Source organism: Sciurus vulgaris (genome assembly GCF_902686455.1).
Source record: "Sciurus vulgaris genome assembly, chromosome: 17".
Lineage (NCBI taxonomy): Eukaryota > Metazoa > Chordata > Mammalia > Rodentia > Sciuridae > Sciurus > Sciurus vulgaris.
In genome coordinates this window covers 70,412,186-70,556,364 of record NC_136478.1, presented here as the reverse complement: position 1 = coordinate 70,556,364, position 144,179 = coordinate 70,412,186, and the positions used below count along the sequence as shown (strand labels likewise).

Below are 144,179 nucleotides of genomic sequence, written 5' to 3'. Positions count from 1 at the left end.
CTCCAGCCTGTAATGCCCAGAGACTCAGGAGAGACCCAGGGAGGCCTGTAGCAATTCCAGGCCAGCGGGACAACGGAGCCACATCTCCTCTAGAGGGCTGGACATGTCGCTAGGGGTTAGCACCCCTGGGTTCACTCCCAGGAACCAAAGAAAGAATCGTCTTACTATGGGGGCATGGAGTCTCAGTTTTGTAGGCTGGACAGCGGTGCAGAAGTCAAGGACATGCAGAAGCGTGGCTGTCGCAGGTCACCTCAAACAGTGACACTCCAAAGAGAAGCACTTTCCAGTCGTCACCAAGGCAAGTGCCTCCCTTTTGAGCCTCACTGTCTGAGCCTTCAGCTCGGGGACACTGGTTTCTTGAAGCTCCCAGGCTGTGTCCAAGCTGCAGGAAAGAACTGAAGGCTGAAGGACCGGGATTCTAATGGTCCAGGTCAAAACACAAAGCAACGAGTTTAATTCAGTCCAAGCTTTGACACAAAGTAACAGTCAGACCTAAGGCAACACAGGCCTGCAGCGGAGGCTGCCCTGGGGCACAGCCCCCATCACGAGTTCACCAGCATGAGACTCTCGGTACCCGTCTCCCGGGATCAGTCCCCAGGAAGGACAAAAGGGTGGGGTGGACAGTAAGGTCACATCTGGTCACGAATTGAATCAAAGAGCAAAAGACTCCTGTAGATGCTAAATCAATGTGATCAGGAGGCCCTTGAGATGGGGATGTCCCTGCATCGCCCAGGCTGGCCTTGGTGCGTGTCCCCCACCAGGAGCCCGTAGGACCACTTCACAAGAGGCTTCCACTTCAAAGCAGGTCTGCAGCTGCCCTGGAAGCACTCTACCTGTTCCCCGTTTTGATGTCCCACTACAGTGACATTTCCCTTCCCAGGGGAATGCCACCTCGCCCTGCAGCCCAGGAGCTTGGCCTGCACAGGAGTCACCAGTCCCGAGGTCACGCAAGGCGCCCCCAGTGACACTCAAATGTCTTAGCACTTTCCATGCAGCTTTCAGAAGAGTGCTCCTACATTTGAGTGGCACCGCTGGGCAGCTCGGAGGCCACTGCCTGGAAGCACCGCTGCTCAGATCCAGAGCACGACGTGCGCAGGAAAAGGCGGGGTTGGCCAAGACGGAGGTCAGAGGGCACCTCTCCCGGCCTGCCCGATCGGTAACACTCAAACCCTGGCGGCAATTTTCTCCGTAGCACAGAAAGTGCCCCCACAGTTTGAGAGCTACAGGTTGAGCCGTCTCAGAGCCATCAGGGAGGTCCACTGCCAGGCTCAGAGGCCATACCCGAGACCCAGCGAGGCGGAGGCTGAGGCAGGAGGCCAGGCTGCAGGCCAGCCAGCAACTGAGAAGACACCTTCAGATGAGTCCGTCTACTCACCCAGCTGACAACACACCTGAAGCACGAGTGGAGGGCTTCAGACACCTAAAGAGAAAAGAGAAGCAACATTAGACCAGCCTGGGGTGGGCCGTGGGTCCTGGGGTCCACAGAACACCTGCCCAGCACCTGAGGCAAGGCTTTGCCCCACAGTGTGGAGGAGGGAAGCCAAGGAGCCTGCTCACAGGCTCATTCCCAGGGCTTCAGGGATGGCTGGGAAGAATTCCAGTCCCAGGGTTCTCCACAAAAGCCAGCCCAGAAGCAATGTCATAAAGGAGGCCTGGCCTGGAAATGCCCCTAATGTCCCTGCAAAGGCTCACCAGCCTTCCCGACCACGTGCACCCGCCCTGCTGGGCTCTTATGTACTGCAGGCCCCTTTGCCTCAGGACAGGGAGAGCCCTGGGGACCAGGGCCCCACCCTCTGGGCCGGGCCAGCACCTCCCCTACCCATCCTGCGGCTGTGGGTCCACCTTCACTAATCACACTCCCCTCACAGATTGAAAAGTCCGTGTGTTTAATGCCCAGCACCACGCAGGCTGTAGTGGCACAGGCCAAGGGGAGAGGATCCCAATCCAAGGCCAGCCAGGGTAACGTGGAACCCGTCTCAAAATAAAAAATAAGAGTGGCTGGGGAACAGTTCAGTGGTAGAATATTGCTAGTACTGGGCAACGCCCCGGGTTCCATCAACCAGTGCTACCTGAAAATAAGTAAGTTGAGGAATCACTCAGTAAGCCTGGGGATGAGCTCCTTGTGAGACTGCTCCTGGCCACCATCCCCAGAGCCTTAAAGCAAAGGATGCTTTTGCTGCTTACCGATTGTGAATGAAGTGAGCGAGCTGCACTGCCCCAGGAGAGTGAGCCCATGTGGGGCACTCCACTCCATCCACTTTTAGATTTCACGTTTGTGACTGGGTCTGAACCCACGGGCACCCAGCCTCTAGCCGCATCTCTGCCTTATTTATTTTGAGACAGGGTCTCACTAAGCTGCTGAGGGCCTCCCGGAATGGCTGGCTGGCTTGGACTGTCCCTCTCCTGCCCGAACCTCTGCGGTCCCTGGGATCCCCGGCGTGCACACTGCCCCCGGCCTAGCGGTGTCTGTGTCCGTGTTCCTTACCCTCGTGGGGCGTATCACGTATCAGACGCTGGGCTTGTGGCTGGGCTGGGAGAGGTCAGGGAGACCTGGACTTCACACTCCAGGGCTGGGGCTTTCTCTCTGGAGTTGCCTGTCTCCCCAGGAGAGACTGCAGAGTCTGCAGACTTTGTGGTTGTGAGGTCTGCACGGCAGGTTACTTGGGTAAGCCCACAGCCCGCCTTCTGAGACAGGGTCTTGCTGAGCCACCAAGGCTGGTGGGAAACTGGTGAAAGTCCACCTCAGCCTTCTGATCCTTGGGATCACGGGTGCATGCCTGTGTCACCAGGCCTGGCTCAAGTGACTCTTTTTGAAAGTGACTTGCATACAAGAGTGGAAACAGTTCTGTAATCCCAGAGGCTGGGGAGGCTGAGGCAGGAGAATCGGGAGTTCAAAGCCAGCCTCAGCACCTTGGTGAGGCCTAAGTAGCTCAGGGAGACCCTGTCTGAAAATAAAATATAAAAACAGGCTGGGGATGTGGCTCAGTGGTTAAGTGCCCCTCCATTCAATCCCCAGTGCCCCGCCCCAATAAAAGGGGAAAAAAAGTGGAAATATTTCTGACATCCTCAGCATAAAACCCCCCAGTTGACCTTGTGGCATAGCAGGAAACCCAGAAGGGGATGGAGGGGAGCAGGTAGAGTTTGAAAATGGGGGTGCTGAGCTGTGTGGAGGGGCCCTCATCCCAGACACTCAGGAAGCTGGGCAGGAGCTCCAGGATCCCTCTTCCAAAATACAAAATTAAACGGGTGGGGCTGTAGCTCAGTGGAAAAATACCCCGGGGTTCAATCCCGTGTACCAAACAAGAAAGCAATTTCAGGAAGTAGTAAAGAAATAAAGACAGGGAGGGAGGAGGGGAGGCAAAGGGGAAATAGTGGGGAATGATACCGACTAAACTATATCGCTGCACTGTGCGCTGTAGCAATATGGTGCCAGGGCACCGCCACCGCCCGTGATATAATGCAGCAATACGACAGAAGGGGAGAAAGCAAAGAAAACCAAGGCGCTCAAGTCAGGGAGTGAGTCCAAGAGGGCACAGCCCTGCAGATCTGGCCCTTCTGGCCGTGGGAGCTGCGCCCACCTTTTGCCTAAGCCCACAGCATTTGCCAGGAGGCTCAGCAGGATTCCATGAGGGGCAGATGACGTGTTTGGCAAAGAAGGCAAGAAGGCTGTGTCCCAGGAGGGTCACCTTCTACAGGCTCAGGTCCCAGATGCGGGTCATGACAGGACGACTCTGCACCATCCTTGTGTCTGCGCCAGGCTTGGGGGTCCCTCCAGCAGCCCTGCCTGACCCCCAGGCTGCATCCTGCTTCTAGCAGGTGGAGGGATGGTCTCCTGCCACATGGACACAGTCCTTCCTTACAGTCCTTCTGAGGCCTGCAGAATTGTCACTCTGTGACCACAAACTCGGGGGCCCCCTTCATTTCCCAGGGATGCCTCAGCTTGTGGAAGGAATGACCTCCCTGAACGTCCCTCTTCCTGGCCTCAGAAGGACAGTTGCCCACAAATTCCTTTTTTTTTTTTTTTTTGGTACTGGACGTGAACTCATGTGCACTCTGCCACTGAGCTACATCCCCAACCCTTGCTAAGTTGCCTGCGCTGGCCTTGAACTCGCCATCCCCCTGCCTCAGCCTCCTGAGTCTCAGGCTTTGGAGGTGTGGCCACCACACTGGGCCTCCTGTGTGCTGTAAACCATCTCTAGATTACTTCTGATACTGAATACAAAGTAAATGCTCTGAAACTTGTCCTGCTGCTGTCCAGGGACGCCCCCGTGAGACACTGTATGTGTCAGGGACAGACTCATCCTCCACCCCTGGCCCTGCAGCCTCTTAAAAGAGCAGGAGCACAACACTGCACAATCTCCCCAATGGAGACCCACCCTCTCTCTTCAGTGTTCCCAGACTGCCCAGGCCCCTGGCAAAGTGCTGAGCAGTATTGTCACCTGTGGGATGGATGCAGGCAATGGTCTACCATGGAGGCAGACCCGCAGCCCTGTATCTTTCATTTGAGATGGGTTGTTGGGGCCAGGCTTACCTCCACCCTCCTATCCTCCTGTCTCAGCCTCCCGCTGCAGCTCAGACTACAAGCATGTGCTGCCACACCCAAGAAAGTTTTTTTTTTTTTCAATTGAAATTATGACAGAGAGAGAAAAATCCAAAGACCTGGGCAGTGATGGTGGACATCCTGAGGTTGTTGGGGACAATGGGGGATGAGAGAGACTGAGCTCCCCTCCTCAGAAATTGTTCCTGCAGTTGAGCAGCATGGAGCTGCCTCTGGTCCCATCTACTCAGGAGGCTGAGGCAGGAGGAGGCCAGGTCAGACCAGCCTGGGCGGTTTTGCAAGACCTTGTTTCAAAATAAGAAATCAAAAGGGTGGGGCTTAGCTCCCTTGTGGAGTGCTCCTGGGTTCAAACCCCAGGAGGGGAAAAAATGTCCCTGCAGAAGTGAAAGGACTTAGTTTGCAAGTCATCCCATGTCCTTGTCCTTGTCATTGCCCTGAACTCTGCACCCACCCACCCACCCACCTAGTCCCTGGCTGTGTCATTCTGTTCTGTCAATAATAATAACAATGCTGGCTTTTGTGAAGATCCACTTTTGTGAATCCCCTTATGCACAGTATTCCTGGCTGTGATCCCATCTGTCCCAGGGTTCTGCTCAGACTCTGGGTGGTGATGATCCTCTTCTTGGGTCACATGGAAGCCACCCTTAACCCACACTTCCTCCTAGGGAGGGAAGGTAGGAAAGGGAGGGAACAGGCTCCTTCCAGACTGGGTGGACTGCTTCCACTTACCTTATGCTGAGCACCTAAGGGGTGCTGGGCTGCATCCCAGGTGCTGGGAACACAGTAGTCCATAAGAAGAAGGAAAGATACCTTCCCTTGTGCAGGCCCAGCTGTGAGACTGCTGGAGCACAAGGGCCACATGGTGTTTTTATTGTCTACTTACTTTTCAGTTGGGAATCCAATTCAAGGACTCAAGCGTAGGAGGCACGATTCCACCACTGAGCTCCCCACTGAGTTCATTGATTTCTTTGGGTGCTGGGGATGGAACCCAAGGGTATGGGCCACTGAGACTAGCCCAGTCCTCTTTCTATTTTATTTAGAGACAGGGTCTTGCTAAGTTGCTAAGGGCCTCACCCATCTTTCAGGCTGGCCTTGAACTCCTGATCCACCTGCCTCCCACTCCTGAGCCACTGGTGTTCTGGGCAGGCACCACGCACCCAGCTACACATGTTCCCATTAGTGCACTGCAGTTGTACATGGGGATGGAATTCACCTTTCCCGCCTCAGAATCTCAGCAACAGCCTCAGCTCCTCAGGGGGATCCTGTCTCAAAAAACACAAAGGGCTGCGGATGAGGCTCAGTGGAAAAGCACTCTGGGTTCAATCCCCACTGCAGAACAAAAGAAAGAATCAGGAAGGAAAGGAGGCTCCCAGCTGACTGGGCACTGCACACTCTTAGGAGTGGTCTGATGGTCTCAGCAGGACGTCTGCTTTCCCCTTGGACTTAATCCAGCAACACCAACCTCAGAGGAGGTCAGTTTGAAGCATGGCAGGATGCAAACAAACTGGACCTTTTCAGAATGCTGTTTAAACACACAGAGAAACAGCTTGACCTTGGCGCCCCCAGAAGACCCAAGCTTGGAACTATGCCTCCTTTGGGACAGTGCAGCCCTGGAGGGTTCAGCCAGCCACCCAGCTCCTGAGACCCGCCTGGGGGTACCCCAGAGCAGGCCCCTCCTTCCTAACTCCCTTCCACCTACACACCCCGAGTCCCCTGGTGCATGATCCCCTTGCTGCAAGAGACAGCCCAGAGGGTCACAACACAGGTGGCCTCCTCCCGCCCTTTGACTGAAGGGCATCCCTCTGGCATTGAGAACCTCCTGCAGATGAGGCCAGAGTTCTGTGCATCCATGTGAGGTTACCAGGCTCTCCTGTCCGCTTGTGGAATGCCCAGCTGTCAAGGACTGGGGTATCAAACTGTCTGTGAGCTGAGAATTTTGTCTATTTCTTTGGTACTTGGAATTGAACCCAGGGAGTCCTCTACCACGGAGTTACATACCAAGATCTTTATTTTATTTTTTTCATTTTGAATGGGATCTCACTAAATTGAGGTGGCCACCTTCCAATCTGTGATCCTCCTGCCTCTGCCTCCTGAGTATCTGAGATTCCAGGCATGCACCCAGAAATCTGTCTTTTGAAAGTTTTGAAAGAAAAACCACAAATAATAGAGTTTGTCACACATGAAATTCAAGGCCTGTGAATATATGACAGGTACATCCTTGTTTTCCTGTTGTCCCTGGTCACTTTCCACAAATGCAGAGTGGGGTGATTGTAACCAGGGTTATGTGACCTGCAAAGCTACAGCATCCCAGGGGTGTTGTGGCCCCGCCTGTAATCCCCGTGGCTGGGGCGGCTGAGGCAGGAGGATCATGACTTCAAACCAACCTCAGCAATTTAGTGAGACCCCAAGCAACTCAGCAAGACCCTACAAGAACAAATGGGGGAGGGGGCTTGGGGTGTGGCTCAATGGTTGAGCACCTCTGGGTTCATTCCCTACTACCAAAAAATAAAAAATATAAAAACCCTACAGCACTCATTCTCTTCCCTGCCCCAGGGTGAGGCTGACTAGGTCAAGATGTGTTCCACTCCTTGTTTCTTTGCAAAGCTGGGATGTGACCCTGGGCCTCCACTTGCTACAGGAGCAGTTTGTGCCTTTGCTACATCCTGTCCCCTCTGGTTTCTCTCCTGAGCTGCCTGTTGAGACTTGATTCAGCACCACCACAGCAGGTGCCAAGACCAACTCCACAGGGGAGACAGACAGAGTCCACTCCAGAGTCAGGAAGGCAAATGGGGCAGCTCCATAGGCAAGGAGCAACGAGGCTTCAGGGTAGAAACTGGGGAGAGGAGACTCAAGGGTGCAGGATCTTGCCAAAGCTGACCTGGCAGGATTCTTGGTCTTTCTACATCGAGGTGGGGGATGGGAAGGTGGTCAGCCCTCAGGAGTGATCAGATAACAAGAGCAGGGACACACCTGTCCAGATCTTTGGTAAGACTGGGCTGGGTGGGTCAAAGACAGGAAGGCCGCCAGGTCGAGGCTTAGCAGAGAAGGTCAGGGGGCATGATTAAGGTTAGGTCAGCACTGGGGATGGAGCTAGTGGTGTGGAAATAAATAAGGGAAAAGAACCCCAGGGTTTAGACCCTAGACAGTTCAATCCCTAGTATCCCCTCAAAAAAAAGGGTCAAACACCAGGTTTTGCTTTGTTTTGAATTTTTGGTGCTGGATATGAACCCACAGGCACCTAACCACTAAGCCACATTCCAGCCCTTTTTATTTTTTTATTTTGAACCAGGGTCTCACTGAGGCTGGTCTCAAACTTGCCATCCTCCTACTTAGGCTCCCCAGTCACTGGGACGGTGGGCATGCAGCACTGCATCCAGCAACCAGCAAGTCTTTATCAGACTCTGTCCCCAGATACGGTGCTATGACCAGTATTTTTGAGACGAGGTCTGGCTCAATTCCCACAATCGTGCCCTGTCCTGTAACAGTGTCCACTTCATGCTTTCAACGCAGCCCTTGCTGCTCTGCCACTGCAACTTAGTTTAAATGGACACGTTTCCTTCTCTTCCTCTCTCCCTGCTCCTCCCTAAGCTCCCCCTCCCTAATCCCAGGGGAAACAGGATCACCTTTCTTCCCCCTCCCAGGCAGAACTCTCTGTCCTTGAGTACACACCCACCATGGCCAAAAGGTAGTCCAGCCTGTGGGGAGGGCCCCAGAAGATCTCAGAAATGACTGTCTCCCACATTAACACGTGACTTACACTGCAACAGAGAGCGCGTGGAATGCCCCCTTCGGACCACCTCTGCAGAAGCTCCCTGTTCCCCTCCATGGGCCCAGTCACAGCCTCTGACAGAAGTCCCCTGGGCTTCTCTTTTAAAAGCAAAGCAATAAAACTTTTTCCTTTTTCTCAAAACTGTCCTCATCATCATCCAATTGGCATCGGGAAACAACAGAGCTTTCAGTAACAGCAAAGTGTCCCTGGGTTTGATCCCCAGTACCAAAAATGATACTAAATTAAAAAGGTCCAGAGGCCGGGGGCAGTGGCGCACAGTGGTAATCCCAGGGCCTTGGGAGGCTGAGGCAGGAAGATCAAGAGTTCTAAGGCAGCCTCAGCAAAAGCAAGATGCAACTCATTGAGAACCTGTCTCTAAATAAAATACAAAAGAGGACTGGGGATGTGGCTCAGTGGTCCAGTGTCCCTGAGTTCAATCCCGAGAAACCTCTCCCTGGCAAAAAAAGTCGTAGGAAAATGATTTTTCGGAAATTCACTTTGACACCTCTTAATGTCCCGAAGGGGCTGAACCGAAAATCAGTGAGTTCAACCCCATGTGACGGTCCTTTCCAAATTTCTACAGTTACAAATTGAGTAACAGCACTTAGCACAGGTCATCTGTGCTAAGCCTGGGGTGGGACTTGGAGCCATTTTAAAGTCACCGATGTTCTTAGGACCACGTGCTAATAGGTTGTAGGTCAGTGTTTTATTGGCCCCACTTGAGAAGAGTGAAATAAGACGTAGAGACAGACATGAAGGGGCTTGTGGCCAGCGACCGGTGGAGCCGGGCTTGAAACCAAGACCCGCAGGATGCCCTGCTCTGGCGGCCCCTGAGTGAGCGGTCGCCCCGCCCTCTGCTAGCCAGAAGGACTAGCATTGGCCCAACGTGGCCTCGCTGCGCGCGCCCCCTGCTGGCCGGGACGGAAGGCGCGCCTTGGTCTCTGCCGCTTAGGGAGCAGGGCGGGCCGCCCAGCCTCTGGGAGACTGTGGCCTTTGGCTCAGCTCAAGTTCGGTTCAGTGATCTGTGTGGATGAAGGCTTTGCACCTGCAGCGATTTTCACCGCCCCGGTTCAGTTGTCCTATCATCCTAAGTCTTTCAGCGTCAGAGACCCAAGCTGGGGGCAGTGGTGCAGGCCTGCCACCCAAAGACTCAGAGGCTGAGGCCGCAGGGCTGCAAGCTGGAGGCCCCCTGGGCGCCTTAGGGAGACCCTGTGCCAGCAAAAGGACTGGGGATGAAGCTCAGTGGCAGAGCCCCCTGGTTCTGTGCCAGTGCTGAAGGAAGCGCTCTCTGCGCTGGTGGGGGTCCAGGGTCAGAGCCAGGGACCTTGTGCTGCTGTCTTCCTAAATGCCCCAGGGAAGCCTTTGTCACACCCCCAATGCTCTGCCTTGGTGGCGCCCAGACTCCTGGGATGACTAAGCAGCACCCAAGCTCTCCCTTGTTCTGCTGGGTCCTTTCCAGAACAGAGGAGCATCCTGACTTCCACTCAGGTAAGGAGCCTTTAATCACCTGAACGACTGCTCTCTTACCAGGGCAGCAGCCTGGCCCGTGAGCTCTCCCTGGCCTTGTCTTTTCCGTACTAGGGATTGGACCCAGGTGAGCTTTAGCCTTGAGCGACACCCCCAGTTTTGTGTATGCATCTGTTTGGAGGCAGTCTTCCTAAGTTCTTGAGGCTGGCCTCCCCCTTGCAACCCTAATGTCTCAGCTCCCAGAGTGGCTGGGATCATAGGCAAGGCCACCAGGACCAGCTTCAAAACCATACTCAAGTCACTGCAGATTGCACACTGAGCCGGCCCGTGTCAGACTGACTATTATGGGACACAGCGTTGGCAGGGAGGCAGTTCTGCCACACAGCAGTGATCAGAAACCACTGGGCCCCTAGAAGCCGGAATAGCGTTGTCAAGTAAAACACAACAGAGCAAAATTCAAAATTCAGAAACACTGTGAACTCTGAGCATAAATAAGAATGTCCCTAGCCTGTGGCGGTGGCACATGGCCACAAACCCAGAGACTCGGGGAAGCTGAGGCTTGAGCATTGCAAGGCCAGCGGGGTACCTCAGGGAGCCCCTGTTCAAAGTCAAAAATGTCAGAGGGCCAGGATGTGGCTCGGTGGAAAAGTGCCTTTGGGTCCGATTCCCAGTTTGAAAAAAAAAGAAATCACAGTGGCTTAAGGATGCAGCTCTGTGGTTGTAGGGCTCCTCCAGCACCAGAAAGTTCCTGGTGCAGAAAATAAAATCCCATATGTGTGCCACAGGATGGAGTCCCTCAAACTACAAACCGTCCTTTGCGTAAGCATGTCCCGGGAGTGCAATTATGTGGGACAGACTTCCTGAAAAAAAGAAAACCATCCACTGTGTACCTGAAAGTTGAATGTCAGCGGGCAGCACTGAATGGTGGCTCTCCCTGGCCACCCTGTGTCAGGCAGCCCCCTGGCCCTGAGGCCACGCCTCTCTTCACGGGGTCTGTGAGCTTCCTTCCCGTTTGGCAGCATGGGGTGGAGTCCAGGGCCCCCCATGCCAGGCAACGCTGGACACTGCCACAGGCAGCTCTGTTCTCTCTAGAGACAGGGTCTTGCTAATTGCTGAACCTGGCCTTGAGCCTGCCATCCTCTTTGCTCAGTCTCTGAAGCCCTGGGATCACAGGCCCGCACCTCACCAGGCTCCCAGCCCAGGACCTAGGGCTGTGGCCACGTCCTCAAAGCCTGGGGTGTCAGGGATTCTGATTCTCAGGCGTGCTGCCAGGTGCAGGCCTCCCCACAACCCTGAGTCTTGTGGAAGGGCCAGTAGAGCTGGGGAACCGGCCAGGTGGTGCTGCACTCAGGTCTTGGACATCGAATCGGGTATCCGAGAAGCACAGCAGGGAGGCTGGGGGCTGTGGGTGGCTCAAGCCCCTTGGTTCAGATCAATCCCAGAAAGGTCTCTGCTGCCCAAACCCAGGGTCCCCCTCAGCCATGTGCCCCGCTGCCCCTGCCAGGGTTTCAGCCTTCACTGCCCAGGGAGGTCACCTGCTTCCTGTCAGGAAAATGGGGTGTTCTACATCATGACCACCCCAGGTCTGGGCTCACAGCTGTCCAGGCCACCCATGTCCCTAGTTCCCAGGGGATATTGTGCCCTCCCCGGGTGGCCTGCTCTACCGTGGGAATCAACCACTTCATGGGGTGACAGCAAATGTGCAGTGCTGCACTAGAGAAGGCAGGAAGGGCCCCTGCTGCTGGATTCCACTAGTGACCAGGTGGAGGGTGGGTGGGATGGGTGCAGGGACAGTCCGGACTAGAGGTGCCCCTGGCCCAAACACAAAGCCGGCAGGGCCCACCTGAGACAGCAAGAGCCAGGAGTTGGGAGGCGGCCCCGGGAGCGCACTTGCCCAGCATGTGCAAGGCCCGTGGTTGACCCCAGTCCCGTCAGGTGGACACTGTCCCCAGAACCATCCCACTGTGCCCATTTACCATCTGGAATGGCCTTGTGCCCCGCCTTGAGCAATCACCCAGTTAAAGCAGAACTGTCCCTGTGTGTGGCTAAGCCACTGTGCACCACCCGTGGCTCCCCATCCACCATGAAAGGGACACTGGCTGCCTCCAATTGTTCCCGGAATGTTCCATTAGCCAGTTCTACAGGCCCCCCCACCCCAGTCCATGTGGAAGTTTGTGGGGGGAGAAACCAATGTGCGCTCAGGGCCATCGCGCTTCGATAAGGTGGTGATGCTGCATCACCAAACAAGACCCAGACACACGGAGAACGGGGAAATGCCCTTTATTAGGATCTCCAAAACACTTCCGAATCGGGGCCTGAGTGGACCAGAAGAAGTTCCTGGATTAGGAACCAGGACATGTGCCATTTCCCAGAAAATAGGAGAGTCAGCACTCCTTACAGAAAGTGCCCCAATTAGAGGAACCAGCATAGGAGGATCCTAAGAAAGCTGTGGGAATCTTGACCTTCCTAGGAAAAGCAAGTTTAGACCTTTAAAGCAATTTTAGCACTTTTCTTGTCAAGTAGCTTTGAGTAGGTAGGTAGAAACATGCTTAAAGTGGAAGGTGAGGACTAGTCACCTGATCTGTTAGCCTGCATGTGTGCACGCACCTTGGGAGGCTGAGCAGAGCAGAGCCTCAAGTTCCAGGTCAGCCTCCATCCCCTAGGATGACCCTGTGTCCAAACCACTCTTCCAAGGCTGAATTTGCCCCAGGGCGACACTCAAAAGAGAAGCACTTTCCCGCTTGAAAGAACAGAAAGTGCTTCTCACTTGAGGGGCACCCCTGGGCCAGTACCGCTGTTGGTGCCAGGCTTTCCATGTGAGGCTTCCTTTGGATCCTAGAACTTTGAACAGAATAAACTTATTTCTGCATTGCTGACCCAAATACCCAATTCCTTGGAGTGAGTATTTTGGCTCTTTTGGCTCATATGTGATGTGCCCATATCCCGTTCTCCATTGCCCAAGGTTCAAGCTGAGGCACAGGACGGAAGGGCAGGATGGACCTACCTTGCTACTGGTTGTATGGTGGCCTGGAAGCAGAATAAACTTGAAGGAGCCGCAGGGAAGAGTGCAGCTTCTGGAACAAGCCTGCAGTGAGACCTCCAGGCACGCCCTACCTGCCTGCTGCCCCCTCCCCGCATGTCCATTCACATGAGGATGGACTGATTACGTTAGCACCTCACAATCCAAGGGACTCCCCTCCACAGTTTTAAAAGACTTAAAGCAATGTCCTAGGGAGCTGGGCTGGATGTCTCAGGAGAGTGCTAACCAGAACCTGCCTTTATATTAAAAGGGCTGCCTCTCTGGACCTCCCTGCACGCCAGCCCCCAATCCATTTCCAAAGTTACCTGGAACTTGATGTCATTTTTACTTTCCTTGATGGATTGTCTCAAATTGTGAAGTTCAAGCCTAGCAGGTGTTTTCTAGAGTCACAAAAAAAACACCCGCTAGCTTGAAATCACAGCTTGAGCTGTACTCCCAATGACAGGCACAGGCCTCCAGTACCAAGTCAGGAACAGGGAGTGGCATCTGCCCTTGACCTTCTGTAGGGAAACACTCCAATGGGATTGTGCCAGTTATCCCATAATATCCCCTGGAGTAGTACACACAACAGGGCTGAATGAGTGTGAGTTCAGTGCAAGACCAAAGGGTTAGCAGCCAAGATTAAGGTGTACAGGAATCTTCTCCAGGAAGTCAAGCTATGGAACTTGAATTAATGGGACTGAGTCTGGTGAGGCTAGATCCCATGTAATGCCACCAGGTTAAGGCTGAGGCAGAATGGCACGTTTGAGGCCAGCCTGGCAAATTACACCAGACCCTGGCAAGAGGGAGCAGACTTAGGTCAGTGGTAGAGCATCCCTGGGCTCAATCCCCAGCAATGGGAGGGCTGTGCATTGAAGGCTGCATACAGCTTGCTCATTCCAGGTGACCTTGCCTGAACTGTGGGTCGTATCTTCCTTGCAAACACAGTACTGAAGACTGAGTGTCCTTTCCTGACAATAGGAAATGTACCATCTAGGCAATGCCCTTCAACACCAAGGGCCCTCCCTCTCAATCACATCTTAAAGTGTGAATTGGGTAGTTTAGTGGCACTTGGAAATCCCAGGGACTCCGAGGCTGAGGCAGGATTGCAAGTTCACTGCCAGCCTCAGGAACTCAGCCAGGTCCCAAGCAAGTTAGTAAAAATGGGAGAAAAAAAAAAAAAAAAAAAAAAAAACCAGGCTGGGCATGAGGCTCAGTGGTAAGCAGCGTGGGTTCCATTTGCAGGAAAGCCATGGCTCCTGCCCCATGCAGAACCTCAGCCTGCTTACCCGGTATGCTTTCACCTTCCTCTCTGCAATTCTCCTGTGAGGATGATAAAGAGCTCCTATTGCAACCTAGCCCAGAGAACCAGAGATCAGTGCGTTCAGAAGACTCCTGACCAAGTGGCTGGCTCAGGCACACCCAAGGCTTGGGTTCCAGAAGTCACATGCAATGTGGCAGTAGTTTCTTTAAACTCCAGAAAATACTCCAGATTGCATGTCACCCGCTGCACCACATTGGGCTCTAGCAGCCACCTGGCCAAGGAGATGGTGACCCCAAAGGCCCATTCATCCTGCTCCTGCCCCTCCACTGCTGCTTCTGAGGCTGGAGGCAGGGAAGGGAAACAATCCCAGACTTGCCTTAACTTGAATGCCTCAGGTTAAGACAACACTATGCTCTGGGCCCCGCTGGTAGGGTTGAGGTCTGAATTAATTAATACTGAGGCCCCAAATCCTATCATGCAACCTGAAATGACCCAGCCCAGCCACTAGGAGGAGACGTGTTCACATGGGCATTTCCTGGAGGTTCTTCCCACAATGCCCTTCATCTGCCACCAGCGTACCTCATTTTGACTGACTCAAGGGACTGTCCCAGTGGTCCTGGTTGTTGGATATAGTGCAAGCCAAAAGGAACTTCCTTCTCGGATTGCTGCTGCCTAGGCTTTCTGTGAGGTTGGTTTCCCTAGATTGCAATTTGGGTTGGATTCAAGGACCACCCATTCTGTAGACTTCATTATCTACTCAGCCTCAGCTGAGATGGAATGTTTTTAAACCAATTTATTGAAGTTCGAACACTGCTATCATCCAGCCACCTCTTGGGCAAGAGCAAAGCTTCAGATTTTGCCACTCTCCCCCTGAACACAGGCAGAGCTAAGGATCAGTCTGAATGTTCCAGTGTTGTCTGTGTCTTCAACAAACTAGGGCTGCCTGAAATACTTGGGTTAGCTACCACTTAAATTCACCTGCTTCTGTCCAGCAGGGACAGAAGGAAAGGCATGAGTCCTCTTCTGCTGCATAGGAAGAAATTGCAATCCTGTGTGCCTGATTGGCCAGCTGCGTTTTGCTCCAAGAAAAAAACAGGACAGCATGTGGGACACATCCAAATGGCAGAGCCCCTACCCCCTGCTGGGGATCTGAAAGTCTCCCTCAAGCTGAGGTACGGGCTCTACCTCTGAGCTGCCATAAATGAGCCCTAAGGTACCATCTCTTGCAAAGATGGTAATATATGAGCTGGTCTATGAATCCTGGGATCCTCCGTGGGGCTGGCCCTCCTCCCCAGAGACCTTGGCTGTCAAGGTCGGACTGTCCCAGGGCAGTGGCAGCTTCCTAGAGCCTGCCTGCATCGATGACTGGGTGCTCCTTGGAAGAGGCTTGGTGGCTTGCCTCGGCCAGTGGCACTCAACCGTGGCAGCACTTTCTGATCTTGACCACAGAAAAGTGCCCCCAGGGCTGAGGGTCACGGACTGAGATGTCCCCTTCCAGGGTCCAGCCTGGCCAGGACGCCAAGCACACCTGTAACACGACTGGGTCCAGAGGAGAGTGAAGGTATCCGATTGCCGCCCACACCTAAAAAGTCGACTGAAGGTACAGGAGGGGGGTATGCTGTGCAATGCCCCCAAGGCCCAGGGATCCTAGGCGTCCCACCGTGCCCTGGCAGCAACCCCTCCTCACAACCGAATTGCAGGCGGAGTCCGTGGAGCTCACCTGTGGTCACAGTGATTTGGGAGGCTGAGGCAGGAGGATCACAAGATCAACACCAGCCTAGAGGACACTGGGACACCATCTCTCAACAACAAACAAAGGACTGAGGCTGTAGCTTAGTGCAAAGTGCCCCATTGGCTTCAATTCCCAGTGCGAGTGACAGGTTGAGGGTGGCCTTGAACTTCCAATCCTCTGGCCTCGGCCTCAGCCTCCCTGGTCGCTGGAATCAAGGGCCTGCACCACTGTGCCTGGCTTCCTACGCACCTTTTAAAGATTTTACCAAAGCTGCTCGCTCAGCCATTTCACAGAGCCAGGGCTAACACCTGCCACCCCTGTCACTGAGTAAAACATGCCCACATACTCACACACAGGCAACACCCAGCCCATGGACTGGTATTCGAGAAGATCAGGTCTTGCGATAGAAACACCTAAAAGAATTAAAGGAATTTCTTTTTAGAAGAGTTAAATAGCCAGGTATAAAGGGAAAGATGCTCACTAGCAAAAAAGCTAAGGTCAGAAAGGATCAAATCGTATGCCATGCCAGATCCTGCAAACCACCAAGCATTTCAGGTGAGGACCCCAGACGCTCACGGGGAAGCCGAGGCCTCCAGCCACTGCACCCCGCCTTCACTCCCTCTCACCCACCCACCTGCTGAACTTCCTCCCCTCCACCATAATCAGAGCTGAGCACACACTAAATCAGTGATCAGATAAGTCTTGCCCCGAGGCCGCTCTTCACAAGGGCCTTCTCTGAGCAGGGAGGACCACACTGGAAGGCCTCAGATTCCCTCCCAGGTACACTGGGATTTAGAGGTGACATCCACGTTGCCTTTAAGTGATGTTTGGTCCTAGAATAAAGTACCCGATTTAAGATGGGTGCAATGTTGGACTCCAGTCAGAGAAACTCACTGAATCTTTATCCTGATGCTGGTACCTAAGCAGGGCCAGCCGGCCAGCCCCTTCCCTTTGAGGACCCAGGTCTGCACAGACCATGGTGCAGAAGGCAGGTCAGTTGTAGAACAGCTGACAGCCTGGGTTCCATCCTCTGCACTCCAGGAAAGCAAATAACAAAGAGCAGAGGTCGCAGCGTGTGCTGAGGGCATCCCGTTGGAGACTCCTGGGGAAGGGGAGCTGTCTCCGTGAAGGGTGGATGGTGCCAGGGGAGGGGGAGGGGGAGGGAAGGGGATTACTCACCCTGGCTCAGCAGGAACTCCAACCCCAGGCAGGGAAAGGACTGAGGCCCTGGGAGCTCCCTCTTTTATACACCCAGGGCCCTTTCAAGAAAGGATTTGCGCCTGGACACACCCATCTCTGCCCTCCAGTCTCTGCCGGCCTCTCTCCCTGAATTGGATTTTCCCGTGATTTCTGGAAAAAGTTTTTCTTTTTTTTTTTTCTTTTCTTGTACTTTTTGATCCTGGGGATTGAACCCAAGGATGCTGTACCACTGAGCCACACCCCCGGCCCTATTTATTTGCCGTGCAAGAGAACTTTTTTGGGGGGTAGCAAGGATTGAACCTGGGGTGCTTCATCGCTGAGCCACATCCCCAGCCCTTTTAATTTTTTATACTGAGACAGGACCTTGCTAAGGTGCTGAGGCAGTTCTTGAACTTTGGATCTTCCTTCCTCAGCCTCCACTACACCCCACTAAAGCTGCACCTTTGCCACCTTGATTTTCGACTTGGTCAGAACAGTAGTTCAGAGCTTCTGAAGTCAACCTGGAAAACGACAGCTAAAGGAAGGAAATGGAGATCCAGCTCTTGGGATAACTGTTCTCTTCTGAGGCGGAGGACAGTCCAGGAGTGCTGAGGAGGACAGGACGGGGGAACAGGGTGAGGGGCCCAGGGAGTTCTTTTCCTCCTGAGTTCACAGTCCACATGAGTGATGCAGGGCAGGACACCAAGCAGGAGAGCGGAAATCAGCCCAGTATCTCCATTTGGGCTCTGCTTGATTTTTCTGTTTCTCCTTTCATGAATCAGGGCTGCAGGCCTAGGAGACACTGAACATGCATATGATAAAGTCAGTTAAGGAAAAAGAGCACCTTAAGAGTGTCCGTGGCTGCCTCGCGGCAGCAGCCCCTGCCTAAAACTCCAGCAACTTCAGTGGCCGAGGACACAGGATCTCCAGTTGAAGGCCAGCCCGGGCAACTTAGCGAGACCCTGTCTCAAAATAAAAAATAAAAAGGACCAGGGAGGTAGCTCAGTGGCAAAGCACCTCTGGGTTCCATTCCCAGTGCCAAAAGGGCCGGGGCTGTGGCTCAGCAGTAGAGTGCTTGCCTGCCATGTGTGAGGCCCTGGGCTTGATCCTCAGAACCACATATAAATAAATAAATGTCCAAAATACAAAGAAAGTATATTTGGGGATGTGTATCGACTACATGCACATGATACTGAATTTTATTTAAGGGGATTGAGCATACAACAATTTTTTTAAGGGCAGTTATGTGCAAGGATGTCAGGGAACCCATGCCCCTGGAGACCTGGCAGGGTTGTGTTGACATCTCTAGCTACCTTCACTGATTGTGGGGGAAGAACTCTTGTTCTTTCTGCAGTCCTGGGGGACAAACCCAAGGTCTCATGCATGCTTCCACCACTGAGTTATATACCTCCTGCTCCTAACTTCGCAATTAAAAAAAAAAAAAAAAAAAAAAAAAATATATATATATATATATATATATTTATATATGGGGGTGTAGCTCGGTGGTAGAGGGCTTGCCTAGCAAGCCTTTTTTAGTTTTTTTTTTTTTTTTTTTTGTACTGGGTGCATTACTACTGAGCTCCAGTCCTTTCTATTTTATTGTGAGACAGGGTCTCACTAAGTTCTCCAGGTTGCCTTCCATAGCATCCTTGTGCCTCAGGCTCCTGACTCACTGGGATTACAGGCCTGCACCATGACGCTCTGCTCCTGGAATTCATGTTTGGGAGTACAGGTTCCAGATGTAAAATGAATGTCCTACAGTGAGCTGGTGACAATCATCCAGGAACGGCAAATTCCAGGCCAGGTCTATTGTGGCGAGACTATCGCCCCATCTCCCTGCCTCATTCCACTCTGCAGAGACACCCGCAGGCCCCCTTTCCACGCCCAAGGGACACTGAGCTTCCCCAAGAAGTACAAGGAGATAAGGGCTAAAATGCTAAAATAAAAGTTGTCTCCGTTCTATTGTTTCTAGGAAACTGGTCAGTCCAGAAGGCTGTGCTTATCTGCCAAATGGGACTCGAATCCTTCCATCCCACCATCCCAGAGGTAGGTTTTTTTTCTGTACTGGGGATTGACCCAGGGGTGCTCTGCCACCGAGTTACAGCCCTAGCCCTTATTTTTATTTTGAGGCAAGGTCTCCTGGTTGTGGAGGCTGTCTTGAACTTGCGCTCCAGATCCTCCTGCTTCAACCTCCCCGGGGTCTGGGATTAATGATGTGCACCACCAGACCCAGCTGAGAGCTGGATTTCAACGCAAACTGCTCCTTTTCTTTTTTTTTTTTTTTGTCAAGGAAAACTGCAGTTTTCTACTATTTCCAGCCCCTTCTTTGCCCCTGAGCATAGAATGGGGTGGGAGGGGCCAGGGTGGAGTGAGGTAGAGGGAGACAGCTGGCAGGATGGCAAACAAGGTTAGACCAAATCTGAAAAACAGGAGGGTAAACGCCAGCCAGTGAGGGCGAGGGGTTACTGAGCTGCCCGGGAAGCAGTCATTCCCTGTTCATTCCTGGCTCTTGCATTTCATGTTACTCAAAAAACAAAAACAAAAACAAAACAAAAAAAGGAGGGTGGCTTGGGATGAGGCTCTGTGTTAAAGTACCCCTGGGTTCCATCCCCAAATACCACGAAAATAGAAAATTAAAAAATGAAGAGCCAGAGGCAATGGTGTCCCTTGGTCTCGTAGACATTTGACTGCATTGAAGTCTTCCTGGTTGGATGGATTCCTTCTTTTTTTTTTTTTTTTTGTGGTGCTGGGGATTAGAACTCAGGGCCTTGTGCTTGCGAGGCAAGCACTCTACCAACTGAGCTATCTCCCCAGCCCTGGATTCCTTCTTGATGGTCTGGCCACCATGTGAAGAAGTTTTTGACCAGGAATAATCTTAGCTTTATGGAAAAGTTGGAAAAGAGTTCTCTTTCCATGTGATCCTGTCTGCTCCACTGCTCACATTTTACCCTCCACAGGGCAGTGCCAGGGACCCACAAGGCAGTGCCAGGGCCCACAAGTAGGAAGTGAGCAAGACAATCGTCCACATTCCAAATGGCTCCAATCTCACCTCCTGGTCTCTGTCCCAGCACCTGCTGTCTGACAAGGGACTGCCTTCACCTGCCAGGCCCAAGGTGGCTTCTCCCCTGCCTTTGGCTCTCTGAAGGCCACCTTGATGTTATTGACCTTGGACATCCACTCCTTTTACTTTCTCAGGGCCCCCAACGGGGCTTGTCTTTTGAAGGGTGGGATCAGTGACTTCTGCTGCAGAAACCCACCTCCCTCCCAGGAGGCCAGAGACCTGCCCTCACCACCACTGATCCCCAACATGGACATACAAGCTACCCTGAGAGCCCAGCAATAGCCACAGGAATAAATGACTCCCAGAAAGAACAATACCACAGAGGAGCGCTGGCCTGGCCGGCACTCATCCCAATTTAATCCCACAGTGCCCGGTCCCAGCTGACACCTGGGGAAAGGTTCAGAGTGGAGCCCTGACTCGGCTAAAGACAAGGCTGACTCCTGGAGGTGTCGCGATTCAAACCCAGGAGTTAAGATCCGATGCTCACACCTGAGCTAACTCCAAATGCGGGCCAGCGCCACTGACCAGCCTCCTCTCTGCTCTCTGTTCACCTGTCTGTACAGGTGATCTGGAAGTCACTAGAGCAGCCGATGCCATTACACCTTCGTATATGTGTATGTTGCTGGGGTTGGAACCCAGGGACACTTTACCACTGAGCACGTCCCCAGCCCTTTTTCTGAGGCCGGGTCTCACTACATTGTCCAGGCAGGCCTCAAGCTCTTGATCCTCCTGCCTCAGTCTCTGGAGTCCCTTCTGGTCTGTGCCACCATGCCTACCTGTATTACTTCTCTCCTTCTGTTTTTTTTTTTTGGTACTGTGGATTGAACTCGGGGGTGCTTTGCCACAGCACCCCAGGCCTTTTTATGTTTTATTTTGGGTCTTGCTAAGTTGCTAAGGATGGCCTCAAACTTGGAATTCTCCTGCCTCAGCCTCCTTTTCTTTTTCAATTCACAATGTTAAAAGTCACCTCCAAACTGGGAATGGTGGTACAGGCCTTAATTCCAGCTACCAGGGAGGCCGAGGCAGGTCACAAGTTAACACCAGCTTGGGCAACGTAGCCAGATTCTGTCTCAAATTTTTTAACAAAAGAGCTGAGGGGCAGGCATGGTGGCACACGCCTGTAATCTCAGCAGCTATGGAGGCTGTGGCAGGAGGATCAAGAGTTCAAAGCCAGCCTCAAAAACAGTAAGGTGCTAAGCACCTCAGTGAGACCCTGTCTCTAAGTAAAATACAAAATAGGGCTGGGGATGTGGTTCAGTGATTGAGTGCCCCTGAGTTCAATCCCCAGTGCCAAAAGAGAAAAAAGAAAAAAATTCAGGGTTTGATTCCCAGCTCTGCAACAACATGAAAAAAAAAAGCCACCTCCAGCTGAAATAAAACTCATTTGCAACAGTTGTATACTTATTTGTTGGGTTTCCTTTCTCCCCCCCACCGCATGCTTCATCCAGGAGCATCTGGGTGATCCTATCAGTTGGGCTTAGGCTGAACCAGGCAGGATGTGAGGTGGGAAGAGGGAAAGACCCTTGGATCCCCGGGGAACAGCATTCCAAAGGAGATGGGCAAACCGCTGGAGGGTGGAGGCGGAGGACCTGCGGAACCTCCCGGGGTCCTTGGGGCTATTTCCTGGAGAAGGCGAGGCCCTGATTTGCAAGTCACTGGACTTCACTTGTCATTCTACCTGGCCTCACCCGCGGCTCCCCCGCCACCCAGCCACTCCTGAATACCTGCATTGCTCCCTGCAGGGACCCTGACATCCTCTTCAGAGCGTTAGAACCTTTCCTTAACAGCAGGACACACCCTAATCTTCTCTCTCTTCCTGCAAGTGCCTCTGCTTGGGGCGAGGAACCCATTCTGAGGTAGCAAAAAAGTAGAGATCACCGTTTAGCCAGGGGGCTAGGAAAAACAGAGGGCGTGTGGAAGGAATTTGGGAGGAACGGGTTCCTTTTTAATGCCATAAACTAAGCTCCTTGAAGTCTCCCATGTCTCCATTTTTTTTGGTTTTTGGTACTGGAGATGAAACTTAGTTCTGGGAGCCACATCCCAGTCCTCTGTATTCTGTATTTTGATAGGATCTCACCAACTGAATGTTTCCATTTGATCCACCAATACCTCCAAGTATTTTCAAGGTCTCAATGAGAGACTTGAAGACTCAATGTGGACTTGCAGTTTTTTTGGTCTTAGTGTTTTTTGTGGTGCTGGGGATTGAACCCAGGGATTTGTGCACGTGAGGCAAACACTCTACCAACTGAACTATATTCCAGCCCCTGGAGGTGCAGGTTTGAGCTAAAATATCCTCATTTACATAACGAAAGAGTCACCTTCTGGTTGATGGTTCCTCAAAAAGTTGACCGGGATTTGCCAATGATCCAGCAGCTCCACATCTGAGTCTACATCCAAAAGCACTGAAAGCAGGGTCCTGGAGAAGTGTGTCCGTCTGTGTTTACAGCACTATCACGGGCATTTGACCAAGTGTCCTTCAATGCAGAACAGGACGTGGAGAAGCTGCTCTTGCTGCAAGCACTACTGTCCACGTGGGCCTTGCGGATGCCCAGGGGCACCTCTTCCTTCATCTCGCATCCACCCCCTTCCTTACCGCCCACTTGGAGTCAGGTCCTGTTCAAGTCTGCACTGAGGCATGTTGATCATTTAAGGCGTGTTCATCTACAAACCAGCAATACAAGGTTTATTAGCCCCCAATTTATCTATCGTATCTCATCTCCCTTCAAGACCGAGAGATCCGCAGGACATTGGACATCAGCTTTTACTCCTCTTCCAGACCTCTGCAGTGGCGCCTGGAAGTCTCCAGTCCCTGCCCTGCACAGTGCGGCCTTGCAGGCACACCACCCCACAACCAGAGGCCCCGCCCCACGCAGGAGCCCAACCTCCTGGGAACAGGTTGCCCCTTTCGGGACCACAGCACTAACAGATGGACACCCTGAGAGAGAAGCAGAAGTTCCCCCTTCAAGAGATATAAACTCGAGAGCCACCTCTCAGGACAACAGAAAGAATGATCGAGCAGACCACCCTTTGACTGAAGCTGCTCAGTTAGGCAGAGCCCTGGCCCCCTGCCCAGTTCTCCCTCTATTTAGCCCTGTAACCTGCCAGGACAGGTGGCAGACACCTGTCATTCCAGTGACTCGGGAGGCTGAGATAGGAGGATGGCAAGTTCAAGGGTAGTCTGGGTACCTGAGACCCCGTCACAAAATAAAAAAATGAAAAGGGCCGGGTGTAGCTCAGTGGGAGAGCAGCCTGGGCTCAATCCCCTGTGCTGCAAAAAATAGACAAACCACCCAGAGCTCCTGCCGCAGCCTGAAGACAGGGCTGAGATGCTGGGTCTCACTTTCCCTTCCTTCTTTCACCATGACCTTTCTGTTGGGTTCTGGGTGTGAGCGGACAGACCTGCTTTGCTAAATCTCCCTGAGTCGGTCTCTGGCTCGGGACTCCAGTAACAGGTGAACAGAGAAACAAACTGTACTATGAAGATACAAGGAATTTCTATCCATTCTACAACATATATAAAATCCCTAAACACTGAGTAAAATAAGCCAGACATGGAAGGACAGACAGTGTAAGATTCCACAAGCGTGAGGAGGTGTAAGGCCCCCAAAAAGGAAACCCCAACTCTGACCCATGGATGGACGGCAACCCCAATCAACCGCAGGAGGCGTCACTTGATGCAAACCGCAAGAGGTGTTTATTCCAGCGCGCTGGGACCCAACTCCAGGAGTCGAGTCCCTAGCAGAAAATCTTGTAGGTTTATAAAGGCAGAAACCATACATCGGGAGGGGTCGCACATGAAAGGGAAAAGGGGGACAAAGCTGCCGGGAAATTTCAAAGGGGGTCTGGGTTTGCTGATAACATACAACATGTTTCACAATGTTTTACAACAGGGCGTAGATTCTGGTCAATAGTTTCTGGTAATCCTACTGTTTGAGCACTATTTAGTCATCTAGCCCAATTTACTCTTTTACCCTCTGTTTGGGGCTATTTCCTGGAACAGCTTTTAGGGGCTTTTGCTCCCATCACTGGGAGGGTGACCTCAGGGAGTTAAGATAACCAGGAGGGTGACATCAGAGAGTTAAGACAATGGGCAGGAGACCTTAGGGAGTTAAGATAAAAAAATGTTCATTCTTTCATTTCCCCATTTTCTTTTCGGAAAGTTCTAATCATGGAACTTCTGTCTCTACATATTCTTCCCCCAAATTGTTTCCTTGGCGGAGGGACTGATATTGTTGCCTGAGCATTAGCACCTGTACAGCACTTACTCTTTCCCTGATGAAGGTAACTAGGCGATTTTAGGCAGGCAAGAGCCGAGGGGGCGGGCCACCAATTAGCAGCCCCTTGTTTGCAGTCCTTGATAAACAGTCCTTGATAAAGGCAGGTAAATTTGGTAATCAATGGCCTCTGGAGATCCTTGACATTCCATTCTTCCAGGGGCAGTCTCCAACTTGCAGAGGCAGATGACCTCATGGCTTCATTTCCTCGATTTGACCCGATCCCCTATTTCTACACTAACTGCCTATTCCCAATTCTGTCTTCATTCCCCGCTTTAGCTTTAGGAACCCATAACTGCTTGTTAAGGAAATGAAAAGGGGCGTCGGTCATTCTGGCTGCTTCGAAGCTGAATGGGGGCAGCGAGGGGCAAGCAGTTTGGAGTTCCTTCTTTTTAAAAATCGGGTCAATAGAGGGGTCCCAGGAAGAAGCCTGGTTGGGGAAGAGCAGGTTGTAAAGTCATCTGGGGGTGGCTGCTTCTATGATAGAAGAACAAAAAGACATGAGTACTGAAATGAGATTAGCACAAAGTAAATGTTGCAGCATCTGAAACATGCCACTGGGTATCATGAAAATGACAGAAGTTAATCTCTCACCAGGAGGTGAAAGAACTGAGAAATTGTTCCCATAACTAGGCCTAGCAAAGGCTGGAGAGGACAAGGCCTTCATTTGGGGACTTTAACATTGCCATAGATGTCCCTAAAAAATATAGTTAAGCTACTTAATGTCATCTGATTTTGTAAAATATCCCTTTATTGGTATAACCTGTGTTTAGTAGAGATCTCTATACTTCTGTTACTTAGAAATAGATAATCATACTGGCAAACATAGATTAAGTCTACCTGTGTAGCTTAGGAAGGTCTGCAGGCCTTAAACTGACTAAAAACTTCTGACTCTGGCAGTTTCTCTGATAGTTATCAGGATACATCTAAAGTTACATTTAACTATTATTTCCTTTAAATGCCCAAGAATGGCTATACTTTGGTTTTAACTGTTTTGCTGGGTGTCTAAGATCAAGCTGGTCAAATTGACCTGGTTAAAGAGTCAGCTGAGTCCCACAGGGGTCACTCGTACAGAACTTAAGAGCGGCTCCTTAGCTCCACCAGTGACTTTGGTTAGGCAGGGTCTCTTGATGGGGTGACTTCCTTTAGAAACATCAAGGGATGTTTCCCCTTTTCCATGACCCTCCTCTGCAGCAGATGCACTGGATGATTTTTCATCCTCTAGTCAACAATCTCCTTGATCAGGAGGTTGTGTGACCCAGAGTTGCAACGCTCCTTAGAGAAGTTCTCTTACTCCCTGGGTTCAGGCTAATGTTGAGGGCAAGACCCAAATATGGACTTTTCTTGACCTCTGTATTTAACTCCAATTTCTAAGTTTGATCTTAATTATCCAGCAAGCCAGTCTCACCAGTCATAAATTAAGAGTAATGGGCTTTAACTTTGATGTCCATAACTTTACAGTTATTTACCCTTTTATCTAACTGGAGTCTGCATTAGTACTGGAAGTTACCACTATCTATTCTATAGGTGATGGCTTATTATCACAAGTTACCTAGGTTGTATATTCTTGAAGCAGCTACTTCTGCAAAACATTAACAGGTAACAGTTTTACAAAATGAAATTAGCAAGAGTAAAAATATATTCAGCTTGTATAATAGCTATCTTGAATTTTGATTGAGAACTACATTCTATCCCCTATTTGAGATCACAGTACTTTTACAACAAGAACCAATCTTTTGACTATAACTTTAAATAAGCTGAAGTCTGGCTTATTTTGGAGTCACTCTAACATGCAGTAAGGTGGGAGGCAGAGCCTTATCTCAGGTAAGGCAGGGCTCTTTACAGATCTTAAGTGTTCTAATTCTGATGTTGATCTTTGCTTCTTCCTTAAATATCATTAAGTAGTTTACATATACTGTTTCCTGAGTCTATATAAACTTTATAATTAACACAATTTAACATAGTATCTAAAACATGAATCAAAGAAAGGCTGAAAGAGCTTTTGTTATTTCCACAATCCGAGAGTGCTGGGACTCGAACCCAGGCCTCCCGCTTGAGAGTCAGGAACTCTACGTACGAGATGAGCTAAATGGCCTGCACTGAGAGAGCTTTTAACTTTCCTTTTGTGATTAAATGGCAAAATGTTTTCATGTTTCTTTCATATTTCACAATATTACCCTTTAAACAAATCAAACTCTAATGTTTAGAAATACATTTACATTTGAAATTCTTTATCCCAGTGTAAAAAGTAACAAATTTTACACATACCCTATTGATAGCAGGTCCTATAATAGAACATTAAATGATAGAAATAAATCCCCAATAAAATTTACTCTTTATAAGTTTAAGATTACCATTACAGACAAGTTTAATCTGGAGGATAGCAGAGCTTAATAAATTCCTTGCTTTAAAAACTTGTGGTCCTGAAAAATATGAACACATTTAATATACAACTAGTGACCATTTCACAAATAACTTGACACTTTTATCTTACCAAATTGAGTTTTTAAAGAGAAATGTAGACTCTGTAACAAAGTACAATACTCTATAATAGTTGTTTAACCATAATTGTATACACCCCAATTTTTAAGACTAATTGTTCTAAAGAATAAAACTTAATAGATACAAAGAGTAAATTAGTGTTTCAAATCCTTGTCATTTTACCATGTCATTCTACCATATAGATTAAACTTTGGTTTATATCAGAACATTAGTATTTCACCTTAGGAAAAACCTTCAATAGTTTTAGCTGTCTCACATATATATAACCAACTTAGTTACACACAAACTTGTTGAAACTTGCCCTTTACTTACAAGACTTTCTTAGCACTTACTTAGACCCTCATGTATTTCATCACACAAGCACTTTCTTACCCAGAAACATTTCCTTTTTCCTTTTACTAAATATATTTCCATACCCAGAACCTTTTATTTTCTCTTTCCTACTTGTTGTCCCCTTTTTGTTCACATTCTGAAACAACTCTTATGAAATTTCTGAATTTAGATAAATTACTCTATTTTAATAAGATTAAATATTCTGTTGTTTATAGTACTCTAATTGAAACACAGTTGAAACTTTTGGGACCCTTTGTATATAGAATTGCACTTGTTAGGACATAACTCTTAGTAACCTTGTTTTTAGTTTAGTGATGACACAAAGCAAGTTTAAACCCTTTTATTTACCAACCTATGAAAACACAAATAATGTTTAAGTATGATACCCCATGGAATTTAAGGAGTTAAAAGTACTCGATGTTATTTAACAATTAGCATTTTAACTTTGTAAATTAATCAGATGTCTCTACAAACACATTAGAGTAATCCCATACATGTTAACTCTAATTCACTTATTCTGTAAAAAACCAAGATATCAGATAAGTGTCCTGAACAGTATTTGCTGTCTCTTCCCTGTTGAAAAGTCCTAGAAACAATTGATATTAGACATTTTATTAACATCAATATTTTATTAGCTTGACCACCTAGAGACTTTCAAGTTATTTTCAAAGACATTTTACTCTTATTAGTTTACCCAATTTGAACCTTTTTAAATCACGTGAATTAAAAGTATCTGAATCCATTTTTAAATTTTAATTTTAGGAGCGCTCAGCTTTGATACAGACAAAACATGACATCAGACAGCACAACATACAAATAACACAAAATCAAGCCCTTGTAACTTTATAGGTGAATCTCCATTGCAATGTAACAGATGTTCAAAAACTGTAGTTGAATAAAAAATAGAACTGATCAAAAAATCATGAGCTCAAAAAACATATAATTAAAAATATAGCATTTACTTTGCTGGAGTTTTAAAGACTCTTTTTACCTTTTCTTTCCCTGGGTTTGAGACCGGTCTCCTACTGAGCCTTTAGGCTTCTTTTATTTATATTGCAATGTAAGCCTTGACTGAGATCTGGAAGGATCTAACAGGTTTTAACAGAAACTCTGTGTCTAAGGCATTTTAGCCATCTCATCCAGACAGGTTGGATGTTAAAATTATGAGACCTTATTTTTCATTACTTTTGAGACTGAAGCTACTTTGCTAAGTTACCCTTCAGGGCTGTCGGGAGGGGGAGTCCAGAGAAGGAACCTTTGGGGTCCACCCGAGAGTAGCCCGGGCCGAGAACCCCGCAGTTGTTCCAACCCTTCCTCCACCTCCGCCACAAACACACAACAGAACCAGATACAGACGGGCGCCAATCTCTGATCCACCAATTGAACCCCATCAGCGCCCTTACCGACGGAGACTACCAGGCGTCCCTGGCTCTCCTTCCACCCTTAGGGCGTCCCCCAGGGCTGCAACCTGTGGCCCCCCAGGCACGTCTGCCGGCCACTGTTCGGCCACCCTCACGGGTCACCGAACGGCTGCCACCGAAACCGAAAGCGCGCTCGCAGAACCAGATCAACTAACAAAACAAAACACAAGACAACGACAGACAACTTCGGGGTACCCCTTCTTACCTCCAAGGTCGACTCCGCGGATGAGGGGGGGCCATCTTATCCCGGACGAGCCCCCAAATGTAAGGCCCCCAAAAAGGAAACCCCAACTCTGACCCATGGATGGACGGCAACCCCAATCAACCGCAGGAGGCGTCACTTGATGCAAACCGCAAGAGGTGTTTATTCCAGCGCGCTGGGACCCAACTCCAGGAGTCGAGTCCCTAGCAGAAAATCTTGTAGGTTTATAAAGGCAGAAACCATACATCGGGAGGGGTCGCACATGAAAGGGAAAAGGGGGACAAAGCTGCCGGGAAATTTCAAAGGGGGTCTGGGTTTGCTGATAACATACAACATGTTTCACAATGTTTTACAACAGGGCGTAGATTCTGGTCAATAGTTTCTGGTAATCCTACTGTTTGAGCACTATTTAGTCATCTAGCCCAATTTACTCTTTTACCCTCTGTTTGGGGCTATTTCCTGGAACAGCTTTTAGGGGCTTTTGCTCCCATCACTGGGAGGGTGACCTCAGGGAGTTAAGATAACCAGGAGGGTGACATCAGAGAGTTAAGACAATGGGCAGGAGACCTTAGGGAGTTAAGATAAAAAAATGTTCATTCTTTCAGAGGCAAGAGGAAAATTCTCAGAAACACAGAAGATTCGAGGCTGTGGGGCTGGGGGAGGAGTGCATTGTGTCCATGGCATGGAGTTTCTCTTCAGGATGATGAAGTTCTGAGATCAGTCCTGCAGCTGTTTGCAGACCTAGACATCACTTAGAATTACTGAATGGCACACTGGTTAAAATGGTCAATTTTGGTGTGTGCCAGCAGCCCTGAGGAGGAGGATCATTCGAGCCCAGGAGTTTAGACCTTCTCTTGGGGGGGGGGGGGGGAGAAGTCTATTTTATCTTATATATTTTTGCCATTATTTATTTACTTATTTTGGTAATGGAGACTTAACCCATCCACACTTTATCACTGAGCCACATCCCCAATCTTTGTTTTGTTTTGAGACAGGATCTCACTAAGTTGGCTTAGGGCCTGCCTAAATTTCTGAGGCTAGCCTTGAACTTGTGATCCTCCTGCCTCAGCTTCCCCGAGTCCTTAGGATTACGGAAGTGTGTCACCACACCTGGCTGGAATCAGATAATCTTAAGGTGGGCTATTCTCCACGTGGGGATGGCTACACATCCTGGGTGTGGTGGTGCACGCCCATAAGCCCAGAGACTTGGAGGCTGAGGCAGGAGGAGCCCAAGGTCACAGCTAGTCTCAGCAACTTAGTGAGGGTCTGAACAACTTAGGAAGACCCACAGGTCTGAAATGTGGCCCCGTGGTAAAGCCCCTGGGTTCAATCCCTCGTGCCTGTACCCCACTCTCAAACACACAAACACAAACGAGTAAGATACTTCTGAAACATTCAACCATGCTCAGGCCCCCATGACAAGAGTAGCATCCTGGGCCAACTTAGGAAGGAGGAATGCAATGGTGTCACGATCTGAACACGGTTGGTTAGAATTCTCACTGTATCAGTAACCATGCCAGACAAGGGTGCCAAAAACATACAACGGAGAAAGATAGCTTCTTCAACAAATGGTGCTGGCAAAACTGGAAATCCATATGCAGTAAAATGAAACTAAACCACTATCTTTCACTCTGTACGAAACTCAACTCAAAATGGATCAAGGATCTAGGAATTAGACCTGAGATCCCGTCACCAATAGAAGAAAAAGTAGGCCCGAATCTCCATCATGTTGGCTTAGCACCAGACTTCCTTAACCAGACCCCCATAGCACAGAAATAAAAGCAAGAATCAATGAATGGAAGAGATTCAAACTAAAAAGTTTTTTCTCAGCATAGGAAACAATCAACAACGTGAAAAGAGAGCCTACAGAGTGGGAGAAATTTTTTTCCACACACACTTCAGACAGAGCACTCATCTCCAAAGTTTATAAAGAATTTAAACTTTACACCCAAAATACAAAGAACCCAATCAACAAATGGGCTAAGGAACTGGGCAGACACTACACAGAAGAAGATATATAGGTGATCAACAAATACATGAAAAAGTGCTCATCATCACTAGTAATTAGAGAAATGCAAATTAAAACCACCCTAAGATTTCATCTAACTCCAATTAGAATGGCTATTATCAAGAACACAAGCAATAGTAAGTGTTGGCATGGATGTGGGGAAAAAGGCACACTCATACATTGCTGGTGGAGTTGCAAATTGGTGCAGCCACTCTGGAAAGCGGTATAGAGATTCCTCAGAAAGCTTGGAATGGACCTGGACCCAGCTATCCCACTCCTTGGTTTATACCCAGAGGACTTAGAATCAGCATACTACGGTGATGCAGCCACATCAATGTTCATATCAGCTGAATTCACAATAGCTAGATTGTGGAACCAACCTAGATGCCCCTCAATTAAAGAATGGATAACGAAACTATGGTATATATACACAATGGGATATTACTCAGCCATAAAGAATAAAAAAATGGTTGGTAAATAAAATTTGCCGGTAAATGGATAAAGTTGGAAAATATCATGCTAAGTGAAATAGGCCAATCCCCAAAAACCAAAGGCTGAATGTTTTCTGTGGTAAGTGCATGACAATATATGATGATGGGGGGTGGCGGGGGTCGGGGAAGAGAAGAATGAAGGAACTTTGCATGGTGTAGAGGGAAAAGGGGTGGGAGGGGGTGGGAATGGAAAAACAGTAGAGTGAAACAGACGTGTAGATGTATGATTACATGAATGGTGTGAGTATACATTGTGTACAACCACAGAAATGAAAAGCTGTACCCCATTTGTGTACAATGAATCAAAAACAATAAAAATAAAAAATAAAATAAAAAAAAAAAAAAAGAATTTTCACTGTACCTAATTGCTGTGTGTTGGGGACCAGGCTGTGATCATTGAATGAGGTAACTTTAAAATACTTCTTCCTAGACTTGCGTGTGCTTCTCAAGGGCTCCACTACTGGGCTAAATCCCCAGATCTTTTTCTCTCAAGACAGGGTCTCACTAGTTGCCCACGCTGTCCTCAAATTTGAGGTCCTCTTGTCTCAGTCTCCCAAGATGAAAGATGACAGGTATGAACCACCATGTCCAGCTTGCCCTTTTTTGAAAAAAAAAAAAAAAAAAAAAAAAAAAAAAAAATCATATATATATATATATAAATATATATATATATTTATATATATTTCCAGCCACTCTGGAAAGCGGTATGGAGATTCCTCAGAAAGCTTGGAATGGACCTGGACCCAGCTATCCCACTCCTTGGTTTATACCCAGAGGACTTAGAATCAGCATACTACGGTGCTGATTATATATATATATATATATAAATATATATATATATATATAAATATATATATATATATATATATTTTTTTTTTTTTGGTACCAGGGTTTGAACACAGGGGTGCTTAACCACTGAGCTCCGTCCCCAGCCTTTTTATTTTGAGACAGGGTCTTGCTCAGTTGCTTAGGGTCTCACTAAATTACTGAGGCCAGACTCAAACTTATGATCCTCTTTCTTCAGCTTCCAGTGTTGCTTGGATTACAGGTCTGTGCCATGATCCCTGCCTGGCTCTATAGATTTTGAGGCACAACTGAAGAGGGGAGAGAGAAAGATATGATTAGATGACATTCCAGGAAGCTCCTGCTTTCCCCAACAATATGGCCATTTCGGGGTGCAACAGCCGGCTCTGGCCTCTACGTCCTACACACTGTTGAAATCCTCCGAGTTTCCTGTAGAAAGCAGCAGAAGTGGAGTCAGGAGAACATGCAGTAGGACAGAGCTCGAAGATCCCCAACCTTGGTGGCCCCTTGGAGCACCAGGGTCATTCCTAGAAGATGCATCAGGTGTCCTGGCATCTCCAGGAGAACCTGGATCTTTTAAACCTTGGACTTGGAGTGACAGCAGCCCTTAGGAATTATGCTGGGAGATTTCTGCGCTGTGGAGTGTTCCATCTGCAGCACCTCAGGAAAAAAGACATTAACAAAAGAACTGAACAGACATGTTCCCAAAGAATACACAGAAATGTCCAGCAGGAGCCAGGCATGGTGGTGCACACAGTAATCCCAGCAACTCGGGAGGGCAAGGAAGGAGATCAGCCTGGGCAACTTAGTGAGACCTCAGCTCAAAATTAAAAATGAAAAGGGCTGGGGATGTGGCACAGTGGTAGAGTGCTCCTGGGTTTAATCTCCCATATTGCAAAAGGCGAAAGAAGAAAAAAACAAAAAAAGAGATGCCCCGTGGGTATATGAAAAGTTGTCCGACATTGTAATCATCAGGGAACTGCAAATTAATCCACAATATTAGCTGTCATCTTATTACCTGTTAGAATGATTATTCTCCAAAAGATAAAAGATTTGGGTTAGGAAATGAGGGGAAAAAAAGATCATTAAAAGTTTCACTTTAATATTGAAAACAACAACATTAGTTTTGGGACCAGTGATGTGGCTCAGTGGCTGAGAACTTGCCTAGCATGTATGAGGGCCTGGGTTTCATCCCCAGTACCAAAAGTTTAAAAAAAACAAAACAAAAAAAAAAAACATAAATGTTGGTGATTATATGGATAAAAGGTAACACTTGGTGGCAATGTAAATTGGTAATAGCCAATGTGGAAACCAGCATGGAGAGTCCTCAGGATATTAAAAACATGGAAACCAGCATGGAGAGTCCTCAGGATATTAAAAACATAACTACCATATGCTCCAGCAATCCCACTTTTGGGCATTTATCTGAAGGAATTGACATCAGCATGTGGAAGGGAGTCTGTGCCCCATCTTAATCTCAGGTGATTCACAGAAGCCAAGAGGGAGAAGCAAGCTCAGTGGCCACCAGTGGATGAATGGATAAAGTAAATGTAACCCACATATACAGCGAATGCTGTTAGCTAGACAGAGAAGAAAATCCTGTTGTTGGTGGTGACACGGAAGAACAGAGAGGGTAGCCAGGCACAGAAGGAAGCGTACTCCAGCAGGACCTGTCGGGACTCTGACTTCCAAATGTGCTCAGAGGAGGTGTGGGAAGAACTTGCCACATTTCATTTCTATTCCCTACCAGGGATTTAACCTAGGGGCTAATTGACTACTGAGATAAATAAAGCCCCAGCCCTTTTTTATTTCTCGACGGGGGTCTTACGACGTTACTAAGTTGCTTGCTGAAGTCCTCACTAAATTGCTGAGCCTGACCTCAAATCTGCCTCGGCCTCTAGAGTCGCTGGGATTACCGGCATGCGCTTCTACACCTAGGACCGCGTTTCACTTCCTTGGCTCATGCCACCTTCTCAGAGGTAGGTCCCGGAGGGCCAGGCTGGGCTGAGGAAGAGTAGATTGAAGAGCAAGAGGCTTCAAACTTCCTTGCATCCCAGCAGAATCATGACACGGGCAACCATGCATGGGGTGGGGGGATTGGGCAGAGAAAGGGGCATGAACAGCAGGGCACCTTTCCCCAGAATATTTATCACGGGAACCCTGATCTCACTGGAGCAGTAGGTCCGGAGGGCCTGACGGGTTGTGGAATTGCTCCTTGGGACTCACTGGCTGCTGATAGGCTACAGAGCTTTAGGGGTGAGGGGACTCCCAGTTGGCAGGGTCTGGAGAAGGCCCCAGTGCAGAGCTCGGAGCTCACACCTCTCGCCTGGGGTTGTGTGGAGGAAGGACACTGTTCTGCAGTACTGAGTTCCAAGCTAGCAGAGTCGAATTCTGAATAGAAGATAAGCCAGAAGAGTTCCAAATTGTGCCAGACTTCAACTTAAAAAGTTCTAATGCAGTGAAGAGGAACCAATATTTAGATTCGTGGCATCAAGAAAAGGTTTCCCTGGGCTTGGTGTGTGTGGGCCAGGAGACCCAGCAGGCGGCGTTGCTGACGAGGGCGCACGGATGCTGGCTACCCGGTGCGCCTGCGTGTGGGCTTTGGACGTGTCTGGGGACCGGAAAGAGGTAGGGCACCTGAGAGCCTACTGGTCCTGGGCGTGGCGGCGTCAGGGGTGTGGAGACGCACTCCAGGGTGTGGAAACCAAAGACGCCAGGGCTCAGAGACGCGTGCAAGACTTAGCTCGGGATGAGGCGTGCAGACAGCTGCGCATCGGTGGCGCAGGAGAAGCCGCCTGGGACCGCGCGCACCGGGTGGTGGAGAGGGGCAGCCCCCCTTGAGGGCCTGCAGGTAAGGAACCTGGAGCATGGGAGCCGGGATGTGGACACCGGGCGGCACTCGTGGAAGGTAAATCCCTCATCTCTCTAGGAAGGGAGGCCAACTCATCTCGGCTTGTCTGAAAATTTTCCGGTTTTGGCACAGAAGGCACGCCTAAAAAACCCCTCAGGTCTGGACGTACTGCTATATAAGCCACTGATTCTGGTTCGAAATTGTCCAAACATGGCCCGTGAATCAAATCCTAACCCTGGTCTGTGGTAGAATAGCAAGTGAGCTAAAAATGTTCTTATGAAGTTAGACTGTGCCAGGCGCGGGGGCGCCCGCTGGTAATCACAGGGATTGAGGAGGCTAAGGCAGGAGGATACCAAGGTCAAGACCAGCCTCAGCAATTTAGCGAGGTCCTAAGCAACTTAGCGAGACCCTGTCTCCAAATTAAAAAAAAAAAGGGGGGGGGTGCTGGGGATGTGGCTCAGTGGTAACGCCCCCCTGGGGTTCAGTTCTCAGCGCTAGACTACTATTGTTACTACTGCTCCTAATAAATACTGTTGTTATTTTAGAGAGTTATGAAAGAAAAAAACAAAGAGGAGGAGACTGGGGTGGGGAGGGACCTCGTGGAGGGGGAGGGCTCTCCAGGGTGCAGAGGGCACCCTCAGGGAGTGGAGTGGGTACGGGGCGGTGAAGAAGTGAGGGGCGATGAGGTGGCCCACGAGACTCCTTGAGTGGGTGCCTGGGATCAGGAGCAGAGGCTCCTGGGGGTCAAGGTGGGAGGGCAGGGAGGAAAATCTTCCAACATTATACCACAAAGAGAGCTTCAAATGTAACCGCTTCTCTGCTTATGATGACGTCATGTCCTGATAAATCCATTGTTAACTGAAAATACCTTACATTTACAATGTGCTTAATAATCCTAACCCATAAACCCAAATGGGCACTGTTTATAATCCCAGCGACTAGGGAGGCTGAGGTATGAGGATTGCAAGTTCGAGGCCAGGCTCAGCAGTTGAGTGAGGCCCTAACCAACATTGGGAGACCCTGTCTCAAAAAAATAAAAAGGGCTGGGGGTGTGGCTGGGTGGTAAAGCACCCCTGGGTTCAATCCCCAGCACCAAATAAATGAACAAATGAGTAAACGAATGGGCCAGGGGGTGTAGCTTCTGTGGTAGAGTGCCCCTAGGTTTTATCAGGAGTACTGAAAAAAATAAAATACACTTTGTGGAGGTAGATAACCTGTGCATATAATGTATAAATACACATATATATCCCCCGTACTGGGTGTTTAACCCCAGGCTTTGCACATGCGTGGTAAGTGCTCTACTGAGGCACACACGCTCAGACTTTTTAATTTACGTATTGGCAGTGCTGGGGATTGAATCCAGGGCCTTGTGCGTGCTAGGCAAGAATTCAACCAACTGAGCTATATCTCCTGAGCTATATTTCCAGCCTCCCCACCCCTTTTTATTAATTTTGAAACAAAGTCTTGCTAAGTTGCCCAGGGACATTCCAGAAGGCTCCCAGGGTCAGCACCTGAAGAGAAGGCAGCACAGTTGCAGGCCACTCATACTCACGGGCAGAGTTCATGGGTGTCAGGGGCAGTTCTGATGGTCAGCCACGCTGTGCCCACCCAGGGCGTGCAAGTGGCCTGGGACAGAAGTCCCTACAGCCCATTCTCCAAGTGGTGACGTGGGAGGAGCCCAACGCCCAGCACCTGGAGCCAGCCCCAGCTCTGGCACTTGCCAATTCTTTCTTTTTTTGTGGAGACAGGGTCTCCCTGTGTTGCCCAGGCTGGCCTTAACTCCTGGGCTTACGTGATCCTCCTGCCTCGCCTTGGAAGTGCCAGGACTTCAGGCCCCTGGTGGCTCAGGTACTGATTCTTTTGCTTTGACGAATGTCTCTTCACTAAGGTTCAGTCTTGTCTTCTCATTATTTTAGATTTTGTGTTGCTGGGCATTGAACCCGGGGCTCCTGCATGCTAGGCAAGCACTTCTCATTGAGCTGCAACCCTCGCCACACCCTGGTTCAGGGTGGAGGTAATAATAACCATTTCAGTGTTTTCCCTTTATTAGTGACTGTTGGGTGAGCTGGCTGCTCTGTTCTGACTGGGTCTGCCCATCCATTTTATCACAGGAGGAAAACAGAGGGAACTGGGGCTTCAACCACAAGGGCAGGAGGCAGGGTCCGGACTCCACTCTCCTGTCTGTCCTCTGCCTCTCAAGTGCCCAGCCCTGGGCCCCCTGTGCAGGTTCCCAGCACAGCCCTCCACTGGTTGCTGCAGTTTCTCCACATCCTTCACCCTCCTGTGCATCCTGGGACTTGAGTCCTACTCACCTGTTGCAGGAGGGATCCTCGTCGAAGCTTTGACCTCTGCTCTGAGGCTGTGCACCTCCGTCTTGGGGACAGGCGTGCCCCTGCCCCTCGCCGAGGCCCAGGCAGGCCTCCATCAGGCTGCTTCATCTTAGAGATACTGCCAGGTGGATACACACCTTCTGGTTCGGGAGAGGTCCTGCTGTGAGAAATGGAGAAGGAACATACAGAGAGGTGAGGAGTGGCCTCTCTGGGCTGCTGGGGGCTGAACAGATAGGAGGGGGAACCTCGGGGAGAGGATCTGGGGCAGTGCAGAAAGAGTGAGGGTGTCTGGTGGCTTGCAAAACTGGAGAACATGAACCAGGTGGGGCAGCCATGCCTGTAATCCAGCAACTCCAGAGGCAGAGGCCAGGTGATTGCAAGTTCAAGGCCAGCCTCAGCAACTTAGGGAGACCTTTGTCTCAGAATAAAAAACAGAGGCTGTGGATGTGGCTCAGTGGTGGAGCTCTTGCCTGGACTGCACCGAGACCCCCAAAGGTTTACACACCCGTGTGTACATACATCTACACCCATGTCCATACCTGTAGTTTACTTTTCTGAAGACACCTGTTTGGTGAGGAACATTGCCCTGGGGAGCTGGGCACAGAGCAGAGACCAGGGCAAGGCCAAGTCCTTGCTCTTGTGAAGCATAAGCTCCACACTGAAGTCCAGGCCACAGATACTCTGCTCTTTGAGTATGCCTAATATTATGAAAAACTTTGAGTGCACTCATTGGTCTCCACTGGAATAAAGGAGCATCCAAAGAGATGAATTTTTTTTTTTTTTTAATAGTTACTGGGAATTGAACCTAGGGGCACTCTACCACTGGGCTTCACCCCTAGGACTTCTGTCTGTTTCTTTTTTTGTTGAAATAGGGTCTCCTTAAGTTGCTAGGAATGGCCTTGACATGCCATCCTCCTGCTGGGTGCAACACTACATGCCTGTACTCGAATGGGGAGGCTGAGTCAGGAGCATAGCAAGTTAGAGGCCAGTCTGGGAGACCCTACAGAAGTTAGGGAGACCTTGTCTCAAAATAAAAAATAAAGCCAGCTGGTAATGTGACTTAGTGGTCCAAGTCCCTGGGTTCAATCCCAAAACAGAAACAGAAACAAAGCAACATTTTGACTCAGCTTCCTGCATCCAGTGGAGAATGGAGGGTTATTTTTGTACCAGGGATTGAACCCAGGAGTGCTCAACTACTAAGCCACATTCCAAGCCCGCTTTATTTTTTGAGACAGCTTCTTGCTAACTTGCTCAGGGCCTCACTAAGTTGCTGAGGCCGGCTTTGAATTTGTGGTTCTCCTGCCTCAGCTTCGTGAATCCCTGGGATTACAGGCGTGCACTACTGTTCCTGGCTAAATGTTGTCCTCCTGTTGATGTGAATGAAACTCACTGATGGAACAGTAGATGAAAACATCCAGAAGGAAAAAGGTTTTCTCGGAAGCTCAACAACAGCCAAACTAACCAATGGTGACCAACTGCTGATTCCTCCTGGGGGACATGGATGACATAGGCTAGCACACATTTTATAAGTACGCACGGGACTAGCCAGGTATGTCGGCAGATGCCCCTAATCCCGCCGCCCGAGAGGCTGAGGCAGGAGGATCACAAATTCAAAGCAGCCTCGGCAACTTAGCCATTACCTAAGCAATTTAGCAAGGCCCTGAGCAAGTTAGCAAGACCTTGTCTCAACATAAAAAAATAAAGAAGGGACTGGGACGTAGCTCGGAGGTAAAGCACCCCTGGATGCAACCAGTACCACAAACACTCACAAAATGATGACGATGATGACGATAATGATAGCAATAATAATGATAAAATGAACCTGTGGGACAGGAAAGAACCCCCACCGCTGGACGGTTGCCCGGTCCATGAGATGATGAGACCAGAGCGAGCGGAAGCCACTGTAGCTGGGCAGGTGGGCTGCATGCTCCAGGTGACTCCCTCCAGGCTGCCCCCCGCACCCAGCACTGAGCCCCCTCCCCACCCCGGTGCAGACTCGCCCCACCCTGGGGGACAGCGCTCAGCCGCCTCCTTACCTCGACCCCCCTTTTACTCACAGGCGGACTTCCTTGGAGTTTTCTCCTTGGGTCTTAGAAGCCTCTCTGGGTGATGCTGGCCTTGGTTGTGTCTCCTGGACTTTCACCTTTGTGAAGTACAACCGGGTCACATCAGGCCTCTCCTGGGATCCGCCATTTCCCCAGCCCGGGCAGCTGAGCTAAACAACTCCCGGGTGATTCTTATCCTGATCATCAAGTTTGGGAAGTGCTCAGCCCCCAGGGGGAGGGCCCTGGCCAGGGCTAAGCTCTTCTCCCAAGGCCCGCCAAGCAAGGCCCCCTGGCTTCTCTGGGGTCTCCATCTCAATCTCCTTCTCTCTACCTTGCTGTCTGCCTTGACCACTCTCTTATGTCTTTCAAGACAGGCTTTGAAAAGGGATCACGTGACAGGCTCTGCTCTGGGAAGGGGGATGGGGGGAGCCAGGGACCTACCTGCTCACATTAAGGAGAGAGTCTCCAGGCAATCGGTGAACACTGCACACTCAGAACTGGGTGAAGAACCAGGTGCAGTGACACACACCTGTGATCCCAGAGGCTCAGGTGGCTGAGGGAGGAAGATCACAAGTTTGAGGCCAGCCTCAACAACTCAGCAAGGCCCTAAGCAAGTTAGCGAGACCCTGTCTCAAAATAAAAAGGACTGGGGATGTGGCTCTGTGGTTAAGTACCCCTGGGTTCAATCCCTGGTACAAAAAAAAAAAAAAAAAAAATCCTGCCAGGTTCACATCTGTAATCCCAGTGATTTCAGACTGAGGCAGATGAACAACTTTGTGATATGCTGCCTTAGAATAAAACATAAGAAGGACTGGGGACGTAGCTCAGTGGTAGAGCACCCCTGGGTTCATGTCTGATGCTGCAAGATAAAAAGCAATGATAAAGAAACCTGAATTGCAGAGGAAACCCACAAAACAAAAAAGACTCACTTTTCATCATGGACATGAACAAAAACCTGAGTTCTTTGTACTGATCAATACTCTTTATGATAGGGACTGAACCTAGGGCTTCACATGTACTGGGTCATGAGCTGCATCTCCCCCGCCCCCCCCTTTTATTCTTAGGGTCTCCCTCATTTGCCCTGGCTGGGCTTGAACTTGCCATCTTCCTGCCTCATTCTGGGTGGCTGGAACCACAGGCATGCGTCATCCTGTGTCGCCCTGCCAGAGAGAATGGGCCTGTGTGTTCCTGATGGGTCCCAATGCATCAACTAATGCTATCTCAGTTGCGATTTGGAATTGAGGAAATGTTTACCCTAGAAGTAGCTTTGTTTTTGTTTTGGGGTGGTGGGGCTGGGACTCAGGGTCTTGTGCAGGTTAGGCAAGTGCTCACCCCTGAGCTGCATCCCAACCTGCACAGGTTTGAATATACAGTGCACAGACTTCAGATGAACAGTTCTGGGTTGATTTGGGTTCCTGGGTTAACTGCCACCCTAACCCAGAAACAAATCATTTCCATCTCATTTCTTTTTTTTTTTTTTTTTTTTTGGCACCAGGGATTGAACTCAGGGATGCTTACCACTGAGCTACATCCCCAGCCCTTTTTTTGTATTTTATTTAGAAACAGGGCATCACTGAGTTGCTTAGGGCCTCGCTAAATTGCTGAGTCTGTCTTGGAAGTCTTGATCCTCCTGCCTCAGCCTCCCGAGCTGCTGGGATTACAGGTGTGGGCCAGCGGACCTGGCTTCATCTCCATTCTTTCCACCACGGGGCAGCCACTAATCTTGGCACAGTAGGTGAGTTTTTCCTGCTTTAGGAGTTCACATGAGTGGAGGTAGGAAAGCTCTCCTCTGCCCTGTGAAGGGAACAGCTGCAGTCTGAGCTTATGGCCCTCCCTGGCTTGGTGAGCTAGATCAACTTTTCTTTAAAGTTAACCCGCACCAGACATTTCATGACGGGAATGAATAGCATGCCCATATGTAGAAGGCACGCAGGTTAAAGTGCAGAAGCAAGAAATCACAGAACCGTGACCACCCAGGAGCCCAACAGTTCACAGCCAAATAGGGGTGGGGAGAACAAGGCACTTCAGGGAATTAGTAAATGATTTTTATTAATTTTATCTATGTATTCATTTTTTTTTGGTACTGGAATTGAACTCAGGGGGTGCTTAGCCATTGAACCACTTCCCCAGTCCTTTTTACTTTTAGAAAGTCTAAGTTGCTTAAGGCTGGGTCAGGTGCCACTACACCTGGCAGTAAATGGTGATTTAGAACTCACTTGTTGGTCCATTAAAAACCCCAAATGGAGCTGGGAGCCTTCTTGCAGTCCTGTAATCCTAGCAGCCTAGAGGCTGAGGCAGGAGGATTGCAAATTCAAGAACAGCCTCAGCAATTTAGCAGGGCCATGTTTCTAAATAGCAACTATATAAAAAAGGAGGGGGGATGTGGCTCAGTGGTGAGGGCCCCCAGGTTCAATTGCCATTAAAAGACCAAAATCCGAATTGCTCAGAATGCCGGAACCCGCTGCCTTCTTGGTGGCCTGCTCAGCTCAGTCGTTCTCCACGCGGGGCTTGGGGCGCACCGGGCCGCTGTGTCCCTCCTTCTTCCCCATTGCTGGACAGCATCCCGTGTTCGCAGAGCTCCTCAGATGGTCACGCGGGCCGGCACCTGTGTGCAGCTCACTCTCTCCCTGGCCCCTCGGGGTGCAGACGAGCCGTCGCGCAGCCTGGGGAGCACCCTGGAGGCGCTGAAATCGGGTGGAGGCAGTACACGGTGGGGTCCTGGCAGCAGCCAAAGTGGACCATTTTGTGGCTCCCGGGGTGGCCTGTGTGCACCTTGAAAGGGGGGCATACGCTGAGCTGGAAGGAGGGCGTCTGGCGGTTTGTGTAGACCGGGACCGAGGGGCGGGCGCCCGGCGCCCTGAGGGCCGTGTCTGCGCTGCTCCAGGCCGGCCTGGCCTTGGCTGCCGGCTCCGCCAACGGCGGCTGTTGCGGGGCTTCCTGGTTTTGCTGGACGTTACGTTTTTCTTTCTTGAGTTTTGCTCTGTGGTTTTTGAACCAAACCTGAGGGGAAAGAGCAGTGGTGTGAGATTCCAGAAGAGCTTTCTTTGCTCAAGGAGGTGGGTATTTCCACGCGAGAAGAGCCAGCTCTGTCCCTCTGTCCGCCCAGGGGACCCTCCCCGCCTGTTCCCGGACAGCGCAGGCGTGAGAGGTGGGGCAGAAAGTGAAGAAGGGGCCAGGAAACCCAGAGCCCATCACCGCGTGGGGGGCGGTCCTCTGGGAGAGCCTCTAGGCCTGAGCTCCTCCCCCTGCTAAAAACCCACGGGTCCAATCAGAAGCCACCGGCCCTTGAGCAAAGCGGAGGTTCTACTTTAAAAAAAAAATTTTTTTTTTGTTCCTGGAATTGAACGTGGGGGTTGTTTGACCCTTTAGCCACACCCCCACGCATCCACAGCCTTGATCTTTTTAAAATTTGATTTTGAGACAGGGCCTTGCCAAGTTGCTGAGGCTGCCTTTGAACTTGTGATCCTCCAACCTCAGCCTCTGAGTCGCTGGTATTCTCTCGACACATGAAAACAATATGAACTCTTTAAAAATATTTTTAGTTGTAGAGGGACACAAATTTTTATGGGGTGCTGAGTATTGAACCCAGCACCCCACACATGCAAGAGAGCAGGATACTACTGAGCCACAACCCCAGTTCGTAAACGACCTGAACTTCTGACTGTCTACAGTCCGTGGGACACAAGTGCCCTTCAGCCACTGGGGATGGGGGTGGTGGGAAAGGTAAGGCGCTCCCTGGAGGGCCAGGCTTGGGGGTGCAGGGAGGTTGCTGGGAGAGATGTCAGCTTCCCACCTGCAGGACTGTTGGGTCTAAGTTCATTTTTGAAGCCATTTCTCTCTTCAGGCTGGGATCCGGGTATGGGTTCTTGTTGAAAAGGAGGGTCAGATCTTGTAGCTGTTTCTCGGTGAACATTGTTCGCTTCCTGTGGGAATGCTTCTGGTCCTTGCCTGGAAAGGAGAGAAACAGGCAAAATGGGCCACGGGAGCCCGGGAGCCCTGACTCCGCCCTCCTCCCCAGGTGTGCCAAATTTTAGTACAGGATCCCAGGCTGGGGATGTAGCTCAGGTTGAACACTTACTTCCTGTCATGCAGGAGGCCTGGGGTTCAATCCCTGGCACTAAGGGTGCGTGTGCGTGTGCACGTGCAGTGTATGTAGGACCCTTGTGTCTCAGCTGTTCACACTGGTTGATCTCACTAGGATCAACCTAGTGAGTGTGCCTACCAGCCAGCAACGTCCCCAGCCCTTTCTAATTTTTTTCTTTTGGTAGCTGGGATTGAAGTAGTTTAGTTAATCGCTAAGTGACTGAGGCTGGCCTTGAACTTGCCATCCTCCTGCTTCAGCCTCCTGAGTTGCTGGGGTGCGGGGATTATAGGTATGCACTACCTCTCCTGGCCACAACAGTGTATTTTTGGTGCTGGGGATTTAACCCAGAGGCAATTTACCACTGAGCTATATCCCCCAGTCCTTTTTAAGGACTACATCCCCAGTCCTAAGTTGCTGAGGCTGGTCTGGAACTTGCAATCCTGTCTCACTCTCCAGAGTCATTGGGATTACAGGCATGTGCCACAGTGCACAACATAACAGTATTTTTAATACATCAGGATCAAATGACTTTTATCTCAGTAATTAAAGGATAATATCAGAAGGAAATCTGTCAGTGTAATTATATTACATAAAGTAATTGCAAAAATAAATGTAATTTCCTGTTTAAAAAGTGATTTTAGGGTCAGGCATATAATCCCAGTGGCTCTGGAGACTGAGGCAGGAGGATCAGGAATTCAAAGCCAGCCTCAGCAAAAGTGAGGCACCAAGCAACTCAGTGAGACCCTGTCTCTAAATAAAATACAAAATATGGCTGGGGATGTGGCCCAGTGGTCAAGTGCTCCTGAGTTCCATCCCCCCCCCCCCACACTAAAAATGATTTTAGGGCTGGGGATATAGCTCTGTGGTACAGTGCTCAAGGCCCTGGGTGCCAACCCTAGCATTGCAAGAAAAAAAAAAAAAAAAAAGCAGGGGTTGACTAATAAGGGATATGAGGAAATTTAGGGGGAGATGGACATATATATCGATTATGGAAACGTCTTGAGTGCAGCGTATGTTTCCGAAAGTTTTTAGAAGCTTGGTGTGTCGGCAACACGCCTGCAATCCCAATGGCTCAAGAAGCCAAGGCAGGAGGGGCCAAAGTTGAAGACCAGCCTCAGCAAGGCCCTAAGTAACTTAGTGAGGCCCTGTCTCAAAAAATAAAAAGAACCAGGGACGTGGCTCAGTGGGTTCAATTCCTGTACTTCCAACAACTCCCCCACACCACAACAAATGTTCAGCTAGTAACAGCCCAGCAAGTTAGGGGGAAAAGAGCACCCCCACACACAACTGGGGATGCATGATAGGCAAATGCTCTGAACTACATTGGTCCCTTTTTGAAATTTTGAAACAGGTTCTGTCCAAGTTGCTGAGGCTGGCCTTGACCTTGTGACCCTCCTGCCTCCAGCCTTCCGAGTTCCAGGGATCACGGGCCTGCAGCACTGGCCTGATTAGAGAAAAGTATCTTGATCATTTTTGTGTCAGTTGGAGACATTCACGGAAGCTCCAAGGATAAATACCAATTAAGTTCACTGAGACATAAGACTTGGGGACCCAAGCGATGAACATAAAACATCCTAATCAGGTCTGGGGGTTTTGCGCCATGGTTGGAGTGCTTGCTTAACATGCACCAGGCCCTGAGCTCCAACCCCATGGGAAAACATCTTGTTTCTTACAGGGACAAGAGTCCTTCTCACCCTGCGAGGATCATCAAGGATCAGTTGTGACACTTAACAAGGAGGAAGGTTTGGAACTGGGTTTCCCTGTTTGAATTTGCTCTTGGACAGCTGTCTCGGACAGGGTGCCGAGAATGTAGCTCCGTGGTGGAGTGCTTGCCTAGCATGCACATGGCCCTGGGTTAGATCCCCGGCACCACAAAATAATCAGCTGACAACAGTGCCTGAGCAGCATCCCCCTGGTCCCGCTCACGCCCGTGAGGCCGAGTCCCAGCACAGCTGACTGCGGCTCCTTCACCTCTGCCTCAGCCCTCACACCTCCGGCTTACCTTCAGGAAGGGCCTCGGAGACTGACATCTTGGGACCCGGATGCGCGCCTCTGCTCAGCTCCTGCAGCAAGACCTGGCAAGCGTGGGTGGAGGCTTAAGTAGATCCCTGGACTGCCACACCCTTAGTCCCACCTCCCTCTTCCCCACCCGCCTGATCCCTGGATCCTCCAGAGCCCCCAGATTTCTCCCAATACTGTGGGCACTTGGTGAACCTATTCCAGATTGAAAATATGGAAAGCCAGCATGCACCCAGTCCTGCTGAGCACCGAGCTTAGTCCTGCACAGCTTACAGCTGATCAGCCTTCAGTGGGGCAGTCACCCAGCACGCCCGCTTTACCTGTGGGGGCAACACGACTTCCCAGCACCCCAGGAGAGGATGTCACCCCAAAATTGCTAGCCAGGGGAAAGACCAAAATTCTGAGTGGTTTTTACTGGCTGGGCATCGCTTTTTCACCTCTGAGGTAGAGAATCACAAGCGCAGCCTTCTGAAGTTGGGCAGAATTCACTGGGCACATGGACACTTAAGTACTCGAAGCTGAACCCTCAAACTGGCCCTGTGGGATCAATTGCCTGGGAACTTGCAAAAATGCAGCGTCTCAGCATGCAGGGGTGCAGCTGTGCAAAGCCAGCACTTAGTGTGGCCTCTCCCCTGCTGTCAGTCCCGGCCTGCCCAGGGCTTCCAGCAGCCCCATGTGGGGGCTCCTCCTGTTACGGGGCGTAACTGAAGAACAGACCCATCACCACTGAGAAGTCCAAATGTGAGAGTCTTTATTAAGCCGGCCGGCTGACTGTCTCACACAATGCCCCCAAAAAATGGGTATTGGGAGAGCAGCCCCGACCACAGGGTTGTAGGGGTTCTTATACCAGAAATCACATTAATCATAAGTGTTTGTTGCTATGATTCAAAATTACACATTAACATCATGAGATCATCGACAGGGGGAAGTGGGTCAGAATGACCCTTACCTAGGTACAAACTAAAGTAATGGTTGCTAACATCCACACAAGCACCGTTCACATGGTTCATTGTTTAGGAGCATAGGAATCAAAAGAGAGCAATCCTTTATTACATAGGAGTTGCCATTGTATATTATTAAACATGTCACGCTAAGTAACTGATGATGGGGACAGAGGTGGGGTGGTCCCATGGGAGAAGCTTATTTCCTATATAACATGGAGTCTCAGAGCACAATGGAATCTGTTTAGTCATTTCCCTTAGAGTCTGGCCTAGAACATTCTCATGGAGCCAGATCTGTCAGCCCGTCACACTCCATGGTTCGCTGAGGGAGCCCAGGAAAACATCGTTCCTAATTATGATCACTGTGTTCTTTTCTTTTTTTTTTTTTTTTGGTTACAAGGATCTGAATCCAGGAGGACTTTACCCTGAGCCACATCCCCAGCCTTTTTATTTTTTTGAGACAGGGTCTCACTAAGTTGCTGAGGCTGGCATTGAACTTGGGATCCTCCTGCTTCAGTCTCCCGAGTTGCTGGAATTACAGGCATGTGCCACCACCACTGTGTGCTTTTGGTCTGGATTATCTGTCCCCCCCGCCTTTTTTTTTTTGCAGGTGGGGATTGAACCCAGGAGTGCCTAAACACTGAGCCACATCCCCAGTCCTTTTTATTTTAAGACAGGGCCTCATGGGGCATTGTGGCATCTATAATCCCAGCAGCTCAGGAGGCTGAGATAGGAGGATCTTGAGTTCAAAGTCATTCTCAGCAATTTAGCCAGGTGCAATTCAGTGAGACCCTGTCTCTAAAATACAAAAAAGGCTGGGGATGTGGATCAGTGACTGAGTGCCCCTGAGTTCAATACCCACTACCAAAAACAAAGACAAAACAAAACAAAAAAAAAAACCAGGGCCTCACTAAATTGCCAGACTGGCCTATAATTTGTGATTCGCCTGCCTCACCCTCCAAAATTGCAGGAATTACAGGACAGGTGTGGCCACTGTAACCAGAATGTTTCAAGAAGTCAATCTCCTTGTAGGACAGGTCAAACTACTCCACTCCCATAGCATACTCTGTTTGTAAATAAACTAAAGACATAAAAAATAAAATGCAGAATCTCAGCTTGTTTCACACTCCAAGTTCAAATGTGCCTTTAGTCAGAGACCCAGGGATTGGGATGTGCAGTAAAGATGCAGAAACCCTGGCTGGGGGTGTTGCTCAGTGGTGGAATGCCCCTGTAGCATGTGGGAGGCCCTGGGTTCAGTCCCCCAGCACCAGGTTAAAAAAACAAAAATGATGGCATTTGCTGGTAAATGGATGGAGTTGGAGATTATCATGCTATGTGAAATAATCCAAACTCAAAAAACCAAAGGCTGAATGTTTCTCTGATGTATGGAAGCTGATACACAATGTGGGGGTGACGCTAGGGTGGGATAGTTACATTAGGTAGAGGGGCGCGAAGGGAGGGGAAGATGTATGGGGATAGGAAGGATAGAGTGAAGCAGACATTATTACCTAATGTACATATGATGGCCGAGTGATCCTACAGTATGTGCAATCAGTAAAATGAGAAATCATACTCCATTTATGTATGATCTATCAAAATGTATAAATGCATTCTTCTGTCATGAACAAATTTTAAAAACCAAAACGAAAAAGAAGAAATGCCACTGTGTGTAGGTGGGCCTAAAGCTTTGAGTTCTTGGGGTCTCCTGTGGGGGCTGGTTCGACCCCCAAGGGCTGATTGCTGAGCTCCAATCACCCCAAGATTTCCTGTCCTGCAGGCCTTGGGTGAGGATTTGCATCCCTGACAGGCTCCGGGGGATGAAGCCACTGAGATGTCAGTGATAAAGTCCAGGCTCACCCTCGGGGGAGCTTGCAGGTAACTTCCGTACCCCTTGGGGGCCGTTATATGCTTAGCATTGTTCTACTATCTGCATATCCCATTTTTTTGATCTACTCAATAATCTCATTTTACAGATGAGGAAGGTGATAAAAAGGGAGTTTAGCTGGGTGCGGTGGCGCACGCCTGTAATCTCGAGCATTTGGGAGGCTGAGGCAGGGGATGGTGAGTTCAAGGCTATCCTGGGTGATTTCTGAGCCCTCACCTCAGAAAACAAACATGGGGGCTGTGGTGCAGGCTTGTGATCCCCGGGACTGGGGAGGTTGAGGCAGGATCACTTGATGGAGGCCAGCTTCTCTCTTGGCAAGATCCTGTCACACCGAAAGGAGAGTGGGAATGTCGCTCAGTGGTCGAGTGCCCCTGGGTTCAGTTCCTAGTACCAAAACAAACGCCAAGGTATTTTGAGGGGTCATCTCTCCCTGCCCTGGTGTCTGCACAGCACACCTGAGTGGCAGACCGAACACGTTTTGCAAGGTGAATCAGGACAAGCAAAACTTTTTGCAGTACTGGGTTTGAACCCAGGGGTGCCCTACCACTGGGCCACATCTCCAGCTCTTCTATTTATTAATATCAATTTTGAGACAGGGCCTGCCTTGCTTAGTTGCTGAGGCTAGTCTTGAACTTGGGATGCTCCTGCCTCAGCCTCCAGAGTTGTGGGGAACAGGCTGTGTGCCGCCTTGTGGGGCCTGCTCAGAGGGCCTCTATTTTGAGGGTGATGGGAGTGTACGGGAACTTCACAAATGCAGTGACCACACAGCATTGTGAACGTCCCAGTGGCCACTGATCTGCTCCCTTCAACGTGACCAATTTTAGGTTGTGTGGTCTTCACTCAGAACTTGGACACTGAGGCCTGAGTGGGGTTCTTCCATCCCAGCATAGCCACTGAGCCCATTGCTTGCTTATTTCTATCTTTGAGTATAAATTTTCCCCTTTACCTGGCCTTAAGATACAACCAGCAACCATAGGTTGACCTCAGAACGGAAAGGGAAAAAACCCTCTGCTTTCCGAGTCCTTCTCAGGGAGCTCAAACCCTTTCTGTTTGACAACCCTCAGTATTTTAACAAAGTCCTCAGAGGTGCTTAACAGATGAGGAAGGTGACAGGAAGGGAGTTTAGCTGGGTGCTGCAGGTGAACAGAATTGACAGCTCTCAGTGGGGACTGGCAAGGTGGCCCTTGCCTTTCTCTGGAGAGGTGAAAAATGCCTGCCCAGGGTTGATCCCTTGGCATCTCTGCACGTGGGTGCAGATAGAAGGATTTGTAAGCACCCCTTGAAGCACAGGCAGGGTTGTAAACTGCTCCTCCTGTCCCTGCATCCAGGAGGGTTGAGTTGGTGCCCCAGGGAGCCCTTGGCCTTGCAGCGGGGGTGGGGGTGGGGGGTGGGGGGGTGGAGGGGTTGGGGGGGGGATGCAGGTGCTCAGTGGAGCTCTTGGGACAACCCGCAGAAGCAGCATCCCTTGGCTGGCCCTGCTCACCTGGATTGGTGGACCAGGACGGAGGCTGGCCACCACTCCCCAGTTATCAGGGGGTTACCTTACAGTGCTGGGATCACTCTCTCTAATCCTGTGGAGCATCTAAAAGCTTTATGGTTTGAGTCAATCTCCTTATCTTTACCTGTAATCTGTTTCCCCATGCCTGCCGCAATCCTGGCTCAGATTCCTGGTGGTAATCTCAGGTCTTGGAATACTCTTTCACATGTAATGCCTGAGGATAGGATTTTCCCTTCAAGGTGAGTGATTGTGTTTATCCAGTGCATCCCACTTGGTGGGTGGGATATGAGTCCATTCATCCCTCACCCTTGGGCAGATCCAGATGATTGAAAGTGGGGCTATTAGGCTATACCTTCTGCTGCCTGACCTCAGTGACTCTCACCCAGTAGGCATTTGGCAGTGTCTGGAGACATTTTTGTTAAAAATTGGAAGGCACGTGATGCTCCTGGCACCCAGTGGGTCAAAACCAGGGACACAGGTGAACATTCTGTAATGCACACTATAGTCCCCCCAAAGTCCTCAGGTTCAAATATCACTAGTAATAACGTGAAACCCTGGCTAAGCTGCACGCAGTGGCACACGCCTGCAATACCAGCGGCTTGGGAGACTGAGACAGGAGGATGGCAAGTTCAAAGCCGGTCTCGGCAATTTAGTCTTTTTCTGGATACTGGGGATTGAACTCAGGGGCACTCAACCGCTGAGGCTGGTTTTGAACCTTCGATCCTCCTGTCTCAGTCTCCTGAGCTGCTGGGATTTCAGGTGTGCACCACCATCCCTGGTGTCAGCAATTTAGTGAGCTGTAAGCAATTTAGCAAGACCATCCCTAAATAAAATACAAAATTAGGATTGAGGATGTGGCTTAATGGTTGAGTGCCCCTGCGTTCAATCCCCAGTACAAAACAAAAACAAAAACAACTCAAACAAAGCCTGGCTGAGTGTACCATCCTCTGCCCTCCTTAATGAGCTCTTCTACACATTTTTTTCTTCTTGCTACTGGGGATAGAACTAGGGGTGCTCACCACTGAGCTACACCCCCAATCCTTTTAATTCTGAGACAGGATCTGGCTAAGTGGCCTGGGCTGGCCTAGAACTTGCAGTCCTCCTGCCTCAGCCTCCCGGGTCACTAGGATCCCAGGTGTGCATGGCACCTGGCTTACCTCCAGCTGTGTGCTGCTGCCCTGTCCTTCCTCAAACAGGAAGAGAGAGCTAAGTGGGTCAGTCCAGTGGGAGAAATATTCCAAGATAAAGGGGCTAAAGATACTTCATTGAATTTGAAAGCAGTCACTGTTCATCAAGTGGCTAGCAATCAGCTAATAACTCATCCGTTGAGTCTGCCAGTTGATGGGGCTCCCTTGTGTCCAGTCTCTGGGGTCCTGGGGTGAACAAGGTGGTTCCTGCCTTCCTGAGGACTTGTCCCTGGTTTAGTGGACAGGCACAGATCATTTTTTGTTAGATAGTGACAAGTGGTGAAGAGGGTGATGGCAGTGTTGGGACAGGTCTGGGGGCAGAGGGAACACTGAAGTGTGCTACTGAAGTCCTGGCCCAGAGGCCTGACTCGCGGGGTCCCAGCAAATGAGGTTTGTCCATTGTCCCCAAAACCTAGCAGAAAAGGTCTTGGGGAAAGCAGGAAAACAGCTTAGTGGCTGGGAAGGCAAAGTGAGATCGAGGACCTCAGCCCTGTCCTCAGGGTGTTGACAGGAGCAGTGGGTTTGAATAGAGGAAGAACCGGGTGGGGAGAAAGCTGCGTAACCAAGCAGGCCCGATGGAACTGTGGTCCTGTGACGCAGGTAGCTCCAGAGAAGTCTTCATCACTTGATGGGTGACTCCCACTTGTCACTCAGGATGTTCATCTGTCAGAACTGTGATCCTGGAAGGGAGATCCCCTTCCCAGGAGATGATGGCTCCTGTTGGGGGGCAGGTGTGCCTGCAAGTCTCCACTGTGTAGGGCAGGGACCACTCCAGGAGGTCTGGAAGAGGATGCTGCAAATTTGGCCTCAGTCCTGAAGAGGACCAGATAGATAGGTTAGGTAAATTTAGGGCTAATAAACCGTTTTTTTTTTTTTTTTTTTGTACTGCGGATTGACTTGAACCAGGGGCATTTTGTCACCCAGCCACATGCCCAGCCCTTTTTATTTTTTTTTATATTGAGACAGAGTCTTGTTAAGTTGCTTAGGGGTTTTCCAATTTGCTGCGGCTGGTCTCGAACTTGGCAATCCTTCTGCCTCAGCCTCCGGAGTGGTTGGGATGACAGGGACGGCTACCATGCCGGCTTATAACTAGTTGATGAGCACTCCTTGAATTATTAATACTCCCACGTGCAGAGCCAAGCAGGGACCTGAAGACAAATACAAGCTGGAGAGACTCCCGCTGGGCATCGGCAGTCTAAGAAGAGGCGCTTCTTTTCAGTCAGTCCGAGTCCCTGTTACCTGTATGCCCATTTCGATCTGCTCCAAGCAGTTGTGCCCAAAGGCACTTCAGACCCGTCTGGAGGGAGTCCGGATTCGGCGGAGGAGAGCCGGTGTCCAGACGGTCTCGGGATGCGCAGGGGATGCGGGTGCGCACTGACGGCGCTGCGCGGAGTTTCCAGCCACGGCTCTGCGGACTCGGCGGGCGGCGCTGGGGCTGCGCGTCCAGCCGAGGGCGCCCAGGCGCTCGGTCCACACCCCTCTGGTTTCGTTTCAGCGCATTTCATCCCGCCCAGGCTCACCTCTTGCTGTGCCCTGCAGCCCTTTGTACTCCGCCTGGCTCGGCGGATGTTGTTGGCCACACGGAATGACAGCCCAGGGGGCCGATGCCCGGGGAAGCCCTCGCCGGGGGGAGCTGAAAGAGCACTCCCGCCTCTGGCCCGCGAGGCTGTGAGCACCGCGCGGTCTGCAGCGGGTCCCGGAGGAGGCGCCCGCGGCTCACCGGCGGGCTCCGTCACGCGCGGCCCGGTTTCCCTTCCTTCCCTTCTTTCTCTCCCTGCTGCCGGCCTCTTGTTTTTTAGAAATGAACCTCAGGAACTCAAGTCCTTGTACCAGCCTCTGCCGTGGGGAACCCCAGTCGGGAGTGTCGCTCTGTTAAACAGAACGCAGGTGGGAGGTCCATCTCCAAAGACTCACGCGCCCTCCCAGGCCCTTCCTCCCAATGACTCTCATGGCCTCTGGAGTCTTTTCTTTGAATTGATCGCAGTGCAGGATTGAATCCAGTGCCTTGTGCATCGTATCTCTGAGGCACCTCCTCAGCCCTTTTTATTTTTTAATTTAAGACAGGGTATTGCTGAGTTGCCAAGGGTCTTACTAGACTGCTGAGGTTGGCCTCAGATCTGCCATTCTCCTCAATCTCTGGAGTCTCCAGGATTACAGGCTTGCTGGGGTTACAGGCATGCACTGCCACACCCAGCTGCTCCTGGAATCTTTTTTTGTTTTGTTTTGTTTTTGAAGGGCATAGAAACCCTAATTTTCCCTGTCCTTTCTGTTGTATAGCTGATCATAGAAAACGCATGGAGGCCCTGGGGGAGGGTGGACAGCCCAGCTCAGTGGGCCGGTGCTCCTGACCCTCGCTGACCCCCGCTGATCCCGCCCATGTGCCCTCCCTTTAGTTGCTCATTGTCTCCTTTAAAATAGCCTTTAGAACGAACCAGTAACTGTAACATGGTGTCTGAAAATGAGTTGAATCGGGAGGGGTCCGGCAATACCGGTCTGTAACTCCTGGGGCAGAAGTTGAGAGGACGCCTTGTGAGCGGGCCGCACGTCGGACCGCCCTGGGGACTGAGCTTTCCCCCTGGTAGGCGTGTCAGGACTGGAGTGGGCGGGAGGACGCCGGGCTGGGGTCCTGCAGAACCTGTCGCTGGTGGGGAGAAACCCCGACGCATTTCGGGCCCAGAGGAGTGACCGGTGTTGTGAGTGTGCAGTGGTTTCCCTCAGTGTGTGCGTCCTCGGTGGTGGGGACAGGTTGTGCCCGTGGGCTCTCGAGGCCCGTTTCCTAGCTTGTGCCGGGCATTGCATGTTACCTAGAGATGTTTAAAGCATGTAAGAGGAGCTCACCTCCAAATTCCAATTCCATTCCACTCAGCAAGCAATGAAACAAGGTCCCCCAAGTTCCAGGGCCCTTTGCTGGCAAAGGTGTGTGGTGCAAGCTCTGTCCCAGCCCTGTCACCAAGCCCCACACGTGGAGGGAGGGTAGTGGTCACCTTCCACGCCCGTGTAGCAGGCAGCCAGAAGGTGGGGGAGCCTCCCACAGAAGCCGGCTCCCTCCAGCAGGGACTCCCCCGGCTCCTGGGGTGGCACATACTGCCTGCCAGGTGCTGTGCTGCGAGTGGCCATTGGTCTTGTCAAGTGACACTTGCAGAACTTCGAAAGGTGTAGAGGTTCCAACTTAGTCCCAAGACCCCACAGCTCTGAGCTGCGGGGCTTTCGCCACCTGCTCCCCAAAGCTCCTTGCTCCGGGATGCCTCTTAGGGCCGACTCGCCGGCGCGGGGAGCGTTCTGGACGCCTTTCTGTCCTGTGTTTTGCAGGGATCCTAGGGTCCTCTGAGACTACGTCAGAGCGCTGTGGAAGGGTGTTGGCAGGTTTGGCCACAAGCTTTTGCGCAGGTGGCCACTGGTGCTGGGTGAGGGGTGTCTGGGTCGCTTGTGTTGCTGTATGAACACCCTGGGTTTTGTGGCCTTGGGTGTGGGCAGCACCCTGGGAGAGGGTGTGTATGTCCTGGTCGGGGAAGTGGCCAGATATAAAAGTGTACCAGCCATCGTCCTCTGCTTCCTGGTGGCCGCCCTGTCTTCTGTGCTATTGGGACTCTGCTGTGTGGGGTTTGGGGCCAGGGTACTGTGTTCTGGTTCTGCCTATTTCTATAGCTGTGCCACAGTTGGCCAGCTGCTGGACTTCACCACTGGCTGGAACCCCATACTCTCCTATGTCACTGTTGAGATCACAGGGCAGTGAGGAAGGGTGGGGAGAACAGGAACTGAGGACCAGAACGGGTTAGGGGAGCGGAGTGGCTCATACCAGCATCCACAGCACCATTGTTCACTGCAGGCTGGTGGTGGGGAGGGAGACCCCGGATGTCATCCCAATCAGCCCTTCTGCTTTCCCTAATTGACAGCACCAAGAAGTGGAACTGCTGGGCGCCTTGGTGAGCCTGTAATCCCAGAGGCTGGGGAGGCTGAGGCAGGAGGACTGCAAATTCAAGGCCAGCAACTTAGCAAGGCCCTAAGCAACTCGATGAGCTCCTGTCTGAAAAAAAAACAAAAAACAAAAAACAAACAAAAAAAAAATAAAAAGGGCTGGGGCTGTGGTTCAGCGGTTAAGCACCCTGGGTTTGATCCTTAGTTTAAAAAAAAAGTGGAAGTACTGCTGGGAATGGGGGGGGGGGTTACTGTAGAGGAGGGGGACACACATCCCACCAGGCTCTTCCCTCACTGTCTTGAAGTTTCTGCTCAGCTGTCCTGTTGATGAGACTTGCCTATTTGTTTAGCAGTGCTGGAGGTGTGTCTCTAGCACGTGCCTTGTTATGAGCCGCACCCCCAGCGTACCTCGGGCATCTGAAAGGAGTTTGAACCCTCAACCTCCAAGCCCTCCCCAGGGACACCCCTCTTTCCTTCCTCCCTTCTTTCTGTCCCTCCTCCCTTCTTCTTTTCCTTCTTCCCTCCTCCCTCCCTTTCTTTCAGAGTAATGGGGATTTAACCCAGGGCCTTAACATCCTGGTCAAGCACCTGACCACTGAATGCAGCCCTTTTAAAATTTTCACTCTTTTATTGTTTTTATTTATTTACTTTTTGGTATAAGTGGTAAAGAACCCAGGAGTGCTTTACCACTGAGCTGCATCCCTAGTCCTTCTGGATTTTTATTTTTAGAGACAGAGTCCTGCTAAGTTGCCCAGGCTGGCCTTGAACTTGCCATCCTCCTGCCTCAGCTGGGATCATAGGCGTGTCTCTTGTCATTATGAATATGTTCACTGGCATATCCTGGGGGTCACATTCTGGAAATGAAAGTTCTTCTCGCCACTGCAGGAGCTGCCAGTGTGGCACGGGCTGCCTTCAACGGTCTGACTGGGCCCCAGAGGGCAGCGTGTCTCTGCGCGTGCTTGGTGTCCTGGTCAAGTATCCTGACTTCTTTGTGCTGGGCCTGGTGTTGCTGCTCACTGGTGAGGCAGGGTCCCCTATGAGATGGGCAGGGGCCTGGGGCAGGCAGGGCTTGAGGGAGGTGGAGCAGTAGTGAGAGATCTGCAAATGAGGCCCAGGAGCCAGGGGAGGCCGGTGTTCCCAGCCCTGGCACTGGAGAGCCCCTGGCCAGATCACTGCAGGGCGGGCCGTCCTGCACACAGCAGGATGCTGAGCAGTGCCTGCCTTGCACCACCAGGGGCCAGTAGCACCTCCAAGGTTGACAAGCAGACATCTCTAGACACTGCCACTGACTTTCTTTCTTCTTCAGGACGGAGACCAAAGTCTGTTTAAAAAATTGTTTTGTTGTTGCTGGGAATTGAACCCAGAGCTTCATGCGTACTGAGTACGTGCTCTACTGCTCAGTTACATTCTCAGCCCCCGTTTTAAAGTTTTCGAATTCAACAATTTCAAAAATTTGAAAGGGTTTTTAAAAAATTATGTGAAATTCATATAACAAAATTAACCATTTTACTCTTTTTTCTTCTTTTATTTTTGGTGGTACTGGGGATCGATCCCAGGGCCTCATGCATGCTAGGTAAATGCTTTACCACTGAGCTCCACCCCCAGCAATTTAATTTATTTGGATACTGGAGTGGAGCCCAGGGGTGCCCTGTCATTGAGCTATGTCCCCGTTCCTTCCTATTTCTATTTGGAGATAGCATCTCACTAAGTTGCTCAGGCTGAGGCTGGCCTCAAACTTGGCATCCTCCTGGCTCAGCCTCTGCAGTCACTGCAATTGTAGATAAGTGCCACTGTGCCTGGCCATTTTTAAGTGGTACATAATTGTACATGTTTATGAGGTACTGTGATATATTATTACAGTGTGATAATACATGTCGAAAATATGTAAGGTCAGATCAGGGTACCTGCCTATCCATCACCTCAGATGTTTATCTTTTCTTTGTGGTGGGAAGACCCAGATCTTCTAGCCTGATGAGGTGGACACACCCCTATAATCCAGAGACTCAGAAGGGTGAGGCAGGAGGATCACACGTTTGAGGCCAGCCTGGGCAACTTAGGGAGAACCTATCTCAAGAACAAACAGGACTGGGGGTGCTGCTGTTCCGGAGACGTGCCCAGGTCCTGGCCACCGGTGTTTCTGGAATCATCACAGGTGAACGACACAGCCCGGGCCTTCTCTGAGGGATTTTCCGAACTTGGATGTTTCCACCAGCTAATTTCACCTTGTCCCCTGCCTGCCCCACCCTTCTCGTGCCCTAATTCTAGCGTCCATGGTCTTCCTGTTTGAGCTCAGTGACCTTGTGGACCTCAGCCCGTGGGACCCTGTTCACCTACTGCCTGGTAGTCTTCTGCGCTGGTCCTCAGGTGAGTGTTGCATCGGGATTGCAGCGGATATATGAGAAAAAACAAAGGACTGAGGAAGAGGGCAGCGCCAATCAGTGACCAATCAAACAGGGAAAAACTCCACTGACCCTTACGTCCACCTATCACTCAGAAGGACCCCCGCCCATTCGGGCCTATAAAGACCCCGGGCAGCACAGGCCATGTGCAATTTTCTCAGGCTCCCTACCCTGACCTTGGTGTGTGTGTTTGTGTGTGTGTGTGTGTGTGTGTGTGTGTGTGTTGGGGGAGGGGGGCTGGGAATTTTACCCAGAGCCAAATGCCAATAAAACTTGCTCCACGCTTTCCACTTTCCGTTTGCTTTTGGTTGTCCACTAACCGTGCCCCCGAGCTTACATTTGGTGCAGAAACCTGTTCCGTCCAGCGGAACCGGTGCGGGGAAAGGAGACACCACCAATCTTTAGTTGACGAGATTTATTGCGTCCTCCCTGTTTTTCTGCCTCCTTTGTTCTTCCACTATCTCCCTTCTCCTACCCTCTCCCTCTCTCCTCCCCCAGGCTCCTAGCTTATCAGTCAATTATAGCAAAGCTTTATCTCACCAGGAGAGCATGCAGAGGAATGCCAGCATAGCACTATATGGATCACGAGCTGTCCACGCGCGGCATGATATTAGATAGCCAATCCTAGAGCCTGGCGTCAACACTTCATAAGTCTCCAAGGAACTAGTAAGCAAGCAACCTTTTTGGGTACTTCCTTATTTTGGTAGCCAGTGCCCTTTGGCTCACTGCCAGGCGCCATCTTGTCCAAGATGGCCTTCAACAGAAATCTGGGAGGGTTTTCAGGCTTCCCCTCATTGGGGTTGAGGGTCACACCCTCCCTCAGATGAACCAGGAGATTCCATTCTGCTCCCTTTTTCTGGCAACAGACGGGGTAAGTTCCCTGTTTTTTTTTTCCCTGCGTTTGTCTTTCCAATCTTTACTATTACGCCCCATAAGCACAAGGTCTGTCCATTGCACGTGCCACAGACCCCCCACCCGTTCCGTTTGGGCTCTGGTAGCTGTGGAGACTTCCTAGCCTCCAGTTAGCCCCCCCCGTTTATTCCATTCTGGACCCCCAAAAGTCAAAAGACATTTTGGCTTTTGGCCCATCCACCGTTTTTCAGGTGTGCACAAGCTAAAATTGGGACACCTTTTTCGGCTTCTGTACATCCATTTGGGTTAAGTTGGACAGCTAATGGGAACCTCATTAGACCCCAAAACTCCTTTGGGCTGTCTCTACTGTAATTTCACTAAACTGGGACTCCCCCAAGACTTACGCCGTAAGTGGCTAGTTTTTTATTCCACCGTGGTCTGGCCTCAGTATATTTTAGATAATGGTTCAAGATGGCCACCAAAGGGCACTCACGACCATTTGCAAGCTTTTTTTTTTTTTTTTTTTTTTTTTTTGGAATTTGGCCTGGCCCGCCCTTCTACCTGTTACCGCCCAAATTCTCCTCACTGGGGCGGTCCCAAACCCCTCCCCCTCCATAGGCCAGCCTCCCTCCTCCTGTTCCTCCCCTCCTCCTGCAGATGTAGCCGGCCCCCCTCCAGAACGTCCCTCCACCCGCTCCCGTCCTTCTTCCCCTGTTAGTGCGCCCTCATCAGACCCTCCACTGCCTAACCCAGAGCTTCTTTGCCCCCTCCAGGAGATGGCTAATGCAGAGGGCACTGTGCAGTCCATGTTCCATTCTCACTGCGGGATCTTTCCCAGAGTGAGAAACGTTTAGGGTCTTTCTCTGCTGATTCTTCTACTTACTTATTTGTTTTTTGGGGGTGCTGGGAATTGAACCCAGGGCCTTGTGCTTACAAGGCAAGCACTCTACCAACTGGGCTATCTCCCCAGCCCTCCTCTACTTATTTTAAGGAATTTAGATATCTTTTCCAGACTTATAGTCTCACTGTCAGGATGTTTGTTTTTCTTTCTTCCCCTCTCACCCCAGACGAACCAAGCCGTATCCAACAGGCCGCACAGGACTATGCTGACCAAGTCCACTTAATGGACATAAGCCTACCCACAGGAGCAACAGCGGTTCCAAAAACTGAACCAAATGGAACTGTCAAGAAGGCCAGCAGGGCTGCCGTTATTGTGCTCACATGGTCCAATATCTCCTAGCAGGCATGCAGGCAGTCCCTAGTAAGATGGTGAACTTTGATAAACTGAGGGAAATTACCCAGATCCAGACCAGAATCCAGCTTTATTTCTTAACCGCCTTACAGAGGCCTTTACTAGATATACTAAACTGGACCCTGAATCTCCCTCTCACTTTATTTCTCAATCAGCCCCATACAAGAAAAAAGCTCCCGCCCGGAGTGGCCGTCCTCGGTGCTGCGGTGCGCCGGGCGCGTGGGCTGCCGAGGCGGCCGGGCCCCTGCGCTCGGGGCGCCACGCCATCCGTGTGTGCCCGCTGCCCCAGAGGTGGCGGTGGCTTGGTGCTCGCGGTGCACCGAGAGGGCCAGCGCGAAGATTCATCACCCATATAATGGACTTTATAGATGACTGTTTTATTCTGGATTTCATGGTACCAAAACAGGAAACATTCTTAATTTCTCATTTCTGCAAGTAGTCATGACTACTGAGAAAAGAATTTTTTTAAGCTACAACAGAATTCATTTTGGTACCTTTTATGGAAATCCTGATTTTTTTTTTTTTTTGATTTTTAATAACTTTTTGCTAAAGGTATGAAGAAGCAGCTTATCTTGTTAGGCAAATACACATTAATAAGAATGTCTAGAAGAGGATCAATCCTTCACCCCTGGACCCACTGGCTATTGTTGGGACTCACTTTGCCCTGTAGCTTGGTATTATTTACGCACCTTCTGGAATGTGCCCCTCAAACTGATAGAAACGCATCTCTTCCTGCTGTTGTCGGAGAAAATTGTGGTAAAGAGTATTATCAAGCCCTCCTGCAGGAACAAGAAGAACATTATCAAACCAGGGCAACCAGTCTGAAACGCCAAATTGCCCAACTAAAACAAGAATTACAAGAAGTGAGCGAGAAGATGAAATCATTACAAGAGAGAAAGAATATAGGGGCTAATGGCGTAGGCTATCAAGGCAAGAAAGAGCAAGCATCTAGTGATCTTCTAGAATTTCTTCATTCCCATATTGACAAAGCTGAAGTTAGCACAGGAGCCAGACTACCCAGTGAGTATGGGGTTATTCCTTTTTAAAGTTTTACTTTAATGAAAGTGTTTCAGTTGGAAATGGGTCTCACTCGTCATCCTGAAGAAAAGCCTGTTAGAAAAGACAAACAAGATGAATTGGTAGAAGCTATTGAAGCTGGCTTGGGGGTCATTAATAATTCTGGTGAAGATGATGAACAGGAAGATGAGGAGGGTCCCCTTGGAGAGAAACTTATATTTAATGAAAATGACTTCATAGAAGTTATTATTGCACTGAGAGAGATAAGGGAACACAGTATGAACTCTTTTTTAAGAAAGCAGACCTTATGGAATATAGACATGTGATCCTCTTCCGCCTTTTTGGACCTCTCATGAAAGTGAAGAATGAGATCGTTGATATTACTAGATCAATTATTAATATCATTGTGCCACTTGCTGAAAGAACTGAAGCATTTGCACAGTTTATGCAGAACTTCAGGGATGTTTGTATTCATCAGGACAAGAGAATTCATCTCATAGTGGTGTATTTTGGTAAAGAAGTTCTATCTAAAGTCAAGTCTATCCTAGAATCTGTCACAAGTGAGTCTAATTTTCACAATTACACCTTGGTTTCATTGAATGAAGAATTTAATCGTGGACGAGGACTCAATGTGGGTGCCCGAGCTTGGGACAAGGGAGAGGTCTTGATGTTTTTCTGCGATGTTGACATATTTTTCTCAGCCGAATTCCTTAACAGCTGCCGATTAAATGCTGAGCCAGGTAAAAAAGTGTTTTACCTCGTGGTGTTCAGTCTTTACAATCCTGCCATCGTTTATGCCAACCAGGATGCCCTGCCACCTGTGGAGCAGCAGCTGGTTCACAAAAAGGATTCTGGTTTTTGGCGAGATTTTGGCTTTGGAATGACTTGTCAATATCGATGAGATTTTCTAACCATTGGTGGATTTGACATGGAAGTAAAAGGTTGGGCTGGAGAAGATGTTCATCTTTATCGAAAATACTTACATGGTGACCTTATTGTGATTCGGACTCCAGTTCCTGGTCTTTTCCACCTCTGGCATGAGAAACACTGTGCAGATGAGCTAACCCCTGGGCAGTACCGCATGCACGTGTATCCAGTCCAAAGCCATGAATGAGGCTTCTCACCCCCACCTGGGAATGATGGTCTTCAGGGAAGAAATAGAGATGCGTCTTCATAAACAGGCATACAGGACAAACAGTGAGGCTGTTGGTTAACAAAATCATTAATGCATAACAGTCTGAGCCACAAACCAGCACTATTTATTTAGCCTTAATTCCAGTTCCAGATGCTGTGCCTCTTCCAGAATAGACTTGTTTATTTTTCATATTCTTTCTGACATTACTTTGGCAGTTCAACTTGATAGAAGAAGAAACAAGTGTTTCATCACAAAACCTATTTTGTGACAATACTGCACTATGGAATAGTAGACAAAATGAAATCTGCTTGTCCCAAAAGTAGGTTTGAATCAGTTTTCTACCTGATGCCCATGTTCTGATTGTATGTGGGATTGCATGCTTTGATGGCATCTGGTGGAGGGATGGAAAATGCTGGGCTGATGGTGGGTCAATCAGCACATTGCTTGCAGATGGGACCGAGTGATACAGATGAGGTGCAGGAATGGATATTATATCTTCATTTCACCTGCTGACCACTACGTCGGTCAATCTGATTTTTGTTTTGTTTTGTTTTTCTTTGTTTTTTTTCATGGTACTGAGGATTGAACCCAGGGGCCCTCTACCACTGAGCTCTATTCCCAGATCTTTTTATTCTTTGAGACAGGGTCTTGCTAAGTTGCCAAGGCTGGCCTCCAACTTGCAGTCCTCCTGCCTCAGCTTCCTGAGTAGCTGGGGGCATGCACCACCATGCCCAGTAACTGCTTCAATTTTAAAGGAAGAACTTTCATTGGTAGCTTAAATAATCCTTTTTTTACTGAAGCAGATAATAATTAAATGACACATCTGAAATTCCCAACCCATAAAGAGAAGGCAGAAACCAAAACCCCTTAACTTAATATTGCTTAGCCCTCAAATGTCTGTTTTTAAATAAGTGGATAATAGTAGAAAATAGTTTAGAATCTATGACTTGATTAAAAATGTTATTACACTATCAATATGTGGGGGATTAGTCGTCAAAGTTGCTATTGACTGTTTTGAACAAACAAATGTGGAAGCATTTTATCAGAGCATTTAATCATATTGGAATGCAAGATACTAGCTATGTTTGAACATCAAGTTTATGTAAGCAAGATACATCAGGGCCTTCCTAAGGAGGCTCAGAATAAACAAGTATAGTATGTATTTTTGCTTTGTATCATCTCATTTAGCATGGATCCATATGTATTTATTATCCTTTACTTTCTAATGTATTATATTTGCTGTATCTGTATTTGCATTATTATAATACTTTGAATTGAAAAAGAATTTTAGGGGAAGAAAAAAGCAATTTGTTAAGGTATATACCATAAGACCACTTTGATTTGAGAAAAGGGAAGGAGGGGAAGGTAGTCTGAATGAAAATCTGAATTACAGAGTGTTTTAGAGAAATACATACTTACAGATAGAATGTTTTAATTGACATATAAATTATATTCATGAGACAAGATGAATAAGAGATTATATTCAGATAGGACTATACTACATAATTTATCACACATGAACTTTTGCCAGTAGGTTAATTGCTAGGTTCAGAAATTAGAAGGTGAAAAGCATGCATAAATTTTTTATCCTTTGATTTTTAAAAGGGACCTACTATTTGTATAAAAACCCCTGAAAATTCACAGGAGAAAAATTAATATTCATTTTGCTCTGTAACTCATATTATGAAATGTTGGCAAATTCCAAATTTCTAGGTGCTACATGAATTAAATTTTACAATAACTTAACTAATTATTCTTACAACTTTTAAGTTGGGATAGTTAGCTGTTTTTAAAGATGTGTAAAATGTTCTCTGCAAAAATAATTCAGGCCATTGTCTCCTTTTTGTTTTTTTTTATTTTATTTTTCTTGTAAACAAATGGGATACATGTTGTTTCAGTTTGTACATGGAGTAAAGGCATACCATTTGCATATTCATATATTTACATAGAGCAATGATGTTTGATTCATTCCGTTATTTTTTTCCTTCCCCCCACCCCTCCCACCTCTCTTTTCCCTCTATACAGTCCCTCCTTCCTCCATTCTTGCCCCCCTCCCACCCCCCCATTAAGTGTCATCATCTGCTTATCAGTGAGATCATTCCTCTTTTGGATTTTTGAGATTGGCTTATCTCACTTAGCATGATATTCTCCAATTTCATCCATTTGCCTGCAAATGCCATAATTTTATTACTATTTATAGCTGAGTAATATTCCATTGTATATATATACCACAGCTTCTTTATCCATTCATCAATTGAAGGGCATCTAGGTTGGTTCCACAGTCTGGCTATTGTGAATTGAGCCACTATGAACATTGATGTGGCTGTATCTCTGTAGTGTGCTGATTTTAAGTCCTTTGGGTATAGGCCGAGGAGTGGGATAGCTGGGTCAAATGGTGGGTCCATTCCAAGTTTTCTCAGGAATCTCCACACTGCTTTCCAGAGTGGCTGCACTAATTTGCATCCCCACCAGCAATGTATGAGTGTACCTTTTTCCCCACATCCTCTCCAACACCTATTGTTGCTTGTGTTCTTGATAATCGCCATTCTAATTGGGGTGAGATGGAATCTTAGTTTAGTTTTAATTTGCATTTCTCTTATTACTAGAGATGTTGAACATTTTTTCATATATCTGTTGATTGCTTGTACATCTTCTTCTGTTAAGTGTCTGTTCATTTCCTTAGCCCATTTGTTGATTGGGTTATTTGTACTCTTGGTGTAGAGTTTTTTGAGTTCTTTATAGATTCTGAAAATTAGTGCTCTATCTGAAGTATGAGTGGCAAAGATATTCTCCCACTCTGTAGGCTCTCTCTTCATATTGCTGATAGTTTCCTTTGCTGAGAGAAAGCTATTTAGTTTGAATCTATCCCAGTTATTGATTCTTGCTTTTATTTCTTGTGATATGGAAGTCCTATTAAGGAAGTCTGATCCTAAGCCAACAAGGTGAAGATGTGGACCTACTTTTTCTTCTATAAGATGCAGGGTCTTTGGTCTGATTTCAAGGTCCTTGATCCATTGTGAGTTGAGTTTTGTGCAGGGTGAGAGATAGGGGTTTAGTTTCATTCTGTTGCATATGGATTTCCAGTTTTCCCAGCACCATTTGTTGAAGAGGCTATCTTTCCTCCATTGCATATTTTTGGCCCCTTTGTCTAGTATGAGAAAATTGTATTTATTTGGGTTTGTGTCTGTGTTCTCTATTCTGTACCATTGATCTACCTGTCTATTTTGGTGCCAATACCATGCTGTTTTTGTTACTATTGCTTTGTAGTATAGTTGAAGTTCTGGTTTGCGATAACCCCTGTTTCATTCTTCCTGCTAAGGATTGCTTTAGCTATTCTGGGTTTCTTATTCTTCCAGATGAATTTCATGATTGCTTGCCCTATTTCTGTGAGGTACATCATTGGGATTTTAATTGGAATTGCATTGAATCTGTATAGCACTTTTGGTAGTATGGCCATTTTGACAATATTAATTCTGCCTATCCAAGAACATGGGAGATCTTTCCATCTTCTAAGGTCTTCCTTAATTTCTTTCTTCAGTGTTTTGTAGTTTTCATTGTAGAGATCTTTTACCACTTTGGTTAGATTGATTCCCAAGTATTTTATTTTATTTTTTTGAGGCTATTGCAAATGGAGTTGTTTTCCTCATTTCCCTTTCAGCTTGCGTATAAAAATGCTGTAGATTTGATTTTATAGCCTGCTATTTTGCTGAATTCATTGATGGGTTCTAGAAGTTTTCTGGAGGAGGTTTTTGGATCCTCTAAATATAGAATCATGTCATCCGCAAATAGTGACAGCTTAAGTTCCTCTTTTCCTATTCGTATCCCTTTAATTTCTTTAGTCTGTCTAATCGCTCTGGCTAGAGTTTCGAGGACAATGTTGAATAGAAGTGGTGAAAGAGGACATCCCTGTCTTGTTCCCGTTTTTAAAGGGAATGGTTTCAGTTTTTCTCCATTAAGAATGATGTTGGCCATGGGCTTAGCATAAATAGCCTTTACAATGTTCAGGTATGTTCCTACTATACCTATTTTTTCTAGTGTTTTGAGCATGAAGGGGTGTTGTATTTTGCCAAATGCTTTTTCTGTGTCAATTGAAATAACCATATGATTCTTCTCCTTAAGTCTATTGACATGATGGATTACGTTTATTGATTTACGAATGTGGAACCATCCTTGCATTCCAGGGATGAACCCCACTTGATCGTGGTGCACAATTTTCTTAATATGTTTTTGGATACGGTTTGCCAATATTTTGTTAAGGATCTTTGCATCTATATTCATCAAGGATATTGGTCTAAAATTTTCTTTCCTCAATGTGTCTTTTCCTGGTTTGGGTATGAGGGTGATATTAGCTTCATAGAATGAGTTCGGTAGGGTACCCTCCTTTTCTATTTCCTGGAATACTTTGAGAAGTATTTGGATGAGTTCTTCTTTGAAGGTCTTGTAGAACTTGGCTGAGAATCCGTCTGGTCCTGGGCTTTTCTTGGATGGTAGATTTTTAATGGCTTCTTCTATTTCATTGCTTGATATTGATCTGTTTAAATTGTGTATGCCCTCCTGGTTCAGTTTGGGCGGACCACATGTCTCTAGAAATTTGTCAATGTCTTCGGTTCTTTCTATTTTGTTGGAATACAGATTTTCAAAGTAGCTTCTCATTATGTTCTGTATCTCAGTGGTGTCTGTCATGATATTTCCCTTTGCATCATGTATTTTAGTAATTTGAGTCTTCTCTCTCCTTCTCTTTGTTAGTGTGGCTAAGGGTTTATCTATTTTGTTTACTTTCTCAAAGAACCAACTTTTTGTTATGTCAATTTTTTGAATAGTTTCTTTTGTTTCAATTTCATTGATTTCAGCTGTGATTTTAATTATTTCCTGTCTTCTTCTACTTTTGCTGTTATTCTGTTCTTCTTTTTCCAGGGCTTTGATCTGTACTGTTAGGTCATTTAATTGTTGACTCTTCATTCTTTTCTGGAATGCGCTCCATGCAATGAATTTTCCTCTTAGTACCACTTTCATAGTGTTCCAGAGATTTTGATATGTTGTATCGTCATTCTCATTGACCTCTAAGAATTTTTTAATCTCCTCCCTGATGTTTTCTGTTATTCATGTTTCATTCAATAGCATATAATTTAGTCTCCAGGTTTTGGAGTAATTTCTCTTTTTTATTTTGTCATTGATTTCTACTCTCAGTCCATTATGATCTGATAGAACACAAGGCAGTATCTCTATTTTTTTGCATTTCCTAAGGGATGCTGTGTGGCATAACACATGGTCTATTTTCGAGAAGGTTCCATGTGCTGCTGAGAAGAAAGTGTATCTGCTCGTTGATGGATGGAATATTCTATATATGTCTATTAAGTCTAGGTTATTGATTGTGTTATTGAGTTCTATGGTTTCTTTGGTTGGATTTTGTTTGGAAGATCTATCTAGTGGTGACAGCAGTGCGTTAAAGTCACCCAGAATTATCGTGTTGTGGTCTATGTGATTCTTGAAACTGAGAAGGATTTGTTTGATGTACAGGGATGCACCATTGTTTGGGGCATAAATATTTACTATCGTTATGTCTTCCTGATTTATGGTTCCCTTAAGAAGTATGAAATGTCCTTCTTTATCCCTTCTGACTAACTTTGGCTTGAAGTTCACTTTATCTGATATAAGGATGGAAACCCCCGCTTTTTTACTGAGTCCATGTGTGTGGTAGGTTTTTTCCCCTCCTTTCACCTTTAGTCTGTGGATGTCTTTTTCTATGAGATGAGTCTCTTGCAGGCAGCATATTGTTGGGTCTTTCTTTTTCATCCATTCTGCCAGTCTATGTCTTTTGATTGAGGAGTTTAGGCCATTAACAGTCAGGGTTTTTATTGAGATATGATTTGTATTCCCAGTCATTTGGCTTATTTTTGGTTTTTAAGTTGGCTTGGTTTCTCCTTTGAGTGGTTTTTCTCTAAGGTAGTTCCTCCTTTTGCTGACCTTCATTGTTGTTTTTCATTTCCTCCTCATGGAATATTTTGTTGAGAACATTCTGTAGTGCAGGCTTTCTATTTGTAAATTCTTTTAACTTTTGTTTATCATGGAAGGATTTTATTTCATCTTCAAATCTGAAGGTTAGTGTTGCTGGGTATAAGATTCTTGGTTGGCAACCATGTTCTTTCAGAGCTTGAAATATGTTGGTCCAGGCCCTTCTAGCTTTTAGAGTCTGGGTTGAGAAGTCAGCTGCTATCCGTATTGGTCTCCCCCTATATGTAATCTGATGCTTTTCTCTCGCGGCCTTCAAAATCCTATCTTTATTTTGAATGTTAGACATTTTCATTATAATGTGCCTTGGTGTGGATCTGTTGTGATTCTGTGCATTTGGTGTTCTGTAAGCCTCTTGTATTTGATTTTCCATTTCATTCTTCAGGTGTGGGAAATTTTCTGGTATTATTTCATTGAATAGGTTATTCATTCCTTTGGTTTGTATCTCTGTGCCTTCCTCAATCCCAATAATTCTTAAATTTGGTCTTTTTATGATGTCCAATAGTTCTTGGAGATTCTGTTCATGATTTCTTACCATCTTCTCTATTTGGGCGACTTTATTTTCAAGATTAAATATTTTGTCTTCATTGTCTGAGGTTCTGTCTTCCAAGTGGTCTAGTCTGTTGGTGGTGCTTTTCATTAAGTTTTTTATTTGGTTTATTGTTTCCTTCATTTCAAGCATTTCCATTTGGTTTTTTTTGAGACTCTCTATCTCTTTGTTGAAATGATCTTTTGCTTCCTGCGGGTGCTCTTTCAGCTTATTGGTATTATCATTCATTGCCTGCATTTGCTCTCTTATCTCATCCTTTGCTTCGTGAATCATCTTAATCATGTATAATCTGAAGTCCTTTTCTGACATTTCTTCTAACATACTGTCATTGAATTCTATTACTATAGAATCTAGATTTGTTTGGATCATTTTCTTCCCTTGTTTTTTCATGTTGTTCATGTATCTTCCCCTCTAGTGCTGCAGATCTGGGGTATTGCAGATTTCCCCCTATAGGCTTATAGTGGCCCTATAGGTTTCCAAAATCCTTTTCTTTAAGAGGAGATCAATATTAGGAGTGCCCAAATCAGACACTATGCAATCCTAGACCAAATAGCCCCTGACAATGAGCTTCAAGCCTCCAGCAGGCGTCTCAGGATGGGATTTGCCCCTCCCGAAGATTGGAGCTATGGCTTCCAGGATTATCCAGGATGGCTGCTCTGGCTTCCAAATGTGTTGGCAAATGGGAAGCTGCAGCTCAGGGGTGGACATGGTCAGCTGGAGGTCCTGGAGACAGGATGCAGTTGGTCCGGCAGTGGTCCTGGAGGTCGGGTGTGTTCTGTGTGGTTGTGGGTTCCAGGAGGCCCGGTGCAATCAGTTGGTCTGGGTTCCCAGTGATAGGGTGCAGTCAGTTGGTCTGGGGGTCCTGGCGGCAGGGAGCAGTCAGTTGATGTGAGGACCCCAGAGGCAGGGAGTGATCAGTCGGGCTGAGGGATCCTAGAGACGGGACTCAGTCAGTCCGGCCAGGGGTCCTACAGGCCCTGGCTGTTGTCTCAAAATGGCGGCAGCCACGTGTAATCAAACCTGCAGGTACTGTTAACAGTGAACTTCCAGGCAGCAGCAGGCAGCTGGTTTTCCACTGGTGGTCTGCGGTCAGTCTGCTGGCAGCTGTCGGATGATCGGGAAGTGAACCTCGAGCGTTGGGTGATGGATAGGGGTAAGGCAGGCGATGGACAGGCGAGAGGCAGGCAAATGGCGGATGATCGATGCCTGACAGTGAGCAATCTGCTCTCAAAAAAGGTGTTGATATGCTTGCAGATTGCAGGTGATCACAGCAGACAAATGGGGTAAAGAGCAGGGGATCGATAAGCAGCAAAAACTGCCTCACCAAGAAACAGATATCTTCTGCTTGAATCCAGCGTTGTGGAGTGACAAAGAATGCAGCCTCCCTCTAGTCTGCCATCTTGGATCTCACAGGAACATTTATATCATTTAAATGTCAGAGAAAAATCCCACCCATAAATGCTGCCGCTTGCTGCTGACCAGCGGGACAAATGACATGTATTCTTCAGAAGTTCACGAAGCAGCTTCCCATTGTCTCCTTTTTGTACACAGTTATTTATTATTAAGACCAGCGAATTATGGTATTTAAAATGAGAGAGGGGCTGGGGATATGGCTCAGTGGTAGAGTGTTTGCCTTGCAAGCACAAGGCCCTGGGTTCAAACCCCAGCACCACAAAAAGAAAAAAAAAAAAAGAGAGAGAACTTATTTGTAATGGAAAGTTGCAGCTTTTTTTTTGAGAAAATCAAATTATTTTACTTTTACTCCTATTTTTTAAAACTCTCTTTTAATTTAAAGATAGAAAGGATAGAAAGTAAGCAGTGGAATCGTAACTATTTTGACCTTAAATGATACCAATAAAGTATTTTAGTACCAAAAGTTAAATGAAAATTTATTTCTATCATAAAATGTCATAAATACAGAAAAGTACATAATAACCAATTGTGTATGAAGAATAATGAAGCAAACACCAGTATACTGCCATCTGGTTGAAGATACAAGATATCACCAATGACCTAGAGTATATACACTTACCCTCCATAATAGTCACCATCTGACTTTTGTGATAATTTTCCACTTTTTTTTTTTGTCATAGGTCACTCAACAATATCTCTATCCAGAATTCTGTTTAATTTACCCATTTTTAATTTTTTATATATTATTTCATAGTATGTTCTTTTTGTATAATATTTTTGAGGTTCACCCATATTAACCTCAACACTGGTTCATTTTTAGTACTGAATATTTCATTATGTGAATACAGTATTAATTTCATTGATAAATATCTGAGGTTAAAACAAAAACAAAAACAAAAAAAAAAAAACTCAAACGAGCTGAGGAGGGCCCTCAAACCCCTATCCGAGATCTGGTGACAATGGCCTTTAAAGTCTATAACACCCAAGAAGAATCAGCTGAATGGCCAGGGAGGCTCGTTTACAGAAAAAGGTGACTCTCCAGTCCCAAGCCTTGGTAGGTGCCCTGCAGCCTCTGGCTCCGGTAAGAGCTTCAAAGGGGGACTGGCAATCCTCTCCGCCATGGGCCTGCTGCAAGTGCAGATGTGAAGGTCACTGGGCTCATCAATGCCCAAACCCACGGCCCCCCACCAGGCTGTGTCCTCCCTACAAACAAGGAGGACACTGGAAGAGCGACTGCCCCATGGCTGGCCCCTCCCTAGCACCTCTATGCAGGAGTGTGACCAGCCGGGCAGTCCCTTCCCCTGAGCTGTTGGGATTTGCAGAAGACTGAAGGAGCCCGAACTTGGACCCCCATCACCCTCTCTGAGCCCAGGGTAATGCTTCAGGTAGCAGTTAAGTCCATAACTTTCCTCTTGGACACAGGGGCTACCTATTCTGTCTTGCCTGCCCACTCTGGGCCTTTATTTCCTTCCCAGGTATCAGTTATGGGAATTGATGGAAAACCCCCTTTCCCAAGTGGAACAGCTAAGTTAGCCTGTGCCCTGGAGGGACACCCTTTTATAAACACCCCCATATTGCCAGTAGGTAAACCCTCAGGAGCCTGTTGCTTGGTCCTGGATCTCCATCTAATTAACAAGGCAGTTATTCCCATCCACCCAGTGGTTCCTAACCCTTACTCTCTGTTCTTCTCTCAACCCTGCTACACTTCTCCCACTGTCCCCTCCTCCCTCAACCATCAGCCATTCATATCCACAGGTGCTGGAGGCCCTACGTTCACCTCCTGAAGACCTCTTCAATTATTCACTCCCCTCACCTGACCTAACCATCTTTGTAGATGGCAGTTCCGTGCTTGGTCCTGATGGACGCAGCTTATGCAGCTTATGCAGTAGTCACCACCGCCTCAGTTCTGGAAGCCAATTACCTTCCAGAAGGGACCACTTCCCCAAAAGCCGAACTCTTTGCTCTGATTAGGGCTCTAATTCTATCCAAAGGTAAACAGGTTAACATGTACACAGATTCCAAATATGCCTTCTTGATTGCTCACTCACATTCGGCTATTTGGAAGGAGTGCAGATTTCTTACCACAATGGGGTCACCAGATAGGAAGGAAAAATAGAGGGTTCTAAGTATGGAAATATATTCAGTAGAAGGAAAAAGAAAATGTTTCTGGGTAAGAAAGTCTTTGTGTGATAAAATACATGAGGGTTTAAGTAAGTGCTAAGAAAGTCTGTGAGTAAAAGACAAATTTCAACAAGTTTGCACGTGACAAAGTTGGTTATATGTATGAGAGACAATCAGTTAAAGCTATTTAAGGTTTTTCCTAAGATTAAATACTAATGTACTGATATAAAATCTATATGTTAAAATGACAAGGATCCCTTTAAAAACACCAATTTACCCTTGACATTGTGTCTGTTAAGTTTTATTTTTTAGAAACTTCTTAAAATGACATTTAAGAAAGAGTGCGAAGGGCAGTATAGGAAAATGGGACAACAGTGACTGAGATTGGGGTCTCTGATGACCTCATGGCTGTGGCATGTCTGGTGCCTGGGAGTGTTCCTGTGCAAGGGCACAAGATGCCTGGCTACTGTAGCAGTACCCTCTCTGGGGAGGCTCTGTGCAGGAGTCCTATCAGCTCTGACATTGATCTCAGGCACACAGCTCTTGGGCAGGATGGAATTCTTTTGCTAGATAACCAGTGTTTCATTAGCTCCCTTCTCTGGTTCCTTCCCACCTTACAGCAACTTTGGACAGTGGACTTTCTTGAGAGCTACGCAGAGCTCCTAACGTTGCACTTTGTAGCTGTGAAAAAGTTACACAGATGTCCTAGTCTTTGTAGCTTTCCTGAAAACAAAGAATAATGCTTACATAGTCTTTAACCTCATAATAAGACATATAAATAAAGAGTGCTGACATAACTTTTTAGATCTGCATTTCCATCAGAGAACAGAGCTCTATCTGATCCCAGCTTAATCTTCGAAATCTGTGTGTATACATCTTTATTTTCTAATCCTCCTTTGCCCCTCACTGAACTTGGGAATTTGGTCATGCAGGTCATGGCAAAAGAGGCAAAAATCAGCTTCAGAAACCGAACACTTTACCTAAGCATTGTGAAGAACCACGTCTTACCTGAGATAAGGCTCTGTCTCCCACCCTGCTGCATGTTAGAATGGCTCCAAAACAAACCAGACTTTAACTCATTTAAAGTTGTGTTCAAAAGTTCGATGTTTGTTGTAAAGATTACTGTGATCTCAAACAGGGGATATAATATATAACTCAGCTGAAATTCAAGATAGCAGCATATTGCTCACTGTCAGGCACCTATCATCTGCCATTTGCTTGCCTCTTGCCTGTCCATTGCCTGCCTTTCACCTATCCATTGCCCACCGCCTGAGGTTCACCTCCGGATCGTCTGACAGCAGTCAGCAAACTGACCACAGACAGCCAGTGGAGCGCCAACTGCCTGTTGCTGCCTGGAGTTCACTGTCACAGTACCTGCAGGTTTGGTTACACATGGCTGCCGCCATTTTGAGATAACAGCCAGGCCCTGTAGGACCCTTGGCTGAGCTGATTGAGCCTAGTCTCCATAATCCCTTAGCTGGGCCGATCACTCCCTGCCTCCAGGGCCTTCATATTGACTGCTCCTGCCACCAGGACCCCCAGACCAACTGATTGCATTCCGCCTCCAGGATCCTGCAAACAGACCAACCGCACCCCGCCTCCAGGACCTCCAGCTGACCACACCCACACCCCCGAGCTGCAGCTCCCCATTTGCCAACACATTTGGAAGCCAGAGCGGCCATCTTGGATAATCCTGGAAGCTGTATCTCCCATCTTTAGGTGGGGCAAATCCCATCCTGAGATACATGCTGGAGACTTGAAGCTCATTGTCAGGTACCTCTCTTGCATCAGGCTACTGAAGATTGGGAGGTTTGAATACTATATGATTGTTTTAGTGTAGATTTTATTTTTTCTCCTTATTGAAGAATTTTAAGTATTTATTTCTTTACTTTTCTCACTCTTTTCCTTTTGTTTACCTGCTCCCCCTTTCTCCCTTTTTGCATGCTAACAACCAACTTCTTTTGATTACTCTCTCACTCTTTCTACGATATAGAACTTCTATATATTTTTTTCTTATCCCATTAACAGCTACATCCTACACCCCTCCACATCCTCTTTGTCCTCCATTAGAAACTGTAGGCCTTATTGCAAATCTATTTGTTATACTGAAGATAATAATTGAACTCATTCTGCTTATTATGACAATATTGTTAATGTACTCATAGGGGTTATTTGGTCTAGGGTTGCATACTATCTGAACTGGGCACTGCTAATTTTGATCTCCCCCTTAAAGAAAAGGTTTTGGAAACCTATAGGGTCACTATTAGCCTATAGGGGGGGAAACTGCAATACCCCAGATCTCCACTGCTAGAGGAGAGGATACATGAACAACATGAAAAAAAAGGGAAGAAAATGATCCAAACAAATCTAGATTCTATATTAATAGAATCCAGTGACAGTATAATAGAAGAAATGTCAGAAAAGGACTTCAGATTATACATGATTAAGATGATTTGTGAAGCAAAGGATGAGTTAAGAGAGCAAATGCAGGCAATGAATGATCACTCCAATAAGCAGTTAAAAGAGCAACTGTAGGAAGCAAAAGCTCATTTCAACAAACAGAGATAAAACAAACAAACAAACAAACAAACAAACAAAAAAACCCAAACAGAAATCCTTGAAATGAAGGAAACAATAAACCAAATAAAAAACTCAATGGAAAGCATCACCAAAAGATAGACCACTTGGAAGACAGAACCTCAGACAATGAAGGCAAAATATTTAATCCTGAAAATAAAGTTGCCCAAACAGAGAATGGTAAGAAATCATGAACAGAATCTCCAAGAACTATGGGACATCCTGAAAAGACCAAACTTAAGAATTACTGGGATTGAGGAAGGCACAGAGATACAAACCAAAGGAATGAACAACCTATTCGATGAAATAATACCAGAAAATTTCCCAAACCTGAAGAATGAAATGGAAAATCAAATACAAGAGGCTTACAGAACACCAAATGCACAGAATCACAACAGATCCACACCAAGGCACATTATAATGAAAATGTCTAACATTCAACATAAAGATAGGATTTTGAAGGCTGCGAGAGAAAAGCATCAGATTACATATAGGGGGAGACCAATACGGATAGCAGCCGACTTCACAACCCAGACTCTAAAAACTAGAAGGGCCTGGACCAACATATTTCAAGCTCTGAAAGAACATGGTTGTCAACCAAGAATCCTATACTCAGCAAAAGTAACCTTCAGATTTGAAGATGAAATAAAATCCTTCCATAATAAACAAAAGTTAAAAGAACTTACAAATAGAAAGCCTGTACTACAGAATATTCTCAACAAAATATTCCATGAAATTCAAGATAGCTATTACACAAACCAAATGGTTTACAGTTAGTGATTCCATTTTATATTTTCCTTGTAAACTCTGTAACTGTTGCCTGATTAATTTTCTGCAGAAGAACTGCTTCAAGAGCAAACAACATAAATTAACTTGAAATAGTAAGCCATCACCAATAGGACAGATAATACAGACCCCCCAATTAGATAAAAAGGGGGTGAATAACTGTAAAATTATAGACAGTAAAGTTAAAGCTCAGTACTCTTACTTTATGACTGGTGAGACTAACTTGCTGGATGTTTAAGATCAAACTTAGAGATGGAGATTAAAACAAAGGGGCCAAAATAAAACAAAACAAAACAAAATAAAAAATAAAAAACAAAAAACAGTATTTGGTTTTTACCCTGAGGGTCAGCCTGAATCTAGGGAATGAGAGAACTTCTCTAAGGAGCTTTGCAACTCTGGGTCACACAACCTCCTGATCAGGGAGATGGATGAGGCCACTGGAGAATGAACGGCCAATCAGTGCATCTGCTGCAGAGGAGGGTCATTGGAAAAGGGAGACATCCTTGATGCTTCCAAGGGAAGCCACCTCATCAAGGAGACCCTGTCTAACAAATGGCATTAACGGAGCTAAGAAACTGCTCTTATGTTTCCTACGAGTGAACCCTGTGGGAACTCAGCCGACTCTTTAACAAGACAGAAATAGGTCAATTTGACCAGCTTGGTCTTAAACACCTAGCAAAACAGTTAAAACTGAAATATAGCCATTCTTGGGCACTTAAAAGAAACAATAGTTAAATGCAACCTAAGATGTACACTTGAGTTAACCCCCTAGAATAAATAAAGACTGGAAGCTACAGGAGAGAGATTCTTAGGCAGATGTACCTGCTAACTGTCAAGAGAAACTGCCAGAATCAGGAGTTTTTAGTTTGTTTAAGGACTACAGATCCTCCTAAGGTACACAGGTAGGCTTAATCTATGCTTGCTAGTATGATTATCTAGCCTTAAGTCACAGGAATATAGAGATCTCTACTAACCACAGGCTATACCAACAAGAGGACTTGGTTATGCAGTCACTGCCAACCAAAAGCTAGAACAGCAGCTCCAAGAGGTGGTAGGGGCATCTGTTGCCCCCCTGGCATCCTTACAAAGACAAAGAACATCTAGTGCTGAAGTTTCCTTACAGAACCGTCAAGCGCTAGATCTTCTGACAGTGGACCAAAGGGGAACATGTCTGTTCTTAAGAATGCTGCTACTACATCAATGAAACTGGACTGGTCCAGAAGAATGTCAAAACTCTCAGGCATCTGAGTGAAAGGCTGAAGCAACAACAATCAAATGACCCCTGGCCAGGATGGCTGAACTCCACTCTTGCCACCTGGCTGACCCCTATCCTGACTCCCCTATTTGTGATAGGATTTCTGCTAGTGATTGCTCCCTGTCTTCTCAGGTTTGCCCGGAACCACATGAGTGAGGTTGCCAGGGTGACCTACAACCAGATGCTCCTACACTCTTATAGCCGCCTCCCCACCGACCTAGAACCCGAACCTTTTTCTCCCCACGATGCCCCCTAACATGCAGGAAGTAGCCAGATGGACTCCGACGCCCTATATCACCAAAAAGGTCGGGATGGTAGGTCAGGATTGGAGAGAATATATGAGAAAAAACAACTGAGGCAGAAGGCAGCACACCAAACAGCAACCAAACGGGCAGAAAAACTCCACTGACCCTTACCTCCACCTGTCACTCAGCAGGGCCCCACCCATCCTGGCGTATAAAGACCCTGGGCAGCAGGGGCCATGTGCGATTTTCTCTGGCTCCCTACCCCGACCTGTACCCTGGGGGACTGGGAATTTCGCCCGAGAGCCAAATTCCAATAAAGCTTGCTTGGGCTGCTTTTTGCCTGCTTCTGTTTGGCCACTAGCCCTGCCCCTGAGCTTACAGGGAGATTCCCTCAGACCTGGACAAACATGCCGGGTGTGGTGTGGTCCTCTGGCCGTCAGCCTGGCTGTCCGATGTAGGATGCGGGGTGGCTGTCAATCTTGCCCTCTCACCTCTAATCCAGGTACCAGCCAGGACAGAAGTCAAGTTCTGGCGAGAATGAGAAAACGGGGATGTGCTTGTGGTGAATCCTGGACATGAAGCAGCTCTGAGGAGCCTGTGTGTCCCCTTCAGCGCCACCCCCACTCTGAGATCTGGCCAGCTGGTCTCTGGATGTGCCTCCTTGCTTGGTGAACTGCGGGGTTGCTCCTGGGATCTGAGGCTGACGGCGGGGTGGGAGTGAGTCTAGCCATTATGGGTGGGTTTGCAGGGATGTGGACAAGGGCCTGGTGTCCTCGGCTCTGGAGCTGGACCGCTCCTCCCCAACGTCCCTTTCAGTTCTCCTACTGACCATTCTGTTCCTGATCTAGCCCAGTGGCCCCAGCACCTGTTCTCTGGAGACCCAGCTTGTATGTCAGTGGTTGTGCTGCTGCTGCTGCTCATTGTTGGGGCAGCCCTGGTCATCTGGAGACAGGCCCAGAACTCCACCCCTCTTCACTTCAAGGTCGGTGGCCTGCTGTCCCCAGACTACCCACCCTGGAGCACAAACCTGGCTGTCCAGGTCTGAACACCAGGGAGAACATGGAGGGGGCGGGTTGCAGACACCAGCAGACACCCACCAGCCCCGTCTGGAGCCCAGCATGCAGTACTAATCCATTCCCATCCCATTTCTTCTGGAGTGTCCCATGGGGGTCCCTAGCATGGACCAGCACTACTGCACAATGTGAATAGGGCTGGGCCTCCCACCTGGGGGGATGGGAGCTCTCAGGCGGCTGGTGTGCTGAGGGCTCGGAGTGGCCCACAGGTCCCTGTGCTGCTTGTCCTCTCCCTGGTGAGCATCACTGTGCACGTCCACCTGATGATGCAGATGGCCGCTGGGACCTGGGTGCCATTCGGGGACTGGATGGCGATCGGTGAGCCACTTTCTGGGGGAAGAGAGGCCTTTTTTTGCGGGCTCCACAGTTCCCTATCAATTCTCTGGACCAGTCTGCAGCCTGATATAGAAAATCCTTGGGGCTAAAGCAGAGTGACCGCTTCCCACCTGGCCGCCTCCCACCTGGCTCTCCCACTTCCCCACTAGGACTTGCTGTCTGTTTTGGATATGGGATCAGGCAGAGCTTGGAGGAGAATGATCGACAGCCACCAGCCTCCAGCTCCCCCGCTGCTCCTGAAAACACCCCTACCGCTGAGTCCTTTTGAGTGCAGAGAACAGAAGCTCCAGGACGGCCTGACTTGCTGGACTGTGATGGTTGGGTGTGTTCTGAGCCCTCCATCGCCACTGAGCGCAGTGCTTGAAAAGAGGTTTTTAGTCTTTTTTAATTGACAAAAATTGTACATGTAAGACACACGGCGTGTTTTGATACGTGTAGACTGAATGGCTGAGCCAAGCCATGAACATCTTCATTTGCTCGGGTACTGATTTTCCTGTGGTGAAAACTTTGGGGATTGAACCCAGGGGTGCTTTATCACTGAGCCATGTTCCCAGCCCTTTTCGTTATTTTCTTATTTTGAGAGAGTCTCGCTACGTTGCTGAGGATGACCTCGCACTTGTGATCCTCCTGCCTCAGCCTTCCTAGTGGCTGGGTAGGGGTGGGCATGTGCTGCCACTAGGCCTGGCATGTGAAAACATTGAAGATCCCCTTAGCAGTCTTCGCATGTGTAGCACATGGCTATTTGTGATAACACGGATGAACCTGGAGGGAATTATGCTGAGTGAAATAAACCAGGCACAGGAAGACAAGTACCACATGATCCCAACGAGGGACCTAGGAGCCCGACTCAGAAGCAGAGAAGGGCTGGGGCATTGTGCAGCAGCCCTGGCTGCCAGCCCCAGCACTGGGGTGGTTCCAGTTAGCTGGCAGGAGTGAGTTCAGGAGAGCCACAGACAGCACGGGGGGAGGTGGGGTGGGGTGGGGGGTGTCCGTCAGGTACGGCTGCTCACCAGCCCTTTCTTAGGCTTAAGACAGGGCCTCACCAGGCTGCCCACAGTGGCCTGAAGTGTGCGATCCTGCTGCCTTGGCCCCCTGAGCCACCGGGCTTGGTCACAGGAGTGCACCATGTACGGTGCCTGGCTCCACATCTGTCAGTTGCCCAGGCCGTGCCCAGGCTCCTTTCTGCTCCGGCTTCTCACATTCCTGTTTCTGTTCCGCTGTGGAGTCCTCCCCTCCTCACTGATTTCTAGCCCCTTCTCGCCCCCTGCCCCCATCCGCTCCCATTTATGCAGAACTGGCAGGAAGGGCAGTACTCACCCATTTGGTTAGCACTGCGTGGCACAGAGGGGGCCCCTGGGTCCCTTCTGATGCTGGCATACAGTCCACAGAGACGGGGGTGCTATGAAGGACGAAGGCCTCTATGAGGCTCTCTGGTGTGGAGCATTGTCTCTGAAGGACCCTGCCTTGGGGCTTGGGTCTGACACCCTCCCCTGAACACGCTCCCTTGGGACTCGATCTGTAACTAACCAAACACTGAGCACCAAGTAGCTCTAGCTGAAATGCAGCCCCAACCCTGAGGAAAAGCAACCTTGTCCGGGAGCCTCTGCCCACCTCCACAGGACACCCTGGGCTGAAGGTTCTCCCACTGGCTGTGACAGCTCCCCTGCACCTCCCAGCCCCCCTCACAGCTCCTGAGCCCCATCCTGAGCCCTCTCTCATCTGTCTCCCAGGACCCGGCCCTGAGCTCTGGTCTTTGGTCCCCATGGTCCAGGCCCTCCTCTCTCCAAAACCAGTGCCCTGGGTGCCAGCCCTCCCAGTCTTGGCTCCTACGCTGGGTGCTCGGCTTTCCCCAGAGATGATCCTACCAGGAGCTGAAGATGGCCCAGTTCCCTCCTGAGTCTGACTGCTCCTTCTGGGAGAGCTGGCTTGGCTCCTGCCCCAGGATGACCACACCTGCCTCCCCTGCAGTGCTATGGACAGCCTGCTGCCCCAGTTCCCTCCCCGACAGTCCAGCTTGAATGTGGTTTTAAAAATTCCTTTATTAGTATTTTTGGACAATTGAATGACACTTTTTACTGTTTAGATCACATTTACAGAGTACAATGGGATGTTTTAATACATGTATACAACGTGGAATGACTGAGTCAAACGTGTCCATCACTTGCTTGTCGTCTGTGGTGAGACACTTGACACGCACTCTCTGCTGCTGCGGTTTTGACCCGAGCCCTGGTGACCCTGAGGTGCTGCCCACCGTGGCCTGACTGGCACCCCTGGAGCCGCCTGCTGAGCACGTTTCCACCTGCTTGTTGGCCGTCTGTGATCTTCTCTGGTGAGGTGCTTACTCTTGCCCCTCTGCTGCTTTGTTCTGACATGCGGGATTCTCCACATGTTCCACTGAGTCCTTTGTCAGGTAGGGGCAGAGTGGACATCTGCCTCCAATCTGCTGTGCGCCGTCTTCTCTGTCTCGAGGCATCATTTCACAGCCTTGCACTTCTGAGGAAGTCCAACCTGACCGCTCTGTGCACGCCCTCTGCGCACTTACGGACTGTCCAGCCAAGATGTGACTCACAGTCATCTTTGGTGCTTTCTGAAACCTAGATGTTCATAGTCTTTTCTAAAGTCACTGCATGCCAGGTGGTCTTGATAACTCACTAAAACACTAATGGTGATGATCACAAGAACAACAGGTGATAGATACTGATCCGAAACAACACCCCAGATACGTTTTCAGAGAGTTTACAAGTATTGAACATTTAATCCCCACAATAGCAGTTTAGGTAGGTGTGATATCCCTATGTACAAACAATGCACATAACATACATTCTACATATATAGACGGTCCCGATTTACAGATATTTTAACTTTCATCTTTTTCAACATAATGTGCAAGAAGTGTACCCAATACAGCCAATGATTTTTCAACTTCACAATGGCAGAAAGCATACCCAATAGAGCCACTGATTTTAGAACTTCACGATGGCGGAAAGCATACCCAATAGAGCCACTGATTTTGGAACTTCACGATGTCAGAAAGTGCACCCGATAGAACCATTGATTTAGAACTTCACAATGGCGGAAAGCATACCCGATAGAGCCACTGATTTTAGAACTTCACAATGGTGGAAAGCGTACCCAATAGAGCCACTGATTTTAGAACTTCACAATGGCAGAAAGCTGCCCGATAGAGCCACTGATTTAGAACTTTGCAATGGCGGAAAGTGTGCCCCATAGAACCACTGATTTTAGAATTTTGCAATGGTGGATAGTGTGCCCAATAGAACCACTGACTTTCACTTTCTATATAATATTTAATAAGTTTGGTGAGACACAGCCTTTGTGTTAGATGATTTTGCCCAACTTAGGCTAACGGGAACGTTCTGAGCGGATTTCAGGTAGGCTGGGCTAACCTATGATGTTTGGTCAGTCAGGTGTATTAAATGCCGTTGGGACTTTCTTTTCAAGTAGGGTGGGTTTGTTGGGACATGACCCTACTGTGTGCTAAGGAGCATCTGTAATGCACAGGGTGATGAGCAGTGTGCTGTGTGTCTCACGGTGGGTAGAGGTGGATGGTGATGACTGGCAGGGAACGGGTCATGGCTAACGGCCTCCCCACATTACACCAGCAGTTGTCCCTAGAATGAACCTCAATGAACCTCAAGTGTGAAAAGATGGAATGGCATTGGCAGGCTCTCTGCATTTGCTCAGCCAGCCTGTCCAGTAAACATGGCTGAGCATGTCGTACTCGTTAGGGAAATGACTTCTCCAACTCTCCAAATTTGCCTCTAGGATGACTTCTGAAATTCTCCAATGAGAAGAACGGCCAGTGAAGGCTTTCTTACGTTAAATTAAATCATGGGTTTCCCTTGTGTTGAGGAAGAGATGAATGCAGGATGGAGGCCTGGGTGTGGGTGGTGTTTGGAAGGTTTCTCAGCTGTTATGGGTCTTCTGATGTTCTCTGAGATGGTTCGCATGGTTATACACCTTTCCACATTCCTTACATGCATATGATTTTGCAATATGAGTTTTCTGGTGCTGTGTAAGCTGATGGCCGTGACTAAAGGCCTTGCCACACTCCTTACACTCGTAGGGCTTCTCTCCCGTATGAATCCGCTCGTGTTTGACCAGGCTTGACCCATAAATAAAGGCCTTCCCACACTGCTTGCACTTGTAAGGGGTCTCACCAGTGTGGATCCTCTCGTGCTGCGTGAGGTGGTAGCCGCAGTTGAAGGCCTTCCCGCACTCCGTGCATTTGTAGGGCTTCTCGCCCGTGTGGATCCGCTCGTGCTTCACGAGGCTCGAGCCCCAGCGGAAGGCCTTCCCGCACTCCCTGCACTCGTGCGGCTTCTCCCCGGTGTGGATCTTCTGGTGCTGCGTGAGGTAGTTGACCCGCGTGAAGGCCTTCCCGCACTCCTGGCACTCGTAGGGCTTCTCGCCCGTGTGGATCCTCTTGTGCTGGATGAGGCTGGACCCGCAGATGAAGGCCTTCCCGCAGTCCTTGCACTCGTAGGGCTTCTCCCCGCTGTGGATCCTCTTGTGCTGGATGAGCTTGTAGAGCCGGCTGAAGGTCTTCCCGCAGTCCTTGCACTCGTAGTCCTTCTCCCCGGTGTGGAACCGCTGGTGCTGGGTGAGCTCGTCGCCGCGTCTGAAGGCCTTCCCGCAGTCCTTGCACTTGTAGGGCTTCTCCCCGGTGTGGATTCTCCTGTGGATGACCAGGCTCGAGCCCCAGCGGAAGGCCTTCCCGCAGTCTTTACACTCGTAGGGCTTCTCCCCGGTGTGGATCTTCTGGTGCTGAGTAAGCTGATTGCCCCAGCGGAAGGCCTTCTTGCAGTCTTTACACTCGTAGGGCTTCTCCCCGGTGTGGATCTTCTGGTGCTGGCTGAGCTGGTAGCCGCGGCTGAAGGCCTTCCCGCACTCCTTACACTCGTAGGAGCTCTCCTTACCGTGGGGTCTCGGGTGTGGTCGCGGAGGTGTGCGCTCTCTGCTGGCTGGCGCTTTTCTGGAGCTGACTTTTACTGGACTGCGATTTCTCTCTTGGGAGCCCTGGGTTACTTCAGACTCGCCTTCGCGCATCCTGTTCGGGTGATGAGACTTACTTTTGCTACCCGAATTCCTTTTGTGAAGATTCATTTTGTAAATGTTCTTTTGTATAGCTAAACTCTTGGCCTCACATGAGGATTCCAAATCTGAAAGAAAAACAACATATTTTCCTTTACAGGAAAACAAAAACAAACCTAACTCCGAGCCAGAAACTTCAGTAGAACAGTAAGAATCACCCAGGGCTCCTGCTAAAATGCAGATTCTATCCTGGCACCAGACCGTCAGTGGGGAGGCACCGGAGCCACTGGGCTAACCTGTCACTTCCTGTCGGCTGGTGCATTTCTGTGAAAGAAATTGGGGGGGAATCTCAATAGGGAAGATGAAAACAAGAATACTCTGTGAGTGATGTGATGGCATTCTTAGAACATCCAAGAGAATCAAACCCAGAACTACTGTAAGAAAATATAAACATGCCGCTGGACATTTGTGTCTTGGAACTCAGCCATAAAAAAAGAATAGGCTTCTAACATTTGGGCAACGCGGACAAGCCCGGAGGACATTGTTAAGTGAAATAACAGGCACTTAAAAGTAGCTTCTCATGTGGAAGCTAGAGGAGATTTCAGAAGTAGAGGGCAGAACTGTGGGTACCAGAGGCAGGAGGGTGGGTGAGGCTGGTTAATGGGCACGAGATTACTGTTGGACGGGGGAGTAGCTTCTGGTGCTCCACGTCACCATAGGGGAACCACAGTCAACAACAGTCCATTGTAAACACCAAAGTGGATATAGATCAGAGGATTTAAATGCTTTGGCCTCAAACAAAGGATGAATGCTCGAGGTGATGGATGTGCTGATTATCTTGATTTGATCATTACACATTGCCTATGTGTATCAAAATATCACCCTGGGGCTGGGGATATGGCTCAGTTGGTAGAGTGCTTGCCTCACAAGCACAAGACCCTGGGTTCAATCCCTAGCACCACAAACAAACAAACAAACAAAAATATCACCCTGGAGCCAGGCGCGGTGGTGCAGCACGCCTATAATCCCAGAGACTAAGGAGGCCGAGGCAGGAGGATGTGAGTTCAAAGCTAGCCTCAGCAACATAGTGAGGCTCTAAGCAACTCAGTGAAACCCTATCTCTAAATGAAATATAAAAAAGGGCTGGGATGTGGCTCAGTGGTTAAGCACTCCTGGGTTTAAGCCCCAATATCCACTACCCACTCTGAAAAATAACTCTGGGTCTGGGTGGGTCCTCAAAGTACCAAAGACTATCAAGAGCAATTAACATAGAATCATAAGCAAAAGCTTGATTTCTTTGAAGCTGGCCATGGAATAAATACCCCAGGACTCCAGTGCATCCCTTGGTCACTAAGGAAGAGAGATAATTACACAGAGAGCCAGACAAAGGTGGGAAGGTAAGTGGCGATGGGAAGATGAAGGTATGTAATGCCCTCTTCCATATGGAGAAACACAGAACATTCCCTTGGGAACGAGAAGCAGACGTTTAGCTAGTCTACTGAAAGGTGTTCCTGAAAACCAGAGCAGAGCGCAGACACTGGGGAAGCAGAGGTGAAGGCACAGAGGCAGATGACTTACCCAGTGAGACCAAGTTGCTGTAGTTCTCCAACATGACATCCCAGTACAGGTCCCTCTGGGCAGAGGTCAGGCAGGCCCACTCCTCCTGGGAGAAGTCTATGGCCACATCTGAGAATGTTATCGAACCCTGCGAACAGGATGAGAGATGGGTTTAGGACGAGCCAAGAGACCGTGGCTTCCCTGGGTGGGGTGCAGAGAGTGGGTCACAGAAAGGCTGTGGTACCAGGGTCTGGGGTGCAGGACCCCATGTGCATCAGACCCCTGCCGAGGCACAGAAAGCAACCCACACCCTGTGGGATTCATAAGATTCAAACCTGCCAGGTAGTGGACAAGACAATCCCAGTTCTCCTCTAGTTTACAGCAGAGTCTGCCAGTGTCCTGTAAATGCCCAACTGGTGCGAGTCCTATTGTATCTTTTTTTTATTTTATTTTTTTTATTTTTAGTTGCAGATGGACACAATAACTTTATTTTATTGGTTTATTTTTATGTGGTGCTGAGGATTGACCCCAGTGCCTCACACGTGCTAGGCAAGTGCTCTACCACTCAGCCACGACTCTAGCCCCTCCTTTCTATATTTTTAAGAAGGAACACTAAAATCCTGAGCTCTTTGCCTGTAATATCAGATCTTTTATTTTAGAAGACAGGGTCTTATATGTTTGAATATTTTCAAGCCTCAGATTCACCATCATGCCAGATTACACTTTAAATAGTGTAAATAAAATTAAAATAAAATTAAAAAAGGGCTGGGGTATAGCTCAGGGGTAGACCACCGCTGGCTCACTTGCCACTACTGGGGCTGGGAGGTGGGGAGAGAATGTGATTTCTGCCCACAGGCCCTCCTCAGCCCCTTCCAACTCTGCCCAACTGTGAAAGCCTTCCAGAGCTGGCATCTCACCACATGCTAAGACTGAGACCAGCAGATCTCAGAGTTCCCTCTTATGCACCCAGAAAATAAGCTCAGCAGAGAACCTGTCTCCTCTTGAGGTCAAGTGGGACCCACATATTTAAGGCAGCAAGTCACAGACAGGACTGAGTACCCCTGAGGGGCTTTGTTCCTGCATCCTCCAACAGATCTCTGGAGAAAAACCAGTGTATGCGAAACTGAGTAATCTGTTCAATGATTCAGTGAACCGCCAATGACAGACTCAGGCCTATCATTACCCAGAAAAAGGAAGAACTGGGAAGCAAGGGGATTAGAGGGAGTTTGCTTAGTTAGGCAGCTTCGGATAATTCACAATTCCACAAACCTGACTGTCACATTTCAAGAATGAAAGAAATACACGCTTACGCGGGCCATGGTGTCAGAGCTCTGGGCTTGACTGGTCATCCTGGGTTTCTTCCACCGAAGTAACAAAATTAGAGAGGTCAGAGCTGGGAATGAAAAAAGAGACATTAAAATCAGTTGCAACTTGGGTTCCCAAATGACCTAATGTGGCCTGGCTGCCCCATCCTTTCTTCTCAACACGCACATGAACACGACACTCCTGGGGTAGATGGAGAGAATGCTGGACTAAGCCAGGCCTCCCGGAAGCCTGGAGCCCAGCTGCATATAGCATAGCAGAGGTGCTTCTTTTTATTTATTTTTTGTCTTGAAGAGAGACTCAGACACTAGCTGGAGGATTTATGGAAAGTTTCCTGCGGTGGGGGTGGGGAAGGAGCATAGGATGTGGCAAAGAATTTGGTCTAGGAGCTGGGGACGCGGCTCAGTGGTAGAGTGCTCGCCTGGCCTGCAGGAGGCTCTAGGCTCCATTTCTAGAACACACACACTCACACACACTCACTCACACACTCACACACACTCATACACACTCATACACACACACACACACACACACACACACACTCTCTCACACGGTTGACTTTGGCCTTGCCCAAAGTGGTCTGGCCTTTGTCACCAGACTCTGTTCTGTAAGATAACCGGTCACACCTGATAGAAATGCCTTTCTTTGTTTCAGCCGGGGGCTGACCACACTGGAGAGACCAATCTGGTGATTCAGGTGGCCTGGGAGACACGGGAGCCGTGGACCTGGAGACTGAAAACCATGCAGAAAACCAGTCCCGTCCATTGCTGAAGTCCACGGCAGCACCGCGATGCTGGGCACCAAACTTGGGCAACAGTTACCAGCCCTGCAGTGTCTGTTTCCTCTCAGAAAAGGTGGAATAAGAAGACCGTAAGGGCTGGGGCTGGGGCTCAGTGGCAGAGCGCTTGCCTAGCGCGTGTGGGGCACCAAGTTGATTCTCAACACTTTATTTTAAATACGTGAATAAAATAAAGTTCTCTCAACATCTAAAAAATATTTTTAAAAAAGATTATAAGCTAAAACTGTCTCAATTATAAGTAAGATGATCTACCCCAAACATGCAGTGATTGATGCAAGTGTGGCTGTTATGGAGGATCAAGAACAGTACACATCCATTTCATGTTTCTACTTGCTGCCTATATAATCAACCATTAATCTTAAACTTTCAGAACCTCATCTCAGGAATAAATTCTTAACCACATTAGCCAGGGAGATTCTATGATACATCGTAGAGAAGATGTTCCCTCACCACAAACATCCAGGGGAGCAGAGACATGATTCTGCATCACAAATTTGGTTCAGAGACTCTAATCTGAGAAGATGACAGTTTGAGAATCCGCTGCCCTGAGTGTTCCAAGTGACATGGGAGACTGGTGAGAGACTGGTGTAAACTTTTTTTTTTTTTTTTGGGTGCTGGGGATTGAACCCAGGGCCTTGTGCGTGCTAGACAAGAGCTAAACCACTGAGTTACATCCTTGCTCTTTTTATTATGAAACAGTGTCTCACTAAGTTGCCCACGATGGCCTTGAATTTGGGATCCTCCCACCTCAGCCTCCTGAATTGCCGAGATTACCGGTGTGCCCTAAGGTACCCAGCTCCATGTGTGAACATCTTAACTACTGTAGTCCTATTCTTCTATCTTGGCGCTGTTCCTGTATCACCCATATCTATTACTGGTATATATGGATTCTGCAGATGTGAATTGTTCAGTCCCTACTTCTAAGGTACCCGGTGACATTGTAGCATTGTTCATCAGCACATACTGTCGTGTTCTTTGAAAGAAACATTCAAATCCCAGAAGATTTAATTATGAAAGGCTGTTGGGAGGTTTGGAAACATACATACCAAAATTTTAACAGTGATTTTTTTTTTTTGAAATGGGGTTTTGCTAAGTTGCCCAGGCTAGGTTGAACTTGTGGTCTTGCGGTCCTCCAGCTTTAGCTTCCCAGGTAGCTAGAATTACAGGCATGGCCATCGTACCTAATGATTATATGTACTTTGAAATTTCTTCTTTATAGCTGGGAGCAGTGGCACACTCCTGTAATCCCAGCAGCTTGGGAGGCTGAGGCGGGAAGATAGTGAGTTGAAAGCCAGCCTCAGCAATTCAGCAAGGTACTGAGTAACTCAGTGAGACCCCTGTCTCTAAATAAAATACAAAACAGGGCTGGGGAGGTGGCTCAGTGGTTGAGTGCCCCTGAGCTCATTCCCTGGTATCCCCCCACAAAAAAAAAAAAAAAAAAAAAAAAAAAAAAAAAAAAAAAGAAAAGAAAGAAAGAAAAAAAAATTCTTCTTTATGGGCTCCTTGGGGGATTGAATTATTTTACAGCAGGTCAGTATTAATTTCATTACAAGAAATAACACAAAGAATAAAAGGGAGCCTGGGGGTGAAGCTTAGTAGAACACTTGCCTGGCATGTGGGAGGCCCTGGGTTCAGTCCCCAGGACCACACGCCCCCAGTGCTTGCCTAGAAAAAGGGTCATGTTGGCAGCGAGCAGGTACACCGGAGTCATCAGTCAAACTGACTAGTCAGGTCTGTGTGAGGCAGAATCCTTCTCTCGAAGATGTCCACAGGGCGATTCTGGCACTGTGAATATGTTACCTTAATGGCAAAGGGGAGTTAAAGCTGCAGATGGACTTAAAATTGCTAGCCTTTGAACTTTAAAATAGGAAAGATTATCCTGAATTATCTCAGTGAGCCCAATGTAACCACAAGTTTCCTTACAGCAGCACAATTCACAATAGCTAGATAGGGGAATCAACCTAGAAGCCCTTCAGTAGATGAATGGATGAAGAAACTGTGGTATATATACACAATGGAGTATCATTCAGCCATTAAAAAGAATATAATCATGGCATTTGCAGGTAAACGAATGGAGTTGGAGAATATCATGCTAAGTGAGATAAGCCAATCCCAACAAACCAAAGGCTGAATGTTTTCTCTGCTAAGTGGATGCTGATAAAAAATGGGGGTGGGGGTTGTAAGGCAAGAATGGAGGGATGTTGGACTGTGTAGAGGGAATTGAGGGGAGGGGAGGGGGCAGGGGGAAGGAGAGATGGTGGAATGAGACGAACCCTGTGTACACGTATGATTACATGAATGGTGTGAGTCCACATCATGTACAACCAGAGAAATGAAAAGTTGTGCTCCATTTGTGTACAATGGATCAAAATGCATTCTGCTGTCCTGCATAACTACAAAGAACAAACAATAAAAGAATTAGAAAAAGAATAAGGGGGGGTAAGAAGAGAAGGACGTGGTGGCACAGGCGGGGTCAGAATGAGGCGACAGGAAGGACCTGACTGGGTTTGCTGGCAAAAGAAGGGTCAGGAGCCACAAGGCCAGCAGTTGTGGGATCTTCTGGTAGAAACACGTCCCAGAGCCCTGTCGCCGCCTTGGTCTCAAGGGAGAAGGAGTTCAGATGTGTGACCACTAGGGCTGTGTCCCCAATAAATCTGTGGTAACTTTTATAGCAACAAAGGAATCTGATGTAGGCCTAATATTGCAAAAACGGTGTTGCTAAGATCAGTATCACCTCCCTGTTCTGGACTGTCTTTTCCCTGTCTTAGGAACAGAGGTCAGACCCTGAGCACAATCATGCAGCCGAGTTGCCTCTGCAGGCTCCCCACGGGCTGAATGCTGTGTCCCATCAAACTTCCTAAGTTGAAATCCTGTCCCCAGGATGATGGCATCAGGAGCGGGGTCCTAACGATGGCAGCAGTGCACTCGGGAGGACCGCCCGGCTCCGAGCTCTCCTTGGGCCACGTGAGGGCCCGGCAGGAAGGGGTGGCCTGCAGCCTGAAGGCTTCACTCCAAGGCCACAGGTCATGTCCTCATTTTGGCCTTCCAGCCTCAGAACTCCGCAAAACGGACCTGTTTCTTTAGCCATCCAGACTGTGCACTTTTTTAAGGCAGCCTGAACTAAGACAGGGCTGAAGGAGCATGTATGTGCAAGGTACATAGGAAGTACTCAGTAAGCATGGCCACACACACGCCTCTCCCCTTCACTGAGTAAGCAATTGAGAGGTCATGTTGGATATATTTACAAAACGTCTTCTAAATGAGTTTTCTGGATAATTGAAGGCTTTTGTGTACTATTGCCCATGACTATTAGCATTACCGTTTTGTCTCGCACATTTCCTCTTCGCCTCTTCATAGAACCCAGAGGCGTTTAGCCACTGCACCACATCCCCAGTCCTTTTTACTTTCTTTTTTTGATAGCATCTTGCTCGATTTTTTTAGGACCTTGCTAAGTTGCTGAGGCTGGCCTTGAACTTGCCACCCTCCTGCCTTAGCCTCCTGAGTCACTGGGATCACAGGCAGGTGCCACCATGCCTGGCACACTTCCTCTTCTTATGGCTGTAGATGTGATCCTTTGTAGCTCCTATGCATTCCATAACATGCACATGTTATAACTGACAACACTAACTGTGGTCAAAGTAAAAGTTTTCTTTTAGGTGCTGGGGATGGAAGCCAGTGGTGCTCTACTATTGAACTCCATCCCTAGCCCTTTATATATTTTGAGACAGGGCCTTGCTAAGTTGCTGAGGCTGGTCTTAGACTTGCAATCCTCCTGCTTCAGCTTCCCAAGTTCCTGGGATTATAGGTGTGCACCAACCACCCTGCCTGTCTAAGGTACACTTTCTTAATGCCATGGAATTACAGAGTATTTCTGTAAGGGGGAAACACTGACACACATTACTGTATAATAAACTAATGGTGTAAGTGTGAGTGCAATTTATAGTTTTGGAATGTAAGCAGGTAGAGCTCAAGGAAGGGGCTCAGACTGAGCTTCCTGTGCTAGGCTGTCTGAGGTGGTTCACTGTGTGACCTCTTAGTACACAGTCACCTTCACATGGATGTGGTTCATCGTCTGTGACCACCTAGGTTTTCCATGCAGCCTCTGCAGCTAGCATGTCCTGAGGACTAATTATTTAGGGGGTTGCTATATAGTTTTAAGTGTATTAAGAATTTCATCCTCATCACAACTCTATTTTCAGAAAGCTCAAAAAGGTTGAAAGAAGCTGGGTGAGGTGTGCACGCCTATAATCCCAGTGGCTCTGGAGGCTGAGGTGGGAGGATCGAAAGTTCAAAACCAGCCTCAGCAACTTAGCTAGGCCCTGAGCAACTCAGTGAGACTCTGTCTCAAAATAAAAGGGCTGGGGATGTGGCTCAGTGGTTAAGAATCCCTGGGATTAAAAAAAAAAAAAAAGGTGTAGGAAGAAGCAGAGTCAAGAATCACATGCTAATAGTCAACACTTTTGTCTCATGTGAAGATCTGAGGAAAAATCAAACAGGTAACTCACCTGAACCTTGACTTCAAGATGACCTTAGTCTTCCAACAGAGGATACTTTCTCTTCAGCTGGACTGGGGAAAGAGGAAAACAAGAATGAGCCACCAGGGTCTTTCTGCTGCACAGGCTACTACAGAAAACACCCTTGGAGGCACACCTGTCCCTCGGCCACAGGTAAAACCAACAGGAATAAGGCCCTGGGGTCTGAGTGTGTGAGAGAGCCCCGAGAACCAGGCTGGAACACTGAGGTTCTGGAACACGCAGCTGCTCTGCTGGCTCCCTGCCTCTGATGTCAGCGATCTCTCCCACCACAGAAGGAATTCCACTTGGGCCACCTCCTTTCATCCAGATAGCCTGTGGGGAGAACACTCAGGACTCTCAAGCTGGCATCTCATGACCATGCCTTTGTCCTTCTCATTAGTTATTTTCATGAGGAGATTCAGGCTCTGACATCTGTCCCCTGGGGCCCATTGCTCTCAGGTAGGTACTACTCAGTGGGAAGCAGGAAGGACACAAACTACAGGTTGCAAGATCACACATCTGTCTTCACCAAAAACGCCATCCGGCTCATGAGCCACCAGAGCACAAATCCATGCCAGACGTGGTCTCACAAACCCACACACCACCACGGACTGTACCTTGGCTCGTCACACCCACTGAGGCCCAGCCTGTCACACCTCCGGACACGGAGACGCGCGCGCAGCAGCCCACACACCTGTAGCTTCCAGAGTGGAGTGGCGGCTTCTGCCTGACTCTGTTTGGCGCCTCACAGCTGCCTGCGCAGACCTGGCTGCCAGTCCACACGGTGGTGCAAGTGCATTAGCGATCTGCCTGGCACCCCACGGTACTGGTGACGCACGCGGCACACCTGCGTCACCGTTACCGGGACACAGCCTGGCGTCAGTGCTGCACACTCCCACACAAGTGTTGCACGCGCGTTCCCCGCGACCCCGGGCCAGGACAAGGCGCATGCGCAGAGCTCGGGTGGGACACACACGCGCGCGCGCGCACACACACACACACACACACACACACACACACAGAACCGCAGGCATTGGTGCGGTGCATGCGCACGTACACAGATGTGTACGCACGTACTCAGCAACACGCGAAAGCGCGCTCATTCCAACTCCGGTTTTGGGCCCTTGAGTCGCCGCCCCCACCACCCGGTGACGTCGGAACTGCCCTGGCCTGCAGAGTGCTGCGTTTCCATGGCACCCAGGCCGTGCACCCGTGTCCCAGCATGCAGCGTGAGCCGGCCCTCCGGAAGCCCGCGCTGCAGGGAGGCGCAGCCCTGGAGCCCCCACAGGTCCAGACCTGCGCTGCACTACCAAAGATACAGGCCCAAGTACTGAGGGGTAAAAGGTTTTCAGACCTAATGTCACGGTGACGCAGTGAGGCGTCTGCACCCGTGGATTCTGCAGGTGGGGCGGACCAGCTAGGCGTGGAAGACGTGCTGTTGATACGACGCAGTTAAGCCGGTGATGGTTGGGTGCGACTCTACCCAACGCACACACCGAACCTGTCGGTGTTCTAAAGGTTTCAGTGCAACAACTCATACAGCGTTTGCGTTCAGCGTTTACATTGTAGTAGGTATGAATGCTCTAGAGATGATATGGGAGTGTATGAGAGGATGTGTGTAGGTCTGTACGAATGCGCCGTTTTCTACAGGGGTATTTCATCCCTGAAAAGAGGGTGGGGCAGGAAAACAACATGTCCCTGAACGCACCGCCCCTCTCCTAAACCTGTGTTTTTAAAATTTGTTCTTTTTATACATACAGGACAGTGGAGTGTATTTTGACATATTTTATATTGAGTATGACTTCCCATTCTTGTGGTTGTACATGATGTGGAGTTATACAGTTCACATATTCATATATGAGCATAGGAAAGTGATGTCTGATTCATTCTACTGTCTTTCCTATTCTCATGCCCCCTCCCTACCTCCCTATCATTCCCCCCTAATCCAGTGAACTTCTATTCTCCCTGCCCTTATGTGTATTAGCATCTGCATATCCACATATCAGAGAGAACAAGCAGTCTTTGGTTTTTGAGGGACCCGCTTATTTCACTTAGCTTGATAGTTTTCAGTTCCATTCATTCACTGGCAAATGCCATAATTTCATTCTTCTTTAAGGCTTAGTAGTATTCCATTATGTATACACACCACATTTTCTTTATCCATTCATTTGTTGAAGGACACCTAAGTTGATTCCATAGCTTAGCTATTGTGAATTGAGCTGCTATAAACACTAATGTGGCTGTGTGTCTGTTATGTGCTGATTTTAAGTCCTTTGGGTATATGCTAAGGAGTGTACACCTGGGTCAAATGGTAGTTCCATTCCAAACTTTCTGAGGAATCTCCATATCACTTTCTATAGTGGTTGGACCAATTTGCAGTCCTACCAGCAATGTATAAATGTACCTTTTCCCCGACATCCCTGCCAACACTTATTGTTGCCTGTATTCTTGATAATTGCCATTCTGACTGGAGTGAAATGGAATCTCAGTGTAGTTTTAATTTGCAATTTTCCAATTTCTAGAGATGTTGAACATTTTTTCTTATATTTGTTACTCATTCACATTTCTTCTGTGAAGTGCCTGTTCAGTTCCTTTGCCCATTTATTGACTGGGTTATTTGTTTTTTTAGTTCTTTATATATCCTGGAGATTAATGCTCTGAGTTGCGTGGCAAAGGTTTTCTCTCATTCTTTAGGTTCTCTGTTCATGTTCTTGATTGTTTCTTTTGCTGTGAAGAAGCTGTTTAGTTGATATCATACCATTTATCGATTCTTGATTTTACTTCTTGTGCTTTAGGAGTCTGATCGAGGAGTTTGGTTCCTAAGCTGACGGGATGGAAAGTTGGGTCTACATTTTCTCCTAGTAGGTGCAGCGTCTTTGGTCTGTCTAGGTTCTTGGTACACTTTGAGTTGATTTTTGTGTAGAGTGAAAGATAGGAGTTTAATTTCATTTTGCTACATTTGGATTTCCAGTTTTCCCAGCCCATTTGTTGAAGAGGCTATCTTTCTCCAATGTATGATTATGTGAATGCCCCCTTTCTGTTCCCAAAGTCCTAGCCAGGTTAAGAGAATAATGAGAGCAAACCTGGGCAGGAAAGTCCAGATACATATTATCTAGGACACTGCCTTTCTCTTGTGCACACTGGGAATGAGGGCAAGTCTGTGTTACCTGTGGAAAGCTACTTTTTCTTTTTTGGTACCAGGGATTGAACTCAGGGGTGCTTAACCACTAAGCCACACTCCCAGCCCTTTTTATTATTTTGAGGCAGGGTCTCATAAGTTGCTGAGACTGGCTTTGAATCTGCAATCCTCCTGCCTCGGGTCTCCTGAGCTGCTGGGATTACAGGTGCGTGCCACCATGCCCAGGGAAAGCTGCTTTGTACACCAGACCAGGTGCTCCCCTGATGCTGCTCACGCAGCAAACTCTGCAAGCTGATGGTGGCGACGTTGCTGCTTGTGCAGCCTAACTAACACGGAAACCTGAGTGGGGACGGGGGCAGAACTGAGGGCACTATGTCACACGTCCAGCTGGCTGTCCTGGACAGTGCTGTGCGGGAGGGGGGCTCTGCTTGCCCAAGACGCGTGAGGGCGGGGAGGAGCGCTCAGCCCGATGCCACTGACTCTCCTTGGCTCTCCCCAGTGAATCCCGTCTCCCGCGCCGCCAGGCACTTTCTCTGGCGCGTCCCCAACCTGCCCCATGGCCCTGGCACGGCTGGGGGGTGGGGGGGAACGGGACAAGGGACTTGAGAATGTGCGGATTTTAATATCTGCTCTTGCAGAGGTGGGTGTGTCTGTGTGTGAGATACCGAGGGGCAACGCTCTAGCTCGCCAGTCCCGTGCTTAACGTGTGTGCATGTGCTTTTATACTGATTAAGACATTCTCCAGGCGCAGAGAACATCCCTTTGCTTCGGCGGTACTGCCTGACTCAGGTCCTTTACTGATACCTCCTCAGCCCCCTACATTTTTTAAAGCTTACTCTCGAATGTGCGGGGAGCAGACATTGATTTTGGATTAGTTTGCCGATACCTTCCTTTGGGCCTGGCACTTAGCAGTCCCGCAGCGGCTCTCCGACGTCCCCATACGGCCGCGGCGGAGCACGGCTGGAAGGGCGCATTCCTTCTGCCTCCGCGCGGTCTGTGCGCCTTGAGCCTGGAGCCGTGTCACCACCCGACCAGCCCGGGCTCGTGGTCAAGGAGAGGAGCGAGAGAAGGCCAGCTCCCCGCCTGCGCGGGGCTCTGCGGCAGACCCGTCCCTGCCGTGTCCTGGGAAGTGTCCCTTCCCAGCCGCTCCCGGGCCCGCGCCCTGCTTCTCCCCAGGCCCTGACCCTGGCTGCCTGAGCTTCCCCCCTTCGTTGGATTATAGACAACGTGGAGGGAGCAGCTGAGCCCTAGAGTCGTTCCTCAGCTCCGGGTGTGGCCGTCACAGGGTCCGGGGGCCGCAGGCCCTTAGCCACCAGAGTCTGACTAAAAATTCGACAGCTTGAAAATCATATCAAGGAGTAACTGTAGTAGTCTATGAATGTATGCTTCAGCTTATTCAGAGAATTGTTTCACGAAAATCGATTTTTGGAAAATCTATTATTTATTTTGAGGTAGGGTCTTCCTTTTTTGCCAGAGACAGAGTCTAAGTTGCAGGTTGGTCTGGGACTTGTGATCCTCTTGCCTCAGTCTTCCGAGTCCCTGAGATCACAGGTGTGTGCCACCTGCCTGGCTTCTTTTTATTTTGAGACAGGGTTTTAAGTTGCTGAGGTTGGGTTTGAATTTGAGATTCTCCCACCTTGGCCTCCCAAGTACCTGGGATTGCAGGTGTGATTGGCTAGGGGGCTTGTTTTTAGATTATTATAGCGTAGTATCACAAACAGGACGCTACCAGGGATATGATTCATTGATGTTACATATACGTACACCCACACACATACATACATACATACATACATATATATATATTTTTTTTTTAATTTATTTTTTGTGGTGCTTGGTATTAAACTCAGGGCCTCACACATGTTAGGCAAGTGCTATGCCTACCATTCAGCCTCCAACCCTCCAGGAAATAAAATTTAAAACGAAATCAAGGCCATGTGACCATGTGCAGTGGAGTACACCTGTAGTCCCAGCAGCTAGGGAGGCTGAAGCAGGGGAATCCTTGAGTTTAAAGCCAGCCTTGGCAACTTAGTGAAATCCTGAGCAACTTAGCAAGACCCTGTCTCTAAATAAAATATAAAATATAAAAAGGGCTGGGGATGTGGTTCAGTGGTTAGTGCTCCTGGGTTCAATTCCCAGTACAAAAAAAGTCCCAAAAAACAAAAACCAAAACAATACACACAAACAAGAATTATCTCACAGTTGGGGACAGAATATATAAACTATGGATTGTTATGTAATGGTATAAAATATGTTTACTAAGAATGATATTAACTTGTATTAACCAAGAAGGAATTCAAGACGAATCACCAAGTGAAGGAGGTGAATTTTGAAAGGTCTGTAGGACTTGGGCAGGGATATCCTGGTGACTCTGACTTTCAGGATGTGATTCTAAACTCTGACAGGTACTGAGTTGTGTTTGCTTCCTCACGATAAAGACACTATGAAGGCTGAGTCTCTCTGCTATTGAGGTAATTGACATGGAACACCCACACTATGTTATGATTATTCAGTACAAATTGGCTGTTGATACTAAAAATCAATAACATTATACATCCCTTAATATGTGTTTACAAACAAAATCCAAGCCTGCCATTTCCTTCCTTCCTTCCTTTCTGTACTGGGGATTGGACCCGGATGCTTCACCACTGACCTACATCCCCAGCCTTTACTTATTTTGAGACAGAGGCTCACTAAGTTGCAGAGGCTGGCCCTGAGTTTGTGATTCTCCTGCCTAAGGCTCCTGAGCTGCTGGGGTCACGGGTGTGCACCACTTCCGCCCAGCCGTTTCCTTTTGTTCTTACATCAGAATATGTATGAGCTGCCAATATAATGAATGCAAACTAAATACAATTTTCAGAGTCTGATGTTAAGAATGAAATTCTTTTTATTTAGCAATATTGGCAAAAATGATTTCATGACACACAAGGAGGAAATGTTCTCTCTCCACAAGCAAGAAGGGGGCAGAGGCACGATTCTGCATCAGAAATGAAGCTGAGAGATGCTAATTTGAGAAGATGTCAAATTGGGAACATTGGCAAGAGGCTGAATCACGTACTCTCTCTGATGAGGGAGGTTTGTGTGAACATTTTTAATTACTCCCTTCTTTTTCATATATCTTGAATTTATTAGTTGTACAGTGTATATATTTAAAGTGCCAGGCCTCGTAGTATTGCCATGTTTTGTGAAACAAACAGGAACATCATAGAAAATCTAATTCTGAAAAGCTATATTTTTAAAATGTTTTACCATGGGATTAGTTTCAAATGACATGCCTCTAATCCTATAGGGTGTAACATGTGAGTGGCTTTTTGCCAGAAGACAAACATCACTGTCCCATCGTGCCTACAGTGTAGAAGGACCTTGCCGGGCAGGTCCTGTCACGGACTGGTTGGGAGAGCCTGCCTCATTTATGTGATCCGTTAGCAGGATTCGGTACTCCAGAAGCAGTAACGCAGACAAGCCTGGGGAAGCAGAGGACTGGGAACACCCTGCAACACGGAGAGCAACTATCTGCATGGTCACGGGTGGTTCTGACATTTTATAAATTCCTCAGGATCCTCAGATTTTTTCCTTTTTGCATCTTGGGTGCATCAGTCCCATTATAAGCAACGTAACCTAAGGGAGTCTCAGTTAATAAAAAGGATGAACACGGAGCAATGACAAGGTGGGGGGCAGCCAGGGCGCTGCAGGCACTGAGGAAAAACTGGAAGGACTGGTGAATGCGGCAGGGCTCTGGGAGGTGCCCACACCCCAGCTCACGAGCCTGGGAACACGTCATGCCACCTGGCAAGGGAGCTAAGGCTGAAGCTGCACGTGTAAGCTGCTCATCAGGCAACCATCCAGAATCGTCCTGGTGGGCCCAGGAGGGTCACGGAGGCTACTCAAGTTCACTGAGGGGCCAGAGCGAGGCGGACAAAGACGTGATGACAAAAGTGGCCAGTGGGCGGCGATGTGAGGACAAGGGGAGGACCTGCCTTTGCTGGGGCTGAAGGTGGAGGAAGGGGCAGAGGCCAAGCAGTGCAGCCGCTGCCGGGAAGGCAGGGACACACTCTGAGACAGACGCTTGCTAAGTTGCCCTGGGTTCAACTTTTTTTTTTTTTTTTTTAATCAATCAATTATCTTTTTTTGTGGTGTTGGAGATGGAACCCACGAGCACTGTATCACAAAGTTACATCCCCAGCCCTTTTTGAATAATTAATTAAATTTTGCAGTACTGAGGATTGAATCCAGAGGTGCTTTGTCACTGAGCTACATATCTAGCTATTTTTATTCATTTATTTTAAAATTTTGAGACAGAGTCTTGATAAATTGCCCAGGATGGTCTTGAATTTGTGATCCTCTTACCTCATCTCCTGAGCTGCTGGGATTACAGGGGTGCGCCACCATGCCCAGGAGATTACTGGTGTTTTAAGCCACCAAATGGGTGACTTTATTTCAGCAGCAAAGAAATGGACACAAGCTCTCACACTATAAAACTGAGTCAAACAAGTCTTCTCCCCGAACATGAACATTCTTTGACCACATCTCAGCAGCTGAATTAGACCCTGAAGACAACAAAGTAGCTCTGCTCCCTGTGCAGATTGAGCCAGGGGTTGCGCAGAACAGACAGGGTGTTCAGTGATGGGAATGGACTTTCCACACCTGGCCACGCTCCTTTTCCAACTGCAATGTCTAATGAAATGAGAATTTCAGATAATTAAAATTTTTCATGCAAGCAAGGCATGGTGGCACACACCTGTAATCCCAGAAGCTTGGAAAGCTGAGGCAGGAGGATGGTGAGTTCAAAGCCAGCCTCAGCAAAAGCAAGGTGCTAAGCAACTCAGTGAGACCCTGCCTCTAAATAAAATACAAAATAGGGCTGGGGGTGTGGCTCAGTGGCCAAGTGCCCCTGAGTTCTATCGCGGGTACACCCCCCAATTTTTTTTTCATGAATACTATCATTTATGACTATTAACCATCCATAATATTATCCTGCATTGTCATACAGGATAACTTCTCTTTTCAGTATTGTTGACATAAAAAAAAAGAAACGTCCCAATAACTGTCACAGCGGGGAATCTAAGGAGCTCTGATGACAAAATTAACACTTTGTCCTGGAGGGGATGCTGGAAGAGGTGAGCTTCAGGTAAGAACGAGGGAATACAACAAGTAGAAAGTGGGCTGTTAATTGTCACCGTGTCCCACGTTCTGAACTCTGGTGTAGGGAGCTCTTGGTATTCCCTTTGTCACATCTGTCAATCTCAAAGTGTTCTGTCAAGTAAAATTCATTAAAAGTAGAGAGAGACATCAGCAAATGGCTGGCTGGGGGTCCCTGCTTCCTGTTTCCACACTACTCTGCCACAGCCACCTTGGACAGCACTCTGTGGGTGCCTACAAGTTCAGGCAGGAATACGTGATACCCTGATGGAGCCCAAGACTTGACGGGTGGGGACTGCCACATCCCCCTCTGGCCTTGATTCCACTGCCGAAACTTCCTGACGGTGGGCTCCGGCAGAGTGGGGTGCAGTAGTGCCTCACGTCCTGGCTGCGCATCTTGAGATTTCCCTGCAATTCAGCTCCAGTCCCTCTTGAATGGGGTCCTAGATCGGTCTAGCTCACAGGAAAACGCACAGGGAGGCTGGCCAGACTGATTCCCAAAGGAAGGTCCCTGTCTACAGTCACGACAACGCCCACGGAGTCCTGGGTCTGGACCCAGGGCCTGTGGCTGTGCTTCAGGGGCCTTCCAAGGAAACGTCGGGTTGTGGCGACAAGTCTGCAGACCTTGGTCCCGTGGCAGACGCAGCGCTGGCCCTGACTCTCTCACCTGGCCCCTCTCGGCTGTGGTCGTGGAGTGGTCCTGCCAGCTGGGGGACCCTGAGGGAGGTGACCTGGTCAGTGCCCCTGTAGGCTGACCTGCCGAGCTCAGTCATGCTGTTGTACTGGAAAGCAGCCACAGAAATCAGCTCCAGACCATCTCAGCCACAGTAACACAGGAGGCTCACCTGTGCAGGGACATCCAGGATGAACACCTGCTGTTGCCCCAGAGAGGGGCCTGAAGGCCTGGGTCTCGGCTGCTGACCTGGAAGCAGCCCTAACATTTGGTTTCGGATACTCAGTTGTGGTCCATGCCAATACTTCTTGTCCACCCAGGGCTTGGATGATGCCACACCCATCTGTTACTTGGTGACAGGACTGTACCTGTGGACCCAGGCGAGGACCCTCTTCCAGGTGCCACCCCAATGGGCAAGGGTCATGGAGACAGATGCGTCTACCTGGGAGCAGAGAGGACCAGTGTGCTGCGGAGCACCTGGAGAAAGGCCTGCCAAGCATGGACCCCAGTGTGGAGCCAGTGTGGCCGAGTGACCTGGCTCATCCCCACTCCACTGCGCCCCGCGAAGGCACTCAGCCTGGAGTCCCAGGGAGAGGCAGCAGAGCGCGGAAGAGCCCGTAAAGACCACAAGTGGGGTGTGCTCCCTCAAGCACACAGACCCCAAAGGTGCAAGGATCAGGGGAAGCGGGAAAGTGTGGGCCCAGCAAGGGAGAGGAATGAAGCTGGAGCTGCGCGCCCAGAAGCAGAGAGCTGGCGGGCACCATGCCCGGGATCCCAGAGGTGCTGGAGGCCGAGCACGAGGACCACAAGTCCCAGGCCAGCCTGGGCAACCGAGGGAGACCCCGGCTCAAAATGAAGAATGAAAAGGGCTCATGGTATAGCACAGTGGTCGGGCACCCTTGGGTTCGATCCACAGTGCCAAAGGATAAGAAAACAACAACGAAAACAAAACAACCCCCCCACCACCAAATGGAGACCTAAAGACACCTGAAAAAGCATTTAAAACAATCACCTCACAGAAGCTCAGTGAAATGCAGGAAATAGCTAAATAAATCTGGCAAGCTGGGCACAGTGGTGCCCTCCTGCAGTCCCAGCTACTCTGGGGGCTGAGGCGGGAAGACTGCTTACCCTAGAGTTTGAGACCAGTCTGGTGAACAGCAATACCCTTGTCTCAAACAAAAAATAACATTAGAGCCAGGCAGGTGGCATGAACCTGTGATGCCAGAGACTAGGGAGGCTGAGTCAGGAGGAGCACATGTTCAAGGCCAGCCTCAGCAACTTAGCAAGAACCTGTCTCAAAATAAAAGACAAAAAGGGCTGGGGACATGGCTTAGGGGCTGGGGCTATAGCTCAGTGGTAAGCATCTAGGTTCAAGCCCCTGGACCCTTTCCCCGGCAAAAAATATATCATTAGCCAAAAAAACACATGAAGAAAAAAATTTAATGAAGAAATAGAGATCATTAAAAACAAAACCCTGAAATGCTGTCGCTGGAATATAATGATGAACTCAAATAACCAAAAGAAAACCAGCAGCAAACCTAATTGGCAGAAGAAAGAATTGGTAAACAGGTCATTTGAAATTAGCTAATTAGATGGACAAAAAAGAAAAAAAAAAGGAAATTGAAAAAGGGAAAAAGTCGTAATGATCCTATTGGACACTGAACATATGAGAATTTTGGAGGTTCAAGAGGGAAAAGAGAGAAAGGAACAGAAAGCTATGTAAAGAAACACTGGATCAACACTTCTGATTTTGGCAGGGATTTGGATAACTAAACTTCTCCAAGATTGAGTAATCCGAAGAATACTGCTTGATTACGTTGACCTGGTCAGAAGTCCTCCTGTCTGAGTCTGACTGCTCTGCAGGCTGTGGTAAGCAGGACTGGAGTGAGACGGGACCCCTCCCCTCCTGCTGCTCCCTCTCACTTGCCCTGACTCACCCCGGCATCCCGCCCCACTTCTGGGTCCCATGCCTTGTGGGCCCCTGGGCCTATCTTGTGCTCTGCCGGCTCCTGGGATGCTGCGGGGCAGAGCCACAGGCCCAGTGTTTGGGGGGATGGCCGGCTGCTGCAGGGGGTACGCATGAGGAACAGCTGCATGGGACAGGGGACACTCATGGGGTGGCACGAGGTGGGTGCCGTGGCGCGAGCCCGGTGCGGCAAGGACTGCCCAGGTGTGTGAAGTCTGGATGCCTTAAAGGCGCAGCAGAGGAGCCGCACCGTCAGGAGAGGGCTTCTGGCTTAGTTCCGAGCTCAGCTCGTGGCGAGGACTCAGTAACTATTTGCTGAGTGAATGAAGGAGTGAATAAAGTAACTACTGAAAGTGGGCAGGGAATTCATGAGAACGGTGTAGTTACTGGGGGTGCAAGAACAAATTCTAACTGAAGGCGTGCGAGGGCAGACTGAATCGCAGCACACAGGCAGAACCAAGAATCGAGGGGGGCTGGCATGGTGGCTCACGCCTGGAATCCCAGTGGCTCAGGAGGCTGAGGCAAGAGGGTCACAGGTTCAAAGTCAGCCTCAGCAACTTAGTGAGACCCTGTCTCAAAATAAAAAATAAAAAGGGTTGGGATTGTGGCTCCGTGGTTAAGTGCCCTCGAGATCAATAACTGGTACCAACAAAACAAAACAAAACACCCCCCCCCAAAAAAAAAAAAAAACAAACAAACAACTGAGGGAGACATACAGATATTTTAAGGGATTGGATAAATATTAAAAGGGGAGGATCACAATTGTCAAAACAAGGATGTCAGGAAAAACTGTTAGGTGGAATGGGGTGTTTTTGGAAAGGGGGTGTAAAACCACTAAGGGGACCTGGGAGGGCATGTATATGCCTGAAATTGGGATCGGACATGGCAAACTGCACAGGTGAGCAAAAGAAACCATACCTGAGAAGGGAAAGGGGAGAGGGTTTTCTTAGGAAGGAAGATTCAAAAGGAGAGTCTTGAGGTGAAAAGGAAAAGTTAGGGTAAAAGCTGGGTCTAGGGGGGCAGAATGGAGGACCACAGATGTGGCCTCTCCAAGGCAGGAGGGTTGCTTAGGGGAGGGTTCAAGTGGCCCTCCTGACCTGTCACTCCTGCTCCTAGATCCATGGAACCTAATGAATGACTGCTGCCCAATTAAAAAAAAAGAATTAAAAAGATGAAGTACCTCTGAGACACTATCAAAATAAAAAATTACAGATTATTAACATTAAATAAGGAGAAAGACGGAAGGAAGAGGCAGAAAGCAACTTCCCAAATCTTGGCTGGGATTTGGATATCCAGTTCAGGAAATTGCAACAACTCCAAGCAAGATTGATCCAAAGAAGAATATTTGAAGTACATTATAATCAAACTATCAAAAGGCAAATACAAAGAATCTGGATAGTGGTGACAGATAGGAGGCTCATCACATTCGAGGGAAACGCTGTAAGGTGAACAGTAGAGAATGCAACAGAGACTTTGTGAGCCAGGAGGGAGTGGAATGATGTATGCAAAACAGAGAGGAAAGAACTTCCAATCAGGAGTAGTATTCCCAGCAAAGCCATCCTTCAGAATGAAGACGATGACGTTTCAGGACACAGAAGAGCTGAGGGAGTCCATCACCCTGCAATCTGCTTTATAAGAAATGCTAGAGAGTTTTCAAGTGGAAAGAAAAGGATATTAAGCAACAACGTGAAACACAGGAAAGAACAGGACTCACTCGTAAAGGTAAGTGCACAACACTCTAGTTCCGCAGTGATGATCTATTCAGGAGGGTGAGGGAGGAGGGGCCAGGCTGGAGGCAACAAACAAAATACCTGCCCCCCATCAGAAGATAGCTGCAAGGCAGCTGTCACCATCTGTTAAAGGCTGTACCATCCAGAAGATGTGGAATTTGACTTAACATAATGTGGGTGGGGAAGAAATGGGTGGAGGTTGTTTCTTTTCCAATGCTAAGTTGTTATTAGCTTAAACTACAATGTTGCAACTATTAAAGATGCTTTATGGAGTCCTATGGCAACCATAAATAACAAAGTCTCTGGAAGAGACATAAAAGGTAAAAGATCAAAACATACTGTCAGCAAAACTGAACACATTATACAGGACGACAGCAAGATTGGAAAAAAGAAAGAAAGTTAGTAAACGATGCTCTGGAGGCTGAGAGGAGGATCGTGAGTTCAAAGCCTGGCTTGGCAATTTGCGAGGCCCTAAGCAACTCAGTGAGACCCTGTCCCTAAAAATAACAAAAAAGGGTGGTGAGGAGCTGCGGTTAAGTGCCACTAAGTTCAATCCGTGGTGCCAAAAAGCCAGTTAGTAAACAATGAACACAATGGCAGCAGAAGATCCTTGCAGGTCACTAATTACTTTAAATGTAAACAGATGACACTCTCCAATCGCAGTGTGGCTGGGGATTTTAGTTCAGTAGTAGAGCGCTAACCTAGCATGTGCAAGGCCTGGGAATCGATGCCCAGTGCAAAAAAGAGGAAAAAGAAAAAAGAATCCAATAATATGTTGCTCGCAAGAAACACACTTTAGCCTTAAGGACAGACAGAGAGTAAAGTGGGGGGCGGGGGGAATATTCCAGGCAGGAGTAGCTATGTTTATAAGACAAAATAGAATTTAAATCAAAACCTGTAGAAAAAGCAAAGGTCATTCTATGATTGTAACGGTATCAATTCATCAAGGTAATGTATAATAATTTGTAAATGTATTTGCCACCCCTGTCATCAGAGCACCTAAATAAATTCAGCAAATACCAATGAATATGGGGGAGAAGCAGACGGCAATACAGCAATAGCAGGGGACTTCCATGACCTACTTCCAACAACGAACAGAGCATCCTGACAGAACGTCAGTCAGGAAACTTTGGGCTGGAATTAAACTTCACACCAAACAGACTAACAGACAATGCATGGCATCCCATCCATCAGCAGCAGAATACACATTCTTTGGCGTGCACACAAAACCTTGTCCAAGACAGAGCATATGTGAAGCCACATAACAAGTCTTAGCTGATCTTAGAAGACTGAAATTAAATTGATTATCTCTTCTGTCTATAGCAGTATGATCCTGGAAATCAATAATAGGAAAAATGCTAGAAAATTTTAAATTACGTGGAAATTAAAAAACATGATCGTAAACACTAATGGCTCAAGGAAGAAATTAAAAGTGAAATTAATATATTCTGAGAATCTGGGTGTGGTGGCACATGCCCATAATCTCAGAGCTTGGGAGGCTGAGGCAGCAGGAACTCGAATTTGAGGCCAACACTATCAATTTAGTGAGGCCCCCCAAAACAGCTGAAATGTAGCTCAGTGGGTTTAGTCCCCAGTACCAAAATACTAGCAAACTGAACTCACAAGCACATCAAAAGGATCATTCACCATGATCAAGTAGGGTATATCCCAGGGATACAAGTATGGTCCAACATATATCAATCTATGAAAACGATACAGAGGAAGGACAAAAGCCACATGGTCGTCTAAAGAGATGCCAAAAAACAAGAACAAACACCTCAACACAGTAAGGCTAACCATCACAAGCACACCATGACAATGTAATTAAGACCAACATTGAAAGCCTTCCTTCAGGATCAGGAACAAGACAAAGATGCCCACTCTTACTACTTCTAATCAAAACAGTCCTGGAGGTATCAGCCAGAGAAATTAGCCAAGAAAAAGAAATAAAAGGCATCCAAACTGGAAGGAAGAAACTGTCTTCCTTGTCATTTGTCTTCTGCAAATGACATGACCTTATATTTGTAAAACCTTACAGACTACCAAGAAGCTATTAGAAATAATAAATGAATTCAGTAAAGGCACAGACTACAAAATAACACAGAGAAGTCAGTAGCATTTCTATACACTAACCATGAACTATTAAAGGAATCAAGACAGCAATATCCTAATAGTATCAAAATACAAAAACACCAAACCAAAACAAACAAAACCACTCAGGAATAAATCTAATGTAGGAGTTGAAATATCTGTATGTGGAAAAGTATAAAAATGGATAAAAGAAATGGAAGAGACCACAAATTAAAGAAGATATTCCTCATTTATGGTTTGCAAAAATCAATATTGTTGAAATGTCCACATTAACCAAAGTGATCCACAGCTTCTGCAACACCTCTCTCTTTCTCTGTCACACACACTCTTCCCTAAAATTTGCATGGAATCACAAAAGATTCCAAGTAGTCAAAGCAATAAGAACGAGCAAAAAGAACGAAGTGGAGGCTTCACACGACCTGAACTTGATATCTACTACAAAGGTACAGGTTTTGTACCCACGCATACCGGGAACAGTCTGAAGAAGTGGTGCTGGGAAAACTAGATATTTCAAGAAGTATTCACTCATACAAAATTCAATCTGAAATGCTTAAAAGACTTAAACACAAAACTTGAAAATGTAAAACGAATAGCAGGGAACACGGGGCAAAGCTTCTTGACAGTGGTCTTTGGAAATTCCAAAAGTATAGAAAAACAAAAACAATGAATTGCATGAAATTAAAAAGTTTTGCACAAGGAAAAAAAAAAAAAAAAAAAAAAAATCCAAAACACCCAGCAAACCAAAACCAATTCATTAGAGAGAAAATGTACAGATTAGTAGAAAATATATGCAAGCAATTCATCTGATAAGCAGTTTCTAATAGTCATACTATATAAGGAATTAACATAACCCATTAGCATGAAAACAAAATACCAGATTAAAAATTGGATTGAAGGCTTTGAATGGACATTTCTCAAAAGAACTCACACAAATGACTAACACGTATGTGAATAAGTATCCAGCATCACTAATAACTTAATGAAAATTAAATCCATAATGGGATGTTACACAAGAATGGCTTTTATAAAAAAATAAAGATAAGAAAATAAAAAGAGAAGAAATGTTGGCAAGGGAAGTGTAAGGAAAAGGGAACCCCTGTACAGTACTGGTGAGAATGTAAATAAATTAGTAGAGTCATTACCGAAAACAGTATGGAGAGCCCTCCAAAACCTGAGTAAGCTGGGTGCCATGTGGAAAACCTGTCACCCAGAGGCTTGGGAAGCTGAGGCAGGAGGATCACAAGTTTGAGGCCAGCCTGGGTTCAATCCCCGGTACCAAAAACAAAACCAAACAATAAAAAAGCCAAAGGTAGAACTACTATAGGATCACACTATTTTTTTTTTTTTTACTCAATTCAAAAGAATTCAAATTAGTATGTTGAAGAGACACCTACACTCTCATGTACACTGCAAGACTGTGGACAAGACCCAAAGTAAGGAATGGACCTGAGCGTCCATCAATGGTGTGAACAGATAAAGAATGTGATATACACACACAAAGGAATAGAAGGAAATCCTGTCATTTGCAACAAGATGGGTGCACCCAGACGGCATTTATGCTTAAGGAAATAAGCCAGTCATAGAAGCCACATACGGCATGACTTGATCAGCATATGACATCTACCAAAGTAAAAATGATGGAAACAGAAAGGAGGACTGTGGTTTAGAGTCTGGGAGGGGATGGAGAACAGGGAGATTAAAGTGTACAAAGTTTCAGTTGGACGGGGGAAATAAGTTCTGGAAATCTATTGTGTGGTTTGGTGACTATAAGGAATAATACTGTATAGAATATTTGAATATTACCAAGTAGAGTTTGAAGGGAAGGTATGTCCTAATCACCTTGAGCCAATCATTTCACAGTATGTACACTCGTCAAACCATCAAGTTGAACACCATATTTATAACTTGTCAGTTAAGTAAAAATTTTAAAACACCAACGATGCTTAAAAAATAAATAATTACAATAACCCATCACTCCCATGTTAAAGAAAGCTAGTGCTGATTCCATTTAAAAAACAGTCCCCTCCTCTTCAAACCACACACTAAGGTAAAGCGCTAAAATTAACCTCTAGGAGGTATTTTTCTATCCCATCAGCTTCTTAGAAAAGCAGCGCTCGCAAGAAGATTTGAACAATTTTCCCCATGGGTTTGTGAATACCCCCTGGAGAGGGTTGGTCTGAGAATACACTGAGGCCACTGCATGGCCCTGACACATCCACTGGGGAGGAATTACTGGGATAAGGTGCTATTAGGGAGGACACTGAGGACTAAGTAAAGTAAAAGCCCTACAAGTAATACAAACACAAGTCATTTAAGGAACAAAAAGGAAACTCACCTGGACCTTGACTTTCAGATGTGTAGATATTCTGCCTTACGATGCTTTTCTCAGCTGGCCGAGGAGAGAGAGGACAATGAAGCGACACCCGTGGCTTTTTGGATCACAGGTTACCTTAGAAAACACATGTGAAGGAACAGTTGTCCCCAGGCCGTAAATAAAACCAATCAGAAACGGGAGGGCCAGAGGTCTCTGGGGTCCAGGGTCTAGTACCTGTCCTGAAACACGGGCTGAGCCTCCACCTGTCTCCCCAGTCAGGCACCTGTGCAGAGAGAGCAGGAAGTGTGGATCTGGGGCTTCCTCCGGTCACCCGCGAGCCTGCACCGGGGCAGGACACTTCTCCAGGACTGCCAACTCCGACCCTGCTCTATTGTTTTTCCTCTTTGGTGTCGGGATCGAACCCCAGGCCTGCATGCTAAGCAGCAGCTCCCGCGCTGAGCTCCCCGCAGCCCTTCCGTGTCCCTGACCGTCACCTTTGGGGCAGGTACGCGGGCGCTAGGTGAGGGCGGAACGGCGGCTGAGCACGGGCCACACTGCCGCCCGTCACACCCCCTGCGGCCCGGCCTCCTCCGAGGGGGGCGCTCCCTCCGCGCCCCACGTCCCCGCGCCCAAGGCCCCGCACACACCTGTGTCGCCGTGGAAGCCACAAAGCGCGGCCGTCAGCCCAGGCGTGCGGGCAGCAGGCAGGCTGCGGGCTGCGTCGCGGGCACGGCCGCTCACCTAGCGTGTTCCCATGGACACCGATGACGCCCACTCACGCACCTGTGCCATGGTTACGGGGACAGCGGGCAGCGCGCGTCACGCCCGCCCACGACTGCGCCCGCCACCAGCCGGCGCTAGTGCGCATGCGCAGAGGCCGCGGCCGGGACCGGCCACCGACACGTTGGCCCACCGCGGCAACCTGCGCATGCGCATCTCCAGAGGCCGCGGATCGCTGGACAGTGTCCTCAGACACCCCGGCCGTATCTATGGGAACCGGGCCGAACACCAGCCTCCCAGCACGCAGCGCAGGGGCCCCGAGAGGCGCGGGGTCACGCGATGGGCAAGTGCGGGGGGCGCGCCCAGGCCCTGGTGCCGGTGGCGTCTGGAGGGCAAGACAGCGCAGTCACACTGGATGCCACGGGCCGCCCGGGCGGCACCACCCACTGCGTGAGTTTTGAATTTGAAACAAGCACAGCGGAGGGCAGGTTAGGGTCCGCTAAATAGGCACAGGCGCTATCTGCCAATGACATACTCATAATGGACAAATGACTTATCATGGATTACAAATGAAGACGGTGGGGTGAATGCATCTATTTCCAGAAAAATGTATCTGCAGGGCTGGGGATGTAGCTCTGTAGTGTTTGCAAACATCTAACTTGAGTGCTGATATCCAGGGAGCTAAGAACGTAGGCTTTGTGGTATGACCAACGTGAATCTGAGCAGTGACAGGTATCAACCTGTTTCCATAATGGCAAAACTGGGATTAAGATTACCACAAAGTATGGATTTCCTAACTATTATGTGAAAAGATCTACATAACATATGCAGTAGAGGTTGGTCATCCCTAGTCCAAAAACTAAAATTCCAAAATGCTCAGGATTTTTTAGATTAAAAAAAAAAAAAAAAAAAAAATTTTAGTACTCAGGATTGAACCCAGGGGCACTCTACCACTGAGCTAAGTACATCTCCAGTCCTTTTTATTTTTCATTCTGAGACCATGTCTCACTCAGTTATCCAGGCTGCCTCAAACTTTGACTTCTCCTGTCCCGGCCTCCAGAGTTGGTGGGCTTATAGGTATGCAGTGCCTGCCTGTCTGGATTACAGATGTTACCCAGGAAAAGTCTACACAAATACCTCCAAATCTGAAAAACTCCAAAATCATAAACATTTCTCTTCCCAAGCATTTTGGATAAAGGGTACAAAAAACCCAATTTTTTTTCCTTTTTTCTGATTCTGGGGATGGAACCTAGAGCCTGGTGTGTGCTGGGCACACGTGCTCTACTACTGGGTGATATCCTCAGGCCAGTAACGTGTGACTTAACCTAGGTTAGCTACTACTTTGAGATCAGTAACATCACACATTACTTAATCCATTTTTATGAAAGAAATTCAAGTCTATTTCTCTTATGCTAAAGTACATGCTTCCCAATTCTGCTAATTAACCAATGCTAAATAAAAACAACTTTCAAAGCCTGACTGTTAAGCATGAGATTCTTTTTAATTTACAACAGTAGTAAAACAGATTCTAAGACACATAAGGAGGAAATGTTTCCTCTCCATCTGCAACTAGGGAGACGGGGACATGATTCTTCATCAAAAATGTAGCTCAAAGAATGAGAAAATTCCAAATTGAGAACATTGGAAAGAGGCTAAATCATGTGTTCTGCAGTTTAGGAGAAACTTCTGTAAACTATTGTCATCTTAAACATTCTTCATACATCTTAGAATTTTTCCTTGTAAATGTAATCATGGTAATGCCATTTTTACAATTTCTTTTTGTAAGGCATCAGATCGATAATTATCATGTTCTGTGAAAAAAAAAAAAAACACTAAAATCCTGGATGACCTAACTCTGAAAAGCTGTCTTGATCATTTGCTGCTTTGGGATTGGCTTCAAATGGTGTATCTCTTATCCTATAAGGCATGAACATGAGGGTGTTCAAAGCAAGAGAAATATCGCTGTTGCTCTCTTTCCCACACAAGCTCACAGGTGTACTATGTACTATGACCCATTGCCGGCATGGATTCCTTTTACAAACTAAGATCTGGAGAGTCTTTGACTCATTTACATGATCACTTAGAAGGATTTTATACTTTGGAAATAAACACAACCATGCTTAGAAGGGGAGTGAGGATTGGAAACACACACATGAAAACAGCAGTAATTAGCTCTGGAGAGGATTACTATGGGTAATTCTGACATTTGTGAACTCCTCAGGGTCCTTAAAATTTTTTTTTTTTTTTTTTCAGTAGAAATCCATTATTACCATTATAAAATACACAATATAAAAGAAGGAAGAACAGATTTATGGGGGATCTGTCTTCTCATCATTAAGGAGAAGCCTGTGATAGGCAGAAGGACTGTTCTCAGAGATGTCCATATCCTAGTTCACAAACCTGGGAATATGTCACGTCACTTGGCAAGGGAATTAAGATTGAAGATAAACATAAGTTGCTAACTAGGTAACCTAAAGATAAACCATCCAGACTTATCCTGGCAGTCCCAGTGAGATCACAAATACTACTAAAATTAGATGAGGAGGGCAGAAGATAAAAGTGTGATGACAAAATCAGGGTCAGAGGAAGGTGATGTGAGGACAGGCGTAGTGGCACACTGCTGTAATCCCAGCGGCTCAGGAGGCTGAGGCAGGAGGATCAAAGTTTGAGGCCAGCCTCAGCAACTTAGTGAGGGTCTCATATAAAAAATAAAAAGGGTTGGGAATGTGACTCAGGAGTAGCGTGCATTTGGGCTCAATCCCCAGTACTAAAACATAAAAAGAATTAAAAACTGAAAAAAGGAGGGAGGTGATGTGAAGACAAGTCAAGGACTTGCCTTTGCTGGTGTTGAAGGTAGAGAAAGGGGCAGAGGCCAAGCAGTGCTGGCAGCCTCTTGAAGCTGGGAAGGCAGGGAAACAGGCTGGCTCCAGAGTTCCCAGGAGGAATACAGCCTTGAGCAGATGGGTTTGGCCCAGAGAGAACTATCAGACCTCTGACTTTTTGCACTGTATAATACTAACATGTAACTCCTAAATCTGGTTAGTTATTACAGCAGCAAGAGGAAATTCACATAAAGTCTAATAATGAAATAAAAGTGTGATTAAAACAAATGGCCTGGGGCTGGGGTTGGAGCTCAGTGGTAGAGCATGTGTGAGGCACTGGGTTCAATCCTCAGCCTCCATGTAAAAATAAAAAAAACAAAGGTAGAAAACAAACAAAAAGAAACCAAAGGGCCCTGGACCACTCTTGCAGTCTCAGTAGTACAATCACACCCTGAGCATAAAAGTGCAGCCCACTTGCCTGTGCAGGCAGAGCCTGAGCGTGTGCAAAGTGGAGAGTGTGCCTGGTACATGCCATGCCCCTCTCCTTCAATGAATCATAAGCTATCAGGCGCTGTTGGGTACTGTACTTTCAAAGGTCTTATAAAAAGGAATTTCTAGGAAGTTTAAATTTCTCGTGCTCCATTTCTTCATGTGAGTGTTGCTTGCTATGTTGCATTTTGCTTTCCCTCCTATGACTCTCTGTAAACATGAGTCTTCAGAGCTGCATAGTGTTATCTAACATAATGCAATTGTGGCTTGCGACCACTTCCATTATCCTGAATACTAACTGTGATCAAAGAAATCAATAGTCTTGATTCCAGTCCACTGGGCCTCGTTTCTTAGGGACATGTGCAACCCTTAAGATATCATGAAATTATAGACTTTATCATCTAAAAAACCATAATCACCCCTGCCCCTGCAACACACAAGTTAACTGCACCTGCAAACATACGATGAGTGTTTGTACAATTTACCTTGGAAAGTTATAGGTGGAGCTCAAGGAAGGGCCTCAGGCTGAGCTTCCTGTGCTAGGCTGTCTGAGGCTCTGGTTCAGTGTGTGACCTCTCAGTACAGAGTCACCTTCACAGGGTTGTGGCTATTGTGTGTGAACACACAGGCTTTCCATGCAGCCTCCACGGGAGGCATTTATTGAGCACTTATGCTCCAGTGGCTCATCTCTGGGCTTGAGGTATATTAACACATTTCGCCTTCATCACAATCTTCACACAACTCAAAAGCCAGGAAAAGGAAGGGACAGGATTGAAATCCTGATGCAACAGATCAGGATTAGCAAACTACTGGCCACAGGCCAAATCCAGTCTCAGCCTGCCATGGATAGCCAGAGTAATGAGCAGTTTTACATTTTTAAAGGGTTTATAAATGGAAATATACAAGAAGAAGGGAGAGGGAGCATAATTCTTTCCTGAAATGTGAGCTGAGCCAAGTGGCTTCCATTGAAAGAGTATGGGGAGGCAGAAGTAGTAACTTACCTCAGCTAGGTGGTCAAGGTCAACCTCAGTAGTCATAAACCAGATTAATAGTATGTATTCTTGCTATGATGAGATAAACATGGCAATTACCTCTGCTCATTTTACTGTAGGCCTAAGATCTACTCTAATCATGAGAAAAATATTAATCAAATTCCAGTAGAGGAGCATCCAACAAAATACTTCACCTTGGGAATTGTTGAGGTCATTGAAATTGAAGTCCAAGAAGCCACCGCAGCCATGATGAATCTGAGGAGATGTGACAACAGATGCAATGTGGTGTACTGGAGGGGACCCTGGAATGCCCAAAGAAAGTTAGGTAAACAGTACAGAAAATGGGATGGATGTCAGGCGTGCACAACTGTGCATGGCTAGGGCAAATTTTCACTTACTGATTACTGGGAAATATCTCTGCCTTTGCGCAGACCCCACTCTCAAAACTTCCACATAGGTGACACCTTCGCCATTTACCAAATAAAAGAAGCAAATCACCTTCGGTTTTTGCTGTGCTGAAACTAAAACTAATGGGAAAAAGACTAAAAATTTTTGTTTTTTGATTCCACCTAAAAACGAATCCCCTTCTTATCAAAACACTGTAAAATAAAGTGCCAACATTAACCCCAGGGGTACTTCAGGATGTTTTTTCTGGAGGACAGGTGTTCAGGGGAAAAGAGGAAGATGCACACGAGGCGTAAGCACCTTTCTGGATGCAGGCTACATCAGAAAATACCCTCGGAAGGCACACCCGCCCCGGGTACATCCTAAGATCAGTCTGAAAATGGAACTGGAGGGTCTTAGAGCTGCCTGGGGTTCTGAAACGCGAAGTCGGCCCTCTCGTAGTTTCCCATCTCAGTGCTTCTTCCCAACAGGAATTCTCCTCCCCAGATCCCCAGGTCTTTTCAATCGGGTTCCCTGCGTAGGAGTAATTCTGGTTCTGCAAGTGTCTCCAGCGGGCCCCGGGCGTGGGCAGGTGAAGTCGGGAGAAGCGGCAGCCGCCGGAGGCAGGGCATACGCCGCCCCTGTGCCTTCCCCGCACAAGCCGGGCCCCTGGCGGCGGTGACGCACAGAGCCCGGCGGCCTCACCCCGCGACGCCCGCACAGCCGGGCGCACCTGCGCCTCGGTGACTGGGACAGAGCCCGCCCCCAGCCTGCCACTCACAGGGCCGCACCTGGCTTCTCCGCGGCTCCGAAGCCGCGGGCAGGTTATTTTCGGGGCTCCTCCCTCGGTTCCTCTTCCTTGCGCCATCCTCGCCGCCTGGCATGAGGGTCCCTCCTGGGGTCCCAACAATGTCCCACTCCGGCAGATCCGCTTTCCGCCCCGCTTCAGGAGCGGACGCAGGGCTTGAGAACTCCGGAGGGCACCCAGGAGGAGCCCGGTTTCAAACTCCCGCCAGCCCATCAGACCTCCCGACATGCAACTCGGCGGGCTCCTCCCTGGGCCGTGCCCCAGAGACCTCTGGGATACGTAGTCCGGAAGCCCGGAGTCCAGGGAGCGGAAGCGCCCCGCCCTTTTTTCCCAGCATGCAGCGGTGCACCGCCCTAACGGCGCCGAGCCGGAAGACCTCGGGGAGGTATTCCCAGTGTGGGAATCCAGAGGCTGGGCACGTGTGTCGGGGGCCCTCCCTGACAGGGAGTGGGCAGGAAGTCCAGTTTCTTTTCTTTGTGTGTTGTGTGATTGGGGAATAGGACCCCAGGGCTTCTGGCGTGCTAGGAAAACGCTCTATCACTGAGTTCAATCCCCAGCCCTCTTGCCCACTTTTTTTTTTTTTTTTTTTGGTAGGAGGGATTGAACGCAGGGGCGCCTAACCACTGGGAAGCATCCCCAGCCTTTAAGTTTTTCATTTTGGGACAGGGTCTTGCCAAATTATTGAGGCTGGCCTTGAACTTGGGGTCTTCCTGCTTCAGTCTCTCCAGCCACTGGGATTATAGCCGCCATGGGCGTGGCAAGTTTATGTCTTCATGTTGAATAATTCAGTATTTCTTCCAGTCTTCTCGCCTAGTTTGTTTTGTGTCTGTCTTGATGTTATGTCTGCGTCCTTGTCCTTTGCAGATTATCCCTTAACTCAGGGTCACTGTTTTCGTTTGTGCCAAATGGTGACCTAAGCCCAGGTTTGCCTGAGCTCAACCACTTTCGGATTTGCCAGGATGTGAAGCCTGGCTGGACCAAGGAGACTTGAGGAAGCCGCCAGCCTAGGTGGGGAAACCAGCCTGGGACTCACACCTAAGGCCAGCAGAGCTCTGTTGCAGCATGCTTGGCAGTTCCACAGATGGGAGTGGCGGGCGCCTCCAGAGACCTGCAAACTGCCTGTGTGCACCTGGGTGGGGCTGCCTCCCTGGTGCTGAGGCAGAAACCTTTCCCTGTCAGGCATCTCAGGGCTGGTGGAGAGGCTTCAACAACCCTGTATGGAAACATTTCTCCACACAACACCTGTCTGGGACAGAGGCCTGCTACTGGTGTCTGTATTTCTTACTGGCTGCTTAAGATGCCTCATTGTTCTGCAACCCGAAAGTTACAGTCCTTGCTTTGAGTTCTGGGATATTCCAGGCGATAATTTAGCCCCTGGACCATTGTAACTGGTTTTCTGTCGGGGAGAATAAAGTTGCCATGCTGGTTATTTATTTGTCCCTGCATTCTTCTACTACCTTCTTTTGTGTTCATTTTTATCTTCTATAGATATTTTTACATGATTACCTTGGGCATTATATAAAACATCTCAATGCATACAAAACACTTCTCTACATTCCCCATTGTATGTTATTGATGTCACAAATTATCTTGTGTATTCACTAACAGACATGATTATTTTTATGTTTTTGTCTTTTAAAACACAGATCATAATGGAATGAAACTAGAATTTTTTTTTTGTGGTGCTGGGGATTGAACCCAGGGCCTTGTGCTTGCAAGGCGAGCACTCTACCAACTGAGCTATCTCCCCAGCCCTGAAACTAGAAATTAACAGCAAGAAAAATAATAGAAACCACAAACACATGGATACTGAACAGTTCTCTTTTAAATAAGGAAATGAGAACAGAACATATCAAAATCTGTGGAACATTTTGAAGGAAGTTCTTAGAGGAAAATTTATAGCACTGAGTGCCTACATTAAAAAAATAGATTCTAAATAAATAACCTAATGCTCCACCAAAAGACCTTCAAAAAGGAGGAATAAACTGATTCCAAAATCTATAGAAGATAGGAAATATTAAAGATCAGACCTCATTAATGAAATTGAGAATAAAAAACTACACAGGATCAATGCAACAGAGTTGGTTCTTCAAAAAGAGAAATAAAATGGAGAAACCCTTAGCCAAACTAACCAAAAGAAAGAGAAGACACAAATGAGTAAGATTAGAGATGAAAAAGGAGATTTTGTCACAGGCCCTTTTAAAATATGGAGGATTATTATAAACCATTTGAAAATTTGTACTCCAATAAATTGCAAAATCTAGAAGACACAATTTCTAGACCCATGCAACTTGTCCAACTGAATCAGGATGATATAGAAAAACGAAATAGAACAATATCATGTAATGAAGTTGAAAAAGCAACTAAAATCCTGCTAATGAAGAAAAGCCCAGAACCAGATAGAGTCTCAGCTGAGTTTTAACAGGCCCTAAAAGAAGAGCTAAATCAGTCTTTCAAATTATTACATAAAATTAAAAGGGAGTGATCACATCTAAACATGGTCTATGACACCAGTATAACCCTGATACCAAAACTAGACCAGGACACTTCAAGGAAAGGAAACTATAGGCCTAATATCCCTGATGAATGTAGATGCAAAAATCCTGAAAATATTAGCAAGCCACATCCAAAAACACATCAAGAAAATAATACTCCATGATCTAGTGGGTTTCATCCCAGGAATGTTGAATGCATATGCAAATCAACAAAAGTAATTCATCACACAAACATTACACAAAAATGGAAGGAAGGACAAGAATCATATGATTATCTTTAAAAATTCAGAAAAGGCCTTTGAAAAAAATACCATATCCATTCATGTTAAAAACATTGGAGAAAGTAGGGATAGAAGATACTTACCTCAACATAATAAAGGTTATACCCAATCCACATCATAGTGAACTGAGAAAAACTGAAAGCATTTCCTCTAAATTCAGGAACAAGACAAAGATGCTCACTCTCACCACTCTTATTCAATACACCTCTTGAAACTCTAGCCAGAGAAATCAGGCAAGAGAAGGAAATCAAAGGGATACAAATCAGAAAAGAAGCAGACAAGTGATTTCTGCTGATGGCATGATCCTATATCTAGAAGACCCCAAAACTCCTCTAGAATACCTCTAGAGCTGATAAATGAATTCAACAAAGTAGCAGGATATGAGATAGACCTTTATAGATCAATTGCTGATATACTCCAACAGTGATTCTGATGAGAAAGAAATCAGGAAAATTATCCCATTCACAATAACCTCAAAAAATACTTGAAAATTAAGCTAATCAATGAGGAGAAAGATCTCTACAATGAAAATTACAGAACACTGAAGATAGAAATTGAGGAAGACCTTAGATGATGGAAAGATCTCCCCACTCTTGGACAGTCAGAATTAATATTGTAAAAAGGACATATTACCAGAAGCAATGTAGAGATTCAATATACTACCCATCAAAATAACAATGACGCTTTTCACAGAACTACAAAAAAACTGTCCTAAAATTCATTTAGAGGATAAAAGACCCAGAACAGCCAAAGTGATCCTGAGCAAGAAGAGTGATGGTGGAGGCATCACAGTGCCTAATCTCCAATTACATTACAGAACTGTGGTAACAAAAATAGTAAAAGGAACTCAAGTAGAGGAAGGAGGAGAATAGGACACCAGAGGGAAAAGGGACTGAACTGAACGAAAATTGAATTCCATGCATGGATGAGTTTGTTGGGATGAACCCAACTATCATGCATAACTATAAAGCTCTAACTAAAAAATAACTTATTTCCCAGATATATTTTTACTATTCAGGAAGATGTGTTTCTTTATACAACACATACAGTGTAGGGCTTACTAATCAATGGCTTATCTGTTCTAACTTTTAATTAAATATTCAGAAGGCTATGGTTGGTACCTAGTAATATTTTCCTTTAAAAGACAATGATAATTGAGCAAGGAGGAAGTTATGAGACTGAGTGTCAGTGAGGTCTGTGTTTTGAGCCTGGAAGATGGCTTTTCCTGCATTGGTGTACACTCTGTGTCACACAGTCATAACTACTTGTATGTCTACGAAGTAACCCAGACCTATGGGCAACTTGTTATATTTGGAATTAGTTCATCAGTAGGTTTGATTGTACTACTTTACCATTATCGTGTAAATATTTCTTCTATACACCAATATCATGTGTGCATAAAAATTCAATGATCTTAATAAAACACAGATGTGTTCAATGATATTCTATGAGCAAAGAGAATTAAGTGAATATGAATCAGCTTTAGGAGAGCTGCAGAGATGATCATATGTCTTTCTGCCACAACATAAACTATGTTGATGATTGGGCCTTGTTCTAAACTGTGGATATGAAATATACATAAAATGAATCACTATATAACACCCACAGAAAAACAAATTATCTCTCACTGAATTCATGTAAAGCACTATGAGACTGTCTTCTAAATTATCCCTTTGATGAAAGTGTTTCTAATGGAAATATATCACAGACAATTAATGGGAAAATCATATGTGTTTGTAGAGTGTATGGATACACACACCCACCAAAGAAATAAATTGGAAAATTGTTACAAAAATAAAATAATACAATATTCTAATAGAATATAATATGAACATATAATACCTGTCTTCATCCAAATAAATGTGTACTATGTATCTATATAACATCTATCTATCTATCTATCTATCTATCTATCTATCTATCTATCTATCTATCTATCTATCTATCTCTCCATCTATCTGGAACATAGGTATTAAACCCAGGGGAACATTACAACTGAGCAACATACTTAACACTTTTTATTCTTCGAGACAGGTTCTCACTAAGTTGCTAAGGCTGGCCCTGAACTTGTTTTCCTCCTGCCTCAACCTCCCTAGTTGCTTGGATTGCAGGTGCATTTAAAAGTAAAAACAACAACAAAAAAGATATAAATTTCAAAGTGAAAATCCTGTAAGATGAAAAAATTATCAAACATTCCTATTGTGAACCCTGCAGATTTAAAGGAAAGGAAATTTCCAATCATCTCCTGGACTATGGTATCAACCTGCTTCAATCTGCTCAGGGGCCACAACACAAAACTGGGTGTTTGAACAGTGCGAATTTACTTCTCACCACTCTGGCATCTGGGACCACAAACAAGGTTCTGGTCACTGCCTTCTTGAGAGCGCTCTCTGCCACCTTGGTGCATGGTGGACTTCTTGCTATGATCTCAAGTGTCAAGAGGGAGAGAAGATCTACAGAGTCTCTGGTGTAAGAGCAATACTCCCATCATGACAGCCCAACATGTGACCTCAGAAAACCCAAGTTTCCTTCTGTGCACCCATCTCAAATACCATCATGTGCCTGCTGGGCAATGCCTAATAGATCTTTGTGGGGAGCCATCCGTGTTTAGCAGAATCAGATATGGCTGAGCCATAGGATATAGAGGTCTGACTTCCAGGAACTGGTAGTCATGGGAGACCGTTTCAGATAGCCAAGGAGTAAGAGACCTTGTACAGAGTGACTCACCATGGGGGGAATATGCTAATTCTCTAAGCAAATGTCTTCCCTAACTCCACCCCATCCTGTTCCTCACAGAAGAAACCTCTCCTGGTCTTTTCCCCCTTTACCTATGCAACTATAAATAAAGGGAAGTGGGCTTCTCCATTTTGTATGAGGCCAGATCTGGTATGGCCCAATCTGTCACCCACCTTCCATTTGAAAAGAGTATTGGCTCTTGTGTTTATTGATTAGATAAGAATACTAGTAATTAATTGATCGCCAGCACTGTCATCCTCTGACAGAAACTCTTCCCCTCATCCATGTGGGAAGTGGAAACCCCCCACAGATCAGAACATAAATTATGTTAATATATACAGTATGGAGGTTTCTTAAAAAACGTGGAATGGAACCACTATTTGACCCAGCTATCCCACTCCTTGGCCAAGACCCAAAGGATTTAAAATCAGCATACTACAGTGATGCACCCACATCAATGTTTATTGCAGCTCACAATAAGTAGATTGTGGAACCAATCTAAATGCCCTTCGGTAGATGAATGGATAAAGAAACTGTGGTATATATACACAATGGGATATTATTCAGTCATAAAGAAGAATACAATTATGACATTTGCAGGTAAATGTTAATGGAGTTGGAGAATAGCATGCTAAATGAAATAAGCCAATTCCAAAAAATCAGAGGTCAAATGATATCTCTGATAAGTGGTTGATGATACATAACAGGGTCTGCGGGAGGTAAGGGAAGAATGGAAGAAGGATGGATTATATAGAAATGAGGGGTGGGGAGGGTGTGGGGGAAGGAAAGATAATAGAATGAGACATCATTACCCTATGTACATGTATGAATACACAAATGGTATGACTCTACTTCATGTACAATCAGAGAAATGATAGTTATGCCCCATTTGTGTACAATGAATCAAAATTTTAAAAAAAGAAAAAATTATGCTTATATATTTATTTCTCAAAGTCCTGGTCACTAACTTTTTGTGAGTGTTCTCTTGACATGGCTGCCATATATCTATCAATGCCAAAAACTTATCTAATCTATATATATAATAATATGTGCAATTTTTCTAGAGATGTTTTTGATATTTATTATTGTGTAAAAGCTACATATTTGTGGATATGATGTGGTATTTTCACATGTGTACAATATGTAGTGGTCACATCAGGGTGATTGTTAAATCTTTTGCACTGTACATTGATTATTTGTGTTGAAACATTCAGAATCCTCTCCAACAGCCTTTCTGAAATATACAATTAGTTCTTGATAACATCACTCTACACTTGCTGCACAAATGTTAGAAGTAACTCCTCAAGTACAATCGCATCCCTGTACCTGGTGAGGATTGCTCTGCATCTGCCCCTCCCCACCCTTCCTTCCCTCTGGTCATCACTTTTCAACTTGGTGTATTCTAAGCCATAGGGTTTAAATGTAAGTATCCATCTTTAAGTTTCTTATTTTTCACTTAATATATTGTCCACCAGACTCTTCCATGTTGTCAAAAACAACAATTCGTTCCTTTTTGTAGCAGAATGGTATTCCAGGGGAGTTATGCATGCTCATTTTCTTTATCCATTCATCCATCCATGGACACCACAGCATTCCCTGCTCTGTATGTGCTTCATGGTCTGTGTCCAGGGATCAAGGAAAGGAGCCTCCCCAGACACTGCCAAATCTCTTTGGAGATGTCAGCTGGGAGCTAGGAGTGGTTTTGGTAATTGGATCAGGAAAAGAAGTTTTCTGATCTCAGCTTCCCCAGCTGCACTGTCATTGTCATGACAGGTGACATGATTATTGCAGCTCTGCAGGGAGGTGAGGTCACAGAATCACAAAGCCATATCTTGTGGTCTGCCTGCCTCCACTCACACAGCACTGCCTGTGAGGACCAGTGGTCTTTGCTCACCGGTCAGCAGGATGGAGGAAGGTGAGGATGTTACATTTGAGTCTGACAGAATGTGTGAGGGAAGGAGGCATGTCGGAGTCTAGGTAAGTGGTTGTGTGAGATAAAGGGGCTCTTAGAGTTTGGCTATGCCCCAGTGGCAAGGCCAATCAGGAGGAGTGTACACTCCTGAGAACTGAACTGAGCTATTGTAGGGAGTTGAGAGTAGCAGACCCCTCACCAATGCCTGATGTCCCTAATGGAAGGTAGTGCTTTTGTCAGTGATAAAGACTTTTGTTGTTAATCCATGTGATACTGAAACTTGAGTGTCAAGGTGCTTAAGGAATGCAATTCTGAAATCAGTCTGCTGTTCAGTCTGCTTTTCTTCAATTATAGATATGATTTTGAGAGTAACTAGAAGTGTACTTACATAACCTTCATGCTTATAATATGCACTAGGATGAGCCTGCAAGAACTGTCTGGTCCTGTGCAGAGTCTGTGCCTTGAATTTTGCTGGCTGTAATAGAAATATCTCCTCAACTCTGCTGTAGAAGGTGCTGAATGGACAGTAACTGCAACTGAACTGGGGAAATGAGGGACTGATGGTGATGGTGGGTTTGTTTTAATTTCTAATGTTCAAGAGTCAGTGTGGAAGGAACAGGTGACTTATGATAATCAGTGTCAGATGGCAGTTGTGTGACTTTGATGTAACTTTTTATGAGTTTCCCTGCTTATGAAATTCTAATATCACATTATCACCTCCCCAAGAAGATAAGTTCATGGTTAATTAAATAATTGACACTCTGAGTAATGTATGCATAAGTTCAACACAGCACATTTCCCTACAAAATACACACATTCAATTTTTTCACTTCTTAATTAAAAATAAATAAAAATTTATATGTCTGACATCAACCTCAAAATCAACCACTTTAACACACAAATGAGTCCATGTCTTACAGGTTTTATTTCCCACAATTGTTGTGTTTAGCATTATTCTCACACCTCTCTTCATTGCTAGTTGTTTTATTCACCTGATGTGCTAATTGAGGAGCACATGAACTGAACTGGTAAACTCAACTTCTACCTACTCACTATGAACTAGTTTTTTATGTGTCACATGTTAGGCTGTGGTTTCAGAAAGTCAATAATTCCTATGGTAGGAACCATTTTCCATTGTTTTCAAGAAATAAAAGCCAATACTACTTTCTGTTATATATATAAAAGCGAATACATCTATCTTGATGTGGTGCTGATCTCATATTCATTAAAACCAACTGGATAATTTAAAATGATCTTGCAAACTGGTGCTTCAGCCAGTGCATCTGCTTTTTAATAGGATTTGTAAAGGTGAACTCATAATTACACTGGCTGATGGATTTACTATTTACACATCAGTGGACAGTTGTTACAAGTTATGAAATGACATAATTCTGATGTAAAACATAATGAGGTGTTAAATAGTGATAATAAATATATAAGTGGACAAGTGGAAAAACTAGCTAACTGAATATAATGGTAGACCTGGTCATTAAATGGACTCTTTGAAATCAGCATAGAGAGGATCAGTTGTGCACAAGACCAAGACCAGTGTGGAAAAAATGAAATCAGAGAGCATCTCTCAGCTAGTGCTAGTGACTGCCACACAGAATGCAAAGACTTTAACCAGGTTGAACACATCTGCTGTTTGTAATTGGGCTTATTACATTGCACTTTAAATGACAGACATTCTAATGTTGGAATCCTCTTAATAACAGAAACATCTTTGAGTAAATATTCCTACTGGGAGGTAGCAGTAAGTAGCAGCACTGGACTTCAGTTGACATTTTCAATGTAGCCCATGCCTCTTGTCCTCATGCAGGATCCTCTGCCTCTGAAGATAAATATCAGTCTGTGAGAACTGGCAGAATGGCCTTTGGGGATTTGATGTTGGGTATGATCTTCTTAACCCTGACTGTGGTTGGAATCCTGGGGAATTTCTTTTTCCTTTTCTCCTACCTCTGCCTTGACTTCTCTGGGTGTAGGTTGAGATGCACAGATTTGATTATTAAGCACCTGATTGTAGCCAACTCCCTATTTCTGCTCTTCAGGGGAATCCCACAGTCCATGGCAGCTCTTGGGTTTAGACATTTCATCAGTGATCTTGGATACAAACTTGTTTTCTATGTTCACAGGGTGGGCAGGGGTATGTCCTTCAGCAGCACGTGCCTCTTGAGTGTCTTCCAGGCCATCACCATCAGCCCCAGGGACTCCAGGTGGGCAGAGCTCAAAGTGAAAGCTCCCAGGTACACTGGCCCCTGTGTATTCCTGTGCTGGATCCTCCACCTGCTGGTCAATATCATTGTTCCAATATGTGTGACTGATAATGGTAATAACAATATCACAAAGAGAAGAGATTTTGGGTACTGTTCTGGTGGTAATTATAAAAGAAGTGTTTATGTAATAAATGTAGCCTTGCTGTCCCTCCCTGATGTGCTGTGTCTGGGGATCATGCCCTGGGCCAGTGGCTCCATGGTTCTCATCCTGTACAGGCACAAGCAGAGGTTCCAACACCTCCATGGCAACAGTTCCTCCCTCAGATCCTCCCCTGAGTCCAGAGCAACAAACACCGTCCTTCTTTTGGTGAGCACCTTTGTGTCTCTCTACACTCTCTCCTTCAGCATGCATGTTTATTTGGGTGATCCTCAGAATCCAAGTCAGTTTTTGGTGCACCTCTCTGCCTTAACAAATGTGTGTTTCTCTGCTCTCAGCCCCTTTATTCTCATGAGCAGAGTTGTCAACATCTCGAGGCTCTGCTTTGTCTGGATAAGGAGCAGAACTTCCCCTAGTGTCCTCAGAAACATGTGACATGCATGCACCTGTACCGTGTCCTGATGGTTATTACTCACCGTCCTACAGTCATAAACTCAGTTGTGACATTGTCAAAGAATAAAAGACTGTCAGTTTCACACATATTCATGCCTTTACATATGTGTGGTTGTGTATTTGTGTGTATCACTTGTACTATAGTCAGATATATTTGCTATGATGATGTCATAGTAACAGAAAAGTGCATGTAAAGGATTTAAAATTCTACTACTCACCACGAAGTCAAAATGCCATACAATTTTAGCATTTTATTTCATTTACATGCCATTTGGCATTGAGCAAGGTTGATATCTGATGAAGAAATGAGACCAAATAAAGGCAAATGTTTGTTCTAATAGGAGAAACTTGTCTACCTTGATGAACAAAATAATGGAAACATTTGGGAGAAGATTAATCAATGTCTTGTGTACTACTTATGACACCTGCTGTATTTTCTTTTTCTAGTATAATATCTTTTATATTAATTCAAACATATTCCTTTCACTATCTTTCAGTGTATATTTAGTATTCTTTGTTTTCAAGCTGGATTTTGTAAATACTATCCACAGAGTCAAGCAATTTGGCATCTGTAGACAAAGTAGCATTAATTTGTTTTCTTTCCTTTCACTTTAAATAAATTCTGACTTGGATATTTAAGGATACATGTCATTAGTGGACAGCACAATGGGATTTGAAAACTGGACCACCCCCCTAGGAGGCCATGTTCAGCCCACAGTGTTCTCCTCATGGTCCTTGCTGTGGGTCTCCCTGAGGGTGGGCTCTATTCTTACATCTGTCAGCACAAACATGGCAGATTCTTTGGTACTTGACACCCATGCCACACAGCAGGAATTTATCTGTTGTTTTCAATTTCCATCAGTTGTTTTGAATTCATCTGAGTTTTTGTGTGTTGATGTGGATCCATTTGCAGTATTGAAATCTACTTACTGTGTGACTATTAGGCCATGGATGCCATCACCCACTGCTGATGTGTTCCTGAGAGTGTACAGTTGGGCTATTAGGAAGTGTGCAGGGTATGTAACTTATAGAAAATCATTTGGTGACATGTGTGCACTTTTCCACTGCAATTACAACAATGACATGCCACTGCACAGCTATCAGAATGTCCAGAATACAAAGAAAGCACCACCAGATGCTGGCAAGTTTATGGAAGAAATGGAGATGCCATTCACTGCTGATGGGAAGGCAAAATGCTAAAGTCAATTTGGAAGACACTTTGAGGGATTTTTCAAAAAAAAAATGTTCTAAACATAAAGAATTTCTCTTGCAAATACAGATAATGGTGGGATTGGTGTGTTGGTGTTTAAATATCTTCAATTTTAGGTGATACACCAAATAATTTTACAAATTGTAGCAATGTTCACACTTACTGACAGGGTGTGATTTTTCTGTGTCCATGCATCCTTGCCAAGTGTTGGGGCATTTTGTTTCCATCTCCTGGTGCTGCGTTCATCAGTAGGAATTCTTCACATATTGTGGTCAGGGGTATCTTTGCATTCTTCTTCTTCTTTTTTTTTTTTGTAACAGGATGCTTTAACTCAGATTTACATTCCCTTTCAATTTTCACTTTTTGAAGACAAGTTCTCACTGAGTTGTTGAGAGCAGTCTCTGACATGTGATCCCCCTGCCTTGGCCTCCCATCACTGTATTGCAGGCATGTGACACTGTGCCTGGTTCAGAAATCCTTACTTGGCTCTTTCTATCCTCTGTCTGTTTTTCTTCTGTCCCTCTCTCATTTTTTTAATCAAAGAAACTAGTCATTTTTATAGAACTCCATTTTTCTTTGTATATGTCAGTCTTTTTTTTTTTTTTTTTTTAATAATTTCCTATTGGAAAACCAGAGATATTCTTTAGTTTCTTGCAAATTCATCTTGATTTCTACTTAAATTTTGGGTTAGAAATCCATTCAGCATTGGTCTCTTGTGTTACTAGTGATTTTGATTTTTCCAATGAGGTAACAATATGCAATTCACTCTCTAAATGTGGACTGATGGTTTCACTAGCATTTCCTCAGCTAAGCTGACATCTCCCAATCTCAGAGCTGGTTCCTCTGTGAAAATTGTTTATGCTTCCTTTTATTTTTTCTGCGTCATTCTGCATTAGCAATCCAACAGTACCAAACAAAGTTAATCTTGATGTCACGAATTTTCAAATGGTCTTTTATTTTTTGCCATGTAAACTATTCACATTTTAAATCTTATTTTTTTCCTTTAAAAACACTATTAGGTAATAGTTAAGATGAGCAAACTGCAGTGACACAGCCATATCAGTTGTCTATAACAGCTCAAGTCACAATGGCTAAGCTATGGAACCTACCCAGGTGCCCTTCAACAGATGAATGGATAAAGAAAATGTGGTATATATACACAATGGAATATTACTCAGTCTTAAAAAAGAATGACTCTGTGACTTTTGCTGGTAAGTGTATGGAACTGGAGACTATCATTCTAAGTAAAATAAGCCAATCCCCCAATGCCAAAGGCTGAATGTTCTCTTTGGTAAGTGGATACTAAGACAGAACAAGGGGATGTTGAAGAATAGATGTTCAGAGGATTAGACAAAGGGGTATAAGGGAAGTGAGGAGGTATAGGTATAGAAAAAAACAGTGGAATAAATATGACATAATTTTCCTTTGTTCATATGTGAATACACCAAGTGAATCTCTATATCATGTACAGCCACAAGAAAGGGAATTTAATTAGAATAAGATATACTCCATATATATGTAGTATGTCAAAATATACTATCATATACACAAGAACAGATAAAATAGATTGAATACATTTTAAGGGTACAATATGATGATTTCATATATGTATATATTGGGTATTGATTATAAACCAGTTTATATAAACAACACCCAACTCCAGCCCTGATATACAATAGATTGCCAGAAATTATTCATTTTCTTACTTAAAGTTTGTATATTTAGATCAACATCAGTACAGTTCCCCACCAACCAGACAGAGTCCACTGCCTAGTCTATGATTTCAAATCCTGTACACTCCACATGACACAGGATCAGTCAGCAAGCCTTTCTTTGTCTGGCTAATTTTACCCATCATACTGTCTACCACATTCATCATTACTGTTGCAAAAGCAGGATCTTTCTCCTCTTATTCCTGAATAATCTCCCATTGCATACATGCATTACAATTTATCCATTAACCTGTTAAAGGGCACAAACATGGGTTCCAAATCTTGCTTTCTGTGCACAGTGCTACAATAAATATGTAAATATGGCTTTTTTTTTTTAGTAATGCTCATTTTGTTTACTTAGGATACATATCCAGAAGTAGAATTTCTGCATAATGTACTGTTTGAACACTTTTGAGGAAGTTCCACATGGTCCTCAATTATGTGCAATTCTTTGTATTGGGGATTGAACCTGGTGGAGCTTTACAACTGAGCCACATTCTCAATCCTTTTCATTGTAAACTTTGACAGGATCTTACTAAATTGATTGAGGTTCTGGCTTAGTTACTGAGACTACCTGTGAATTTGCAATTCTCTTGCCCCAGCCTCTCAAGTCACTGGGATCACAGGTGTGCAACACCTAATCAGGTAGTATTTCCATATTTTTAATAAAATAGGCACTTTTTGTGACACAATTCTGTATGGTCCTTAAAATTTATCTTTCAATATTGTATATGCTTTTTTTCCCCTGGAATATCTTTTTAAAGATTAAAGAAAATAATATGTCTGTGATGCCTTCTTCTTGGCAGAGGGAAAATGGATTCCCTGAAAAATTAGGAAAAATTTGTTGTATTGAGCTCATTCAATAAAAGAATCAAATAAATGACCTAATATTACAGCTCATAGCCATAGAAAAAGAATCAATACCAAAAACAGTAGAAGATAGCAAATAATTAAAATCAAAGCTGAACTCAATGAAATGGAAACTAAAGAAACAATTGAAAAAATTGACAAAACAAAAAGTTGTTTCTTTAAAAAAATCAAAAAAATTGTGAAACCCCTAGTCACTCTAAGGAAGAAAAAATACAGAAAGCCCAAATTACTAAACTACATGATGAAAAAAGCAAATATCACAATGAACACAACTGAAATACAGAAGATAATTAGAAGTGATTTTGAAAGTTTATACTCCAATAAATAGAAAATATTGAAGGCATCAATAAATTTCCAGAAACATATGACCTACCTAAACTGAATCAGGGGGTTACACATGATTTAAACAGAACAATTTCAAGTAATGAAATAGAAATGCCATCAAAAGCCCACCAATTAAGAAAAGCCCAGGACCAGATGGATTCTCAGCTGAGTTCTACAAGACCTGCAAAGAAGAATTAACACCAAGACTCCTCAAATTATTCCATGAAAGAGAAAATGAAGAAATCCTTCCAAATTCATTCTGTGAGACTGGTATCATCCTGATACCAAAACCAGATGAAAGCATAACAAGGAAAGAAAACTTCAGACCAATATCCCTGATGAACATAGATGCAAAAATTCTGAATAAAATTCTGGCAAATTGGAGTTGCAGTGGTGGCTCAGTGGTACAGCACTTGCCTAGCATGTGAGAGGTCCTGGGTTTGATACTCAGCACCACATATAAATAAATGAAATAAAAGATCCATTGACAGCTTTACAGAGTCCAGCCCTAGCAGGGGCCAGGGGTCCTAGGTGGATGGGAGGCATCAGCATGGTGGAGAAACAGCACACAGAGACACCAAGTGTTCTGAGGCTGAATCTCTTTATTTTTTCTGCCAGCCTTTTTACAGATTTTTTTCTTTAGTAATGATTATATCATTTTATGGTTAGTTTAAAATAAAAAAAAAAACTTCAAAAGTAAATCTATGTTTCTTCTCAAAGTACACATTCTCTTTGTATGACAGAGCAGACCAAACCAAACTTATTTCCAAGCTACATTAAAACAACCTTGTCTCCCAGCTAAATTCAGGGCACCACAATATGTCCAACTTCAACCTTTAGAACAAGCACAACACTAGATTTTCTGAGAAACCACCCCAATCATGAACTCCAGTGTTTTAACAGTGAAAAGTTTTTACTATTGTTAAAGGGCAAAGAAATCTACTTATAGTTAATATTTAGTCTATTCTATTTCATATAATGGTGGACTACATTCTTATTCTGATTCTCAAAGAATTAGACCAAACATAGGAAAAGCACAAATTATATTTATGCCTAACCTAAATTATGTAAAGTATTTCTAGAATCAACTATTAAAACTAGGAAAGCAACAAAGACTAAAGACTGCATCCAAGCTCAGAGGAATGCCTCTTCATCCATCTATTATTATACTAAAGCAATCACAGGCTCCTTTTAACTCAAGCACAGCTATAATTGTTTATTTTCATATATTTTATATATGTATTACTGCTAAATTTTCATTGTGCACTATTTTGTGTCCCAATACAGTAAAGCCTTCCCAATGTTTTTCAATAAGTTTCTAATGATATGTTGATTATTAATATTAAAAAGCAACTGCACATGGAGACATGCCACGCCTATGGCCCCCAAGAGGGAGGATGATCAACAGAACCGTGTCAAGTGTTGAGTTCTCTACTCCAACAGAACCATGTCAAATGTTGGAGTGGCAGGAAATAGATGTGGCAACAACTAAAAATATTTTTAAAAATTCTGGCAAATTGCATATGAAAACATTAAAAGGATAGTGCACTGTGATCAAGTGGGGTTCATCCCAGGGATGCAGGGTTGATTTAACATAAGGAAATCAATAAAAGTAATTAATCATATTAACAGACTTAAAAACAAGAATTACATGGTCTTCTCAATAGATCAGAAAAAGCATTTGACAAAGTACAGCACCCCTTCATGTTCAAAACACTAGAAAAATTAGAGGGAGTAGGAATATACCTCAATATATGCTAAACTGAAGAGCAACATGATTCTAAATGGAGAAATATTGAAAGCATTCCCTCTACAAACTGGAAGAAGACAAGGATGCCCTCTTTTACCACTTTTAGTCAACATTGTCCTTGAAACTCTAGCCAGAGCTATTAGAATTAAAAAATTAAAGGTACACAATTAGGAAAAGAAGAACTCAAGCTATCACTATTTGCCAATGATATGACTCTAAGTTTATAAGATCCAAAAAATTTCACCAAAAACTTCTAGAACTAATAAATGAATTTACCAAAGTAGCAGAATATAAAATCAATACCCATAAATCAAATGCATTTCTATATGTTAGTAATGAATCCATTGAACAGAGCTACATGACCAAGGTGCTCCTACTATATGTACAATCAGAACAATGAGAGGCTACACTCTATTTATGTGTGATCTATCAAAATGTATAATGTGGGCTGGGGAGATAGCTCAGTTGGTAAAGTGTGTGCCTTGCAAGCACAAGGCCCTGGGTTCGATCCCCAGCACCACACACACACAAAAAAATGTATAATGCATTCTACTGTCATATACAACTAATTAGAACACATAAAAATATTAATTAAGAAAACTACCCCACTCACAGAAACCTCAAACAAACAAAACCCCAAAAAACCAAAACTAGGATCAATCTAACAAAAGAGGTGGAAGACCTCTACAATGAAAACTACAGAATACTAAAGAAAGAAATTAAAAAAGATCTTAGAAGATGGAAAGGTCTCTCATGTTCCTCAACAGGCAGAATTAATACCGTCAAAAAAGCATTACCCAGATTCAGTGCAATTCCTATTAAAATACAACATTCTTCCTAGAACTATAAAAAGCAATCATGAAATTCATTTGGAAAAGTAAGAGAGACAGAATAGCCAATGCAATCCTTAGTAAGAAAAGTGAAACAGAAGGCATCACAATACCAGACCTCAAACTATACTACAGCGCTATAGTAATAAAATCAGCATTGTATTGACACCAAAACAAACATGTGGACCAACCTAAGTGTCCTTCAACAGATGAATGGATAAAAAAGTATTTATACACACACACACACACACACACACACACACACACACACACACACACACACATATATGTAATGGAATATTACTCAGCATTAAAGAAGAATGAAATAATGGCATTTCCTTGTAAATACATGGAGTTAGATAATATCATACCAAGTGAAATAAGCCAAACCCAGAAAACCAATGACCGAATGTTTTCTCTGACATGTGGATGCTTATTCACAATAAGGAGGGGTGTAATTAGGGAAGAATAGTTACTCCAGGTAGAAAGGAGTGAAGGGAGGGGAATGGGTATGAGGGAAGAAATGATAGTAGAATGAAACTGTGGTGGGCAAGACCTGGGGCCCAGGGTTACGCCACATGCATCCAAGATGGCGACTGGCAGAGAGCCAAAGGGCATGCTGAATGCACCTTGAGAAAAACAGGAAGTGTTTACCAATGGCTGTATGATAATTAGTTCAGCTGCTTAGCGCGTGGACAGATATATCTTACATGTATGCTTGAGTTCATGATCGCTTGACCTTTAATAGGATTGGATGGACATATCTGATTACAATTGCTTATGCATGAGACTGCTTATATATTGAGGGTGTTATCCGAATAAAGCGGAAGCTGCTTCATAAACTTCTGAAGTGTACGTGTCGTTTGTCCGCTGGTCGGCGGCAAGCGGCAACTGGTGGCCCGTATGGGGAATGGTTAGCACTCAGGTAAGTAATAAAGGAGAAAATTTTTCACTAGCACAGTCAACTAGCAGTCAACTAGCAGGTTCCCTATTTGAGGAAATGGTGGCCTTAAGGTTTAACAGAAGGTTCCCCTAGTGAGGGAACGTGACGGGAGGCTGTCCTAAGAGACAGCAAAGGACGTCCTGTAGTAAATGAATATGTGTAAGGTGTTATTTGTGTTACCTTTTCTTGTTTGGTTTCTGTTTGTTGTTGTGGTGATATGGACATTAGCTCATTTCTGTCTGACTTCCAAAAAACCAAAATTTCAAGAACAGTTAAGAGAAGGGGAAAAGATATTAGAAACTGTAAAAGAAGAACAATGAAGTCAAGCTTCTGAAAGAGAAAGTAGATGTTCAGACTCAGAACAGGGATGTGACTCTGAAGAACAGGAGCTATCTGAGACAGAGCTAGAAAAGAAATTCTCTCAGTGGCTTTTAACCCCTACCGTGCCATGCGCCCCAGCGTATAATCCAGGTCACCACTCTTTTCCAAGTTGTAGGGGCACATGTACTTGCTGCACAGGCGTGGCCCCCAGACAGTGGGCTGATATAGAATCTCAGTGTTCCCAATATTTCTGGTATTTGAAGATCAAAACAATCAGAGATATCATCAAATATTAGATATAAAATTAGTAAAACAGTTAAAAGACGCAGTTATGTCCTATGGAGTACAAGCTGCATTTACCATTTCTTTATTAGAGAATGTTGCAAGTCAAAATCTTACTCCTACTGATTGGGGTAATTTAGCAAAAGCATGTTTATCTGGGGGACAATATCTCATGTGGAAGGTGGCTAACCAGGAGTTATGTTCTGATACTGCCCGACATAATGCAGTTGTGGGCAATCCTCAATGGAATCTAAACATGCTGACAGGCCAAGGACCATATGAAGGGCATGGTAATCAGATTAATTTCCATCCCGGTGTGTATCAACAAATTAGTGCTGCTGCCACTAAAGCTTGGAAAATGCTTTCAGGTGCTGGCGATCTTCAAGGACAGTTATCTAAAGTTATTCAAGGTCATAATGAACCCTATGCTGATTTTGTAGACAGATTGATTCAAACAGCAGGATGTATACTTGGAGATGTGGACCAGGCTATGCCTTTAGTCAAACAGCTTGCATATGAGCAAGCAAATAAATGGTGTAAAGAAGCAATAAGACCTTGGAAAAACAAAGACCTTTGAGCCCACTTAAAGGCTTGTAGGGATATTAATGAGATTTTTATTCAAGGTCAGGTGATGGCTGCAGTGCTTGCACAGGGTCTTAGAGGTAGTACCAGCTCCTGCCCAGGCCAACAGTGTTATCAATGTAAACAATTTGGACACATGAAAAAGGACTGCCCCCAAGGTTCTGTGCCAAAACGATGTTCCTGATGTAAAAAAGGGAAACACTGGGCAAGTGACTGTAAATCAACTAGAGACAAAGACGGTAACCCTTTACCTCCAAAAAATGGGAATCAGGGCCCCTGGCCTTGGGGCCCACAAATATATGGGGCTTTCCAGTCCATGCCTCGGGCCCATTACCCCTTGACTCCCCAATTAGACAAACAAGAGAAAGCACAGGATTGGACCTCTGTGCCTCTGCCAAAGCAGTATTAACTCCAGAGATGGGAGTACAACGAATACCAACTTCGGTTGTCAGCCCATTACCTAAAAGAAAGTGGGACTAGTTCTGGGGAGGAGTTCTTCTGCTTTAAAAGGATTAAATATTGTCCCTGGAGTTATAGACCCTGATTTTACAGGAGAAATAAAAATCCTTGCTTCTTCACCAAGAGGTGTAGCAATAATAGCTCAGGGTGATCCCATAGCACAATTGTTGGTCTTACCCAGCTGCCATGTTCAATATCCATCAAAGAATATTATTAGGGGAAATAAAGGTTTAGGTTCTACTGTTAAATAGGGTCATGTTAAATTGGATTTAAGATAGACCTATGACAAAGTTAGTGATAGAAGGCAAAAATTTTGAGAGCTTATTAGATACTGGGGCTGACAAAAGTATTATCAAAATTACAGAATGGCCCAAAGCCTGGCCACTTCAACAGGCAGATCAGACTTTAAGGGGATTGGGTATAGCTTCCAATCCTAACAAGAGTTCAGCCATATTAAAATGGAAGGATGAGGAAAGTCATAATGGTACCATCCAACCTTATGTCCTTGAACATCTCCCAGTAAACTTGTGGGGAGAGATATCAGGGAACAGATGGATTTACATCTCACATCCAAGATCCCATATAGTAATCTAAAAGCTAATCAAATGATGTTAGCCCAAGGACGCATACGGGGAAAAGGTCTTGGGGAAAATAGTCAAGGACCTACTTCACCCATTTTAGTTACTGCAAAACAAGATAAAAAGGGATTGGATTTTCATTAGGGGCCACTGAAGCAATTAAAATAACATGGAAATCTGATGAACCTGTCTGGGTCCCTCAGTGGCTCCTCTCAAAAGACAAATTAGAAGTGGCCCAGCAACTGGTTAAAGAACAACTAGAGGCTGGACACATCAAACCATCCACCTCTCCTTTCAACACACCAGTATTCATAATAAAAAAGAAATAAGGAAAATGGAGGCTATTACATGACCTAAGAGCAGTAATTCTATAATGGAGCCCATGGGACCTATTCAATTAGGATTACCTACTTTATTGACTATCCCAGTTAATTGGCCCTCCATTCTAATTGACATAAAAGATGGCTTCTTTTCCATTCCGTTACATCCCTCAGACACCAAAAGGTTTGCATTTACTGTGCCCTCACTTAATAGCTCTCCTAATAAAAGATATGAATGGATAGTCCTCCCACAAGGCATGGCCAATAGCCTCACTATGTGTCAAATATATGTAGGCAAGGCTATTGAACCCATACGCCTAGCAAACCCTCAACTTTTAATCTATTATTATATAGATGATATTTTGCTAGCTCATAAGGAAAAACCTGTCTTAGAGCAATGTTATAATTCCTTAGTAAAGTCACTGAAAAGATGGGGCTTACATATTGTCATTGATAAAGTGCAAATGACAGACACCAAAAACTTCCTGGGATCTATCATAAATGCAACTATGGTTAAACCCATAAAAATTAGTGTTCAGGTGGACAAACTTAGAACTTTAAATGATTTTCAAAAACTTTTGGGTGATATTAATTGGATTAGACCTTATCTTCATTTACCCACCTCAAGTTTGGGCCCCCTGTTGGATATTCTTAAAGGTGATTCTGATCCTCTCTCTAAGCGAGTGGTGACCCCTAAGGCTCGAACAGCTCTCAAGCTTGTTGAAACAGCTATGGAAAAGGCTCATCTTGATCGTATTGACCTAGCTAAGCCTTTATCATTCATTGTCTTGTCCACAAATAAGTTACCCACAGGAGTGTTTTGGCAAAAGGGTCCTATTCTATGGGTTCACATGAATTATGCCCCTAACAAAGTCTTATCCTTGTTTACTGAATCTGTGGCAGAATTAATCCTTAGGGCATTAAAAGTATCCCTTTCCACCTTTGGGTACATCCCTCAACAATAACTACTCCTTATACTACTGACCAGATACAATATCTTATTAAGAATTCAAATTCATGGGCTATGGTCTTTACTAGTACTTCTGCTGTGTTTGACAATCATTTGCCCTCTGATCCTCTTCTCCAATTTTGGAGTCAACATCCTATAATTTTCCCTAAAGTCACCCGAAAAGAACCTATTATAGGAGCTACCCTTATATTTACTGATGGATCAAAAAATGGTATGGGTGCTATTACTGTAGATAATGTTACAGAAACATTGCTGTTTAATACTCTACTTGCACAACAAACAGAACTATTAGTAGCTATAGAAGTATTCAAAACCCACCATGAGCCTTTTAACCTATTCTCTGATAGCAAATATGTTGTTAATGCTGTTCAAATTTTAGAATTAACTGGTCTGCTCTCCCTCACTTCCACCATCGCTAAATATTTACAATGCCTACAAAAACTTATCTGGGACAGAAAAGATCCTTTTTTCATTGGGCATGTTCGGGCTCATACTGGCCTCCAGGTCCTCTAAGTTTACACAATGATTTAACAGACATGGCTACCAGAGACCCACATATCTTTGATGCACTTGAAAATGCAAAAACTCTTCATTCAAAATTTCACGTAAATGCTTCCACTCTACATACATGCTGTAAAATTACTAAGGCAACAGCTCGGGACATAGTCAAGTCTTGTGCTAAATGTGCTACACTTATTCCTAACCCCTCATTAGGAGTAAATCCAAAAGGGCTTCAGCCCAATCATATTTGGCAAATGGATGTAACTCATTGTTCAGAATTTGGAAAACTACAATTCATTCATGTGTCTATTGATACCTTTTCAGGATTTATTATGGCCTCTGCTCACTCTGGAGAAAAAACCAAAGATGTAATAACGCACCGTTTACACTCTTTCTCCATCCTGGGGGTTCCCAAACAAATTAAAACATATAATGGTCCTGGATATACGTCCCAGGCCTTCAAACAATTTTGTTCCATCTTTGGTATTCAACATGTCACAGGAATTCCCTATAATCCTACTGGACGAAGCATTGTTGAGCGTGCCCATTTAACACTTAAAAACATGCTTTATAAACAAAAAGGGGGAATAGGGGCATCATACAGATTCCCAAAGACAAATTATCTGTTGCCTTGTTCATCTTAAATTTTAAAAATCTCGATTCTGATGGCCAATCGGCTGCTGACCGTCATTCAGAGCCTAATAAAAAACATCTACCTCAAGTGCTCTGGAAGGACATTCTATCGGGGCAATGGAAAGGCCCGGATCCGGTGTTAATCTGGACCCGAGGATCTGTTTGTGTTTTCCCACAGGACACACAATCGCCAATTTGGGTGCCAGAGAGATTGGTCAAGGCCTCAACAGAGACTCAAAAACAGGAAGAAGATGGGGAGGCTTCTCCCGCTGATGGTGTTGGCCATTTTTCACCAAGTTAATGGAGGAGACTCAGGTGAACTATGGGGGATAGTACAGACGTGGCCCTATCCTATACCCCTTACCAACTCTTCTATTCTATATCCTTCTATTTTTACAACAATTGGCCACTTTTCTCCAGGCTGCTGTTCAATGGGGAAAAGAATGGTTTGGGTTTTTGTCCGGGGAAGGTCTATTGTCTGTTGTATCTGTTCTGTGCATATAGTGTTTATACAAAATGCGTATACATCGGTGCAGAGAAACAGCCATCATTCGCCAAGCTCTCGCGCAATTGATGCTGGCTCATCCCCCCAAGTCTGGTTAAATATGATGGACCAGTAGTCAAAGACGGGTAAGATCCATGGGGAGCTCATACCGACCTAAGACAGGAAATGAGGGCTACAGCCTCATTGTCCGATGACAGGTAAGGATGTGGCTCCATCGTGGACAACCTAAGACAGGCACGGTCTCTTTTATAAACAGAAAGGGGGACATGTGGTGGGCGAGACCCAGGGCCCAGGGTTACGCCCGCCACATGCATCCAAGATGGTGACTGGCAGAGAGCCAAAGGTCGTGCTGAATGCGCCTTGAGAAAAACAGGAAGCATTTACCATTGGCTGTATGATAATTAGTTCAGCTGCTTAGCGTGTGGACAGATATATCTTACATGTATGCTTGAGTTCATGATTGCTTGACCTTTAATAGGATTGGATGGACATATCTGATTACAATTGCTTATGCATGAGACTGCTTATATATTGAAGGTATTATCCAAATAAAGCAGAAGCTGCTTCATGAACTTCTGAAGTGTATGTGTCATTTGTCCCGCTGGTTGGCGGCAAGCGGCATGAAACAGACATTATTACCTCATGTAGATGTATGACTGTATGACCAATGTGATCCTGCAGTATGTATAATCAGAAAAATGAGAAATTATACTTTATTTAAATATAATTTATCAAAATGCATAAATGCATTCTACTGTCACGTATAACTAATTAGAATAAATAAAAAATTAAAAGAAAAACTGAAATGGCAGAACTTCACAGAAAATGGTGATAAAAAAAGCAATGAGGCACTAGTGGCTGTTTATTCAATTAAATGTCCCTGAACATCAATGCTAATTCACTTATAGAGAAACAGTGTACTTCCTGCTGAAGCCACATGAGCACTAAGAGACCCCCTATCTTCTACATCATTTGGTTCTTTTCTGGAAACATTATAAATGGCAATGAAGCACAGAATATAAATGGGTAAAATTATATGTTCCTACAGAACATATTGATGCACACACAAAGTCAAAGAAATGAATGGGATGAATTGTTAGAAAGATAAAAAGTACAATAATCTAATAGAATATTAAATAAGCACACTGAGCTTATATCTACATTTTCTTTACAATTCACACATTTCTAGTTATCTTTTATATTTATCCTTTTGTTACTGCATTGTGGTTATATAAAATGGTGCTATTCATTTTAACAAATCACACATGTGTGGAATATAATTGGTTCCATTTCAGTCCATAGTAGTTCTCTTTTCCTCCCCTTTCCTCTTTCTGTTTCCCTTCCTCTACTCTACTGATTTTTGTTTTATTTATTCATTGTTTCTTAGCTGATGCTCTATAAATGTAGAGATCACTGTGATTTATAGACACACAAAGCATAATTTGGGCAATTTCTTTGTGCAGTTCCTCCCTTCCCTGGCTCCTCTACTTTCCCTCCAAATCCCCTTCATCTTCTCCACTGATATTCCTTCTATTTTCATGAGGTTCCCCTTTTCTCTGTTTTTCATCAAGCTTCCTCATCTATACATTTTATTTTTTATAAGATTCTATGGAAAAGTGACTGCATTTATAATATATATATAATAAAGTATAAGGGATTCTGGAAATAAAATGTGAAAACTGTGTAAGATGAAATTTGTCAAGCATTCCTTACAGCAACATTGCAGATTTAAAGAAAAGGAAAAATCCACTTATGCCTTTGTTTACAGGATTAAACTGCTTGGCTATAACACAACACTAGGGGCTTGGACAGCATGGATTTACTTCTCCCATCCTGGAATCTGGGAAGATCAACAATGAGGTTCTGGTCACTAATTTTTGAGAGTTCCTTCTTCTTGTGTTGAGCATGGTGCCTGCTGTAGTCTGCTTTTTCACTGCATTGATCCAAAGAATTGAGAAAAAAAAAATTAGCAGAGGAAGTTTATTTGGAGGCTTATGGTTTCAGAGGTTTCAGTACATAGACAGCTGGATACCTCCCATCTAAACAATAACAGTGGCCTTATTGTCATGTCCTCATTCCTCAAGAAAGAGAAATCTTCAGGGTCTCTTGTTTAAACCAATAATCCCATCATGAAAGCCCCAACTTGTGACCTCAGTTAAGTTATGCTTCCTTCTATGCACCCATCTTAAATACCACCATATGAATATTGGGTGACAGGAACACACAGCCCATCACATACAGAAAAACAAGTTATAATTATTTTTTTATTGAAGTTTTGGAGTTTGGGAAGAACAAGGTTAAGGTTTTGGACAACTGATTTCTTGAGTGCTCTTTTCCACACTTGTTATGGCAGTCACATATTTATGGGCACATATATATTATGATTGCATTATATATAGAACATTTTCTGAATATAGATTTAAAAATATCAAAGACATAATAATTGTACCTATTTAAGGGTGTCGTGTGATGTTTGAATATATGTATATAATATGTAATGCAGAGATCATCAGAGTGATAGATATGTATTGATCACATAAAATATTGATCATTTCTTCTTGTTGGAAACATTGAAAATACTCAATAGCTATCTTGAATTATACAATTAAATGATGTCAGCTATAGTTACACTATTCTGCTATTGAACGCTAGAAGATATATATATATATATGTATATATATATATATATATATATATACATATATGTGTGTGTGTGTGTGTATTTATAATTTTATTTTGGTACTGGGTATTGAATCCAGGAGTCTTGAGCCAGTGAGCTATGGGGGTCCTCTCTGCCACATCCCGTGTGGAGGAGAAAAGGCTTAATGGCCAGAGGAGGATGTTGGCGGTTTTTCTATTACCCCAAAACTTATTGACTCAATGAGCACACAAGAGCCAATACTCTTTTTATATGAGAGGGGGTGTGATGGGTCTGGCCATACCAGCTCTGGACTCTTACAACAACAACTCACCCAATGGTCTTTTATTTATAATACACAGGTAAAGGGGGCAAGGGCCAGGAGGAACTTCTTCTGTGATGGACAGGAGAGGGTGGAGTTAGAGGAGCCATTCTTAGGGGAAAAATTACAGTTGGAGATAAGGAACCATGCCCACACAGAGCCACATGCTTCTGCACAGTTCCTAGAAGCCAGGCCTCTGCATCCCATGGCTCAACCTAGTCTGATTCTGCCTAAATGAGGATAACTTCCCACAGTAAGCCACATTCCCAGCCCTATGTTCAAATTCTATTTATTAAGACAAGGTTTTGATAAATTGCTGAGGCTGGTTTGAACTTATAATCCTCCTGCCTCATCCTTTCAAGTCACTAGGTAGAAGCTATCTTGTACAACTGCACACCTGTCCCTGATAACCATCCTCTCTCCACCCATCCCTCACTTCTCCTTGCCTCAGGCAATCACTCTTCAACTCTTACAATTTTAGCTTCCACATATAAGAATGTGCACTATTCGTTTTTTTATTTCTACATTTTCACTTAATGCCCTCCAGTTTCTCTATGTAGCCACAAGTGACAAACATTCCAACCTTTCAGTGGCTTAATGATATTCAAATGAGGGTATATATTCTAATTTTCTTTATCCATCCATCCAAAAATGACAGTTGGAGATAAGGACACCACAGCATTCCCTGCTCTCTATGTGCTTCATGGTCTTGTCCAGAGATCAAGGAAAGGAGCCTCCCCAAACACTGTCAAATCTCTTTGGAGATGCCAGATGGTAGCTAGGAGTGGTTTTGGTAATGGGATCAGGAAAAAAAGTTTTCTGATGATCTCAGCTTCCCCAGCTGCACTGTCATTGTCATGACAGGTGACATGATTATTGCAGCTCTGCAGGGAGGTGAGGTCACAGAATCACAAAGCCATATCTTGAGATCTGCCTGCCTCCACTCACACAGCACTGCCTGTGAGGACCAGTGGCCTTGGCTCACCAGTCAGCAGGATGGAGGAAGGTGAAGATGTTACATTTGAGTCTGACAGAATGTGTGAGGGAAGGAGGCATGTCGGAGTCTAGGTAAGTGGTTGTGTGAGATAAAGGGGCTCTTAGAGTTTGAACGTGCTCCCGTGGCAAGGCCAATCCGGAGGAGTGTACACTCCTGAGAACTGAACTGAGCTATTGTAGGAAGTTGAGAGTAGCAGACCCCTCACCAATGCCTGATGTCCCTAATGGAAGGTAGTGCTTTTGTCAGTGATAAAGACTTTTGTTGTTAATCCATGTGATACTGAAACTTGAGTGTCAAGGTGCTTAAGGAATGCAATTCTGAAATCAGTCTGCTGTTTAGTCTGCTTTTCTTCAATTATAGATATGATTTTGAGAGTAACTAGAAGTGTACTTACATAACCTTCATGCTTATAATATGCACTAGGATGAGCCTGCAAGAACTGTCTGGTCCTGTGCAGAGTCTGTGCCTTGAATTTTGCTGGCTGTAATAGAAATGTCTCCTCAACTCTGCTGTAGAAGGTGCTGAATGGACAGTAACTGCAACTGAACTGGGGACAAGAGGGAATGTTGGTGATAGTGAGTTTATTTTCATTCCTGATGTTCAGGAGACAGCATGGAAGGAAGAGGTGACATACAATAACTAGTGTCAGATGGCAGTTGTTAGACTTTGATGAATCTTGATATGAATTTTCTTGCTTTATAAAATTCTAATATCACATTATCACCTCCTCAAGAAGATAAGTTCATGAACTTGCAGATCTGTCAATTAAATGAGCGACACTTTCTCCAATGTATAAAGATCAGAAACATCCAGTTTTACCAAATACATGTGATCTGTCATTTGAAAATAAATGTAAACACCAAGTCTACTCTTTTCATACATAAAATGCACATGACTCCATGCCTTACAAATTTCCCATTTTGCCCTGCATAAGTACTTCCTTTTGTCTCAGTAGGTGAGCAGTTGTTTCATTTAGAAAATACATTAATTAACATGTGTAAGAAGAAAACCTGGGAAACTGAATTTCTATCCTACTCACTGATGTACTAGTGTTTCATGTGTTGCAGTTAAGTGTGTGCTGGCAGAAGTTTAGTAAATGCTGCGGTAGCAGCTCTTTCCTGTTTTTTTTTTTTTTTTTTTTTTTTAATGTCCTTTCTTGGCAGTCTGATATGGGGATAATCTCATCTTGATTAAAGTCATCTTGATCCTGGTGCAGCTTCCTCTAAATTCATACTATAGTGAGTGCATCTGACTTTTACCATGATTTTTAAGACTTATTCATAACTGATATTAGTTGGTGGAATTATTACTTCTACATGAGGGGAAGCTAGCTAAATTTTATAAAATTACTTATGGGTGATGAAACACATAATGAGAAGTTACGAAGTACCAATTAAATACATATCTAGAAAAGCAGAACTCAGTTAATTAGCCATGAAATGAGGGCAATGTGGGTTAAATGTATTGTTCAGAATCAGGACAGTAAGGATCAAGTCCCTTTATTATCAACCAAGTGAAACTGAAAAATTTTAGATAGTATCTCTCCACTTAAATTGTCCTCATTTTGACAACAATAGCAGTGGCTTTGCAGAGTTCTGAAGAATAAACAGGTTACAAATATCTACTCCTGTAATAGCTTTAATACATTTCTACATACTTTCTAATGTTGGAATCCTCTTAATAACAGAAACACCTTTAAGAAAATATTCCTACTGGGAGGTAGCAGTAAGTAGCAGCACTGGACTTGAGTTGACATTTTCAATGTAGCCCATGCCTCTTGTCCTCAAGCAGGATCCTCTGCCTCTGAAGATAAATATCAGTCTGTGAGAACTGGCAGAATGGCCTTTGGGGATTTTATGTTGGGTATGATCTTCTTAACCCTGACTGTGGTTGGAATCCTGGGGAATTTCTATCTCCTTTCCTCCTACCTCTACCTTGACTGCTCTGGGTGTAGGTTGAGATGCACAGATTTGATTATTAAGCACCTGATTGTAGCCAACTCCCTATTCCTTCTTTTCAGGGGAATCCCACAGACCATGGCAGCTCTTGGGTTTAGACATTTCATCAGTGATCTTGGATGCAAACTTGTTTTCTATGTTCACAGGGTGGGCAGGGGTATGTCCTTCAGCAGCACGTGCCTCTTGAGTGTCTTCCAGGCCATCATCATCAGCCCCAGGGACTCCAGGTGGGCAGAGCTCAAAGTGAAAGCTCCCAGGTACACTGGCACCTGTGTATTCCTGTGTTGGATCCTCCACCTGCTGGTCAATATCATTGTTCCTATGTGTGTGACTGATAATGGTAATAACAATATCACAAAGAGAAGAGATTTTGGGTACTGTTCTGGTGGTAATTATAAAAGAAGTGTTTATGTAATAAATGTAGCCTTGCTGTCCCTCCCTGATGTGCTGTGTCTGGGGATCATGCCCTGGGCCAGTGGCTCCATGGTTCTCATCCTGTACAGGCACAAGCAGAGGTTCCAACACCTCCATGGCAACAGTCCCTTCCCCAGATCCTCTCCTGAGTCCAGAGCTACCCACACTGTCCTTTTTCTGGTGAGCACCTTTGTGTCTCTCTACACTCTCTCCTTTATCATGCACATTTGGTGGGCCATTTCTTGCAACCCCAGTCAGCTCTTGGTGCACCTCTCTGCCTTAACCAATGCATTTTTTCCTGCTCTCAGCCCCTTTATTCTCATGAGCAGAGACACCAATGTGCCTAGGCTCTGCTGGAGTGGAATTTCCTCTAGTGCCCTCAGAAACATGTGACATGTATGCATCTGCACAATGCCCCTCTGCTAATTTATATCTCCTT

The 144,179-nt window shown here is 46.2% G+C and overlaps 3 protein-coding genes and 1 pseudogene across 9 annotated transcripts; 3 read left to right on the top strand and 1 right to left on the bottom strand.

Moving 5' to 3' along the window:
• The first annotated feature begins 59,865 nt into the window (after nucleotides 1-59,865).
• On the top strand, nucleotides 59,866-63,335 carry LOC306648238 (chondroitin sulfate N-acetylgalactosaminyltransferase 2-like; annotated as a pseudogene). Its single transcript has one exon. The product of its transcript is annotated as a chondroitin sulfate N-acetylgalactosaminyltransferase 2-like (transcript).
• An 18,313-nt stretch (nucleotides 63,336-81,648) lies between these two features.
• ZNF331 (zinc finger protein 331) lies at nucleotides 81,649-110,124 on the bottom strand. 6 transcript variants are annotated; one of them, XM_079118179.1, is made up of 6 exons: nucleotides 108,807-110,124; nucleotides 108,181-108,653; nucleotides 91,099-91,160; nucleotides 85,782-85,864; nucleotides 84,493-84,619; nucleotides 81,649-83,042 (listed from the first exon to the last, which is right to left on the bottom strand). In XM_079118179.1, exons 4-6 carry the CDS (start codon nucleotides 85,818-85,820, stop codon nucleotides 81,787-81,789), a joined length of 1,422 nt encoding a protein of 473 aa, XP_078974305.1. In that variant the 5' UTR covers nucleotides 85,821-85,864; nucleotides 91,099-91,160; nucleotides 108,181-108,653; nucleotides 108,807-110,124; the 3' UTR covers nucleotides 81,649-81,786. The 6 variants fall into 6 exon arrangements, with proteins under 6 accessions (XP_078974305.1, XP_078974306.1, XP_078974307.1 ...); XM_079118180.1 differs by having other exon boundaries at nucleotides 108,181-108,442; XM_079118181.1 differs by having other exon boundaries at nucleotides 108,181-108,234.
• A 13,540-nt stretch (nucleotides 110,125-123,664) lies between these two features.
• LOC306649097 (vomeronasal type-1 receptor 4-like) lies at nucleotides 123,665-124,625 on the top strand (the record flags this gene model as incomplete). Its single annotated transcript, XM_079119749.1, has 1 exon — nucleotides 123,665-124,625. The coding sequence occupies one exon, from the start codon at nucleotides 123,665-123,667 to the stop codon at nucleotides 124,601-124,603; it is 939 nt and encodes a 312-aa protein (XP_078975875.1). The 3' UTR covers nucleotides 124,604-124,625.
• An 18,581-nt stretch (nucleotides 124,626-143,206) lies between these two features.
• On the top strand, nucleotides 143,207-144,133 carry LOC306648568 (vomeronasal type-1 receptor 4-like; the record flags this gene model as incomplete). The annotated part of the gene is made up of 1 exon (XM_079118733.1): nucleotides 143,207-144,133. One exon carries the CDS (start codon nucleotides 143,207-143,209, stop codon nucleotides 144,131-144,133), a length of 927 nt encoding a protein of 308 aa, XP_078974859.1.
• Between the last annotated feature and the right edge of the window lie 46 nt (nucleotides 144,134-144,179).

Excerpts from the sequence above, each read along its gene's own strand:
- ZNF331 (XM_079118178.1), bottom strand. The coding sequence starts at position 85,886 with ATGTCTCTTTTTTCATTCCCAGCTCTGACCTCTCTAATTTTGTTACTT. Across the intron at positions 84,620-85,781 it reads GCTCTGACACCATGGCCCGC|GGTTCGATAACATTCTCAGA; the intron begins GTAAGCGTGTAT and ends TCCTGTTCGCAG. Across the intron at positions 83,043-84,492 it reads CAGCAACTTGGTCTCACTGG|ATTTGGAATCCTCATGTGAG; the intron begins GTAAGTCATCTG and ends TTTTTCTTTCAG.